The sequence below is a fragment of the Elgaria multicarinata genome, chromosome 7, assembly GCF_023053635.1.
Source record: "Elgaria multicarinata webbii isolate HBS135686 ecotype San Diego chromosome 7, rElgMul1.1.pri, whole genome shotgun sequence".
Lineage (NCBI taxonomy): Eukaryota > Metazoa > Chordata > Lepidosauria > Squamata > Anguidae > Elgaria > Elgaria multicarinata.
Window position 1 is genome coordinate 90,767,935 of NC_086177.1, and position 144,179 is coordinate 90,912,113.

Genomic DNA, 144,179 nt, shown 5'->3' on the forward strand with positions numbered 1-144,179 from the left:
AGTCAGTAGCAGCTGGTGACAATGGTAGTGATAAAGCAGACTCAGTATGGAGGGAGACCATTGAAGGGCCCTCAACAATTTAGAACTAGAACTGTACCATGGCAAAGCATTTGAAACTGAGGCAGAGTTATGTTGGTGGCATAGGTTTTATGATTAAGGATTGTATACTTGAGATGGCCTTGTGTCTGAGTGTTCCATGAATCAAAGTCTCAAGATATTTCAAAAGGGAACAGTGGCGGAAACCTACATGGTCCCGCTACATTTGGTGGCTATAGGTGGGATACCCTAGTGAAAGGTGGTCCTGCCACAATGTTCCTTAACATTTTAGATGTTATAATCAGAAGCGAACAAAGTAGGACCTTCCCAGGCTCTGTACTTAAACCTCCTGCCCAAGTATGGAACTGGTTGTGTAGATGGCAAGGATTTCCCCCACCATTTTATGAGGGTGGGAAAATTATTCGTAAATAAAAGAATAGTCACTAGGTTGGTGAATTATTATTATTATTATTATTATTATTATTATTAATTTATTTATATAGCACCATCATTGTGGCTCGTGAGGTTGCTGCCTTTGTGGATTATGGCTGCATAGTACTGAGCCACATACAAGGTTATGTTATTATCCTATAAAGCCCTATAAACAACTTGAGACAAGGATACCTAGAAGACCGCCTTCCCTTATATACACCCAGATGACATTTATGACCATCAGAGAAGTTCCTGTTCATCATTCCAAGATGAACAGACTATCATCATGAAGAACGTCGACGGCGGGTCTTCTCTGTAGTTTTTCCTTCTCTGGAAAAACCTCCCTCGTATGGTTCAGGAGGCAGAAAATGTAACATCCTTCGAATGCCTCCTGAAAACATGTCTTTTTAGACAAGCTTTCCCTGGACTGTAAGTTATTCTAGTTTTATATGGCATTTTAAATTTTTTAGAACTTTTAAATCTTGATTTTTGTATATTATGGTTTTCATTGTAAACTGGCCAGAAAGCTTTGGCTGTTGGGCACTATAAATTTGTAATAAATAATAGATAATAATAAATAGTGTGATATTCATCTGCTGTCAACATCAGACCAGATGATGATGATGATAATAAGCTGTTAGAACAAATTAGTGGGGGAAATTGGTTGGATTAGCTGTAAACCTTTGGCAAAGGTAGCTACCTTTCCCATCCAAATTACCATGATGTTAAAGGCAGTTTCCCCCCACCCCCAAAAAATGGGCAATTGTTTTAGTCTAAGTACAAAATGAGCTTTGTTGAGATCTAATATGATGTAGTGCAGGAATTGGCAGAAAGTAGATCTTCAGATACTTTAGATTCTCATAATTCCCGCATTGGCCATGTCAACAGAGCTTCTGGAGGTTGAAGTCCAAGCTAGGTCTACCTTCTGCTTGTCCCTGATGTAATGGATGCCATGTTGTGTTCAAATCCTTCACCAAACTGGGTGGCCTTGGATCAATTGCTAGCAATATGTGCCATTCAATCATTGTGAGGATAAAATGGATATGTGTGAAGAACCTCACATGTACGTTGCTCTGAGATCCTCAGACAAAGAGCAGGATTCAAATGTGATAAACAAACAATCTATTAACTCTCATACCTTGTAGGAGAGATTATCTGCTGCCCCTTCTTCTATCACAGAAGCTTTCTAAATGGGCTGACTTTACACACAAGAGTCTGTTACATGTAAACAGGCAGACTTTAAATGGGGTTTTAGAATTTCTTGAGACCTCACATCTACATGGATATAAAGTCATTCACCATCTCCACTACCTCCAAGCCACCTAAATTTAAACCCACTTAGCCCTTTAACGTTAAAACATTTATCTTTCATTTGTTACCCATTGAGATCCGGTGAGCCTATGAGGCACTGCTGTATTAAAACATCTGGGTTTGATTGTACACATTCTTTCAACCGCAGTCACTTTGATCCATTCCAGATGTTTGATAACTAAAATTGCATTTGAATTGTAATAGTTTTTGGAAAGGGCCAGTCTTATACCCCAAAGCTGAGAAGGAGAAAGATATGACTTGGAACTAGGGATGGGTAATCATTTAGTTTCAGTTGAGTTTTGGTAAGAATTTACCAAAATTTGCAAATTTCTCCATATTCACGACAAAAAAAACCTTCAGATAAAAAAATGTGAATGTGGGAGGAACTGAAACTGCCAGGCCCGGGGCTTTGAGTGTTAGCTCTTAAAGACCTGGATTTGAATCTCGGTGTATTCAACCATGGCCTTATCTACACCAAGCAGGATATTGCACTATGAAAGCGGTATATAAAAGGCAGGCGCCACACTACTGCTTTATAGCGGTATTGAAGTGCACTGACAACTGTTGGGGCCCATTGACACGTACCGTATACTGCTATATACTGCCTGGTGTGGCTCCTGCCTTTTATATACTGCTTTCATACTGCTTTCATAGTGCAATATCCTGCTTGGCGTAGATTAGGCCCATGCTAGTGCTTAATTAGGGTTGCCACCTCTTATTGACAGGCTCCTCAACTTTAATAGCTACAGGCCAGGCTGGTGCATTGTTGTCCTCTCCAAGCTGGGCATAGCTGTAGGTATTGAATTTGACTGGTGCAGCTGGGTGAGCATTTTGTTTCAGTTTTTTTGGTACGTTTTCCAAATGTGATCACACCATACAGTAGGGATGTGCTCCGCTCCGATTAGGAGCGTAGAAGCAGTAGCGGATTGGCCTGCTCCGCCTTACCCAGAGGCGGAGTAGGAGCGGACCGCGGACCCCCTAGAAGCAAGGCGAAGAGAAGCGACCATTTTTCGGAGCTCCGAGTTCAGTCGGAGCGCTCCGGTCGCCATCTTGAAAACATTTCGCCATAGGATTGCATTGCGGCAAATAATCGCGCATAACTACGTTGTTTTTGAAGCTATCGTTCTGGAAATTCTTGTGCACAGAGAGTCGTGGATGGGGGTCATTTTGAGACCACTCTCACCTCTCTGCGTGCTGTGGTTCACGTGCAATATTTTTTTAAAAATCGGGTCAACCGCGGGGCTCAAACTGCGTTTCGGCTTTTCGCCCATAGGATTGCATTGAGGGAAAGAATCGGGGATAACTGGGGGGGGGTTTAAGCTATCGTTCTGAAAATTCTTGTGCACAGAGAGTCGTGGATGGGGGTCATTTTGAGACCACTCTCAACTTTCTGCATCGTACGGGTCGCGGGCTAGAAGTTTTTTAAAAATAGGGTCAACCGCGGGGCTCCGTTTCGGCTTTTCGCCCATAGGATTGCATTGAGGGAAAGAATCGGGGATAACTGGGGGGGGGTTTAAGCTATCGTTCTGAAAATTCTTGTGCACAGAGAGTCGTGGATGGGGGTCATTTTGAGACCACTCTCAACTTTCTGCGTGCTGTGGTTCACGTGCAATATTTTTTTAAAAATCGGGGTTTGGGTTTTTTTTTTTTATTATTATTATTTTTTTGGAAGCGATGACAGGCACATTCAACTCCCAATCCTGATGAGAATTCATCTCCTCAGAAAGCATCCTCCTCCAATCCCAGCGTTGGAGGGGGGACTAAGGCAGACCCACCCTGAGAACTTTCTGTTTTGTGTCTCTTTGTGGGTTGGCGTTCGTGGAGGGAACACTTACTTAGCTAGTGCTCCTGCTTTGGAGATAGATTAATTTAATATAGGTTTAGTTTGGCGCGTGTGTGTGTTTGTTTGCTTCTTTCTGACTTGTAGCTTAGTTTGCCCTGTGTTTTCCCCTTACTTTGATTTAATATAAACTTTATTTTTGAATTTTGGAGTGTGTGGTTGGGTTGGTTGCCCCCCCCCTTCCCTGTATTAAAGCCTGACTGTTCTGCTTTTGTGAAAGCTTTCTTTTGAAAGCATACACACACTTTTTGTCCCATTTCCCTACATTTATATTCTTAAACATATTTTATTATATTCTTTCACATAGTCCATTAGTATATATTCTCATACATATTATATTAGTATTCATATTTTGTTCTTCTTATAGTAGTGGTTGGTTCTTTTTCCCCCTCCCCTCTCTTAAATCCTGATTGTGTTTCCTTCTATCTTCTATATACCAAATATACCAAAAAAATTGGATTCTCTTTTTCTTCTCTGTGTAACTTCGACGGAGTGGGCTGCTTTTGTCAAGTTCAACAGGCAGCCACAGATTGAGCATTTTGGGGAAAGCATACGCACACCATTTCCCTATTCTTAAACATATTATTATTATATTCTTTGACATAGTCTTAGTAGTCTATTAGTATACATTCTCATACATATTAGTAGTAGTATTCATATTTTGTTCTTCTTATAGTAGTGGTTGTCCCATTTCTTGTCCCATTTCCCTACATTTATTAGTAATATTCTAAAACATATTATTATATTCTTGTAGATATTCTTAGTAGTATATTCTCATACATATTAGTAGTAGTATATTTTATTGTTCTTGTCCCATTTCCCTACATTTAAACATATTATATTCTTCTTATACATATTCTTAGTAGTACCTTATACATAGTATTAGTAGTATTAATATTTTGTTAGTCATCATGAAAAGAGAAAGCAGGCGTGCTGAAAGCAGCAAGGCTCAGTCTGCCAGCAGGGCTTCCTCTCCTCCTGTGAAACTCAAACGGGCAACTCCTTGGCTGACTGCTCCAAAACAGAAGCAGGACAAGCAGCAGGCAGAGCCACTCTCTTCTGCAACTTGTGCCCGGCGTTCTCTTTTTGAGGGTGGGAATGGGAAAAGTGCCCGTTTGCAAGAGGCACGTGGCAGCAGTGCCATTAGAGGAGGAGGAGTATCCCCAACTCCTTCATTCTCCTTTCAGCCCACGAGCCCGCTGATGGACCTAGACGAGGTCCTCAGCACAGTGGAGGGGGGGGAGGAGGAGGAGGCGGTGGGCCTCCAGGATGTGGGGGCTGAGGAGGAGCAGCAGCAGGCCGAGGCTCTCTCCCCAGTCTCATCCCACACCCCTGTTTCTGTGGCAACACCAGAGAGCTCAGGCGGGCAATTGGTGGTGTCACCACAGAAACGAAAGACAAGCATCGTGTGGGACCACTTTGAGTTGGGAGCGGATCCCCGCTTTGCTGTCTGTCGCCACTGCAAACTCAGCCTAAGCAGGGGTTCATCGACAGGGCATTATGGAACCAGCAGCATGAAGATGCATCTTCATAGGCAGCACCAGGCGATCTTGCTGGGGAAAGAGGCGGGCAAGGCGACTGGTTCCAGGGGAAAGCCGAAGGCTGCTGCTGGCACTGCCACTCTAAGCTCTCCATCTCCCATCCCCACAAGGGTTAGGCAGGCAACCCTGCAGGACATGGGGTGGGGGAAGTATTGACCCACAAGATGGCGTTTTCCAATGCCCACCCAGGGTGCTACTGTGTTGGGGCATCTGCCGGGACTGACTCCTCCCCAATACTAGATCTATGACATGTCACTCTGCCTGCCCCTCTGCTAGCCTGTCCTCCTCGGTGACCGACTCGCTGGGATGGTTTGCGTTTGCAATGCGTGACTAACTGCAATGCTGGCTTAGAAACCAGCCATCACTTCCTTGTGCCCCCAGAAATGCCCGCAGCCTGCCTGCCTGCCTGCCCGCCTCCCCCGGGGTGCTGCTGTGGTGGGGCATCTGCCAGGACTGACTCCTCGCCTACTCTGCCTGCCTCTCTGCCCGCCTGGTGCCTGGTTTGCTCCCAATCGTCCTCCTCTGTGCCCCTCAAGGCGTAACTGCTGGCTTAGAAAGAAACAACCAGCCATCTTTGCCTCACTTTGCGCCCACTTATGGGTTGGTTTGCTATGCGTTAGTGCTCAAGCCATCCTTGCGGCACTACAATGCATGCTGCCTGCCTGCTTTCCATTGATGGTGCTATATAAATAAATAATAATAATAATAATAATTCTCCCCTTCCCGCCTTGCAGCGATGGTGTATGTGTCTTGCTTTGACTAAGGGGAGAAGTCCTTCCTGCGCTCACTTAGACTTTATCAAATTCAATAATCCCTTTTTCAAATGTGCCAGAAGATTTAGGGTTATCTCGTGGCATGTTGGGATTGCCTTGGAACTGGCCCCATTGAGCTGTCTGCAATTGCAACTTTAAATCCCTGACATACTGGAGTGTTCAAATTTCAAAAGTTCCCCTAACATCAGGGGATGATGGGATTGCCTTGAAACTTGGTGTCCATGGGGACACATGGGTAAGCTGTCATGGGACCAAAGGATAGGTTTCTAACGTGCAAATTGACGTAGTTGTAGAATGGGACTTGATTTGGGGTGAGTTAAAAAGTTTAAGCCGCGCCAAAAATCAGGGGATGATGGGATTTGCTTGCAACTTGGCGTGCATGTGGACACATGGATAAGCTCTCCTGGTGCCGAGTTTGAGGTTTCTAACATGCAAATTGACGGAGCTATCCCAAGGGGTGTGAATGGGGTGCCCGATTTTCATAAATTCCCCAAAAATCAGGGGATGATGGGATTGCCTTGAAACTTGGCGTGCATGTGGACACGTGGATAAGCTATCATGGTGCTGAGTTTGAGGTTTCTAACGTGCAAATTGACGTAGTTGTAGAATGGGACAATTTGGGGTGAGTTAAGCCATGCCAAAAATCAGGGGATGATGGGATTTGCTTGCAACTTGGCGTGCATGTGGACACATGGATAAGCTCTCCTGGTGCCGAGTTTGAGGTTTCTAACATGCAAATTGACGGAGCTATCCCAAGGGGTGTGAATGGGGTGCCCGATTTTCATAAATTCCCCAAAAATCAGGGGATGATGGGATTGCCTTGAAACTTGGCGTGCATGTGGACACGTGGATAAGCTATCATGGTGCTGAGTTTGAGGTTTCTAACGTGCAAATTGACGGAGCTATCTAAAGGGGTGTGAATTAGGGTTATGGGAGGTGCGTTAGAGGGTAGAGCCGCGCCAAAAATCAGGGGATGATGGGATTTGCTTGCAACTTGGCGTGCATGTGGACACATGGATAAGCTGCCCTGGTGCCGAGTTTGAGGTTTGTAACATGCAAATTGACGGAGCTATCCCAAGGGGTGTGAATGGGGTGCCCGATTTTCAAAAATTCGCCAAAAATCAGGGGATGATGGGATTGCCTTGAAACTTGGCGTGTGTGTGTATACGCCCATGAGGTGTCATGGTGCCAAACGTGAGGTTTCTAACTTCAACGGAAAAAAAGTTGTTTACTTTTTTAGCTTTCAATGCAAGCCTATGGGGGGGCAAAAACGGAGCTCCGGATCCGATCCGGAGCTCCGGGCGGAGCGGAGCGGAAGTGGGCGGAGCGGGGGCGGGGCGGAGCGACCCGCTCCGAAAAATGGCGGATCTGCAAGTGAAGCGGAGCGGGGGGTCCGTGCACACCCCTACCATACAGCTCTCTCTCTCTCTCTCATATATTGGCAGTCCCCACTCCTATCAATTCCCACCTACCAATCCCCAAAATGGAACTTGCCAGTGTTCACAGCAACTGTACACTAGAGGATGATGCACAGGGGATTCCGGGAGCAGGGAGGGATGATCCCTCCCTTTCTCCGAGAGATCGCCCTACCCATTTCCCCCTCTTTTCCTGCAGTCTCGGGATGATTCTGAGACCGCGGGACGTGAGGCTGGGAATCACAGTTTGTCCCGGCTCCTTGCGAGTAACTGCGAGGAGCTGGGGCCTGAGCATGGGGCACGGAGCTCCTCAGGAGCTCCATGCCCATCAGGGGTGGGGGTGGGGTGAGGTGGGGTGGGGTGTTGGGAGTGGAAAAACATTTTTTAATAAGAAAAGACCTACCTTTTGTGCAGGAGCACTTGCACGCTCTTCTCCGATGAAAACAAACAAACAAAACGTTGGGTGCGACGTCCTCTTCCTCCTGGGACGTCACACGCCATGTGTAGATGAGGGCAATGATCTCGCAATCATAAAATCACGAGATCATTGCTCTCCACCCTCTTCCTCTAGCCATACCCTAGGTCGACATTTTCACAAATGCATCCACAACCCACAGACCCAGTCAGTGGATTAAGGATTTTTTGCCCCAATGTTTATACATTTAACCATGTCTACATTGAAGTATATTTGCCATTTTAAGGCCTATTTCCCCAGTTTGGAGAAATCCTTTTAAAGGTCTTCACTGTAGTTTTTTTTGTTTTAACCACCCTAAATAACATGGTGCTGTCAGCAAATGTGGCCACTTCACTGCTCACTCCTAATTCCAGATCACTTATGAATAAGTTAAAAGGCACTGGTTCCAATACAGAACCTTAGGGGGCCACTCTGTTTACATCCCACCATTGTGAGACTTTACCATTTATACCATCTCTCTGATTTCTATTCCTTGACCAAACTGCTAAATTTGCACAGGAGTTTTTGTTGAGAGGCTTTGTCAAAAGTCTTGAAAGTCCAAATAAACAATGTCTATTGGATCATCCCTGCCCACATGTTTACTGACACACTCAAAAGAACCCTAAAATGTTAGTGAGAAAGGACGTATCTTTGAGGAAGCCATGTTGATTCTTTTTCAACAGGACTTGTCCCTCTTTATACCTGATAATTTCATCTGTAATTTTATCTAATTTAACTTTAATAAAGATAAATTGCTATCTGGAATACAAGTCCATGCTTTATGGAGAGGCAATCCAACAATAATGTACAGAAGAGCAATCACAAGTGTGGGAAGGAGACTACAGTCTGAACCCGACCACTACTGCTGTCATCACTTTTCATGCATTCATAAAATGTAATTGACCGTCAATGTTCCACCTTTATTCTCTGCCCAGAGAGAAATATTTCCTGCTGCTAACTACAATATCGAGTAAGGCTGAAAACCTACATACACTGATTTGGGAGTACATCCCAATGAACTTTTTATGTAATACCTATGAGTATACAGGAGAAGAATTAAATGTCGCCAAGCCATAAGTTGATTTTTTAAATTATTTTTTATTGTAAGTTTCAACAAAACAAAACAATAAAAATACAAATATAACTACATACTTTAAAAGCCTCAGTTTCAAATATTACAACATTCTAAAAAAGAAGAAGGAAAAAGGAATCATTACACATAAACTTCAGTAAATCCAAATATAAGTCCCTTCATGAATGGTGCCTACATACCAATCTTTCAAATGATGCTAGTGTTGTTAGGGGTTCAATCCACTGAATGGTGGTGACCTTTTATTTTTTTCCAGTGTTTAAGAATCATTCTTTTAGCAGTCAAGAGGGCATGAAAAACCCATTTACGCTGACCAGGCGTTACATTCCAAGAAGTAGGTACATAATTTAAGAGAGCATATATATAAGAATGTGTTAAAGAGCTTTCCAATACAAAGTTTATCCATCTGATGACTTCTTCCCAAAAGGAGGCAACTATTAGGCATTTCCAGAACACATGAACTAGAGAAGCATTAGCTGTATGATACTTCCAACAATTAGCCTAGTTAGACAAACCTTTGTTAAGGCGATGTTGTGGCATCCAATAGACCTGAAACAAAAGTGCCTGAGGCACAACTTTATATAGATACTGCAGAACGTTCTAGCATGAATGAATTTCTACAACAAGTAATGCACACTGCAGAAACTCTACCTATTACTATGGCAAGGGCAATGCCACAGTCAAGTTTTATTGTGTGGTGTGACTGAACTCTAATTCCCCCCACCCCACATATCTTCACTTCTGACAGTGCACCCATGACTGTTATTCAGAAAGCAACCTTAACTCCCAGATTGTGATTTAACCCATTTAGTGAGTCTCAGGCCTTAGCTAGACCTATCTTTTGTTCCAGAGGTGAGGAGGGGAGACCTCTCGTTGGGATTAATGTGAGATCTCGCCCCCGTTTACACGTAAGGCATGGCAACCTCAGGAAGAGAGGTGTCATGCCCGCCATTTTTTTATTTTTAAAGGGAGAGGAGAGCACGAACGCTCGTGCACTGAAGGTAGGTGCTTTTTAAAATTTCATTTCATTTCCCAGCTCCCCCCCAACCCCAATGGGAGTAGCACTCCTGACGAGCGCTGTGCCCTGTGCGTGGCTCCCGGCTCCGCGTGAGTAATCGCGCAGAGTGGGGTCAAGCCGTGGAAACGGGCCAGACGTTCTGCAATCTCGGGTTCAGCCCAGGACCTTGGAAAAAGCAGGCCCAAAGGGGAGGGCTATATTCCAGGGTGAGGGAGGGATGATCCCTCCCTGATCCCAGGATCCCCTGTGCATCATGTGGACGCACAGGGACAATCCCGGGGTTCGCCCTGCGATATAGCCTGGTCTAGCTAAGGCCTCAGAAGAAGAAAAAAAAATGATGACCCTGTTCAGAAGACACACTAAGCCACGGTGGTTAAGCATTTTGAGTTAAACATTATGGCTTAGCATGTCTTGTGAACCATGACTTAGCATGTTGAGTGAACTATTCTTAACCATGGTGGCTACATAACCATGGTTTAAACATGTTCACTAACCATTTGCTGCAAAAGTGTTAGGGGCCTAACCATGGCTTAGCATGTTGTCTGAACAGGCCCACTAAGTTGGATCCAGATTTAGTCATACTTAGATTAGACCCATTGAAATTAATGGGACTTGTTAGTCATGCCTAACTTAAGGCCTATTGAGCCAGTGTGGTGTAGTGGGTACAGTGTTGGACTGGGAGTCTGGATACCCGGGTTCTAGTCCCCACTCGGCCATGGAAACCCACTGGGTGACTTTGGGCCAGTCACAGACTCTCAGCCCAACCTACCTCACAGGGTTGTTGTTGTGAGGATAACATGGAGAGGAGGAGGATTATGTACGCCACCTTGGGTTTCTTGGAGTAAAAAGGCGGGATATAAATGCAATAAATAAATAAATTTCAATAGATGGGTGACTAAATATTGAGCTAGTTCACATATTTATCAATTTTTAGGAACACTGTATGTATAGATACATTGGTTTGTAGGCCTGCATGCTACTGCAAATATGACACAATGTGCCTGGATTGGTGTTATGCATATACATTTGTGTGCGTCATAGGCCTGATCCAGAATCCTTATGCCCCTTTTTTTAGATGGATCACTGAGTCTGTTGTAGAAATGTATGCGTGTTTACCTGATTCATACGGGCCCCACATCCCATCATCTAGACACTGTTCCCAGATTGAATAAATTTGTGAATAGAGTCCTCTGTCCAAGGGTGCTTTGTAAATAACAATGAATAACAGAAGTGGACTAACACACAGCTGTATTTCCAGTAGATAAATATGATGGGGCAGAATAGGAGGCAGTACAAATTCACATGATGTTTTAAACCGCAGGAGAGTGACAGCAAATGACAAATGAATTTAATAAAGTGCAAGCACGATTGATTTAATGCCCCGTGGAGCAAGTTTACTGTATCAATTAGGACACAGAAGAGGTAAACTCATGGGTTATTTATCAAATGAGTGTCAGAAATCCATTCTAGTAGGTTGGTCTGTTATATGCACATTTCACTAGGTTATGGCCCACACTGTGATATTAATGCTTTTATTGTAGTGCTTTGGTGGGAAAGGGTTCAAATTATGAAGAGGTTTTCTTGAGCAAACATAGTGCAGTCCAGAGGACTGAGAGATGTACCAGGGTCTTATGGAATCACTGGATTCATTGTGGTTTGATAAAGGCAAGGCCACCAGCATCAAAGGTAGGCATGGTCAGGTACCTGTGAAAGGCCCACACCTTAGCAGGGGCACACTTACAAGAGCTGCCTGAATGTGCTACTCTTACCATTGCAATCTGTTTGTTCACCTGCCTCTCACTCTGGCCCAGACAATGGTGGTGGTACAAAGGAGGAACAATAGATGCCCCTGCCTAGTTGCTTACTGGCTGTCTGGCTGTCAAGCAAGCAAGTGGTAGCAATGGTGAGAAAGAGGATGAGGTACAACAGCAGCTGGTGACCATGGCAGTTAGAAGGTAGACTCACCAAGGGAAGAGGGACATAGAGGGTGTCTTACCCAAGGGCCCTTCAAAACCTGGAGCCACTTGCTGCCACATTCCTGAGAACCAGTGTGGTGTAGTGTCTAGAGTGTTGGACTGGGAGTTGGGAGACCCAGGTGGAAACTCTCTCGGTGACTTTGGGACAGTCACAGACTCTCAGCCCAACCTACCTCACAGACTTGTTGTTGTGAGGATAAAATGGAGAGGAGGAGGATTATGTATCACACCTTGGGTTCTTTGAGGAGGAAAAAAGGCAGGATATAAATGTAGTGAATAAAACAAGAAACTGTTTGGGTAGTCTGGAAGAAGAAGAAGAAGAAGAAGAAGAAGAAGAAGAAGAAGAAGAAGAAGAAGAAGAAGAAGAAGAAGAAGAAGAAGAAGAAGACCCTGAACACATGCAATTTCACATTTTCAACTATGGGAATAAAGGAAGATTTGCTTCTGTACTGTTGCTAAACATATTTACTTGGGAATAAGCACCATTTTGTTGTAGAGGATAATAGGCATTAAAAGTAAAATAACAATGCAATGAGCATTTGTAACTATGTACATGCCTGGATGACCACCAACTAACTATAGCTGATGGTTCCCATGTCTGAGAAATAGGCTCATTGGCTGTTCTGGATGGGATCACATGCCCTTTGAAAGATCAGGGCTGTAGTCCGGGGGATTCCTAGATCCATCACTGTCACTGGAGGCCCAAGTGGTCTTTCACCAGCTTCGACTACTTTGCCAGCTACAGCCTCTCCTGGACAGGAATAGCTTGTCCATAGTGGTACAGGAACTAGTAACCTCAAGACTGGATTACCTTCTTCCTTATCAACCTGCCCAGTCTCTGAGGTCATCCAGTGGCATGCTCCTGGTAGACCTATGGACCTCTAGCCTGATTGGAGTCCACCCAGAGAAGAGCTTTTGGTGTTGTGGCCCCCTTTCAATGGAATTCCCTGCTCTGGAGCCCAAGCAGGCACCGACATTGTGTTGCTTTTGGTGCCTCCTGAAAACATCTTTATTTTAAGACGTCTTCCATGATTGACCAGCCACAGTTTTTAATTGGTATTCTGTTGTTTTAAAACAACCACAACAACATTTTTAAAATATGGCATTTTATTCATTTTACCATTTATTGTTCACTACTCTGGAATCTGTTTAGAAATGGAACAGTATATATTACTGTAAATGTTGAAAATAAATAGGGAGAAGAAAGTATGCTATGTCAAAGAGTGTCAGGCCTAGTGGGCATCCTATGCTCATACCAGCCAGGGTGTTGATCCCTGGCCTGTTTGCTGCTGCTGCTCTCTGGGTGGTCCTTCAGGGCCCTTCTGAGCTGTGGGTCCCTGGACCTCAGCCTCAAGGTTCAACTCTCATCACACCATTGCTGAGCATTCTACTATATGTATACTTGAATACTTGATCCCCTACACTGTAAGCATAAGAAGGAAAGGGAACTCTGAGATTGAGGAAGGAAAGATAAAGGAGTCTGAGGACTTGGCCACAGTGGGTCATATATATATGCTTTGGTTGATGTGTGTGAGGGAGATAAGAAGAAAGAAACAGACACAGCTTTTAGCTTCTGCAGCTCAGCATGGAGATCAAGGCATACAAGAGTGCTAAAGAAAACAAGGGTTCAGCTTTTAGTGGCCGACTTTGTGCTGCTTTCAGAAATAGTGAAACCATCTCACCGAAAGAGCAGAGGACTAATCAGATCAAGTGAGTGCTAAGTCCGCAGTGGAATGCCTCACCAAATTGGAGGAATGTGGTGCTAATGTGATAGCTTGTGTTACAAGCAAAGCAATGGCTGCTCAGACCATTGAATGTGTTACAGCCTAGTGCAAATAATTCCTTTGCCACAAAAAGATGGGGAGGATTTATTAGTGGGGTTACTTAAAATTGAAATTTTACCCTTTTAGGGATTATTTCTCACCGAGCTAAAGGACCGGCTTTGTGTTCAACCAAATATTTGTCTTTCTCATTATTTAGCTAAGCTGACTTGAAATTAAGGTTTGGGGGAAAAAAGGGGGTTCGGGCAGATTTCTTCCAAAGTACACATGTGGTCATGGTTCATGCAAGGAATCCTTTCCCCCCCTCTTTTTGCTACATCATAGTTTTGTCAACTTAGTTTAAGCAGTTCTGGGTGCTGGATCTGTTGAGCGCTGTCGCTTAAAATACAGGTGGCACATCACCATTTGGTAGGGTGACCAACTGTCAGGATTTCCCTGGATTTGTCCTGGTTTTTGTTCTTTCCATGGTGTCAGGGGGGATTTTCTATAATTTTCAATAATGTCCTGGAATGACATACCTTCCCCTTTAAGGCTGTCATTAGCATGGCAGGAGGGAATGACATGCTTTCTTGAGGCACATCATTCCCCCACCCCGAGCTCCAATTGAGGTCTTAAAGGGGAAAGTGGGTCATTCGTGGACATTATAGAAAAGGCCCCAATTGGAGTGGATGGTGGTGGTGCAGAATGAAATCCTTTCCCCTCCTCCACTCCAATCAGGTTCTTTAAGGTGGTGGGGGAATAATAACGTACTTTCTGCAGGACTCAGAAAGCTGCTTCCCCACACACACACTAGGTGTCCTCTTTTTTGGTTTCTCAAATATGGTCACCCTACCATTTGGAGCATTGGTTCTCAGACAATGGTGCCTCCAGAGGTGTGTGTGTGTGTGTGTGTGTGTGAGAGAGAGAGAGAGAGAGAGAGAGTGCCTGGGCCCTCATCTTCTTCACTGCCACTACTGCTGGTTGCTCACTTTGGTGGTGATTAAGTAGGCAGTCTATCAAACAGCTGAGCACAACTGACAGGGCCTTTTCAGTGGTGGCTCCCATCAACTATGAAACTTCCTCCCATGGAGTATTTGTTTAGCACCCTCATTTTTTAACAGGTTTTGTAGACCTAGTTGTTCAGATCTGCTTTTGTCTGATCCATTTGAAATTAGTCCAGATTTTTCAGATGGATTAAAAATATAAAAAGATTGGTGTCTTTATTATTTTTTATTGCTGGTTTTAAATGTGGATGGTTATTACTTCTGTATTTTACTTGTTTTATTATACTTTTTGGGAGCAAAGTGCCTTGAGAGGGCTACAAACCCTTAAAGTTGGCATATAAATACTTTAAGGCTTGGATCCAGACTTAATCATACTTAGGTGAGACCCATTGGAATTAATGGGCAGTCTCCAACTGTGTTATTCCGCTAGTGCAAATGAGGTTGCACTAGTGGAAATAATAGTGGTTCCGAATTATGCACAAAATAAAAATTCAAATAGAGTTTTGCTTGTGTGGCTGCCTGCACAAGAAGTTGTGCAACCCCTTTCAGGTGTGCTCCACCAGTCTGCGTTTGGATACCACAGTGTGCAATAGCGCACTTGTGCTATTGAAAGATTTGATGGAGCTCCATTAGTGGTATTTGGGTAATATCCATTCGGAGAAGTGTGTATGTGGCCAGCCCCATCAGCGTAGATCCGCAAGCGGCTCTTACCACAACACAGCTGCTATATAGTGTTTCTGGGGGAAAGCCCTGATGCACATGAAAATGCTGGTTTCTGCCCCTTCCAGAAACCAGTGTTTTCACATGCATCAGTAGAGTAGCTGTGCTCAGATCTGGACTGGTGGGGCTGGGCATGCGTGGACCGTAGCCCAGTGGGGCTGGCCACATGTGCAACACCCCTATAGGATACTATCTTTTGAATTTGTTGAATGACATCATTGGATACTGCCCAATGGAAGTTAAGTTCCTCATATTTAAGTCCCATTGATTTCAATGGGTCTATAAGTATGATTAAGTTTGAATCGAACCACAAATTAATAAATGGGAATTATGTGGCCTCTCAGAGGAGCCCACTACACACATCTTCAAGGGTCACTATTCTGGGCATACATCCCCTGAGAGCCAGTAATTCTCTGTATTTTTCTATCAGGAGTGATTGAATGATCCAATGCAGAAAAATGGCAAAATCATGCAGCCCCATAACAGCTGATTAGAAAGAGCCAATGCCAAAGCAATGAAGCATCTGGAGAAGCAATGGACCAACTCTTATGTTGTGAATTACCTTGAGCTCGCAGGAGACCATAATTCATGTCTTTGTTGCTGCATCTGTGTGTTTTGGTTCTCAGTTTGGAAATTAGTGGTTTGAAACACTGGCTGTGGTAGTCAGAGTTTAGGGATGGCACCACTGTCTTCCATGTGATCTTGCCTTGGCTTTTGAAATTGGCCTTAAATTCATATGTTGACATCATATGTCAACAAGAGAGAACCTTCTCAGTTGCAGCATTGCAACTGTAGAACATTTTCTCTAGGCTGGGACAAGGTTGACTTTCTCCTGCATTTGGATTTTTCAGATCTCAAGTTCTTTCTCTCCTGAATATGAAGAACTTTGAAAATTCTGGTAAACTCTTCCTAAAAATGAACTTAAATGAAATTCTTGACCATCTACACCAGTCAAATTCAATAGGTACCACACTCTCAGCATGGAGAGGACCATGCTGTGCTTGCCAGCTGTGTAGTTGTCAAAGATGGGGAGCCCACTAGGAGAAAGAGGTAGCAACCCTACTTAAGCACTAGCACAGTTGAAAATGCACAGGGATTTTAACTCAGACCTTTCAGATCTCAGCACTAAAAGCCCTGAGCCTGAATGGACGTATCCGTTAGTTTCACTTTCTCCGGCATTCAAATGTTTAAATCTCAACTTTCTGGCACAAATATGGAGAAAAACTTTGCAAATTTCAGTAAATTCTTATAAAAACCAAACTGCAAAATTCTCATCCATGCATACTTCTTCTCAGTGGAAATCTGCCAGATTCCCTCTCTCTCTCTCCCCCCCCCCCCATATAGGGTAAAAAAAATGTTTTTATTTAGGTTGCCCTTTAATTAGTTCTGGGACAAATGTTCCAAATTTGGGGCAAATTTGCAGGGCTTGGAAAGGAATCCAAAAGGGTGAAAATAATCTCCACAATCCTTGGTGGGTTGGAAAAAATCAGAAACGTTTCAGGAGTGGGAGGGTTAATGTTTAATGTCAGGGAGAAGAGATGTCCTCCTTACCCTTTTCTTTCTTTTCTTTTTAAAATGCTTTTGGCCACTGTGGTAAATGGCAGCCATGCTCCTAACGTGCTCTGAGGCCATTACTTTATGGTCGGGACAAAAATGGCTTTTCTAATAACAGCAGGCTCAATAAAAGCAGCAAAATGTTGCTCTCAAAACTATATATATATATATATATATATATATATATATATATATATATATATATGATGTCCAGGGGAGACATGATAGAGGTATACAAAATTATGGAGAAATATGCTCCATGTACCCAAGGACATGTTGAAATTGTGTTTCAATAATACCAGTCTCCTCATCCCATATTTTCTGAATCTGAGGGGACTTACCCCCCAAAAAGCATGTGGTATGTTATTGGGGGGGCTGTTTTTTTTTTAAAAAAGTGTCTCCCTTCTCCTCATCAGTCTTGAGTATGTTTAAAGTTGCTCTTTGGATCCAGACCAATATGATTTATTTTCACATAAGGCTAAGTGACATCATTATTGTTATGCTGTATGAGAATAATTGGGTTTAACTTGGAATGGAAATATGCAATATTCTTATCAGTCCTTAAGTAGTAATATTAAATTGGTGGGGGGTGGGGGGAAGGAGCTGGAACCTGGAGAAAAAGTGATTTAAATTGTAAACTTCTATCAAGCTATGTGAGCACTTGGTAGAAATACGTTCTTTTTGAAATACAGTTTATGGCACAGGAACATACTTTTTTGTCATTTCTTCTCAGATATCTGTAGGATTGTTGAATCATTTTTAAAGGCACCTGTGTTGGTGTGCAAAGATGAGCATTAATAATTGCTCACTGAAATTCCATAGTTCTGCAATAAATTAAGGCTTTGGGCTTCTCTACACAAAGCTTTTATCGTGCACTCGTGATTGGTCACTCATGGAAGTTTGTAAGTCCTTTATATGATGTTGTCAACCCCCAGGGCCTCTGCTGTGCTTTATAACCTTTATCCTGGCTTTTTGTCTTAACAGGGAAAATGCAGTAATAAATTTTAATCATGTTTTAAAGCGCTCCAATGGCTGTTAAATAAATATCCAGAATGCAACTACATTATAGTGACATTTAGTGGCTGTGTAATTACACATATAGAATTTGCAGAGTGAGGAATGTCTAAAAAAAGAAGCAGCATGTGTAAGCACATGTAAAGAAGCCATCTTAATCCCGCAAAGAATCCAGAAGCAGAAGGTGCAGGATAAAAGCCCAATGCAGAGAAGCCCTTTTTGATTAAATTGTAAGTATCCAACAAGCTTAAACCAGGAAATCCAGCAGTCAGGTTTAGTCACTTTACTCTTTATTCCATCAGATCAGCTTGAGGATGGAGGAAATGGCTGGACCTTGAGTCTCTACCGTGTCTCCCTGATAGTGGCAGGAAGGTGAGTCAGGTGATCCAGGGAGCCAATGTTGGCCATTGCTAACATTACCTCAGGTTTGCCTCCTCACTCCGAGCAATTTCTCAGTTAGAATAGTTGTGCGGATTCATGTGACCTTATTTCTGTTGCCTTCTGGGACTTGACTACCTGCCTCCTTGTGGCCCACTTCACTTGCCTTTGGATCCTTTGGTCTCTCTGATTTTTGTCTGCTTGCTCTAGAACCTGACCAGCTGCCTGTCTTGGACAATGTTATCTGCTTTGGGCTCTTTGGATTTGCCAGTGAGTACAATACCATGAAAAAATGACACATCAACAAGCCTGAGAGTAAAGCTGATGAAAGTTTATTTTAGTATCTTGTGGTAAGGAAGAATGTTAAGAGTTGAGGTGAAAGCTTGGATGTCCATAATAGCGGGGAAATTCAACAGAGGAGAAGAAGGTAAAAATGTTAGTTCAGGTGTTTGGGCAAACAAAGATTTTTGAGCGGTGGTGGTATGTGTGACTTCCAAGTCCCCTTCCTGTTTACCATATCCAACCACCTGAAAATCCAAAGGCCAATTGGTTACCCGAGAAGTCAGCAAACACCTGAATTCTAAACATGTAAACTCTCTAATTTCCTGCAACCACAGCTCCTTTCATTATGACTTTTCTGTCTAACTTCCTATCAACAGATGTGCAAATTCAATCAACATAGAACAAGCTGGCATGGATGGGTCAATTTAGAGATAAATGCATCAGATCTCACTTAAGATGGCGAACAGCTCTGCAGTGCCAAACCCTCCCTGTCCCTCTTCTCCCTTTAGTTCTCTCTTTCTTCCTTCCCTCCCCACCACAAATCCCCCACATCAGGTAGGCAAAGAAAAAGGCTCGCATTTGAGTTGTGTGAATGGGTCCTGTTTTCCTAAGCTTGATAGCTCTGGAGGAAAGCAATGTTCTGTGGAATTGCAGAATCTGGGTGTGAGCCCTTTCCTCTCCAGCTGCCAGTCCCTAAAAATCCCTCCACTGTAATTAGGATGTTTTTTGTATGCCTAATTGCTGTGTGGGTATGCTTCTGGCTTATGGGTTAGCAGTTTCTCACTCCCGCTTTAAATGTAGGCCGTCTTCCACTTGCCAGCCTGCCTGCCTTTAGGAGCTCATCTACACCAAGCAGGATATTCCACTATGAAAGCAGTATGAAAACGGTATATAAAAGGCAGGAGCCACACTACTGCTTTATAGCGGTATTGAAGTGCACTGACAACTGTTGGGGCCCATTGACACATACCAAATACCGCTTTCATAGTGCTATGTCCTGCTTGGTCTAGCTCCTGCCTTTTATATACCGCTTTCATACTACTTTCATAGTGCTATATCCTGCTTGGTGTAGATGAGCCTCAAGTCATTATTCCACAAAATTCAAGATCACATTCTTTTTGTGGGTATGGGTCAAACCAGACACAAAGGCGGAAGAGCCTGAAATTGGGAGATCTTCCTGTTTTAAAATTAAGGAGTGTTTCCTAAATGTGATCACATGATCAAAGGGCATATCAATCAATCAATAAATATTAAATATGGAAAACAACCGAATCAGTGTTGAACAGCTCTAATCATACGGATTTTGAGTAAGGTGGCATGGAATTTTAATTGAATTTGATTTTTGTGTGTGTGGTTGGTGACAATTAGTGGTGGGTTTTTTTATTTTTTTTGCTGGATGAGTTGGAGTCCCTGTTCTTCTAAATTCTCCACCTTCATGTAGCCCGTATGTACCCCTCATACAGGTGCAGCTTACAAATCTTACCTCAGGGGAAGTTACAAAACATATGGAGAACAGGAAGCACGAGTGATGCACACTTCCTGTTCTCTTCCACATCTTGTACTCCTGTTCCAAGTTACCACACCAGAGATCAAAAGCTAAAAAGACAGGATTTTTTTAATAGCCTGAAATTACTAGAGATGGATGAATCTGCCAATTTCAGTTTCTCTCAGTTTCCCATTTTTTCCAATCTTAAATTCAGTCTGTCTTAAACTTTGAGAATTACTCCAAACAGTTTGCAGGAAAGTTTGTATGCATTTTTGTGTGTGCCTTTCTCCTAATAATGTATTTTTGTACAAAATTTTGCCTAATATTTTTGCAAGCAATATAATACATTTTAATGTTATTTTCCTGAAGATGTGCGTTTTGGGTGCACTGTCCCCTAATATACACATTTTTATACACATATTTTATTGGATAACTTCATTGCAAAATTTGGAGAAGTATCCGTTTTGTAGTATAACTGATGTTTGGTTTTGTTATTGGTCCCAAAGTGGAAAATAGTTAAGTTTGTATTAAAACCAGGAGAAGAGCCTTCAGTGTGGTGGCCCCCTTCCTATGGAATTCCCTGCCTTTGGAGGTCAGGCAGGCACCTTTCGGTTCCTCCTGAAAATGTTGTTCCAGGAAACTTTCTCTGAATGGTGGACCATGTTTTTACTTTATTTCCTTTAAAATGTAATTTTAATGTGTTTTATTCTGTTTTTATTCTTTTATTCTATTTGTTTACCACTCTGAAATTCTTGGATGGGGAGTAGTATATAAATATTGTAAATCAATCAATCAAATCAAATCGGAACCAAATACATTTTTCCTTATCCCTAGAAATTACAGGCCTTATCATTTAACAAATAAGAGTTTCAATGGATGCTTCTTTGTATTCACAGAATGAATCCCCCACCAACACTCATACAATCATGCTTATCTATATAAGAGAGAGAGAGAGAGAGAGAGAGAGAGAGAGAGAGAGAACTTTAATTTCAGATATACTCACATGGGTGCTCAAAATTCTTCTGTGCTTGCCTCTGGATGCTAGGAACCAGTCAAGTAAATGGAATCTAGAAAGACTCTTCAGTGCTACAATCTATAAACCACAAAGAGTTTCTTAGAATCTTCCAGTATTAATATGCACACTTAAAGATATAAATTAACAGATTTTTATCCTAATGCCTGCCTTTGAAAAACAAAAGCAAAGTGTTTTGTGGCTAACAAACTTATTATGGCATAAATTTTCATTGGCTACAGTCAATTCCATTAGATGCATGAAGTTAATCTCCAGTTGACACAACTGTATATATGCAGTTGGGTGTAAAAGGGAAAAAAAGAGAAGTTGGAGTTCTATTCCGCAAAAGCTAATACCATAATAAATCTATTAGCCTTTCAGGTACCACAAGAATCTTTGCTTTTACTGCAAGAGACTAAATAGTGTTCACTCACTACATTCTTGCCCTTGAAAGTTAACTTTTCTTTTTCTTTTTTAGTTTTGTTACTCTTTGCTGTCTTGGCTTGCTTTTGCTGATGGTTTATATTGACTGTGCTTGTCTTAAGCCAAATCTACACCAAGCAGGATATTGCACTATGGAAGCAGTACGACAGTGGTGTATAAAAGGCAGGAGCCAAACTACTGCTTTATAGCGGTATTGAAGTGCACTGACAACTTTTGGGGCCCATTAACACATACCACATACCGCTTTCATAGTGCTATATCCTGCTTGGTGTGGCTCCTGCTTTTTATATACCTTTTTCATACTGCTTTCATAGTGCAATATCCTGCTTGGTGTAGATGCAGCCTGGGTTTTTGTTACTTAAATACCCATTTTATTTTATTTTTATAAATGATATAACTGATAGCAAAAAATACTCAAAGGTGACATATCTGTTACAAAAACTAACTAAGGGTGTAATCTCGAGGGACAGCTGCCCATTGGTTGGAAGCCTCTGAAATCCTATGCCTTGCTGGGCTCTTGCAAGCAGAGAAGGAGGAACAACAAAAGCTATTTTGCCTCCTATTCCTCCTCAAAAAACAAAGCAGATAGATGGGGCCCTGAGCCCATCCAGCTCATTTACTGGTGGTGGAGTGGGGCGGGCAACAGAGAGCCCATGGTATCCTGTATATCCCTGCCTCTCCCCTCCCCACTGTCATTTCACCATCCATGAGGTCACCTACAAGCCTTCTTGGCCCGAAAGATCTTCCTGAGAGGCCCTGTTTTTGAGACCGTCACCATCAAGAGGCACGTTTGGTGGCAATGTGAGAGGGGGCCTCTTTGGTAGCCGAACCCAGGCTGTGGAACTCCCTCCCAAGGGAGGCTAGGTCCACTCCCTCTCTGCTAACCTTCTGGCAGCAGGCAATGAACACTTTGTTCAAGAAGGCCTTTCAACAGTAAGTGGATCTGTTGGTTTGAATACTGTTTTTATTCTGCAATTGTTATGTTTTTATTGTATTTTAATGTGTTTTATTACTTACATCTATTTTTGTAAGCTGCCTTGACTTCTACTCTTTTTTTTATAGAAAGGCAAGGTATAAATTAAATAAACACAACATGTGAGAATGAATTCTGTACATCTAAAATGCAATACAGGTCTCTCCTTAAAAGGAGGATTAGGTGCGTGAGAATTGTGAATTAGCACCATTGTAAGTTGCCATTACATCCATTCTTTCATTGTTTCTTCTAGACTGTGTGCAAATGGCCTCTCAAAATTCTCCACCCTATTTGTAGGCAGAGAAAATGTGGGGGACCAATTCACCCAACTTCTCCAGGGGAAGAACACTTTCTCATGAGTGGGGCTCACCATTAGCTGAGGCAATAGCACAGCTTCTCCTCCCCCCCCACTTCCCCGTATTTGCAAGTGGCAGTAATGATATTGCACAGTTACAAGATGGGGGACACTTGGCTCAGCAATACTACAAACGAGAAAGATCTTGGAATTGTTGTAGATCACAAGCTGAATATGAGCCAACAGTGAGATATGGCTGCAAGAAAGGCAAATGCTATTTTGGGCTGCATTAATAGAAGTATAGCTTCCAAATCACGTGAGGTACTGGTTCCTCTCTATTCGGCCCTGGTTAGGCCTCATCTAGAGTATTGCGTCCAGTTCTGGGCTCCACAATTCAAGAAGGACGCAGACAAGCTGGAGCGTGTTCAGAAGAGGGCAACCAGGATGATCAGAGGTCTAGAAACAAAGCCCTATGAAGAGAGACTGAAAGAACTGGGCATGTTTAGCCTGGAGAAGAGAAGATTGAGGGGAGACATGATAGCACTCTTCAAATACTTAAAAGGTTGTCACACAGAGGAGGGCCAGGATCTCTTCTCAATCCTCCCAGAGTGCAGGACACGGAATAACGGGCTCAAGTTAAAGGAAGCCAGATTCCGGCTGGACATCAGGAAAAACTTCCTAACTGTTAGAGCAGTGCGATGGTGGAATCAGCTACCTAGGGAGGTTGTGGGCTCTCCCACACTAGAGTCATTCAGGAGGCAGCTGGACAACCATCTGTCAGGGATGCTTTAGGGTGGATTCCTGCATTGAGCAGGGGGTTGGACTCGATGGCCTTGTAAGCCCCTTCCAACTCTGCTATTCTATGATTCTTTGATAACTGTCTTGGTAGTCTGGCCCCCATTTTGCATTTTCTACAATGCTCCAGCCCTAATATCATTCCAGGGTAAGGTGGAGGGGAAGTAGTGGATGCTAAACAACAGCAACTGTGAAGAATATTTGGAGAACATTCTGCAAAGTGGCCTTTTTCTGGGAGTGTGAGAAAAACAAAGAACTTGGACATTTTTTTCAGAAAAAAAAATGTCTTCTGAGAATTCCCGCCCACCAACTTGAATCATATCCCTTGAATCACCTTACACTTCATCGTGTATCTTAGGTTGTAATGCTATGCATGCTTACTTGGGAATACCTCCAAGTAAAACAATTAGTCGAGATGTCTTAACAATTCTTCAGAAATAATAGGGCTGTGCTATACATAAATGTTCCTATTAGAGGGATCCCCTCCCCTGTTCCCCTGCCTGGTGCAACAGTTCCTGTAAACTTGTACACTTGCCATACAATATAATCATGTTAATAGACAAGCCAATTAATACACCTGGTTGACTGATACCCCCGTCTCCATGTTGCATATCTGTGGTATCTAACAACAAAGAAAAGAACATAGTGGGGAGAACGAGCATGTTCCAGAATGGCTTTCCCAGTCTCAGGCAAGAGAAAAGAGGAAGACTACAGTAGATGTTTAATCTCACAGAGCCCAAGCAAGAAAAATATCTGACACGGTTGATCATATTTAAGGGATTTTTCTCCAGCATGCATACTTTGAGATCTTGAACACTTCAGCTAACTCACCCACGACCTACACTGAGATAATATTCATGTGGAAAACAAGCCATTCATTTTCATTTATGAAGAGCCACATCTCTGTGTGTGTGTGTGTGTTTATTTTTCTGCAAGAGCATGATTCGGGAAACTTAGGCTTGTAGGATTCAGGAAACCTTAGACCTAAGGTTTATCCCAGGATCGTCCCGGGGTCATCCCTGTTCATGTAAATGACACACAGAATATCCTGCGAGCAGGCAGGGACGACCCCAGGATAAACTGTAGGTTTAGCTAAGGCCTTAGATCTCAGATCTTTCTATTTTACCATGTCCTCTCCATGTAGCAAATCACTTACAGAAGAACACTTAAATCTAACTCAACTCAGGCCACAGCTAGACCTAAGGTTTATCCTGGGATCATCCAGGGTTCACCCCTGCCTGAGCACTGGATCACCTGTGTGTCACCAAGATGAACAGGTTTGACCCCTGGACAATCCAGGGATAAACCTTAGGTCTAGCTATGGCCTCTGTCCCATAATGGCAATAGACACAAATGGCTTTGGTCTCCATCTTCCATTTTAGGTCATTTGTGGACCAGACTCAGATGTAACAAACAATTATCAAGAGAATAAAATCATTTATGTTTTGAACTGACTACCTCTCGGGCAAGTCTGTCGAACAAGTACTGCTGGGTAAGCACTTCATTCCAGTTCCTGTCCACCTCTTCACCAAGATGGGAGTCATCAGTTTGCTTAAGCTTTATTAGAGCAGAGACCTGAAAAGACACACTGTTCCTTACTGCTCTCATAGGACAATCTCTGTTTATGGGAAAAGGACAAAATCTTCCTTCCAAACGTTTTTGTGGATAAGCAGAGATTAACAGCACACAACAAAATTATGACATGATGATATTTCACTCCCATTCATCACTGAGTACGTGGAATGACATTAGGGGGTTCTTTATGAAGAGATTTGATACAATTTGATAACTGCTCCTGTGCAAAGGTCCTTGAGGCTATGTGGCAGGAGAATTCCTCCCCATGAAAAGGTAGTATTTATTTATTAATAATTTTTTTATGCTGCCCAAATGGCTCTCTGGGCAGTTAGTTCACAATTAAAAGTATGTAACACAGCAGATCAAAACACGATAAAAGGCTTTAAAAGTTTAAAAATATCACATAAAAACAAAATAAACCCAGGAAAGCCTGGGTGAAAAGATGTATTTTCAGGAGGTTTTTAAAGGATGCTACATGTCTCAACTCCTGAACTACATGAAGGAGGGTTTTCCAGATGGTGGGTGCCACTACAGAGAAGGCCTTGTGTATGACTCAACCCAGGTCCTCACACAGATACATTTGGGGTGTTTCACCCTCATATGCTGCACCAGTCCTTCCTCCCTCAGATTCTATCACAATGACAATGGATTAGGATTTCTTCCCGTCATTCTAGATAATATGATAAATTATAGGCCTTACTAGGAAAGACCCCTTCCTGAAACCTTGGAGAGCCATTGTCAGTCAGTGTAGACAATGGGCATGGCTAGACGGGGTGATATCCCGGGGGATCACCCCTGTGCATTCACATGATACACAGGGGATCCCGGGAGCAGGGAGGGAAGATCCCTCTCTTGGCCTGGGATTGCCCTACCCTTTTAACCAGCTTTTTCTGCAGTCTCGGGATGATCCCAAGACTGTGGAACATGTGGCTGAGCGTCATGGGTTGTCCCGGCTCCTCGCAAGTAACCGTGAGGAGCAGGGACACTCAGAGGTGGAGTGGGGAGAGTGGGGAAATTGTTTTAAAACAAAAAAACCTTACCTTTTGTACTCGAGTGCTCGTGTGCTTCTCCTTTAAAAACAGAAACAAAATGGCGGGCGCGATGTCCTCTTCCTCCTGGGATGCTGCGCACCGTGTGTAGACAGAGGGGGAGCTCTCACAATAACCATATTGTGAGATCCTCCTCCCTCTGTCGCGCTAGACCCAGTAGGTCTAGCCATGGCCAATATTGAGCTAGGTAACTATTTCTAAATATAGGAAGGCATTCTCCTTGGCAAGGTTTAATGTTCTCCCTGCCAAACTTTTAGAAATCAGAAAGCTCCAGTGAATAACAGATGCTGCCCCTATAACAACATTGAGGTGGAGTCCACCTTATATATTCTGTTTCATTGTAGTTACTATCAAGAGGCCAGAAAAGACCTAATATATCCTATCATACAGTTTTCCCCTGGCCGCTCTATTGAGAGACCCTTAGGACAGTGGTTCCCAATTGGTGGTCTGCGGACCCCAGGGGGTCCATGTAACCCACGCAGGGGGTCCGTGGCACCATTCTCATATTAGCTCTGCAAGGTCTGCATTTTAATAAAAGAAAATATGCCATCTCCCATGTTCCGTCATGCGCGAAAGCACCTACGTGATTTAGCGACTAGCTTCAGAGGTTACTTCCCTGCACCTAATCCTGAAAACTCATGGGTAAGGAATCCTTTTGAATGTGGTGATGTACAACTAACAACTCCATCTGCGGAAGAGGAAGATGCACTTATTGACGTGACTTGTGATGGTTCGTTGAAATCATTTTTCAAAGAATATAGACTGGACCAATTCTGGGTGAAGGTTTTTCCTGATTATAAGAAGTTAGGTGAAAAAGCTTTGAAACATCTAGTTCCCTTTTGTTCCACATATCTTTGTGAACAAACATTTTTGACATTTTGTTATATGAAGAACAAGCATAGAAATCGGCTCGATGTTGATCCAGATTTGAGATTAAAAGTAGGAAATATTGAACCGGACGTGGAAGGGATTGTTCAGGCATCATTTCTCCCATCACATTTAGGTTTAGTAGTTGCTAGACATGTCATAATTTGTTCAATTGTAAACTAGACATTAGTAAAATTAAATTCTTCTTTATATTCCTAACGAAATCATTGCCATTTTTGCATGGTAATACACAAATTTTATGGTCTGTTTTTTAGTATACCTAAAATCCTTTGCTTATTAGGGGCTACCCCTTATTTTCTCCCAAAAAATTGCTTCGTACAGGTAACTACCATAGAGATAACAAAATTTTCAAAAGTAGGGGGTCCATGGCTTGGCATTTGAAAAACAAGGTGTCCGCAGTACGTAGCTAATTGGGAACCACTGCCTTATGATGATCCTACTCCAGGGTACCAACAAGTTAAGTACAGAGCAAGTGGTTAAATTCTTGAACCTGGTCATCCTCACCAGACCACTTATGATTGGGTGATCATAAACTTTGTGGAAACAATTTTACTGCTCTTTTCTTAATGATTTTGTATCTCTCATTTTATTAATATGTTTTAATATGTGTATATTCAATATGCTGTGGTCTGTTGACTGTAAGTAAAGGTTGATTGATTGAGCTAGGTAGTACAAGGAAAACGCCTATGCTCCAAAATGATGCAGCCTGGGCCACGAAATCACATGTTTTGTTGGCAACCACCCTGATTCCCAGATATTCTATGCATTCTAAATCAGCACCACCTCAATTCAATGCACCATGTAAATTAGACAAGAATCTTACCTGAGCAATGAATTCTTCTTCAGACAAATTTCGGAGTTTATTCTCAAAGTACAAAAAGAAGTCTTCTATTTTTCTGTCAACTAATTCAGTGCTGAAAGATTTAAGAGTATCAATAAGAAGTTACAACTTTAGATTAACAGTCTTCAAGGTGGCTAAGAAGTCATCCTAAAAGCAATAGAAAGTTGTATTTCATATACAATTTTCAGTTATGTAAATCAGTTTTTTCTTTGTTTGCTGCCTTTTTATTGATGAATCAATAATATTCTGTATTAATCTTGTTTTAGACAAAGCCATCTAGTACATTTTATTTTTAAAAAAACTACTTACGTTTTGTGCACAAGCGCTTGTGCTCTTTAAAAATAAGAAAAAGGCAGGGGTGACGCCTCTCCCTCTGAGGTCATTGTGCGCTGCGTGTGAACAGAGGGGAAGATCTCGTGATAAAAAAATTGCGAGATGTTCACCCCTCCATCCTGCTAGACTGATAGGTCTAGCTAAGGCCTAAGTCTGAATCCAAGCCATGGTGAATAACAGTAATGTTTATGCAGAATGCACTGTAAGATAATATTTTATAGCTGCTTAATTAAGATAACAATTTCTTGCAAATAAACAATAGAAAACTAATTTGTGGCTGAAAGATTAACCTTAAAGACACTGCCTGAATATGAATATGCTCAGGTTCTTTATATTCCCAACATTTTCACAGGGAAGAACTGTAGCTTAAAAACCCACATTGTTGATCTTGGTTGAGTTACTTGATTAATTACAAAAACTACTCAATCAAGACTTTAAATTCTACAAAGCCTATTTACAACACATAGAAGAAGCAGGTGTTTCAAATTCTGGGGCTGACAACCATACACATTTGAAAATCTAAACTGAGTTTTTAGTATGATGTAGCATATTAACAAGAGCAGGCAATCAAGCACAAAGATAAATTATCCAGGATTCTGTTTTTCTAGCTTTCTTGCATGAGAAGTACTGGGCTCTTTGTCAAATCAGGATGTAGGAAAACCATATGGAGATATAAAACATGTTTTTGTGATTTAGGTATTACGTTCTAAGATGGGTCTCCAGCATGCAAATGGTGTCTTTTGAAGATGAGATGCAAGCATGTAGGAAAACTACATCTGGAGTCCTTGGCCAATCATTCCCAACCTTGACAACTGGTATGGGGCAATAGGTGAACTGTAGACAATTCATCTATTGGCTCAAAAAAAGATTTAAAAGTAGTGTTGCCAGCAAATTTGCCCAAAGCAAACTTTCAGGGAAAATTCTGAGGTTCCTACTTGAGCGAAACATCTGAGGAACATCAAGGAGTAAGAAGTTTGATAAGACCAGTGAATTTTGGGGTTGGGATGTCCACACATTCCTAACTTGCTATTGAGTTTCACTTAAAGGAACATTTATTTATTTATTTAAAAAAGTTCTTGGTCACATGGTGGAAGCAAAGATTTGTGATAGAAACAAAGAGAGTTTTGATAACATTTGTGAAATTTCTCAGGAAGATTTTGCAAATCCCTAATTCAAATAACTGTTTCTTGAACATGCTTTCTTCAGGTATGTGCATTGAAAAATCCATTTGGGAGGTGGCGTTGGATGAGCTTTCCTAAGCACCACCTCCTCAACATTGTTTCAGTTCCTGCTGCATAGCCCAACTCAATCTGCAGTGAGTTGGGCCAGTTCATGATTTTCTGGGAATTTTGCACATTTTGGGGGCATGGGAAGATTCTGCAATTTGCACAAATTTGGCCATAATATCAGGAAAACCAACCATAATTTGAGCAAATTACCCAGAAATTTGTATCAATTGCAGGAGTTTCCAAAATACATACATACAACAGTTCCCAGGGAACAGCCTGCAGCTCAGTTCAGAGACGCAAATAGAGTTATACACATGCCATGGAACGCCTTTGATTTCCACTGTATTTCCCAGTGCTGGATATTCCTAATCCCAGTAAAGACATTAACTGTGCAAGCCGGTACTCAGAAGTAAGTCCCATTGAGTTCAATGGGGCTTACTCTCAAGCAAGTAGGTATAGGAATGTACCCAAAGCTTCTCAAGAGAGTAGTAGAAACATTAGTAATGGAGAATTATGGGAACTTGGGTGCATTTAATGTTTTAAGTATATCATAGTGTTTGTCAGAAAAATGCAGGTCTTAGGTATGAAGATCCTCTGAATTCACAGAGCCCTAAGATGGTAATAATAATAATAATAATAATAATAATAATAATAATAATAATTTTAACTGTTCTCAAAAAAAGAAAGAAAAGGAGACGTACTTGTATTTGGTTGCTTGGGTTGTTACGGTAACAGAGAAACCTAGGATCCCAGATGTGTTTCTTGTGGCAGGGTAGACATGATAGCTTGAACCAAAGGAAAAGAATAACATTCCAAAAGCACAAGTCATTTTATTCTGACCATTAATGAGTACTAACTAGTATATGGGAGCTATCCATCAAAATCTGTTCTCCCACATGCTCATTTAAAATGTATCATGGAAGCAATACTGAGTGAATTATTGGATTGGACTGTTAGAACTATTGCTTCCAACTGGTGATTTCATTACTGCCACAACATCTGACCATCTGCTTAAAAAGGAGGGAGAGGAGGCAACCAGGACCATCAGCCTGGTGAGTTTCAAGTACCACTGGTCCTCTCCATCAATCCCATGGGAGGGCAACACCTGGTGGTCAGTAGTTTGCATTGCCCCCTACCACAATCACCACCACTGCAGAATGTGCTGCCTCAGCAAATAACCCTGCATTTTTTCAAAGAAAATATGGCACATGGGGCACGTACAGCCGGTATAGAAATAAAATCACCCTTCTGGAAGGCTTCTGGGAGGCTTCCCAGATCCTGATTATGGTACACTCTACTGCACAAAATAGGAAATTATAAAACCTGATCATTATTGAGTTTGAGGCGAAAAGTCTGCCTCCCCAAAGACTACTGTCTGGATAAGGAATGGGCCTTGAAGAATAAAGAAATTAACAAACACTGACTTAAAAAAACATTGCTCCATATTTATATCAGTTATTAAATAACAGGGAATACTCAGAGAAATAAAGTCCCCAGGGATTCTCAGATATAACTGGACATTGACTGCAAGCCTTTCTAAAGGTGGCAAACTCACCCCAGCATATTCTTGGTTCGTAGGTAGTCAAAGCATGGCTCCTCCATGTGCATCTGAAATTGAGCATGACTTCTGTGTGAACATGTCAGCTGATCCAAACAAGACATACATTTAAAAGAGAATAAATCTCAACCTAGGGTTCTTTTGTTCTTTAAAACAATTAACAAGTGTTGAAAACTATGAATGTATAGCTTGGGTACCAAGCAATTGTTATCATCAGAGTACGTGTTATTGATGATGATGATGATGATGACGATGATGATGATGATAATAATAATAATAATAAGCCCTGGAGCTTACAATCCAACACAAAAGACACAAGAGGAAAATGAAATGGGGAGTGGGGAAAAGCGCAAACCCAGGCCCAGTTCTTAAACTTACAAAGCAACAAAACTTACCACAAGCAGTTCTGTGAGGGAATAGTCTCTTAAATTCTTAGCACCCGTCTAAAAATAATTAATTTGAGTCAGTAACAGTTCAATAATTTGTCTTTGAGCCTGAGAATGTCATTCAAGTCCCACAGTTACAAAATCGTTTTCATAAGGGTTTGTCTAATCCGAATAATTGTTGGAGATGCAACCGTGGTTTGTTATCCCAGGGAAAGTGAGTGGTTGTCCCTGGTTGACCCTGGGATCCCCTGGGCATAAATGGATAGTGTAGACATGCCCTTGGTCTGGTCCAGCATGGCTCTTCTTATACTTTTAACTCGCAGTCCCTCAAAAAGCCATTTTCAAGTAGTGTTAGATTGATACACTCACAACATTCTGAGCACTTTTAGGCCTAACTGGAGAATGATTGACTATCTCTGACTTACACTGGTTTGAAAGAAATTTACTTAGACCTACCTGTTAATCCGGTCGGAAGTAGGGGCGAGCCCGCGCTGCAGCTAGCACAGGCCATTGCCCCAGTCTACAAGTGTCATGCGATGGGGTAAAGGAAAGCCCCGTTGCGTCGGCCATCTTTTTTCAGGTTAAAGGGGCCATGTGAGCAGGAGTGCACCAACGACAAAGGTAGGTTTTTTTTAAAAAAAGGGTTCCCCGCTCCCCCTGCCCCCAATTTCCCCCCACCATGTCCGATCCACCGCCCGCCCCCCACTTGCCATGTCCAATGTCCCCCCGCCCACCCAAGACGTCCGATCCCCCCCATCGCCCCTGGGCTGCAATTCCCGCCCGATGTCCCCGGGTTCCGTTCTTCCCCCCCGATGTCTCCTGGCTCCGCTCTTCCCCCATCTCTCCCGCTGGGTCTGCTCTTCCCCCCTGGCCCTGATCTCCCTCCCCCTGCAATCCCCCCCCAGCCTGATGGGCACAGCACTGTGCCCAGTGCGCAGCTTCTCCCAGCTACTCACGAGTAAGCCGCGTAGCCAGGAAAAGCCGCGGAACCAGCTAGACCTTCCGTAGCCCCGGGCTGATACCAGGGGTGAGCCCAGGTATCAGCCCGGGCTAAACCCTCGTCTAGCAACGGCCTTAGGTAAACAATATTCTTTATTTTTCCAGGTCCTAATATATGGAAATGCTCACAGACAAGAGAACGATGTGGGTTAAGCAGCACTAAGCAATATTAAGAGGTAGTCAGAAAGTCAAAATAGAAAGAAGGGTGGGGCTGGGCCTAGAATGTTCTCATATAAAACACGAACTTCTATAATTTGTTTTATAGCTGGGCAAATGATGGTATGAAACCTGGGACCTAAGGCCATGTTTCATAAGGAAGGAGAGGGTGAATTCTGTGGTTTAAGTGCCCACAGATCCCAAGGTTATTAGATCAAAATCTCCAATACCTGGTAGTAGATGCTGACTTCAGAGTTTGGATCACCTTTGTGAAGGGATTTCACTTTACACAGAATGTGGGTATTTGGCAGTTCTGTCACCCGGAATTGAATAGGACATGGGTGTATTAGAGGACGGAACTTCAATTTTCTGAAGACAGAGAGCGGGGGGGGGGGGGGAAGCAAAACCACAAGATAGCTGTTGTCTCTTTAAATTGAAAAGCAAATTTTTAGAGATAACTTAAAATTCACAGTGGTACTTACTATCTTTCAGTCTCATGCCATTATTTAGCTTTCTATATACACCCTAATCATTCATGTGATTAGACCATATGAAGGTAAAATCTGCATTATAATGCTGCTTTGTAATGTATTACTATGCCTCCATCCTATGTGTTTATAAGCTGAATAATTACATTGTCAGTGGAGTTTGGATAGGAGGTTTCCCAGAGTGGAAAATTAATTTTAAACCCCCTTTCCTTTACAATAATGAATTTAAAACCACCCATCCGAGAGGGATTGCCATACAGCCCAATGCAGGCCCATGTCCCCTTCTCCTCCCATTGGCTTGGATCCAAATTTGTCATCACATAACCAGAAAGGCTCTTTCTATACATGGAGGACACTGGGATCCAGCAGAGATGCCTGCTGGAGGAAGGAAATGGGGCAGCAATCTTCACAGTTCTCTATGCCCCTCTGCAGCCTCCTTCATTGCTTTTCATGCTGCTCTGGAGCATCACACGATCCTCCAGAGTAGCTTTTCAGAAGGCCTGGGGGCAGCAGGAGGAAAGAGGAATTGCTTCCCTGCCCAGCTGCCCCCTTCGTCCAGCATGAATGGAACTCTGCTAAGCTTTCTCCAGTATTTGAGGCAATAAGCCTGTGTGCACCGGTTGCTGGGGAACATGGGTGGGAGGGTGCTGTTGCACCATGTCCTGCTTGTTCATCCCTGGCCGAAGGCTGATTGGCCACTGTGTGAACAGAGTGCTGGACTAGATGGAGCCTTGGTCTGATCCAGCATCAGGGCACTTCATATGTTCTTACTCTGCAGATAACCCAATGTGTATGCCCAACCATGATGGAGGTCTGTACTCTTTGTGTATCCACCTTATCTCCCCCCAACCTTCCCTCTAACCTAGATACAAATGACTTCATGTTAACCCCTGAGCAACATATGCCCAGTGTTATTAAAATGACCCTAGGCGAGCCTTGGGTTTGCATGCTCTCCCCCCCGCCCATCCCTTCTCAGGTGCACTGAAAGTAGGAATTGGGAAACTTCTGCTTCGATTTTTTATTAATCACAACTTGCCATGTCATCCAAACCTGAAATATTTTTAAGGTAACTATGGTTTGTGGGATCAAGCCACTTTCAAATCATAGTTTTGGAAGCTAGCTTGTTAACAAGCATAGTTAAGATCAACCACAGTTTAGAGTTCATCCATAATGCTAAACTGTGGCATAACTGTGCTCATCTGAAACGGAAGTGCAATCTTCCGATTCCCTCCTCACATCCATACGGGAGGAGAGAAGAAAGAGTGTGAGCCCCAGGCTTGTTGAGACGTGTCCCCATAATGCTAGACCAGTTGTACACAGTTTGGGGCCCAAAAGATGTGTTGGACTATAACTCCCATACTCTGACTGTTGGCCATGCTGGCTGGGGGGTTATGGGATTTGAAGTCGAAAACATCTGGCAGGCCAGTTTGCCTACCCATGTACTCAACCGTGGCTTAATGTTATGTGCAAACCCTCGCCGATATGTTTTATCCAATTTAAAAATTAAAGGATATAAACAGAATTATGCTAATAAACATGAGAAAGCAATACTATCCAAAATACAATAATGTAATTTTTAAAATATGATTTTTTTTTTTTAAAAAAAGAATTCTCTCTCCCTCCCCACAACAGAACCCATGGGTTTCATCTAATAATTGACAATCAAACCAAGATACTTACTGAGAAACGTAATTCAAAAATTCCTTTGATTCCTGGGAAACAAATTGTAAAATATATCATTTTTTTTATTTAGGGGAAAGGGATTGCTTTCCAAATATATATACAAAACAAACAGAAAAGGATCAACAATGAACATTGCTAGAAATTAAACGAAGGGGTTCAACAGCTATTTTTTTTTCTTTCCCAGAAGGCAGAACCCCAATTTCAGCAACTCAACTTTGTACTTACGAAGCTTGTAAAGTTTCCTTGGACAAGTCCCTCTACCCACAGGTTTGATTTGAAAGCTTTCACAAATTCAAGTAGGGATTCTATGGAAATTCCATTGCACAAAGCCCGATATTTCTCTATTAAAGACCACCTGCCGTGCTCCAGTATCGAGAGCCGTAGATCTCTGTAACTCAGAAAAATGATGCATCAGCAAATACGTGTTAATTCAAAAGGGTTCATTCTGCATGTTTAGGGCCCTTTAAAATGGTAAAGATCAGAAGCATTAGCAATATGAGCTCTGTTCACACGAGACTTGTGTGTAGGGCATTCACATGGGATAAATCCAATTTCCCCCTCTCTCTTTCCCTTTGTAGGGAATCAATGGAGGCTTTCTCTTCTTTGTTTCTTCTCCATCCTAAGCCCTGGCAGGGAGGACGGAAGGAACAACAGGTGCATTTTTGCCTCCCATTCCTGCTGATTAAGCATCTTAATCCCAGAGGTCCATCTAGCTGACTCCCAGTGGGTGGGAATGGCAATAAGGAAGCTTATGGAACTGGTAAATCCATGGGCTCATCTACACCAAGTAGGATATTGCACTATGAAAGCAGCATGAAAACGGTATATAAAAGGCAGGAGCCACACCAAGCGGAATACAGCACTATGAAAGCGGTATATGGTATGCGTCAATGGGCCCCAACAGTTGTCAGTGCACTTCAATACCGCTATAAAGCAGTAGTGTGGCTCCTGCCTTTTATATACCGCTTTCATAGTGCAATATCCTGCTTGGTGTAGATTAGGCCCATGTCTCTTTCCACCATGGTCTCTCTGCCCACTGTCACAGCTGCTTTTCTCTCTTCCTGACTTTCTTCTGAGATCACTGTCGTAACTCCAGAAGAGGAGCCACTGCAGAGCTTTCCACAGAAACTGGGAAGAAATACCTGCTTGGATTCCCCCTCAAGGTTATAACTGTGTCTGCAGTCTCCAGGGGAGGTGGATCTCTCATATTCTATGCCCCCTAGGACAACCTCCCAAGGCCCATAGGATTCCTCTGCTACCCAGTCCACCTGTCTTCTCGTTTCTTTCAACCCCCTTTTTGTCTGTTTCTCTGTGGGCTCAGCTGCCATCAGGCCTCCATAAGCTCGCAGGTTCTTGTCAAGTAGTTTTCATAGTTTACAATAAAAGCACATTTTCTTTTAATTAATTAATTAATTAATTACATTTATATCCCGCCTTTTTTCCTCCAAGGAATCCAAGGCGGCGTACATAATCCTCCTCCTCTCCATGTTATCCTCACAACAACCCTGTGAGGTAGGTTGGGGTGAGAGTCTGTGACTGGCCCAAAGTCACCCAGCGGGTTTCCATGGCTGAGTAGGGACTAGAACCCAGATCTCCCAACTCCCAGTCCAACACCTTAGCCACTACACCACACTGGCTCTCATTTAGCAGCTTTATAGTTCTGCATATTTAGCAAGTCCCCAGAATATTTAGATACCGCTTTTATTTTTTGAGCGGTTAAATTTTCCTTCCAAACTGCTAGGTACTCAACCACCCAAGTTTGCTATTAGAGGGAATGATGAAAGGCCACAATCCTAGGCAATTGTACTGGGGGTGGAAAAAACGTGTGAGCTGCAAAAGGTGATCTGGAAGTTGCTACTAGCCAATCACGTGGCAGAATAGCTACATCCGTTTTAAATGGCTGTTCTTTTAACACACGTTACTTGCAGGTTTACTCCATGCTATTATGTACAGCCTATTCATCGTGTGGCTGTGTGTATGAACCCACCCCACAGGCAGAATTTAATTATGAATTTGAATGCCCCCCTTTTCAATGGACTCTGATCATATGTTCATGTGCAAGTTATGAAGTCCTCAGTAATGAAGTGATGAAAACTCAAGTACTCTAGATACATACATGAACTGCTCACTGGTATGCCAAATGTGCAAAAATGTGACTTCTCTTAGCTATGGATGCTTAAACACAGCTAGTCTTAGACCAAGATAATCAGGTTTGCGTTGGCCTGATTTTGCGCACTATATTTGCACCAAAGATGCTGTTAAAATGCTGATTCTCCAGATTACCCTAAGCACTCATCTGAACCTTGACAACCATTTTGACTCTTGCCAGCATGGAATCAAAGCAGTATCATGTTAAAGTCTCTTGGGACTAATATTTGCCAGCACGGAAGCTTCTTTAGTGAAATGAATTCATATCGCTCAGTCTGAACATTACAGGACTTTCCATATGCTCTCTCTAAGGACACTCACTTTGCCAGGGTATCGGTTTGGATGAGATAGTTAAAATACGTCTTTTTCAGCTGCTCAGTTATCATATGGAATGCTGAAGGCGTGATACTGAGGTTAGATAAGTGATCAATTATCAGTTCAAAGAGCAACTGCAAAGAAAAGGAGACTTTGATAACAGGACCATTTTGGCTTAAATAAGAAACTAACATGCCCTTCATCATGCATCTTGTCTCCCAATCCTTCGTCCACTATATACAAACATAAGCTCCTGAAATGCAGGCAAACCAAATTGTATACAGGACGATGGTTCCGCCCTCCCCTATAAAAATCAAGAAGATTAAGGACAGATATGATAGCTGTCTTCAAATATCCAAAATGTCACATAGAAAATGGAACAACTTCTTCTCTGTTGCTCCAAAGGGGCTGGTCTAGATCTAATTGATGGAAATGGTAGGGAAACAGATTTTTGCTACATATTAGAAAAAATGTCCTAATGGTAAAAACTGTTCAACAGTGGGATGGGGTCTCTTTTTTCTCTGGAGGTACTCAAGCAGAGGCTGGAAAGCCATCTGTCAAGGATGCTGTATTTGCAAGATTCCTGAATTGATCATGGGGTTGGGCTAAATGACCTCCAAGGTCCCTTCTATCATTAAAATTTTATGATTATGTAGACATCAGAAACCCAGTCAAAGTTGACATCTACTGGTGAAGCTAACCAGGAAACCACTCCAAGGGCATTTGTTAGCTGGGTAGAAAGGCAAAAAAGTCAGAATTTGTTTGACATTTATTTAAAAAAATTAAAATAATAATCTAAAGAACATTTGCCATTCTGTTTTCTATCACAATTCCGGCAGTGGGCAGAATTCCCAGAGGCTCATGATCCATTTTGGAAAGAAGACGTGAGTTTCTGGGTTAGACTGATTAGTAGGGATTTGAAGGCTATTGGGCCTATGTGACAGTTGTTTCTAGGGGTGAGATTATGGACATAGGATGGATTTATTAAGAAATATGGATGACTCACAGGCAGTTTATGGTTAAAGCCTTTTACTCGAATGGTCAAGCCATGCTCTTTGGCGATGACTTTGTATTCCAACTGAGCAACGTCTGCTCCATAGGCTGGTTCGGCCAGGTTGTGGCTGAGGATGCTTACGAAGGTATCAAAAAGCACCACACTGCATGGGGGAAGAATAGGAGAAGAGGTATACCACAATGCAGGCAACAGAGTTGTAAAGACTTAGAGCAGGAGCGGCAAATTTCTTTCAGCCTGAGAGCCAAGTTCAATCTCAGAGAGGCTCTTGGGTGGGGTTGTCTCAGGTGCCTGACCAGGTTTGGGAGTCCTGCGGGCTCCCCTGCGTCCGCCCCCCTGGATCCAGTCGGGCACCCATGGCACGTTCACTAGGATGACCATATGAAAAGGAGGACAGGGCTCCTGTGTCTTTAACAGTTGCACAGAAAAGGAAATTTCAGCAGGTGTCATTTGTGGAACCTGGGGAAATTCCTTCTTCATCGCAACAGTTAAAGCTGCAGGAGCTATACTAGAGTGACCATTTTAAAAGAGGGCAGGGCACCTGCAGCTTTAACTGTTGTGATGAAGAGGACATTTCACCAGGTTCCCCATATATACAAATGACACCTGCAGAAATTCCCTTTTCAATACAACTGTTAAAGATACAGGAGCCCTGTCCTGCTTTTCATATGGTCACCCTAACATTCACGGACCCACGGGTCGAGCACCCACACAATCCAACAAGCGCCAGGTAGCCATCTGCCCCTGTCTGGAGCCTTTATCATGCGCACCAATGGAGGCTCTGTAAATTAATCATTCCCCTTACTGTGTAAATGGCAGCCATAAAGGCAGGAATGGAGCCTTCTTTACAGCCGCCATTTATGCAACAGGGGAAATGCATGATTTTCACAGCCTCCATTGTCACACACAATGGGGAATCTGGATGGGGGCGCCGGCCGAGCCTCCAAAGAAGCTCAGACGACATGGGAGTGAGGCAAATGGAGGTGGTGGCAGGGCAAGCGTCTGACGAGTCGGACCCAGATGAGCTTGCCTGGGGGCTACATTTTGGTGGTGGGCAGGACCAAATGGAAAAGAGGTGGGGCCAAATACATACACACACACACACACGCACGCACGCACACACACACACACACACAGAGTATGTTTTAGCTTAAAGCTCCTACAGGCAGTAGCTAATGCCTTACAAGAGGCATTTCAACTGTTTGGAATGGGGGGGGGAACTGCACAATACCCCAGAAATCCCTGAACAATTGATGGTCAGAGGATGGATGGAGCCAGGGCAAGGAGACACGGCTATTATTATTATTATTATTATTATTATTATTAGTAGTAGTAGTAGTATCCTACCTTTTCCCCAATATTGTTTACAAGGCAGTTTACAAGATTAAAACATGTACAATTAAAACATATAAATTCAAAAGTTAAAATAGAATTAAACCTACAGTAAAATTAAAAACATGTTAAAACTTTTAAAAACTGTAAGGTTAAAAGGAAGGGGGGGGATCCAATACATTAACTCAACTCCAGTATAGTTCCAAAAGCCTGCTGAAACAAAAAAGTTTTTTCTTGCCTCTGAAACTGTAGCACAGAAGGAGCCAGACTAGCCTCCCTGGGAAGGGAGTTCCAGAGCCTTGGAGCAGCCACTGAGAAGGCCCTCTTCCGCGTACCCATCAGGCATGCCTGGGATGTTGGTGGGACTGAGAGAGTCCTAGGCCATAGCTAGACCTAAGGTTTATCCCTGGATCATCCAGGGGTCAAACCTGTTCATCTAGGTGACACACAGGGGATCCAGTGCTCAGGCAGGGGCGAACCCTGGATGATCCCAGGATAAACCTTAGGTCTAGCTGTGGCCCAAGAGGGCTGGAATTATGCACTTTCTGGAGGCCTCAGAAGCGCACAACTCTGAGTGCTCAATGGGCTGGCTCCCAGGGAACACTCATCATTCACTAGGTTTGGTCTACAGGTCTGAAATTCCCCACTCCTGACTTAGATGGTACACAGAAAAGGAGACGTGAGCACTTAGGAAGAATTGAGTTTCAGAGTTTCACATTCACCCCCCCCCCATGTGCTGTGAGACTCCCAGCACATGGAGAGGCGAATTCAGCATTTTAAAAGTCTAGTTGCTGGGTGGGAGGGCAGGGTGGGAGGCCCTGAGGGATTCCCAGCCCCGTTGTAGGTTATGTCTTCAGAGTCAGGCCCTATACACTCTAATGAGCAAAAATGGTTAATCCAGCCTTAGCCCCACAACGTTGGTATTAATCTGTAATCTGTTTCAGGGATGTGTCCTCCCATATTACTGAAAGGGTCTCTAAGTTTCTCATGACCTCAATGCAAATTAGAAAAATAACATTGCAATCCTTCTGAGAGAAGCAACTCACCAAGCTGTATTTTGTTTTTATGTCACTTTTTATCTATCCTTTGTATGTTTTGGTGTTGATTTTGCTGGTCTGTGACCGTAATAAATAACAATGAATGAATGAATGTTAATCCAGCCATGTCCCAAAGTTGTAAATGTTTACCATTTTTAACTGTTGCAAACCGCCCAGAGAGCTTCGGCTGTGGGGCGTTATATAAATGTAATAAATAAACAAAATAAATAAATAAATAAATAATCTGCTAGATTTTCCTCTCTAAAATACACCAAATGAACATGTAATTATGTAATATCAATCACACATTTATATGATGCAGGCAATGACATTAGCAAATCCTCTTTCTCCCCCTCCCCCTTTATGAAAATGTTAAATGATACCTTCCACATATATATATATATATATATATATATATATATATATATATATATGTATGTATGTACTTACCTCAGTGCAGACTTTTGTATCAGTGGAGACACCAGATAGAAACAGATAAATGCTGAAAACAAAGAAGTGAAATAAAAGAATAATTAAAAAAAAAGCCAAAATGCATGAACTGTATCCCCGACTGTTACTTTTCGACATTCACCTAAATCTCACATTTATTTATTTATTTCAATGTATTTATTTTATTGTTCATTCACTCCATAACAAATGTTCTCTTTTCAAGCACTTTAAAAGACTAAAATGCAGTACACCCACTTAGGTACATAGGTGAGGAGACGTTCCTTTCCGTACTATGCTCCCAAGCCATTTAGGGCTTTAAAGGTCAACATCAACATTTTGAATTGAGCTCAGAAGTGGACTGGAAGCCAGTGCAGCTGATGAAGCACTGGCATAAGATGGTCAGATTGGCCAGTCTCATCTAGTAACATCTGCTTTGAACTAACTGAAGTTCTGAACTGTCTTCAAAGATAGCCCCACTTTCAGTGCATTGCAGTAATAGTGTGTAGGTTCACCCTACACACTAAGTCATAATGTTTAGCTCAAAATGCTTAACCACTGCGGCTTATCGTGTCATCTGAACAGGGTCAGGCTGAGGTTTTCCACCCCCTCTTTCTCAAATGCACATGTGCAGATGCAAAGACATGCAAATCCTTTCCCCCATACCAGTTATACACATGCAGAGGTGTGTGTGTGTGGGGCGGCGGCGTGCAGAGGTGTAAACCTTCCCTGCATGGGGAGAGCCCATTGCCCCTCCCATTTGTCCTGCTGATTGTGCTGTGAACAGCTGAGGAGCACACCAATCCGTGGGCATCTCCGCCAGCATTTCCCTGCATCAATCAGTGTGGAAGGGCAATGGGACCTCAGCAAGGGGAGGAGCTTTAATACCATTGTATGCGCACTCTGCAGTCCTCCACAGGGAGGATGGCATTTTTATCATGCCTGCCCAGTCTGTTGAAGAGCTATTTGGTGGACTGGGTGGGGAGGTCAATTGTAATGGGAAGAGGGCAGGTGGGATGATCCCTCCCACATTTATTTATTTAATTTATTTATTACATTCTTATACTATATTTTTATGCCTTCCTTCCATGCAAATTGCATCTCCTCATCCTGCACAATAACTAAAATTTTTGGCAGTGGCGGTAGAAAGCCACACACGGGCTGTCGTAGAAGCACCTGTAGGCTGTGGGTTCTAATTGACACCCTTCGTCAATTCAGCTCAGCAGAAGGGGTTGTTCCTGTTGTCTGCAGTGATTGGATACACCCCAAGCCCACCAAATCTTTATGTTTTGGGCCCCTAGAGAGAGCCTCGAAATTCAGACAGCTGTCGATCCATATCATCAAACCCGTTCTAGCACTTTTCATCATCAGGACCACATCCTTTATAAAGCTATTCAATCTCAAAGGCCCATTCAAGACCAAGCTACCACAAAATACTTTGCATTACAACAGAGAACCATAGACGGTGAGGACTGCAGCTAAGTTCAGAGGCAACAGGGACGTCTGAGGGGAGGGAAGATGATGTCGGCATCTCTGATAATAAAAAAGTGCCAATGCTATATCCCTGTAAACTCTGGCCCTACTACACAACTGGCACTCATTTTTAACTCCTTTCTTGTCAGTTTCCCCAAAGGGTACACATATTGGTAAAGACCTTCCAAGGTTCAAGAGCTCTCCAGAGTGCTGATTGCTTTTAATAGTAAACCAAACAACTTTGAAGCCTCCCAGTGATGTCTAATGTGTCCTCTCCCATACTTGTAAAAACATGTGCATGGCTTGTACACATTTTTTAATATACCATCTCTTGAGATTCACCTTTGGGGATGCCAAATTTATTATCTTCCTTGTACCACAGGCAGCCATGATGTGTACTCAATATTCTTCTTGGATAGTCTGTGTCATGGCCACTTGACTTCTTCACAGAGAAATCTGTGGCTAACATAGGAGATCAAATATGCAGGTTAGTAGACAGGAAGGTTCTGTTCATTCATACACTTAGATATATAGGTATAAGAGCTTGAGACAACACCTTGTGTCTTTGAAGACACACAAAGTTGTACATCTCTAACCCAAAGTATTTTTTTCTTGATTTGATTTATATCCCACCTTTCCACCAAGAAAATGCCACTCAATAGTGGCCAACAATAACAAAGACATTATGTACTGTATAACTGCAATTAAAAACAATAGTAAATTAAAAATACTGATGAATACACACACAAAATTGCACTGAACCAAACAGACCATTTAACAAGCCAAGGGCCAGCTTGAACAGTAACATCTTTGCCTGCCAGTGGAAGGACAGCAGAAAGGGAGCCAACCTTGACTCCTTTGGCAGGGGGGAGGGGCCAGGGAAAGGGGAAGGGCCTTTGGGGGAAACCAGGTGGGCTGCATTTGGCCCCTGGGCCTAAGGTTTCCCACCTCTGATTTAAGTCAAATCCTTTATGCCACCATTTAAGAGATGAGCATTAAAAGAGTATGAAAGTGAAGCATCCATACCTAGTAGGGTGGTGATTGAGCTGGGATTTGAAGGTGATCTCCTAGAGAGAAGTCCACCACCCTTGCTTTGCAAGCAGGGTATGCACCTGAACACAATGCACTTGTTGTAGCACTGACCTATATATTTATTTTCTTCAGGGAGGTGTAAATCTGGATGTAATTCAAAGTCACTGTTCCACAATTTGCTCCAGAATGCATCAATGTCTGTGGATATAACAGAGCATGGGGTTATTCTGCTATTGCTAAATGAACCATTTAGTAGAAGGTGACCCAGGTCAGCTATTAATTACATAAATTGCAAATTATGACCAAAATTGCGCAAATGTTTGCAATTTGCTCAAATCTCTGTTTGTGTAATTTCTTAAAGTCAATAAAAATCCCCATATTTCAGGAAAAATCTATGGCTCCCCTACACAGGCCTTTTGCTATGAAGAAACTGGGAAGATCCCCTCCATTAGCAATTCATAAGGCTCAATTAATACCTGTTATGCAAAGTTATGCTTCCTCCCTGCCTAGTTGTCAGAAAGAAGCACATTTTAAGATATGCTGGTTAAAGACATCACATTGTTATTTTACCTGAAACACAGTAGCGTGTCCCAAACCATTTTTCCTTCAGGTTACATAGTCTTTCATGGGCAGGAGACAAAAAAAAGATGTTTGCTTTCTGAGGGATGAGATAACTAAGGGCGTTGGCAATGATCTGTAAGTATAAAGGAACATATTAGTTCATTTTTGACTACCTACTCCTGATGTGTGTTCAGGAAAAAACACCATCCACAATACAGTGCCATTGATTGGCCTTTTCTGCTCCTTTTCCGGCCATTACAGAGAACCCTAACTGGAGATAGGACATCCAGCCACACTGATCTGCATTTGCTAACCTGGGTTGTATATTCCACATGGATATCCATCAGCAGGTGCTAGGAAGAAGGGTCTCGGTAGGAGCCAGGCAATCTCCATGGTGGACAGTCAAATCGGGTGATATAAATTTGCCTCTAGACCCCCATTTCATCAATCCCACAACAACCTACTTTTTCGGTTGGATGGTAGACATTAAGGATGGTTGAATCTGCCCATTTAAGTTTCCATCAGTTTCATGTTTTCCAAACCTTAGTTCTTGCCATCCTATTCTACATAAGTTTGTGAATTTTTAAAAAGTCCACATGAAGATCAATATGCATTTTGGGTGCAATTCTCGTAGTATATAAATTTACCTTTTTTTTTTCATAGAATCATAGAATAGTAGAGTTGGAAGGGGCCTACAAGGCCATCGAGTCCAACCCCCTGCTCAGTACAGGAATCCACCCTAAAGCATACCTGACAAATGGTTGTCCAGCTGCCTCTTGAAGGCCTCTAGTGTGGGAGAGCCCACAACCTCCCTAGGTAACTGATTCCATTGTCTTACTGCTCTAACAGTCAGGAAGTTTTTCCTGATGTCCAGCTGGAATCTGACTTCCTGTAACTTGAGCCCGTTATTCCATGTCCTGCACTCTGGGAGGATCGAGAAGAGATCCTGGCCCTCCTCTGTGTGACAACCTTTTAAGTATTTGAAGAGTGCTATCATGTCTCCCCTCAATCTTCTCTTCTCCAGGCTAAACATGCCCAGTTCTTTCAGTCTCTCTTCATAGGGCTTTGTTTCCAGACCCCTGATCATCCATGTTGCCCTCCTCTGAACACGCTCCAGTAGTTTTCCTTTATATAATGTCTTTTTTGATTATTTTTCATAAATATGCACATGTTTTGTCCATACTTTCCCCTAATATACATATTTGTGCATGGCTTTTTTTTAATGGTTTCGAGTGTTGCATTGCAAAGATAACTGTATTCAAGCTCAAATATGAATTTGATGAGTTGGTCTCAAAATGTGAACTCAACAAAATTCTGCCCCAGCCCTACGCGAAACTGAGAACTATAAAAGTGCAAGATTCAAATTTTGGATAAAAAAGAGATTTGGATGTTTGCTAATTAACACCTTTTATGCTCTAAACAAGAATTTTAGCAGTGCCATGTACATAATTTCTTCCTCCCAAAAAATGAGGGCATACTTACTTCATGGTTATACTCAGTCAATAGCTGATCTCCTGTCAACAGGTCCTCCTTATGAAAGATGTGCATATATTCAGAAATGTTTTCAACATATTCAAGTGGATCAGTCTGGGGATGAGCAAAACATTGTTCAGAAATCATCAATCAATTAATAAAAATTCTTAAAGAGCAGAACTTGAAACATGACACAGTTGGTCACGTCGAGGGTTAGGAACATGTGTCTGCCAGTGTGAAAAACAAGTTCCATATTGAAAGTCACAATTTTGGTATAGAGCTAAGGAAATATTGGATTATTGAACCAAGAATACCTGTTCCTGGAAGCAAAACTCATTGCCTTCAATCTTCTGAATCTCTTCCCATATTCTGTGAGGAAAAAAAGTTGTGTCCATATTTCTCAAGAAAACAAGCAACCTGAATTTCTAGGCAAGATATCAAACAGAAAGTAGTTTCTCTGCAGTAACATGTATTTGAATAGACAAGGGATGAGAATTTGGGTAGGAACAACTTAAGAACATAAGAAGTGCCATGCTGGGTCAGACCAAGGGTCCATCTAGTCCAGCGCTCTGTTCACACAGTGGCCAACCATCGGCCAGGGATGAACAAGCAGGACGTGGTGCAACAGCACCCTCCCACCCATGTTGCCCAGCAACTGGTGCACACAGGTTTACTGCCTCGAATACTAGAGATAGCACACAACCATCAGGGCTAGTAGCCATTGATCACCTTCGCCTCCAGGAATTTATCCAACCCCCTTTTAAAGCCATCCAAATTGGTGGCCATCACTACATCCTGTGGTAGTGAGTTCCATAATTTAACTATGCACTGTGTGAAGAAGTACTTCTTTTTATTTGTCCTGGATCTCCCTCCAGTCCAGGACAAATAAAAGGAAGTACTTCTTCACACAGCGGAACTGAGAAATTATAACATGAAACTGTCAACCCAGGTTGGTTTGTAAGGTGTAAAGCTGTTAATAAATGTATATTAAAACCTGTTCCACATATCTGTATGAGAAAGGTTTTGCTGACCACGTTCAATCTAGGTAGACTGAATATGCATATGGGATGTATGGCCCTGGCCTATGTATGTTCAGTCTTCGGTCTCAACAGACCCTACACACAGGGGCTTCCCATGTAATGGGGTTCCCTGATTTTGTAGTTGAATACACATACAGCAGAGGTGGGGAACCTTTTCGGCCCTATCTGCCCATCTCAGAGAATATGGAAATATTTATTTTCTAAAATATAATGTTGTGCAGATGAAGCAAGAAGACAACAGTTCTTCTGAATTGGCCTAGAGTGAAAGGATATGATTTTGTGTGGATGTATAGATATCAGTATGGTTTAGTGGGCAAAGTTTTCTGAGTTTTCTGTAGCCGATGACTGACTTCCTCAATGTGGTACCCTGCAGATATTTTGGACTACAATTCCCACCAGTCCCAGGCAACATGGCCAATGGCCAGGGATGATGGGAGTTACAGTCCAGAGCATCTGGACGGCACCACATAGAATCATAGAATCATAGAATAAGAGTTGGAAGGGTCCTAAAAGGCCATCGAGTCCAACCCCCTGCTCAATGCTCAGTGGGGAACGCTGGCCATTTATTTATTTATTTATTTATTTATTTAAAACATGTGTATCCCGCCCTATATCATTAAGATCTCAGGGCAGCATACAGATAAAAGCATACAATCTAAAACAATAAATATGCCCAGTTAAAAACAAATTAAACCATGAACCAAGTTGTAACAATATATAATTTAAAAGTAGTAAAAGCAGTTACAACAGTTAAAATTATGTATTTGAAAAACTGTAAATTCTCAGAGACAGGGAAAAAGGTTTTGTCTTCTTGTGTCATACACACAGTAAGTCATGTTGTTTAGAATTATGGCCTGGAATAGTGCACGCTTTTACCATTCTGAAATGCTCCAGGTAGATTCCTGATGTGGATGTTAGAAGAACCTGTCTGTGGAGTAGAGGCCAGTGAGCTTTCTTTGGCATGCCCCCCCCCCCCGTTCCAGACTTTGTTTGGACTTCCACTAACTGGCCTAACTTAATATACTGTTAGTCAGACCATCTAGTGGATTTCCCATATTTTTAGTTGTAAAAATTCATAAGTACAATTTGCTCAAATTTGCACAAATTTTGATTGCAGTTCGCTCAAATTATGGAAATGTTGACTGAAATTTCCATGAATCACGCAAATTTGTGCAAATTGCAACCAAAAGGAAGCCTTAACTGAAAAAGTCCCAGAGTTTAGGAAAAACCCATGGCTTGGTTTTCAAATTCAAGCCGCTGCAGAAATCCAGTGGACTGCAAAAGGGCCAAATTTCCTGGCCACAGAAATTCCTACTTGCTGATATCTGGGAGCTAAGATCTAATAAAAAAAGAAAATATGTTCTAATAAAAAAAGAAAAATAACATCAACATGTTATTGTTGATATAACCCTATGAGCTATTTCTTGATGAACAGCACATGCCCATGCATGTCTACTCAGAAGTAAGGCTCACTGAGTTTAATGGTACTTACTCCTAGGTAAGTGTGTATATGATTGCAGCCAACATGCGCTTGTGATCTATTAAAGAAGGTCATTATCAAACAATAGAACTGAACCAAGCTCCAAAATTTAGCATGCCATCTTCCATAGCACAACACGGGCAACATGCTAAGTCTTGAGAATCTCAGGGCATGTCTACGCCTAAGGCTGTAGAGGTAGGTAGGGGGAGGATTGTGGACTTACCTGCTTCCACAATCCTCCCCCATGTCTTGACGGCTGTGTGATGTCCCAGAAGGGAAGAAGGATGTTGCGGCTGCCATTTTTTCTGCAATGGAGACATTGCGCAATTACGCTCCACCGGATGGAAGTTTTTTGAAACAAAAAACCTTTGACCTGTTCCTCCCACCCACCCCCAATGGGCACTGGCTACCCCCGCACAGCTCCGTGCCCATTTTAAGAGCCCCACTCTCACGGGGAGGGACATCCTGGGAGCAGCGGAAATATCAGGAAATCCGCAGTCCCAGATATCCCAGGGAAAGTCCCTGGTCATCCAGGGTTGCCCCTAGGATCCCCTGTGCATCATATGGATGCACAGAGATAACCCCGGGATATAGGCGTAGTGTAGACATGCCCTCAGTTTCAATTCACTTGATTACTCAACACTTGATGACTTGCAGCTTCTTGTGCAAACCGATTCCACTGAACAGATTTGTGAATGACTTAATATCGAAGTTTTATTGTCATTACTATGCTGCCACCATCAAGCGATGAGTGTATTTGTGCAGACAATTCCTAAGAACATTCACCCCCTGCTGGTTGATAATAGTATCGTTCCACATTTTTTCAATTTCTCTTTTTTCAATTTTTCACTACATTTTCCCATTTTCCTCAGTTTTATGCATTCTGTTTGGGATTTTTTTTTATTTGCCACTAATAGCATCAGTTCCAATAAATATAAAACGTGCATTAAAAACAAGACAGAAAAGACCAGCAAAGTTTTACTGCATTTTTTTAAAAAATACCTTTTATCAGGCCCATGTTTTTGCAACATCTTCAAGTACTGGAAGATAAGATGAATAACCTAAAAACAAAGAAAAATGTATCCATTTCTTCCTGGACTACATTTCACTACATGAAAAATGGCTATGTCCACATGTATTGGGAGGTCCTTGTTTGAAGTAACTATGGTTTATTAACAAGGCAAGATTAGTCTTGGAGATGAGCAAAGAAACTATGGCTTGTTTTGCCTGGTCTTGGTTTGTTTTATCCCCTACTTACCCTGCCAGTTTCCAGCTCATATCCCAAATATCTTTGTGGAACACCTGACTTGGAATGGCCTCATCATATCACCTGCTGACTTACCGTTGACCAGCAGCACAAACAGGGCTGGAAATTCTCCTTATAGATCTTCAGCTGCTCTCAGCCAAACAAGCTTCCCTCCCTTCCCCCCTTTCTAGTCAGGCCTACAGCGGCTTGATTCAGAATTGGTTAATCATTTCTAAAAGAAACATTTTTCTCTTTAAGACTCCTCCCTGAAGCCCCATGGGGGTTTTCAGGAAAAAAATTAGCAACCCTAACTGGTGGTTGATTGGAGGTGAAAGATATCTGAATATTTATCCTGTGGACACTCTGGCTGGGTTCAGACAACACTTTAGTCAATGGTGGGTGGAGCAATCAACTGACAGTTGGGTTTTTTGCAGGTACTCCCCACACAACATGTTCTTAAACAACTTTGGGTAGTTGGGACTGGCATTGAGCGGACTAATGGTCAATTTGGCATTTGACTGACACAGCCCCCACCCCTTTCCCTGCTCTCCCTCCTCCCTCAGTCCTCCCGGTGCTATCCCAGCAGCCTCTGCAAGTTGTGTTGGCTGTAGCAGAGCAGTTGGCATGGGTTTTTTTTGGCAGCTCTTGCCTGGGAACTCTGTAGCCATGTGAAAACTCTACTCAACCTGCAAAAAACTCCACTGGCTGGGTTCAGACAACACGATAACCAATGTTTGTTCAAGAAGTCAATTCTGTAGTCAATTGTGTTTCTCAATTGGTTATTTTGGGTAAATAGACAACCATGGGGTGTTTTTTGTCTGACAGACAACACGATAACCAAGCGTTGACCACTCAACTGATGGTCGACTCCAAAAACCACCATTGGTTATTGTGTTGTCTGAACCCAGCCTCTACTTTTGGCTCTGAAGATCCTCCATCCACTTTTCCTTATTAGTGATAAGGACCTCTAAGGGCTTATCTTCACCAAGCAGGATATTCCACTATGAAAGTGGTATGGAAGCAGTATATAAAAGGCAGGAGCCACACTACTGCTTTATAGTGATATTGAAGTGCACTGACAAGTGTTGGGGCCCATTGACATATACCACTTTCATAGCACTTTCATGGTGTTATATCCTGCTTGGTGTACATGTGCCATGTGCCTTAACAGTTGTCAGTGCACTTCAGTACCACTATAAAGCAGTGGTGTGGCTCCTGTCTTCTATATACATCTTTCATACCACTTTCATAGTGGAATATCCTGCTTGGTGTAGATGAGCCCTAAGTCTCCAGCAAAGTATTCTAGGGTAGATTTCACTCAATTATTCTGAAAAGCCCAGTTATTCTCCAAAGCAAGGAAATACGGGACTATATCCATCCCTTGCAACAACCTTTTATGCAACCTAGCACCAAATATTTCCTCTATATGTCCTAGTTAAATACACCTTATACTTGGAGGTGGTTGTGCCTGCTAAAGGTTTTTTAAACAACAACAACTGAGTACCAATTAGGAAAGGTTACTAAATGTTTGTTCGGTATTTTTTTAGAGTTATTTGACTTGTGTAAATATGCATGCCTATTTCAGTGTTGTTCTATGTTTTGAAATAATAGAAATAAATCATGACAAAAAGGGAATTGACCTCATAGAAATGTTCAAGACCTTCATCTGTCAAAGTCACAGAAATGCTAAAGATGGAATAGGTAGAGTTTTGCTCAAATCCTGTCTCACCATTTCCTCCGTATAATGCAAGAGCCCAAAATCTGTTGTAAAATTAAAGGCATAATTAATTAAACATGTGATCTAAATTATATTTTTAAACAGTTTTAGCACAAATGAAAGAGTGAATGAAAAAAAAAACTAAAATAAAGAAAGATGTCTTACCTTCCAAAAATAAATGTTGGTTGTTTTTTGTTTCTTTTAAATGGTAAGAGATCTTGCATGCCATTCAGTATTCTAAAAATTGTGCTTTTATTGAGATTTTGGCAATATGCAAATACATTTACATTTAGTAGATTTATTGATTAGCTGTTAAAAGCCTTTATACAGTGCAATCCTATGCATGTCTATACCAAACTAAGTCCACTGAGGCTTATTCCCACAAAAGTGGATATATGACTGCAGCATTAAAGTGCAATCCCTCCATGTTAGGCAGAAAAAGTCCTACAATAACCAGCATGTCCCATCCATCCATGCTGACTGATGTATACTGGGAGTTGTAGGACCTTTTCTGCCTTTAAATGATTAAAAGACATCTTTCAGTGGCAGCAAGCCCTACTGGGGTACACTTTCTGTTTGATAAATCACAGAGTGGCCATTAGATTGGATTTGATGAGTCATAGTGAAAATATGTCTGGTCTTTAATGAGACTTAAGATTGTGTGGTCCTTATGAGATTTAAGGCACAATCCTATGCATGTTTAGGCAGAAAAAGGCCCACATAGTTGGTGTTGTAGGCCCTTTTTTTGGTCTAAAGATCCATAGGATTGCACCCTTAAGCATTTGCAGATCAGGAAATCAAGCCAAAGCAGTTGTGTACATTGTAGCAAGGCAGGTAATTTACAATACTTTTGTGACAACTCAAAGGGTCTATGACGTCCCTCCTTTATAAGTCATACTGTTGCCATCTCAATATTCAGAAAGGATAATTTAGTATATTTACCTATTTAAGCATGGCCTATCAGATTCCCCCACCTCCAGGAACCTCACCCGTTTTACTCTTTAATGTAATGTGGCAAAAGGAAAACTTTAGACATACTTTTTCCTAAGAAGCGAAAGCACACTGCCTTTGCCTTCATGTCCAATCAGCCAGGAGATGTAATGAAGAGGCTTAACCCTAAAAGATTGGGCAAAACGTTGAACATCAAATAACGTAGTTTAAAAAAATACAACCACCTTTAGTTAAAGAATGAACATTCTACTCTAAAATGTGTGTCTCAAAAAGTATGGATGGATGTGTCTTCTAGTTTTGCTTTCTCTCACATCTAATTGTTTTTACAAGAAAATTCAAGGTGTTTTCTTCTTGTGAAGTTCTTATTAGAAATGGACTAAATAAAATTCTCAACCATATGCACTGGCTAAATTCAAGAGGTACATTGAAGAGGGCCATGATATACCTGCCTGCCACATAGCTGTTAAAGGTGAGGGGGCTGTCAGAAAAAAGACGTGACGACCCTAATTAAGAACCAAAAATAGGGTTGACTACTCAGGGATTCACACCTAAACTTTTAAGAGCTAAACACTCAAAACCCTGGGCCTAGTTGAATGAATCTGTCAGTTTCTTCCACATTTGGATTTTTAAAATTTCAAATTCTTTCTCTCATATTTGAGAGCCTTTTTTGGCTGAATGGCGGCATAAAAATCCTTAAATAAATAATAAATAAATAAATATTTATGAAGAAACTTGCAAATTTTTGAAAGTTTTTATGAAAAAAAAGAACAATATACTCTTACCAATATTCAGGGAAGATTATAACAGTGGTAGGCAATCTGGTGTTTTTCAGATGTTTTGGACTATAGCTCCCATCAGCTTCAAACAGCATGGTTAGAAATGATGGATATTATAGTCCAAAACATCTGGAGGGCTCAAGGTTGCCTACCTCTGGATTACAAGACATTACTCCCAGTTGTAAGGTTACTTGGAACCCAGGCTGATCAAATGACCCAAGATGTCAGCCATATCTTGTGTAAATAGTTCTGGGTCTGATATCAGCCATGCTGTGCTGTGAATAGACTTCTGGGTTATTTATGTCTAATTCGGGGTGGGGGTGGGATCCAGCAGATGTAGTATTCTGCTATTCAAGGTGATAAAAATATAACACACACACACACACACACACACACACACACACACACACACACGTACCTAAACCCATGGTCCCGAAGTTCTTAACTATGTGATGGATTCTCATCCTTGGTTTCTGTACTGTATAAATTGAAGCATGTTGAATCCCATTCCTTACCTATAATTATTTTCTTGTGGGGGAAGAGCCCAAGAGATATTCAAGGAATGGATTTCTTTCACTGGAATAACTGAAGCAGGAGAAATGAATCAATATCAAATGTCCAAAAGGACGGACATCCTTGCAGTTTATATTGAGAGAATGAATAAGAAGAAAAAGAGAAAGTGAGGTGAGTGAATATATACATACATGAATTCAACATGTTATATGGGATTATAAAAAGAAGATAAGGTGGATTAGAAATGTACCGAATGAGTAAATAAACTCATACGAGCGCTGTGCCAGGCCGGTCCGCGGCTTTTCGCGGCTCCTCGCGAGTAAGCGAGGAGCCGCGAAAAGCTGCGGAAGTCTCCACACTTCCCCCAGCCCCGGCCGGAGCTGGGGAAAAAGCGTGCCATAAGCGGCTTTGCTTATGGCGCGCTAGACCAGGCCTCACTGCGGCCTGCCGCCGGATTCCCCTGTGTGTCATCTGGATGCACAGCAGGGAAACCGGGTTGGAAGGCGCACTAAGGCCTGGTCTAGCAAGGCCCTTAGAGGCCTCATGCCATAAAAATAAAGAGAAGTAATTTTGTTACAGTATAGTAGAAAAGGTATCACCCAGAATTAGGGGTGCTTGCAGTTAAACAGTCTTCTCTGAAGATGTGTTACAAAAGCATTCATAAATTAAATTGATTTGAACTTCTCTAGTTTGTGCTCATTGCCTCCAATACTAAATACTGTCACACTTTCTCTATAAAGCAACTCTTGCGTAAGCAACACCAGTCGTTCCAACATCATCCATCTTAGGCCTCATCTACACCAAGCAGGATATTGCACTATGAAAGTGGTATATAAAAGGCAGGAGCCACACTACTGCTTTATTATAACGGTATTGAAGTACACTGACAACTGTTGGGGCCCATTGACACATGCCATATACCGCTTTCATATCACTATATCCTACTTGGTGTGGCTCCTGCCTCTTATATACCACTTTCATAGTGCAATATCCTGCTTAGCATAGATTAGATCCCAGTTAAGCCCAACATATTTAGAAGTCCCTCATAATATGTGGCTCAAAGCCATGATTTACTTGGCTTGTTCCTAATTCCTGCACTGCCTCTAGGGCTTTTCCAGGAAATACCAGCACCAGGGGAGGCAGTAAAGCACACATTGGGACAAATGATGCAAAATAAAGAGCAAACACAGACAGGAAAGGAAGAACTGAAGCCCTGGGGCCGATCTACACCAAGCAGGATATAAGAATTTTAAAACGGTATGAAAACTCTATATGTAATGTCTCCTGGGCCTGAACAGTTGTCATAACCATTATAATCCATTATAAGCAGTAGTGTAGATCCTGCCCTGCACATTGAGTGATTTCTCTTTCCTGAGAAAGAAGCAGAAAAACGGCTTCCTCTTTCATAGGGAAACGAATGTGTTGTGAAAGGGCAGGTGAGATTTCAGCTCAGGACTAATTTGAACATGCAGTATCCATTCAGATTCCCCAATGACATGAAAATCAGGAACGAGCCCACTTGCCTTTGTAAAGCTTGTGAAATTCCGGTGTGTCAAACGGCTGCGACAGGTGACTAAAGGTTGGTCGAGGCAGTCCACTTAAAAACAGACAACCAATAGTATAGTGTTCAGGGATTATCATTTGAAATTCATAAATTGTAATGCACTGTGATTCTTGTCACCAATTCTATTATACAAACTTTGGCCCTGTAGGAAATCAGAACGTCTCCTCAACTAGGATACATTTGAGACTCCTACGATCTGTCGATTTAGTTATTAGGGCTGCAATTCTATACACGCTTAACATGGAGTAAGTCCCATTGTAGTCAACAGGGCTTACTTTTGAGCAGACATATAGCATTTGATTTATTGATTTACATTTATATTCAACCTTTCCACCACAAATAGCACTCCAAGCAGTTAACCATCATAAAATGGAAATTAAAACACAACAATAAAATAAATAAACACCACAAACCAATTAAAAAACCCTCCAGCAGCAGAATAGCTTATATGACAGAGGAATAAAATGTCTGAATAATAATAAAAATCCTGCCAGCTGAAGTACAGTAGAGAGAGGGCCAATCTACATTCCTTTGGCAGAGTTCCAAAGCCTAGGATTGGCCACCAAGAAGGCCCTCTCTTGTGACCCTACCAAACATGTCTCTGATGGTGGTGGGACCAAGGGTTTCCCCTGAAGATCGTAAACCCAGGCTGTTATGGAAGAAGGCATTTTTTTAAGATAGCCTGTTCCCAATCATATGGAGTTTATAGTTCATAACCAGTACACCGAGTTGTGCCTGGAAACTTGGGAATTACCTTCTCCCTGTAATTACCCCAGTCAACAGTCTGGCTCCCAGCTGAAGTTTCCAAAGAAGTTTTTAAAGGCAGCCCCACATACAATGTGTTATAGTAGGAACAGGTACGGTTGGTATACTAAGCTCAACTATGCTATGGTGACCATATGAAAAGGAGGACAGGACTCCTGTATCTTTAACAGTTGCATAGAAAAGGGAATTTCAGCAGGTGTCATTTGTATATATGGAGAACCTGGTGAAATTTCCTCTTCATCACACCAGTTAAAGCTGCAGGTGCCCTGGCCTCTTTTAAATCTGGTCACTCTAGTATGGCTCCTGCACTGTTAACTGTTGTGATGAAGAGGAAATTTCACCAGGTTCTCCATATATACAAATGACATCTGCTGAAATTTCATTTTCTATGCAACTGTTAAAGATACAGGAGCCCTGTCCTCCTTTTCATATGGTCACCCTAAACTATGCAAACATACTCCTGACCACCCCCAAAAACCTGGGGCCCTAGCTAGACCTAAGGTTTATCCCAGGATCATCCAGGGGTCATCCCTGTTCATGTAAATGACACACAGGATATCCCAGCAGCAGGCAGGGATGGCCCCGGGACGATCCCGGGATAAACCTTAGGTCTAGCTAAGGCCGGGGTGTTGAGGTTCAGGTTTGAACCCAGAGCTATACCCAAACTGTGAACCTGAGTTTTCAAGTGGAATGTTACCACATCCAGTACAGGTTGAATTCCTATGCCCTGATCTACTATTTTATTTTATTTTATTTTATTACTAACCAGGAGCACCTCTGTCTTCTTTGGATCAAGTTTCAATTTGTTTGTCCCCATCCAGTTGTTACCTACATCAGATAATGATTCAGAACTAGAACAACTTCCTTTGATTTAGATGGAAGTGAGAAATAGAATTGGGTGTTATCGACATATTGGTGGCACTGAATGCCCCAATTCTGTACATTTTTTTTTAAGCCAAAGCTTCACATAAATTCAGATTTACAACTATATCTTTGGAATGCATAGTCATATTTGAGCACATTCTTTCCCACTCATATTTCTAGTGGAATGTATGGCTTAAAGTATGAGATTTTGCAAGCTAATATCAGTTTTATATCTTCTAGAAAAAATAATCCTCTTACTTATTTGGGATCTGTGAGAAGATTTCCGTCACCCATTTTTCCAAAGTCTCCAGGGTTTCTAATATGGATAGATAATTACAAAAAAGAAAGAAAAAGAAAACTAAAAAACCATAAAGTTAAGGTGACAGTACTGAAGGTGATAATATAGAGTAAAAAGTCAGACTATGCATGCAGCTAACATACATATTATATTACATGCTAGTTCACATTAGAGATGGGAGAATCAGTCATTGTTCGAATGGAAAAAGGGCACATGTGGTGCACATCCTTTTAAAGTATGCACCCGAATGCATGCTTTCCCCAATGGACTAAAGCATGAAAATCATAATGCATGTTTTCAAAGTCCACATTTTCCTACTGAACACATTTAATGAACACAATTGCAGGTGCAGGCATATGCAAGTTTTCCCCTAAAAATGTATTCACGTTCACAGTTGGAGGTATGAATGGGGGAAAGTTCTGATCAAAAACAAACAAAAATGAAAAGTGGATGTGTAAATGTGATGTGAATTATGTCCAGCATTTCTAAAAATTACAATTGTATTTTCAAAGCTATCCAGGGCAGCATCTACACTACTGCTTTAAAGTGCTTTATAACAGTTTTGACAACTGTTGGGGCCCAGGACACACTCCATATACAGTTGTCAAAACTGTTATAAAGCGCTTTAAAGCAGTAGTGTAGATCCCGTGTTTTTAGGACTTTATCAGCTGTGCTCAATTGCTCTGGTATCAAGTCTGGATCTCCTTGTTTTATACTATGATCAAATATACAGTTGGTGCACATATGCGCACAAGTGTCAGAGCACATACTTCAGTGTCTGATAATGATCATTATATATTAGGGTGACCATATGAAAAGGAGGACAGGGCTCCTGTATCTTTAACAGTTGCATAGAAAAGGGAATTTCTGGAGGTGATATTTGTATATATGGAGAACCTGGTGAAATTCCCTCTTCATCACAACAGTTAAAGTGCAGGGGCTATACTAGAGTGATCAGATACAAAAGAGGGCAGGGCACCTGCAGCTTTAACCATAGTGATGAAGAGGGAATTTTACCAGGTTCTCCATATACAACTGTTAAAGATACAGGAGCCCTGTCCTCCTTTTCATATGGTCACCCTATTATATATTAGTCTACAAATTGTGTGAAGTTTGGCTGAAGTTTGGTTATGCTGCTGCACTGTAAGTTTGATTTGGCCCATTTTTGTATCAGTTTGCAAAAAATGTCCACACAAAAAATTGTATCCATTTTGTATCCTTTTCTTCTAATATGCACATCTTTGTACACACGCTTCCCAGTGTGCATAATTTTTGCAAATCGTATAAGGCATTTTTGTATGTACTTTCCCCTAATATACACATTTTATGCATACTTTCCTTTAATATCCACTATTTATGCAGATTTGCTGCACCTGAAAGCCATAAAGTTGTATCAGCAACAGCAATTGCTCTCTTTATACTGGGTGCAACTTTGCCTGCAGAGCTGCTCATGGTATTGGATCATTGGATCCTACCTCAATCCACATTTGCCTATAATGACATTACTCTCTCCCCCCTGCCCCAGCTCCATTCACCATGGTAATTACTTGTAATGTTTTTATTTTTACACAAAAAATTTTTTAGAAGGATTTTTATACCTCTAGACTGGATAACAAGATTCATGTAGTGGGCCGAGTAGTGACGTTTCCAGAAATCCCGCAGCCGTGCATAGGTGTTGATGTTTTTCTTTTTTGGAATAAGTTTAAGTGTCTCTGCATTACCTGTAAATTTGGTTAAGAAAAGGTTTGCTTTCTGATCTCAAAGTCAGTAAGGTTTTTGGTTTGCTTGTTTTAAAATGATGAAAGCTAGTTCTGAACACTTTCTCTGGGATTATTGCTTTTTTCTTTTTCTTTTAGTATAAGTCAGTCCACTAATAATAATCAATTATTAACTTGCACGTCTTTATTGTCTACGTTCCATTTATACTGTATTTAATAGGAACTTCTCCTCAGTAAACTAGCCCAGATCGGATTGGCCAATAACGGACGCTGTCAGAGGCGATGTTATAGGAATAAGGGAACCAACCTCATGCCAAGTCAGATTGTTGGTTCATTTAGCCCAGCATTGCTTATGGGCATGTCTAGACCTCCCGGCATTCCGAGAAGGAAGGGGGAGGATCTTGTGGTATTCTGCTCATGAGATCCTCCCCCTCAGTCCACACGCTGCGCGCAACATCCCAGGAGGATGGAGGACCTCACGCCAGCCATTTTTTAAATTGAAGATGAGCGCACAAGCGCTCCATCAAAAAGGGTTTTTTTTTTAAAAAAAAGATCCCGCTCCCCCCCACCCCTGATGGGCATGGAGCTCCTGAAGAGCTCCATACCTCATGCCTAGTTCCTGGCTCCTCATGTTTACTCACGAGGAGCCGGGATGGCCGCCCACACATCCTGCAGTCTCAGGATGATCCCGAGACCGTGGGGACAACCGGGTTAAAATCTGTCCCGGTTATCCCGGAGAAAGGGTGGGATTCCCTGCCCCCTGGATCCCCTATGCATCATGTGGATGCACAGGGATGATCCCGGGGCAATCCCCGGGATAAGGCATGGTGTAGGCATGCCCTATGTTGATTGGCAGAGGCTTTCAGGCTTTTTTTTTGGACAGATGATTTCCTAGTGAAAATGGGTATTGAACCCATGACCTTCTTCAGGTAAAGCATGTGCTCTAACACTGAACTACGCCCCTTCCCCTACATTGTCATAACGTAAGCAAGAAAATAACTTCATGAGCCAGGATTGACACTGTAGGGTAGGGAAGGACAAATCTGCCCATTTAATTTTTCAAAATGTCCTAATTTTTTTGAAGCGCAACTTCATTCCACCCTGTATTGGCATCAGCTTGTGAATTTGGGGGTGAAAGACCCACACAAGGATTCGTACACATTTCTCCTAATATTTGTACGCACATTTCCCCTTGCATACATATTTTTCGCCAGCACTTCCCCCCTGTCTGTGACTTTTTGTGCACAATGTTCCCTAATGTATGCATTTTTGTATACAGTTTCCTCAAATGTAGGCATGATTATACGCAATTCCCCCCAATGTACACACGTTATATGCATTTTTGATCAGAGAACTATAGTGTAAAATTCAGAAAAGGAGAATCGCATGGCAGTTCACAGTTAAAATCAAAGGAGAATCGCATGGCAGTTCACAGATTAGTTTGGGATGTGTGAATCAGTTGGGTTCATATTAGAGTGAAAATTAAACTAAATACTTGTCTGTCCCTATGGTAGAGCCATGCTGGGCCAAATCCCCGGCAAAGCAGAAATTAAATTTTTGGAAAGAACGTCCATGAACACATTTTAAAGACAGGTAAAAATATCCAGAATTCAAATCCCTTGCAAGTCCAAAACATTATCAAGTACTTGATGCAATACCCAAAGAACATGCAATTCTTCAAACTCTACGAAACCTGCATCCTCAGCAAAACACCTTGATTGTCAGAATGTTATACATACCCCAAAAGAATTTTCTCATAGGATGCCCTTGTTTTGCAAGGCTTCCGAGCAGCAATTCCCTTCTGTTAGCATCAGAGGGCCTTGCTATTTGATACTCTGTTTGAAAAGAACACATTAAGTCACAGAACGTAAGTGTACCATTTCTGTGATAAGATCATTTCATAAGGAAGTCAGCAGAGCATCCACACACATGAAGCAACAGTAAAAGAAGTGCTCTACCTCATTTGATACTAGCAATAGAATGAGAACGACAGAGGGAGATCAACCATTTTCTGTTGCATAAATCAGCCGAGGTACATCAAGGAATTCCCAGTGTTCCAAGGAAAGAAGAACCCACCAAAAGTAGGGCTTGTTCATCAACAGCATCGAAACAGAAATGGAGCCCCTAGGAATTAAGGCAGTTATTGCCTCTGTCAAGGTCCATGTCAGGATGGTGGTAGGGGATGAACATGGCTTAAGGAAGGGGAAGAGATTTTTGGCCACAACGGCCCTTTTGAATGGTGCACACCCCACTATTGATCGGCTCATTGGGTGAAAAAAAGTACTTCACACAGCACAGAGACTATGGAACCCACTTCCACGAAAGAGCTTTAAAAGGGGATTGGACAAGTTCATGGAGGAGAAGCCTATCAATGGCTACTAGTCCTGGTGCCTCTTTGCTATCTCCAGTATGAAAGGCAGTATGCCTATGTACACTAGTTGCTGGGGAACATGGGTAGGAGGGTGCTGTTGCCCTCTTATCCTGCTTGTGGGTTTCCTATGGGCAGGTGGTTGTCCACTGTGTGAACAGACTGCAAGACTAATGGTGAGTCCAATGGGCACAACAGAATGAGTGGAAGCACAGCAGTAGTAATGGATACTGCCCCATAATTCCAGATCCCAAAATGTCCCCGTAGTCCAGAGTCTCTGCATCTCCTGACATCTACAACTCAGAATAGGCATGGGCAAACCACTGATGTCTGGTCTGGGGTGGGGTGGGGGCACCATGAAGAAATCCGAGCAACTTCGATTTTCCCAGAGCTCTGGTATGTCCGCTCAAATTTGTGGGGTGGCTCTCCATCTTTCTAAAAGGTGTGATATCCTGGGAAAATTAAGACCACAACTGGTATATTTTATGCCATTTGGGGATATAAAGCACTTACTTCTCCATAAACGTGGACATAATTTCCCCATAATAGGCACCATTAGCCTATCATGCCTTTTAGAAAGACAGAAAGCCACCGGGTGTAAAATCCAAGGATGCACATGTAAAGGCAGGGGGGCGGTCCCCTGAGAACTCCGGAGGTGGGATTCCTGGGATTCCGGTCTCCTTGGAGTCAACAATGTATTTCTCCAACATCCTGACCTCAGAAACTTGTTACATGTGTGCCCTACACCCCCAAGCACTGAGATTGGTTCTTAATTTATGAAGAATTTTTGCAGCATACTCTTATGCAGTTTACTCAGAAGTAAATCCCACTGCGTCCCTAGTAAGTGTGTTTAAGAATGCAGCCCTGAAACTCCTAATACGTTTATCAAACTGATGAGGTGGGTCACTCATATTCCTGTTTTACAGATGAGGGATTGGGGCTAAGAGACAGGGGCCAGATCTACACCAAGTAGGATATAACATTTTGGAAATGTTTTGAAAACGGTATATGGAATGTGTCCCGGGCCCCAACAGTTGTCAATGCCGTTATAAACTGTTCTAAAGTGGTAGTGTAGATCTTGCCCAGGTCTTGACAGAAACCAACAAGGAAGTCAGACAGCTGAAGGTTTGATCCCAGACTAAAGACTAGGCCTGAAAAAAAAATCCTGGATTCATGAGTAGGATGACCATATGAAAAAGAATCCTGTATCTTTAACAGTTGTATATAAAAGGGAATTTCAGCAGGTGTCAGTTGTATGCATGCAGCACCTGCTGGAATCCCCTCTTCATCACAACAGTTAAAGCTGCAGGAGACCCGCCTTGACCAGATACAAAAGATGGCAAGGCTCCAGCAGCTTTAACTGTTGTGATGAAGAGGGGATTTCACTAGGTGCTGCATGCCTACAAATGACATCTGCTGAAATTCCCTTTTCTATGCAACTGTTAAAGATACAGGAGTCCTTGTCCTCCTTTTCATATGGTCACCCTGTTTGTGAGTGCTTTAAGGGTTTCCAAGTTAATGATCTTTTGAGTTTTGTGAAGCTTTGTACTCTTTCTCAAGTACAAAAGACTTTGGCTGTAGCTAGACCTAAGGTTTATCCCAGGATTTTCCTGGGGTCAAACCTGTTCATCTAAGTGCCACACAGGGCATCCAGCGCTCAAGCAGGGATGAACCCGGGATGATCCTGGGATAAACCTTAGGTCTAGCTACGGCCTTAGAGTTAGACAAAGTAAGTAACTTCCTTCTCCCCCTGCTCCATATCTCAACTTGTCATCCAAGTCATCCTCACAACTATTACACAGAAATCACATCAGAGAATGACCATATTTCTTTATTTTACAATGGTTTGTAGACTGATTCTAAACACATTTACTCAGCATAAGTCTGACTGAATTCAATGGGATTTATTTTCTAAAGACATGCCTAGTGTATTGTAGCCATACACTTAAGTTACCAAGTTTGCTTTGCTTTGGGAATTGAAAAAATTACACTCCCAAAATATATTGACCACAGTCCAGCTCAAAAGTTAAACACACTTAAGGCCACTGATTTTAAAAGGCTTAAGTGTGCTTAAACCTTTGGATTTTGGCCATCATATCTAAATGTTACTTTTATAAAGTTTTTATATAACACACAGGTCATCCAAATTTCACAATAGGAATGCTACAAAAACTTGATGAGAAAGTTTGCCTCCAGAACTGCAAGGAAATCAATAACAACAATAACAAAACCCCATTAGTCTTACCGCTATCCACAGCTTCAACTTCCCTGTCAATTGCATCCTTAATCATCAGTGGATGAATGAAGAACTGTGCCCATCTACAAGAAAAATAGAAGATCAGAAAACCAGGCATTTGCCATCCCGTGTTGAAAAAGCTGAAGAATAATGCTCAAAGTTGAGAAATATACGTACCAACCCTTATTTTTTAAAGCTAAAGGTAACCATAAGTAAGGAGCAATGGACCCAGCTAGTTTTCCCACCATTTTACAAAGGGATATCGATAGATAGATAGATAGATAGATGTTCTATCATTTCTAGAACAGGAAATCCTGATGGCCATTCTAATATCCATTATACTTTCTTTAAATCCCTTTATGAGTTATATTTAGATGTACTGGGAAGTTTGCCTATTATTTCAGAGTATGATAAACTATGTGTGAGTAAGCTCCATCATGTGTACTTTTGCTGAATCCTTCTTTTTGCCTCTTGTACTAGTCTCTTCCCTTACACTTTTCTTCCAATGTGAGCATATAAGCCAATAGCTGCCTGAGGATAGGGATGGACAGATCACGTCAAGCTGGTTCTGTCCAGTTTAAGTACAAGCTTACAATTCATGCATGTACAGATTTTGGTGCACATTTGAAAACATATACATTTTGGGATGAAGGCACCAGGCCAGACCCAAGGCAGGTAGCTGCCTGAAGTGGTAAGCCTCTGCGCTTCTCTCCCCAATCCCCTCTCAGTCATGTGATCCCCTCCCCCTATGGCTTCCTCCCCCTCCCCCTCCATCACCCCTCCTATGGGCAATTGGTGCGCCTGCCTTCTGCCAGGCAGATAACTTTCCCTAGTGGGGGAGACGTGCACCCACATCACCTGTGTGCTGCCTGTAAGGTCCTTCTGCCTTCTGGAGCTGCGCGGCACCTGCACGTCCATCCAGCGTGACTCTAGAAGGCAGAACTTACAGAGGAAGCTGGCCGAGCGTGTGGGTGGTGGTGGCTGCAGCTGCAGCTGCAACCGCCACAACAGAAAGAAGTCATGGGCCCTCCTGGGCATGGATGAGGCGAGCAATGGAATTCATCACTTTTTCCTCCTCCACCACCTCATGTGGGCATTGCCCCCCACTTCAGGTGGGGCTGGCTGTGCAGGCACCCATTGACTAAATTCTGTTTGTATGCAATTTGGAAATGCATGCATTTTTCTTCGTGCATTTTTCAAATGTGTGTATGTTGTGGAGCACATATTTGGAAATGTAGGGATATCTGATCGCAAATTGCTTTTGGTTCCACCTTTGGGTTCAGGAGGTACACGTTGGGAAAAATCCATTAAAAAACCCCAGACAATGCAAATTCCTCACACCTAGGACTTAGAACAAATATCTATAGCATTAGCCAGAGTATGGCCCTTTCTACACCATACAGGTGTAGAGGGAGGGAGGGGGGAGATCCTGGACTTACCACCTTCTGAGATTCTCCCCCGTGTCCAAATGGCCAGCGCGAAGTCCATGATGGGAGGAGGGACGTTGGGTGAGTGAAAGCGGCCATTTTTTAAAAAAAGTTACAGGAGCTGGAGCACACTCATGCTCCAGCGAAAGGTAAGTGGGGAAAAAAAACACCCTGCTACCACTCCCCCCAAATTCTATCACTCCTGGCCCGGATCCTTCCCTCTACTGATCCCTGCTACTTGCGGGGAGGAGGGAAGAAGGCAGGATGGGTAGCCATACACCTCCCGCAGTCTCGGAATTATCCCGAGACTGCAGGAGGAATCGGGTTTTTCCAGGGATTATTTATCCCTGGGAAAATATGTGCTCGTTCCCCCTGCCCCTGGGAGTCTTTGTGCATCATTTGGATGCACAGGGACTCAGCCATGACCAGGCTGCATTTTCGGGCTGGTGTAGAAATGGCCTATATTATGTATAGACAGGGAAAGGCAAAGACATTGGTCAGAGATAGTGATTTCAAGAGTGAAGAAGTTTGTCGACCTTTCCGGCTCATTATGCAGAAGGGCCGGCTGCTACTTATAAATAGGGGTGTGCACGGACCCCCCGCTCCACCCCGCAGGCTGATCTGAAAATTTTGGGTCGGCCCGCTCCGCTCCGCCCATACTCCTCTCCTTTTCGCCGCGAAGCTCCGGCTCCGAATCGGAGCTCCGCAGTGGAGGGGAGTGGCGCCAGGTAAGGCCGGGAGAGGAGGGTGGGAGGTTTACCGGGCCCTGCTGCCATCGCCGCCCGTGCAGCGACGGCGGCAGAGCCCGGTAAGGGACCAAGGGGGAGGGGGGCCTTACCTGCCTCCGTCCGCAGCGGCCCAGACTTCCTGGTTGAACCGCGGGCTCAATTGAAGACGCCGATGGACCGCGGACGGAGGCAGGTAAGGGAGAGGAGGGCGGGGGGGTTATCGGGCCCTGCCGCCGTCACCGCATGGGCAACAGCGACAGCGGCAAGGCCCGGTAAACCCCACTTACCTTTCTGGCGGAGCTCCGGATCGAGGCGAAGGATCCGCCTTCGCCTCGATCCTCTTCGCCACGCTCTGCCGGCCCCCCAATCCTCTTCGCCTCCACCTTAAGGGCAGGCGAAGCCCCCCGCTCCGCTTCTAATTCGCCGGTCCGATTAGAAGCGGAGCACATCCCTACTTATAAAGTAAATCAACCCAATTATTTGGATTTGTGGTGCAAAGTTACCTGTCAAGGGCTTCTTTGAAATATTTCTTCTGGATATCAAACTGGAAGACTGTTCGCTCTGTATCAGTGGACGCGTTGTCTGAGCCTCCGTGCTTCTTTAAGAACGTATCAAACCCATTCTCATCTGGGTATTTCTGGCTACCCATAAATACCACTGAAAGAAAATGATTTCAAAATTGGCCACCTAGCAGATATAGGTTCCAATCCAGAGATACCTGTATTTTCAAACGCACACATGGAACATGTGTACACGGGCTTCTCCACTCATCAAACCCAATGCACACACACATTCCTTTGAAAGCTCTTGGAAGACCACTCTGAACTTACCTCAATCGAGAGTGTGTGCCTTTAAATAAAGAAGAAGCAGCTTTTGCAATGCTCTATATGGTCCTGTAGTGCTGGATTATACATAAGACCTCCAATGGACAATGGTGGCATAATATTGGGGCCACGAAGAAAAGGCTCTGCTGTGTATCCAGAGCCAGCAGCTGCAAGGGCTCAAACACCATGGCAGGGCCCATCAGTGCTAACACTTGCCTTGGCTTCACCTGCACTGACACTTGTTTTGAACTTCCATGGGCTTATCTGGTGGCAGCAGCTGGTACTGGGAAGGCACCTACCATTTAAAATTTCCCACAATGCCACAGAGCATTGTGGGGAATTTAATCAGTGGGTGGCTTCCCAAACTCAGCCAGTGCTGCTATGTAAGCCTATGGCTGGAGGTGTTGGAATAGCGATGGTAGGAGCTCATGCTGTGAAAAGGTGCACCTAAGGGTTAATTTGTTATTAGACTTTAAAGGTTCCATATCTTGGATGCAGGGCTAATTAAATGCCTTGGATGCATGCAGATAGCCTTTGTGCAAACACGGATGCTGAGCAGCCACGTGGATCCAAAGAGAGCTTGGATCCATGTGGACCAAAAGAGAGCCTGGATGCACATGGAAAGAGAGTCTGGATCCACATGTATCCAAAGAGAGCCTGGATCCAAAGAGAGCCTGGATGCATGCAGAGAGCTTTGGTGCAAACAGGGTTTCCAAACAGCCAGGTGGGCCCAAAGAGTTCCTGGATCCACATGGACCCAAAGAGAACTTGGATCCATGTGCATCCATACAGAGCCTGGATGCACGTGGAAACAGAGCTTCGATGCACTTGGAAAAAGAGCCTGAATCCACGTGGAAAGAGCCTAGATTCTCATGTACCCAAAGAGAGCCTGGATTGAGCCTGCATGCATGCAGAGAGCCTTGGTGAAAACAGGGGTTCCTAACAGCCAGATGGGCTCGAAGAGATCCTGGATCCATGTGGACCAAAAGAGAGCCTGGATGCACATGGAAAGACAGCCTCAATGCATGTGGAAAAAGAGCCTGGATCCACGTGTATCCAGAGAGAGCCTGGAGCCAAAGAGAGCCTGCATGCTTGCAGAGAACCTTGGTGCAAACAGGGGTGCCTAAAAGCCAGGTGGGCCCAAATATATTTAAGAACATAAGAACATATTTGCTTCTTAATCAGGGCTTCTTGTATATCAATATTCAATTCCGTTTTGTATTTTGTGTGTCTTTTACAACCAAGTAAAAGTTGCCTTTGTCAAGCTTTCTGGACTCAGTTATTCAGCCATTCAGATTAATGGGAGGGAGGGCGTCAATGGAGGGGGGACCTTGCCCTTAAACTGGACCCGTCTGTATCCCACAAAGCGCAAAGATCTTTGAAAACACCATTTCTTCAGCTCTAAAAGAAACCTACAATCAGCTTCAAATGGTAAAAGATAGAAAGCTGCACACCAAAGCGAGAGAGAGAGAGAGGATATACTCTTTTGTGCTGTTGCTTTTTTTAATACAAAAAGAAATAGAAGCTGTTACATACTATGCTCCAGAAAATGAGCCAGCCCAGGTAAATCATCAGGATCACAGAAACTGCCGACACAAACAGCAAGGGCCGCTGCGGACTGCAATGAAAAATGTATGAAGAGAGAAAGAGAGACAGAAGGAGAATGAGAGAATGGGCGTTACATCATATAGCGAAAATACAAAAAATACAAAAAAAGGCACCCCCACCCACCCCCAGGATAAAAGATTTATACTTCTATCACTATGCTACCCTGTTCCCACCGCCCCAAGCAAAGAGAAGAGCAGATCAAGGTGATATTAGGCTCCACTTTTCTTTAATTCTCCTTGCAGTCAAAGTTAGGTCTGAAGTAAAACAGGCAGGGCTGGATTAAGGTGTGCTGTGGTCCTAGGCAATATCAAGATTCAGAGGCGCCATTCCATAAAAACAGAGAGTGAAAACTGTAATAGGAAGGGTAGAGAAAGGGCACCACCCAGCATTAGGAGGTGCTTGTAGAGCTTTGGCTATTGGGCGGTATAAAAAAGCAATAAATAAATAAATAAATAAATACAGTGTTAAATAGCCTTCTCGGAAGATGTGTATAAAAGCAGTAATAAAGTAAGTTGGTTTAAACTGGTTCTAGTTTGCACTTATTGCCTCCAATATGAAATTTTCTCTATAGAAGGCAACTCTGCTGTAAGTTACACCAGACTTTCCAACGTATTTAAGCCGAAGCAATTTCATTTTAGTTATCTTACATGGTAGGTATCTCCAACGTATTTAGAAACCCCTTATAATATGAGGTCCTAAACCATGGCTTACTTTGTTTATTCCTAAATCCAGCACTGAACACATGCAGCAAAGAGTCCTGAGGGCACACCACCTATGATTTCAGAAGAGCTGGTCCCATGCCCACTTTTGATGCCAGCCCAAAATAGGACAAAGGTTCTCTGATCATCATGTGCTAGTGTCACTTGCTACCATACCTGCTTTTCTGTACTGCCCATCTTATTGGCATCTTCTAGTTTTACTAGTTCTTCATAGATTTCAGGGTCATCTGCCAAGCTGACATTAACTTTAGTACCACTGCCCTTAACAACTTTTTTGCCGTACTCTTCGATGACCCTATCTCCCAATTCTCCTCCAGTCCCGTCGTTCCCCACATTGTCTTCATCACTGCTGTCTTTCTCATCCTGGTTTTCTTCCTCATCCGTTTCGGAGGCAGACATTCTGTCTTCGTCTATATCCTCATCAGATGCTTCTGAAGAATTGCAGTCATCGACAGTCAAATCAGAAATCAACAGCACATTCAAGCCATTTATTAATTTAATGTACCTGCAAAAAAATAATAGCACAAACATTTTTTTAAAAAATAAAATCTCTGTTGTGTCCCTCTATACCTTGAACATATATCCATTTTTCAACACTAAATGTCATGGCTTACCCAAATAATCTTGGGAATCGTAGTCTGAGGAATGTGGTGAGTATTTTCTATTAGTGACACCTAACACATGTGACAAAACTACCGTTCTCAGGTTTCTATGTTGGGGGAGAGGATGTCTATTACTTTAGTTTAAATCTGTAGTATAGGAATGTGAGTTGGTTCCTGGACATTGTCACATTCGGGCACAGCCGTGTGACTTTACCTAACAGCCTGTAGGTTTCATGGTTATAATACAGAAATGTGTGTTCCACTATATACTGATAAAACAGGAGACCATAGCTATGGCTACCCCACCCCAATCCTCCCCAATCTTTCTGTCCACACACTTTCTCCATCAGTAGCAGGGAAAACACAGAGTTCTTATTACTGGGGTCTCCAAAACACCTCCAAAGACTTCTCCTGGGCACCCAACATGATCCCTTCCCCTCCTAATTTTCATTTTTACTTTTTTCCTAAATTATTATTTTTAACTGGGAGGCTGGCATGCTACAAAATAGAGTGCTGCCCCCTCCCCCAGCACCGTCTTTGTTTTGGTTCAAAATAGTGGTTTCATGTTTTCGAGGTGAGACCCCATGTAACCAATGACACTGTCTGGAGAAAATTTGGCCTCCAAAGCTTTCCCCCCACCACCCTACACCTTTCCTTTACCTGTATTCTTTATGGTCGCTGGGGGACTTCAAAATGTCTGGGTCCCCTACATTTCTCTTGGGTCGGTGCTTCCTCCTGTCCTCCTCCAAATCTTCCTGGCCCCTGCCCCTGTGACACTGCTGCCTTCTCTGCTGCTGTGAGTGTATGATTGTGGGACAGTTCTCCTTTCCTGTGGTATTTGTCTCCCTGGACATTATAGTGGCTCCAAGGTGATTCGTAAGGGGGTCTCCAGCTGACCCAGTCCAGATCTTCCTGTCTAGACACTGCTGTGCTGTACAGCAGTCATCTCCAACTTTTCCAATCCAAACCAACCTTCCCTCCTCAACTATGCAATCCATCCCAGTTCCCATTGGCTGTATGGATTCTTTAGGGATTACATCTGTTTGTGACATAGATAAAGGAGCAAGCCATGATTCCATGATGGGCAGGTAGGAAAAGAGTCTGAATATGTACATGCAGAGTACAGGTGCTCCTTGAGGTAACCTGAGCCAGATCTACACACGTTATATATCGATACAATCCCATCATGCTAATGCTACATCCCTCTTGCCCATTTAGACCTCACAGCATACACAATGACATCTGTTGCTGTGTTTTGGATGATATGGAATAAAAAGTGGGAAATAACACTAGAGAAGTGGCATTTGTAATGTGCCCCTACAATTATAAGTGCTGTTGAGTACTGATAATAAGCAATAGTGTAGACCTAGCCCTGTTCCTAAGCCATAAAAAGCTTTAGAAGTTAGGCTGAGGATTCTAGAAGCCATTCAGAACTTTCTGATTTCTGTTTTCAAATGTTTTTGTTAATAGTAGAACAGAACCAGTGAGATGCATAAACACTGAGGATCTATGGTAGCGATGCCACATTGTAAAGAATGAACACACAATGATGTGTGTTTTACTGTTCTCTATGATTTTGCACTTAAAACCTGTCTCTCTTCTTTTGTATTTGTCCATTTGGCAAAGCGGATATGGAAAGAATAGGGGTGGGTGAACTCACCCGTGCCAGGCTTGGGGGGGGAAGGCACTCGCCCCATCGCTGCTGCTGTCCACCCCTGCTCACAGGGCCTCACAAGCCTGTTTGGCTTGGCTTGGCCCAGCAAATGCTCCGCCCACACGCCTAAATCACACGCTTCCCCCCATTGTGTCAATGGAAGGGGAAATGTGTGATTTTGGTGCGTGGGCGGGCAGCCTCTGAGCATGTGCCTGGGCCTTGTGAGCACTTACTGGAGGTCCACGCTCGTGTCAGGAATACCTGGCTGGGTCCAGGGTCCAGATGTGGGTGTGGGGGTCTGCAGGACTTCCGGACCCAGACAGGTGCTCGTGACATCCCTAGGGAAGAAACAGAATTCCTCCTCTTCCTCCTCTCATTGCTAGAACTTTATTTTAAACTTCTGCTGTTGAAACATGTGAATATGTGAAGCATTTTATTATTTGCTCCAGAAATACATTGTTTTACAAAATTAATCTCTGTTTTGCAAACAGAAAAGGGATATTGCAGCTGCATGATGACTAACAACAGCTTCTCTGCTATCAGTTGGAAGGAGCGAAGGAAAACAAAAGTGAGCGATCCAGGTCAGTAAGAAGCATTGGCAAAGAATCACTGTAGGTTTATAGTACCATTATCACCTCTGTTTACGTCAAGGAATAAGCAAGGCTGCGGAAGAGCCAACTGAAAAAAAATAGGACTGAGGGATTTGAGGTTTACAGTGTAATTTATATTACTAATGCATCTTCCCATAGAAAAGATAATCCAATTTAAAATCTGATTTATCTATTATGGATCACATTATATTTTGCTTATGTTCTGAAAGTTTAGCATAAGAGCTTGGATTATACAGTGCTCAGAGCCAAAATTCATTTTAATCCATACCCCACCCCCCACCCCCAATAAAAACAAAACTTTGTATCATTTTTGGCTTGCTACCCTGTTTGCATCCACTTATTTTTAGTCCCAGTAAAATGGGCATGAAAGCAAAGCTGTGATGGTTAATAACATTTAACCGATATTGGAAAGAAGAGTGCTGGCAGCTGGTGCTATTGGTGTACAACAGACAAAAACCTGGAGAGCTTTAACAACCTGCCCAACATATGGTTTTCAGTAGGGATGTGCTCCGCTTCTCCTCGAACCGGAGAAGCAGGAGCGGAGCGGGGGGGCTTCGCCTACCCTTAAGGCGGAGGTGAAGAGAGTCAGGGGGGCTGCGGATCGAGGCAAAGAGGATCGCCTCAATCTGGAGCTTCGCCTGAAGGTAAGTGGGGGGGAGGGGGACTAATCTGGCGCTGCCATCCATGCGGCTGCGGTGGCGGCAGCACCAGGTAAGGGAGCAGGGAGGAGGGACGCTTACCTTCCTCCATCGCCGGCTTCAATTGAGGCCCCGGTTGAAGCTGGAAGTGAAGGCCGAGGCCTCTTCCGGCTTCAACCGGGGCCTCAATTGAATCCCGCGATGGAGGAAGGTAAGGGGGCGGGGGCAGGGGTGGGGGTCTGGCCTACCTGGCACCGCCGGCACCGCCATCCATGCAGCGGCAGCGGTGGCAGCACCAGGTAAGGGAGCAGGGAGGAGGGACGCTTACCTTCCTCCGTTGCCGGCTTCAATTGAGGCCCTGATTGAAGCTGGAAGTGAAGGCCGAGGCGTCTTCCGGCTTCAACCGGGGCCTCAATTGAATCCCGTGATGGAGGAAGATAAGGGGGTGGGGTGGGTGGGTGGTTTCTCTTGCGCCGCCGCCGCCACCACCGTCCATATAGTGACGGTGGCGAAGCCGGATCTCGCTCCGCGGAGCGGGAGATGGGCAGAGCAGCGCAAAGAGGATCAGGCCCGATTCGGATTTTCCGGATTGGGCCACGAAGCGGATTTGGGGGTCCGTGCACACCCCTAGTTTTCAGCCATGGACCAACTGGGAGGAGGCACTCATATGACTCCTGGTGCTGCAATATATCACAATATATGTATGCATTTGAGAGGAGGAACTGTAGCTCAGTGGTAGAACACATGCTTTGCATGCAGAAGGTCCCAAGTTCTATCCCTGGTAGCTCTAGATAGGGTTGGAAAACTCCACTGCCAATCAAAGCTGACGGTACTAGGCTAGATGGATGAATGGCCTGACTCAGAATAAAGCAGCCTCCTAAGTTCACTCATGGCCATGTGCCAAAAGAATGGGCTGACGTAGCTGAAAATCATTGATGTCATGGGTAACCAGCAGGAATCCAAATGTGTGCCCCATGGAATGCAGGTGCCCCCCAAGCCCTCTCTGGCAGTCCCCAGGCAAGGGGGGGAAGGAAAAAGGAAAATGCTCTAGGAATGGCCTCTATGGTTCCTGCCACAGAAGCCTCATTCCTAGAGCATCCCTAGAGCATCCTTGGAAGCAGTGTTTGGAGGCTCCTGTGTGGTTCCTAGGAACCATGGAGCCTGTTCCTGGAGTGTTTTCCCCTGTTTTTGTGTGTGAAAATGTTCAGGATCCTTCAGCAATATAGTAGATCAGAGGAGGGAGAAGGACTAGGAGCCCCTTGAAATTCTTGGACAGCCAGGTGGGAGGAGCGTTGGTCTTATCTTATCAAAGCAGGTGTCAGGCCATAGGAGTGCGCAAAGGGTGTGCTGGATGTGCCCAGGCACACCCTAATGCCTCAAGCAATAAGCACCAAATTGAGGGGGCTATTGAGTAGGGATCCAGAGGGAGATCCAAATACAGTGGGAACAACCATCCAGATGCTCTGAAGCCACACCCAAAAAAATGCTGCCTCCAGGACAGCACCATTGCTCCTGGCAGCAGAAGAGGAAAGGAATCACTCTGCTGGAAGCCTCTCTGCTGGGAACCATGCTTCAAAGAGGCCAGGAGGAGGGCCCCCGAAGGCTAATATCACTTCATAAAACCCTCCTTTGGCCAATGTCACCACAAAGCCCCACCAATGCTGGGGTTTGAGGAGCGTCTCCTCATTCCGCCGCCCCCAACTTGCAATGACCCTCCCATGGTCAGGCAACCCAACGTGGAGTAGGGCATCAGTGTCTACAGCGTTTAATAAATGAATAAAAATAAGGTCCTTTATGCTTGAGTATTCAATAAATGTTGGCCCTTTTAAAGAAAATAATCCCTGGGTGTACTCCCTAATGAAATGTGCTGTCCACGCCTATGTGCCAGGCCTCTGAAATCCTCATGTGCCAGAGTTGGATTTGAGTGAATGAGTGAATGGTGTGAGTGAGTGATGTGTGAATTGTATGTTGAATGTGAGCAACAGACAACCAGTGGAGACCTCAGGGATATAAAGGTTGCACACCCCTGTGTTAACAGGTCCAAGTGGACAGATATCTAAACTGCAAACTTACAACTAGATACCAGGGGTGTGCAAAGTGGGTCTTCTCTGCCTCAAAATTTGATCTGGAGCTCCGTAGATTCTCTGTCTTGATTTCAGAGCATCCCCCTCTCTCTTCCCCTCTCTCTGCTTCGTTAAATTAGCCATCAAAGAACCATTCAGTATTTGGGTAACCGGTATTAACAGAAATGCTTGCAGCACACTCATTTTTAATGATAAAGAGATAAAATGTGGCACATTGATAGCTCTTAAAGAGGGCTTTAGCCATGCCAAGTTTGAATCAGATCCATTCATGCCTTGATTTTTTTAAAGGATTTTTTTTTTAATTTCCCCACTCTAGCCTTCTTCAACCTGGTGCCCTCCAGTTCTATTGGATAGAGGGGGAGCCCACTGCATCCCCCAACTGAAATAAAGAGCTTGCCCATGCCTGAATCAGGTGTAGAAGCTTTCTTACTCACCATGCAGGCCAGCCAGCCCAGCAGCACTTTCACACTGTGGAAATGAGATGATAGACTTCTATGAGTCTGAGCAGAAACACGCTCCCTCTCATCTCTAAGGACAGAATCTGCAACCAGTTGGTGTTTCCTTCTCCCTCAAACACTGTGATTGGAGGAGAACACTGACAGGGACAGTGCTGTGGCTATTCCTAATTGGTTAGCCACAGAATTCAATATCAAAGCTACCCCTCACCCCACTCAGCATGTTCCAAATATGGAGATATTCAATTTAGACACCCACACCCACACACCCAGCAGGATAATTCCAGAGATTTTAGAAGTTCCAGTTGGGCACGTCTCCTCTCCACTTCCAAATCGATGGGTTTGGAAGTGGAGAATCTCTGCTCTGGAAAATTGAACGCTCTGCGGAAGTTTGTGGTTACCAGATAATTCCAGGGTGGAGTGCACACTGTAAGATTATTTCTTCATTTGAAATTTTACTGATTACATGTAAGATTGGGGCTATAAAAGGTTGTTGGCATAGCATAGAGAAAGAAGTTTTGGGGGAATAGAATGGGTTTGAGTGGGTGTACAAGTGATGGGGTAATACTATTAAGGAGACAAGTAGGCATACACACATAGAACACTGTATCAGGGTTAGATGATTTGGTTTGGATAATGTCTGATAGAAAATGATTTGGAAATATGTTTTGATATTGCTCAATGATGTTACTCACGAAGACTTGCAACTTGGTATATGAGAACATTAAATAAAACACTGCTTCAATGATGACAGCCATTTGATAATTATTAGCTATCCAGCCTCTGCTTAAACACTTCTAATGAATAGGCATGGGGAAAAATGTGTTCAGTTCTCATTGAAGTTTTAGTGCATTTTAGTGTGAATTTACCCAATTTTGCTAGGGGTATGCATTGGATTTGATGGAAGCCAAGCTGAATTGGGCCTCTTTGGACTGCTTCTGATATTTCCTAAGGTGAAGTGGGTTTCCCTCAGAAGTGACCAGAACTGAAAAGGCAGAGTGTGTGTTTCCAAAAAATAGTGTCTTTTGCGGGAGAGATGAGTGGGAAGGAGGGAGTGGGCTTGAGTGACTGACAGGTCTAGCTTCTTATCAGACAGAGTTTTTACTACGATGCTTCTATTCTGGAATTCTGTTAATACAGACGATCAAGGACAAGCATAATTTAGACAAAGGAACATAAGAATCACCATGCTGGATCAGACCAAAGTCTTAACTATTCCAGCGTTCTGTTTCCTACAGTGGCCAACCAGAATGGAAAAGTAATGATCACATTGCAATTATTAATGGCAGAAGAAATATTATCGATGAAGTAATAAAATAATTCTCTGTTGCTTCTAAGGTCTTGTTGGTTGTGACTTTGTATCTGAACTGAACATCCTGCTGAACATTTTGTAAATGGCACACTTCCATTTCCTACTGGGTGACTTTCAACCTTCTCCGTTACCTTCTGTGCCATTAATTAAATCTACACCTATCAAATTCGAGTCTTGGCTAGTCTGTAAGAGCCAGCACTGTTGGCATCCTGTCAACACCAGCCCTCAGAGGGAAATTCTTTTGACAGGTTTGCCCCTTAGATCTGGTGTGCTCTCATGTGGAGGATGGGAATTTTTTCTTCCATGCTTGTTTTGAAAGCATGGATCTATTTTAATTGTTTTTCTAATGGCTTTTACTCATTGCGTTCCTGCTTTCTTTATGAAGCATCTTGGGGGCCTCTTGAGAGTTGGCAAGGGAGAGCCAGAGGAAGGTCCTACAAATCAAAAAGAATTGTGGTTTACAAAAAAATCAATAGTTTCAAACTTTTATTTATTTATTTCAACATCTGTATCCTGCCCTATATCACTAGGGTCTCAGGATGGCATACAGATGGGCTGCAGTCCATAAACCAGTTAACTCTCCGTATTAGAGCGGGATCATCTAATCACCTTTTACAGCAATCCACATCTTATGGTAGTGAATTCCATAGTTTAACTATGTGCTGTGTGAAGAAGTAATGTGCTGTGTGAAGAAGTAGATGTAATGACTAAAACTGCTTACCAGGGTTGGGGAACCATCTTAGCTTCTTAACCTGGTGGGTCCCCATCCAACCCACCAACTTCTCTGCCTTATCTGCTATCATTCATTGAGGATAATACAATTTACTTGGTCCCAATGTACACAGTTTCCCAGTTATGTTCACGTCACAAATTTGTATAAAGGCATTACAATGTTGGTGTTTTATTTTCAATCCTTTTCCTAATGATCTCTAACCTTCCTTAGCCAGTGACTCACTACATGGTTCAAGCAATTTTAATTACGGCACCATCATGGATCATGGTGCAAACCATCACTTTTTTCTTTGGCCATTTGGGGATCATGGTGCAAACCATCACTTGATCTGGATAATAAGCTGGTGCATATGAAGAGAGCTACCATGCAGAGGTCACTGCCACCTGACGCAATTTAGAGTGCAATCCTGTGCAATCCTGTCTGCTTAGAATTACTCAATGGGGGTTACTCCCAGGTAAGTGTGCGTACGATTGCAGCCTTAATATGTAACACTAGCCCCTAACATTCTGCCCACTATGAATACTATGAGCTAATTATTATGCTGTAACAAAAGCCTGTTTCTCACTGGCTAAATTAGGAATTAAAAGAAATACCTAACAGTTGGTCTCATGCACCAGAAAAGTAATATAAAATCTAATTTAATCATCCCCCCCCCCCCCCCGCCACTGACATTCCTAGTCTTGCGGCTGGGACAAGCACTGGACATTTCTCAGCTATTTCATATAGTTCCAATGAAATTCTGTCATTTTTATATTAATGATGGGCAACCTGCCGGCTTGGATAAGCACAACTGACCTATATGTTTGTCCTGCACTCAAACTAAACTGAACTTGTGCCATTTCTCAAGAGATGGGAGGCTGGGGGGTTTGAGTATTTTTATAACATTAATTTAAAAAATTCTTTTGGGTGTCTCAGCAGTTGCTGGTTCCAGCTGGGATCTGTTATAGCTTTTTCAGGATTAGTTTTGTAGCGGTCCCAGGCTAGCTGAAATATTGAATTATTATTTTTGTTATTGGTAGATTTATAGAGACTGGTTAAAGTGCTTTAAGGCATGTTTAGCCAATGTTATGCATGTTTAGCCAACAAAAAAACCTACAAATCCATGCATGCCCAAGCCAGCATGGGGAATGCTAGGAGTTCTAAGACTTTTTTCCACACATACATAGGATTGCACCCTTGCAATCTTTATGTCAGCCTCCCCTGACCTGGAGCCTTCCAGTTGTGTCAGACAACAATTCCCATTATCTCCAGTCAGTATAGTATTGGCCTTGTTGGTTGTGGATAATGGAAGTTGTAGTCCAACGCTTCTGGAAGGCACCCAGGTTGTTGGAAGTCTGCCTTGCATCACCCACACCAGCAAATAAATAAATAAATAAATATAAAGTGCCATCATGGTCTCGTGATGTAGGTCCTTAAAGCCACCCTTTTCGTGAACATGAAGTGATAATGAAGGGTTGTGTGATACTAATGGTTATGGTGGGAGTCCATGGATAAGCTTAAATTCAAATCATCCAGGTGCTCTCCTGACTGGCCGAATAGCCATAACCAGGTTCACCTTTGATAAATTCATATGCAGTCACCTGAGAATCAAGCCCTTTTTAATTTATTCTGGTTTGGATCCAGAGCAAGTTAGTCATGCTCTAGTCCCAATAAAACTAATGGGACTTAAGTTAGCCATGACTAAGTTATCCCACTGATTTCAATAGTGTTAAAGCATGACTAAATTAGTTTGGATCCAACTCTTTTAAAATTACTTTTATATCCTATTTTTCCTCCTTGTAGCTCAAGATGACATGCATGGCTTCTCTTCTTCCTCTCCCCTTTAAAAACCCAACAAGCTAGCTGGGGCTGAGAGAAAGCCATTGATAGTCATTCAATGAGTTTCAGGGTTGAGTGGGGATTTGAACCTGAGTCTCCAAGTCATAGATCTGTGTGTAAGATTTGATTTTCCCTCACCTGCTACTCCCTAGGGTGACCATATGAAAAGGAGGACAGGGCTCCTGTATCTTTAACAGTTGCATAGAAAAGGGAATTTCAGCAGGTGCCATTTGTATATATGGGGAACCTGGTGAAATTCCCTCTTCATCACAACAGTTAAAGCTGCAGGAACTATACTAGAGTGACCAGAATTAAAAGAGGGCACCTGCAGCTTTAACTGTTGTGATGAAGAGGAAATTTCACCAGGTTCTCCATATATACAAATGACACCTGCTGAAATTCCCTTTTCAATACAACTGTTAAAGATTTAGGAGCCCTGTCCTCCTTTTCATATGGTCACCCTACTACTGCCATCATACCTTCAATCATTGCTGCTATGCCTCTTCCTCCATACTGCCCCCACACTATTGCATTGACAACAACTATTATTGCACCTATTTTTAATGTAACTAGGGATGTGCTCCGCTTCTAATCGGACCGGCGAATTAGAAGCGGAGCGGGGGGCTTCGCCTGCCCTTAAGGCGGAGGCGAAGAGGATTGGGGGGCCGGTGGAGTGTGGCGAAGAGGATCAATGTGAAGGCGGATCCTTCGCCTCGATCCGGATCTGCGCCGGAAAGGTAAGTGGGGTTTACCGGGCCCTGCCGCTGTCGCTGTCGCCCATGCAGCGACAGCGGCAGGGCCCGGTAACCCCCCCTCCTCTCCCTTACCTGCGTCCATCCACGGTCCGTTGACTTCTTCAATTGAGCCCGCGGTTCAACCAGGAAGTCTAGGCCGCACTTACGGCCCAGACTTCCTGGTGGAACCGCAGGCTCAATTGAAGAAGCCAACGGACCGCGGACGGAGGCAGGTAAGGCCCCCCTCCCCCTTGGTCCCTTACCGGGCTCTGCCGTCATCGTCGCATGGGTGGCGACGGCGGCAGAGCCTGGTAACCCCCCCGCCCTCCTCTCCCAGCCTTACCTGGCGCCACTCCCCTCCACTGCGGAGCTCTGATTCGGAGCCGGAGCTCCGCGGCGAAGAGGAGCGGAGTGTGGGCGGAGCGGCGCGGAGCGGGCCGATCCGAAATTTTCGGATCGGCCCGTGGGGCGGAGCAGGGGGTCCGTGCACACCCCTAAATGTAACAGACATGGTACCACTGGGCAGTGATGTTACTTAAGAATGGGAGAAGTGATTAAAAACTTTGGTTCATAGGAAGTCCATCCCCACAAGTGGTCAGGTGACTCTGCCTCTGAGGCAAACACCGAGTGACCCCCCTGCCTCCCAAGAGTGTCATTGGCTGAGGAAGCAGGTGTATAAGGTTCCTTTGAGAAGGACTGCTGAATTACAAAGGAGGACTCCTCAAGAGGAAAGTCTCTCCTCATAACTAGGACTTTTTCCAGAGGGCTCTAATGAACTGCAGCTGAACCCTGGGTAGGGCTCAGGAAGCTCTGATTATATAAGCCTTCAATTTCAGCCTAGCTAGGGCTGGAATAACAATGTTTCACTAGGTCTTGTATTGTGTATATTTGACCTTGTGATTGAACTTCCATGCTACTTACTTTTGGACTTCTGCTTGATTCTGCTTCTTGGACTTCATATTATATCTGACTGTGTATCTATGTTTTGACCTTGCCTGGTAATTTTAGATGTCTCTTCTGGAAAGCATCCACTTGCCTGGTAATACTTTGCTTGACATTTGCTTGGTTAACTGACTTGCCTATTTGATGTGTCCATGTATTTGCCTACAAGAGTGACCTACTCAGTTGTAGCTGACAGTCCGCTCCAGCCTCACTGCATTATCGAGGCCTTAATGCAGTGCAAGAAAACCATGCCATAAGGGATCAATTCACAACAATCATGAATGCTGTGTGAGCCTGGCATCACTAATATAGTGCCCAACAGCTGCTAAAATTTTTTTGATGGCTCACCTCATAAGTTTCCTGCTTTCCTAGCCCAATGCACTTTGTTTATGCAAAGTTGTCCTGAAGACTTCCTTGATGACTGCTATGCTAAGCCTGCTCACTGGCTGTGTTGCCAAATGGTCTTCTCCCTGGTTTTTTCACTATCTCCTGGTCAACTCATGGGGTTTGTAGAGCAGACCCCCAGAAGTTGGAGACTGCCAACCATCGGACCCAGCACTTTTTGTTTGTTGTCCCAAGACCTGGGGTGGAAAGAGGCAGCCCGAATGGACCAGTTTCGGGAGAGTTAGTCTGGGTGAAAGACACTCATTACTATGAGCTCTAATTTAGGGTGAGCATATGAAAAGGAGGACAGGGCTTCTGTATCTTTAAACGTTGCGTTGAAAAGGGAATTTCAGCAGCTGTCATTTGTATGCATGCAACACCTGGTGAAATTCCCCCTTCATCACAACTGTTAAAGCTGCCGGAGCCCTACCAGATACAAAAGAGGGTAGGGCTCCTGCAGCTTTAAATGTTGTGATGAAGGGGGATTTCACCAGGTGCTGCATGCATACAAATGACAATTGCTGAATTCCCTTTTCTATACAAGTGTTAAAGGTACAGGAGCCCTGTCTTCCCTTTCATATGGTCACCCTATCTAATCCAGTTGTGTATTTAGATAGATGGGCATCTATAAAGTTGTCATTTGGTACATTGTTTGGGTGTGCCCAGCCCATTTACCAGACTACTGGCACTGGTGCCTACTATGATACCTTCTCCTTTAGGGGATCCCGTGCAGCTGCACACTGTGTGGACTCATTTGGTGGCTGAAGAAAAAGTATGAAGATGAAAAGATAGCCTCTGCTCATACAACAGAAAAGCAATGATCTATTTGCTTGCATTTTCTGTTATGGGAAAGAAGGAAGAAAGTACTCTATCCTACACTTATAGATCTTTCTCTCTTAGAGATGGAATAGAAGCTTCAGACTCATACATGGAACACTAGATTGTGGGCAAAGTCTCAATTTTTTCATCTATATAAACAAATCATGAATATCCAGGACAGAGGCTACATATGGAGCCCACAGTATCATTAATTTTGAGGCTTTAAGCAAAGTAGATTCTCACTTTGAGCTGTTTGATTTCGCCATGCCCAAACTGGAACTGCTTTTAGTATCTTTTTTTTTTAGCTTCTAAAAGCAAAAATCATTGAACGTATAGATATGGCATGCCATGGGACTACTGTGCTTCAATTAGAGGTGCAAGAAATTTGGCTTGGTTATACAGTTATGACTTAGTGAAAGACATCATTTATCCATTCAGCTGCTTCTGGTTAATGTAATGTAACCAATGAATGACCATTAAGGCATTATTTGGGTGTTTAAAGTCTGGTATAAAAATGTTGTTATCTTTTTTAATGCTTCCTGTTTCTCCCATATTTTTTTTTAAAAAGTTATGTTAAGTTAACAAATTATAAGACTGTTCCATTAATTTATCAGGGCAGTGTGACATAGCTGTACTTATATTGGTCTTAGTTTGAAAAGGATGACTTTACTCTTTTTAATGTCTAATTCAATATTGTAAATGTCTTCTTCCTCTTTATGTTTTGGCAACACGTAATTTTGGAATTTATAACTAGACATGCTTTGGGGGTTCTTTATTCTCAAAGTCTGGCATGTTCCAAATTGTAGGTGGTCTCCATCTACAGATATTTCTGGTTGAGATACGATCAGGGCCAGCCCTCTCATGAGATAGGTTGAAATCCCTAGTTTAGGTGACAGAATGGGAAGTGTGCACCCCTGCTGCCTGCCTCCTGCCTGCCAAACCCCCCATTGGCACTATGCCTTCTTCTTCTTCTTCTTCTTCTTCTTCTTCTTCTTCTTCTTCTTCTTCTTCTTCTTCTTCTTCTAATGTATATACCGCCGCATAGCCAAAACTCTCTCGGCAGTTTATCTCATTGTTGCTGCCACCCACACTGTAGATCCTTTCAGATCAAGCAATACAAGCGATCTAGGGGTGGGGTGAGCTTTCGCAATGCATGGCTCACAATGCATGAGGAAGGACCCTCAGAATTGGGCCTTTCAGCCTGGCCTGCTCTCTGAAGAACAGTGCCAACCATTTTTCCAGCCAATGCAGCTCTTCAGAGAACAGCAGTGAGGTGTGAGTGGATAAGGCAGGAGACTGGTTGGTTGGTGGGGAGATGGACGTGTGTTGGAAGTAACTCCTCTCAAGAATAAGCAGAGTTCTGTTAGAAGCTTCTCTCAGCAGAAACGCAGCAAAGACTCAAATAAAGTTCAAATGCTTTGTTAAGTTAAAACAGAACTTTTTACTGGCATAGAGGCTGATTGAATAAATTAGTTACAGCACATACATATACTCACAACGATCACATCTGATAACAGCAGTAGCAGTAATGATAATGGTAAAGAAAACATACACAATACAGAGCCATATATATAGTGCAAAAACTACAGTCATCCCAGCCACTAATTGACTAAACATCCCCATGCCACCAATAATTCAATAATTATATTGTCCAGATGGTGGCCTTGACTTTTAAACGTATGTCTTCATGTCTTCTGCCAATGGGCATACTAAAGCTCAGGAATAAAGTAAAACTGATCCATTCCAGGATCCAACAACGTGGTGGGTGGGAGATGATACGGTGGTGGCGGCAGCCAGGTCCTGGATAATTGTATGCTCCTGGATAACTGGGGGCATTAGCAGCCAAGAGGTTTTTGTGGTGACAAGGATGTGGTCAAGGAAAACTAGAGGTCAGCAGCAACAGAATCCCTCGCAGCAGGGTCTTAGTAAGGATCAAGGAAAGCTCTATGGCTGTAGACTTGATAAATAGGTGGAGCAGAACCTAAAGAAGAGGAACAGTTCAGGCAGCTTATCTAATGTCCTCTGTGCTGGGGAGGGAATGGTGCTATTGGTATTTCAAGGTTTAGCATCAAGGGTAGGCATAGATGGTACCAGCTGAAGGCCCCACACCCCAGCAGGGGCTATCTGACAAGAGTCCCCTAGACTTGTTCCCTCTCTTCACCATTGCAGCCTGGTTGTTCACCTGTCCCTTGCTCTGGTCTGGTCAACAGTGGTGGTGAGAAGGAGCAGCAGCAGCAGCAGCAGCAGCTGTCTACTTGCTCAATGTCTCTATGCCTATCACACAAGCCAGTGGTAGCAATGATGAAAAAGAAGTGGAGGAGCAATAGCAGGTGGTGACAACATCTTGCCCAAGGGCCTTGAAATGCTGGCTGCAACATTGACTCATATGGCTCAGGCAAGCGAGTCTGTGTTCCATATTAATATTATTTCATTCATGTCAATGGACACATGGAGTCAGATGACTTTCTTAGCCAGCTGTGCATATCAGCAGGCTCCTGTGTTGCACCACAAATTGTCACCAGCCTATTTCTCTAGTTGCTAGCATGAAGAGTCAAGAAAAACATGAGACCGGAGGAGGTGGTGGAAATGAGAGCAATTTAATCCCCAAAAGCCAAAGCCATGTCAACCTAGGAAGCCGCCGTTTCATGCTCACCAAAACTGTCTTTGCCATCACTTCTTCCTCATCTTGGGCCACCCTTGTCTTGTGAGAATGCACCGCCGTTAAGTTATGAAGTGGTTCCTTTCCCACTGCTACAGCCAACTCTCCTTCACTGTCCATCATGCTTTCAACAAGTTGGATATTTTTGGCTGAAGTGGAGGCTAAATGGCTCCAGCATTCATAAGGCAATAGACCCCGGCAGGCAGCGTAGCTCACTGTGGAACTCAGCATGCAATGATTAGAAGGTACCAAGTGATGGTGAAGATGGTCTTAGTCTCTCTAAGAGTATAGGTCAAGAAGTGCCCCCGACTTAGCCAAGAAAGAAGTCTAATCATATAGCCGTATACTTACACCTCATAATGGATGGTAGTGCTTATCCCACTTAGTTGTAATAATAACTATCCAGTGGGTGTTTTCAATGTCTCAGTGCGGTGTGACATTAGACTTATGGACTGTGATGCCTGGCATTACCATGATACTGTATATTCTAAACAGGGATTCTACATTTGCAAGGGAGAAAAGAATAGGCAAAACTTAATATGTGTAAGTACTATCAAGAAATAATGTTCCAGTCCTTCAGGACTATTCAATTTAAGTTTCACTGATTATCCAAAGTTTGAAAAGTATAAGTAAGCCAACGAAGCAGATGTATGTGATCTGTATGAAAATGGGAGAAATATGGATAATATGGATAAAAAGTCAGATAAGATGTTGACAAGCTGGTGAAAAGGATGGAGAAACTGGAGGAAGCAATAGTCAAGTTATGCAGGTTGCTACAGCTTGTTGAGACTGGATGGGAAGTGATTTTCGTTGCCTTTCTAACTTCAATCCTATGCATGACTACCCAGAAATGTTTGCTTATTCCCAGCTAAATATGTATAGGATTGCTGCCTCAATGTTCATTCCTATTAGGGATGTATGCGAAATTAAGTTTCAGTTACTTTTTGAACAGGATTTACCCAGTTTTTACATTCTGGACCAAAGTCCATACATTTCCAAGGTTGCAATATGATTTGCAGACACCCCTCCCACCAAAAAAAGTGTTCAAAAGCATATGTTCGTTTGAAAAATGAACATGATTGTACGTGTACTCTTGGAAAATGCACACACTTATGCTTTAATCAATGGGAGAAGAATGCATGTATTTCAAAGATGTGTGCAACTGAGGCTTACATTTTATGCATCAAAACACATCTGGATTTTCATGCAACGACAACAACAAAACTTCAGCCAGCTGTATCATAACCTTTAGCTTTTAACTGAAAATATAGACTGTCTTGAAAAGAAATGTTACCATTTAAACTGCCAGCGTGAAGTAGGAACCCCATGAAAGAAAAGCAGAGAAGTATCCGGCGTCTGCATGCATATTTCCCCCCTTCCCTGACTTCCTCTATGTAGAAAATGGAGCATTGTTGTTTTCTGTTGTTCCAGAGGGCAAGACCAGAAACAGTGTTTGCAAGTTAAAGGGAAGAAGATTTGTGTCAACATTAGGAGAAACAGAGAAATGAGGGCTGTTTGGCAGTAGAATAGACTGCCTCAGGAGTAGGGATGGATGGATGAATGAACGAACTCAGCAAGTTTCTCTGAACATCGGCCCTCTGCTCTTGTCTCCAAAATGTTATGCATTTTGAGAAACTTACTCATTTTGAGAAATTTATGCATTTTAAGTATACAATTTGTGGATGTTAATTATTATTATTATTATTATTATTATTATTATTATTATTTATATAGCACCATCAATGTACATGGTGCTGTACAGAGTAAAACAGTAAATAGCAAGGCCCTGCCGCATAGGCTTACAATCTAATAAAATCATAGTAAAACAATAAGGAGGGGAAGAGAATGCCAACAGGCACAGGGTAGGGTAAGCAGGCACAGGGTAGGGTAAAACTAACAGTATAAAGTCCAAGCAACATCAAGTTTTAAAAGCTTTAGGAAAAAGAAAAGTTTTTAGTTGAGCTTTAAAAGCTGCGATTGAACTTGTAGTTCTCAAATGTTCTGGAAGAGCGTTCCAGGCGTAAGGGGCAGCAGAAGAGAATGGATGAAGCCGAGCAAGGGAAGTAGAGGCCCTTGGGCAGGCAAGAAACATGGCATCAGAGGAGCGAAGAGCACGAGGGGGGCAATAGTGTGAGATGAGAGAGGAGAGATAGGAAGGAGCTAGACCGTGAAAAGCTTTGAAGGTTAACAGGAGAAGTTTATAGTGGATTCTGAAGTGAATTGGAAGCCAATGAAGAGATGTCAGAAGCGGAGTAACATGGTCAGAGCGGCGAGCCAAGAAGATGATCTTTGCGGCAGAGTGGTGAACAGAAACCAACGGACTGATGTGAGAAGAAGGAAGGCCAGAAAGAAGAAGGTTGCAGTAGTCCAACCGTGAAATAACCAGCGCATGAACAAGCGTCTTGGCAGAAGAGACAGACAAAAATGATCGAATCCTGGCAATATTATACAGGAAAAAACGACAAGATTTAGCTACTGCCTCAATATGAAGAATAAAGGAGAGCGAGGAGTCAAATATAAAGCCAAGGCTACGAGCTTCCTTGACCGGAGTAAGCGTAACATCATTGACAGTTGAAAAAAGGTATAAACAGTAAAAAGAAAGTAGATTAAAAAGGCAAATTAAAATTGTTCAATTTAAAACAAAGGATCAGTAAAAACAGTGGCTAGTCAGTTGAGGAAGGTTTCTCGAAACAGAGTTGTTTTCAGGAGGTGCGGGAAGCAGCCTAGTGTTGGTGCCTGCCTGACCTCTAGGGAGTCCCAAAGGGAAGGGGCTATTTGTATATTAAAATTGGATAAAAGATGTCCTATGAAGGGGAAGTAGAATATTTTATGGAAGTGAATTTACTAGCCTGAGTATCAATTTCCCAACCACCTATAACTATCAAGTCCATAGAAAACATGATGTTACTAGGGGAACGTCTGAATGTATTCTTGTAGGACTTAAGCTCTGATCAGAATTTCCATTTGACGTGATTTTAATCTGTAACAGCATATTAGAGCAACACTTTTAAAAGCTTTTCAATCAAAAGGTAATGGCCTTGATCCCATCTAAAGCTAGTCATAATTAATCCTGCTGAAAGCAATGGAAACTAATGCAAGTCAGTCACTACTAATACTTATAATAATAAAATAATAATAATAATAATAATAATAATAATAATAACTTATCACATGTGTGTGTGTGTGTGTGTGTGTATGTATGTGTGTGTGTTGTTGCTATTATTTAGTGCTGTGCCAAAATCTGACGTCCATTTCCCTGAAAGTCCACACCCTCCTTAAAGAGGACTCTATTCTCCTGCCTCATCCTCAGGGTACTTTAGAATGCCTTTTTCGAATTCCTTTTGGTGGTGTTTTCCCATTGGAAGGAAGGTGAGAATGTTGTGCATTTTTTCTTTTTATTGCATCTCTCTATTGCCGCTTTTCTTTCTTGTTCTGAAAAAGTCCATGAGACGAGTTACCTCATGACATATTCCCCTGAACTTTAACTGAAATGCAGGAAGCTAGAGGCTGCCAGAGAGTTGATAGCACAATGAAAGACAAGACAGCTTCTCACACACCTTTTGGCCTCAGAATAAAGGTAAGTATAAGAACCCTACACCCCATCTATGAGAACTTCACCCACATTTTGTTGCCCCTCTGAATTGCCCTGCTAACAAAACAAAAACAATTTATTTTCCATTAAATTAAATAAGAAATATTTAAAATGTGTAGGAAATTCTCAGCTAGTTTTTCATGAGATTATCCTGCCTAATATAAACTAGATCATAGCTTCCAAGTTCTATTAATGTCCATTATAAACCTTCATCTTATAGGCAACCCACTGACTTTCTATAATCATAAAAGAAAGAAAGAACTGGTCCCAAATACAAGGCACCCTGTAATTTATCTCATAAAAAAACTTGGCTTCCTTGTCTCTTTTCTTTTATTTGATGATAATCTCCTGAGTAAACCCTTGTGAGACAGAAACCTATCTGAAATGGATTTGACTTTTAGTGGAGCTGTGAACACCTGGCTGTATCCCCAGACGTTCTGTTGACTGGATAGTTGTTGCATCTATTCCAATTGTGGTTAGATAGCACCCTTGGCATGTGTCAAATAGGGTGACCAGAGGGAAAGGAGGACAGGGCTCCTGTATCTTTAACAGATGCATAGAAAAAGGAATCTCAGCAGGTGTCATTTGTATGCATTTGTATGTATCTGGTCACACTAGGCAGGGCTCCTGCAGCTTTAACTGTTGTGAAGAAGAGGGAATTTCACAGCTTCATGCATACAAATGACACCTGGTGAAATTACCTTTTCTATACAATTATTAAAGACACAGGAGCCCTGTCCTCCTTTTCATATAGTCACCCTGGTGTCAAGTTATCAAGCTACTTAATTCTAGAGTAAGCATTTTGAACTCCAGAGTAAGAGAACAGTATTGTCAGGGGAGATGCTTGAGGGGGAGTATGATGTATCTTTAGGGACTGCCTACAAGTCTCTGGCCCCTAAAAGTTGCTGGGTAAGTCGCTCAGCTGGTCCACTGGGTCCAATCTTCCTTCAAATAAGCTGCTGCCACCACCTACTAATTTGCAGAAAGCGGTGGGACCCCACTCTTGATCAAAGCCAGCATATGGAGTGAAATATACCAACCTTAGAATCTACCCAGACCAGACCAGAGGTAGTTGAAGCAGTAAACACATATTTATAAACACATAGTTTCTAATAACCTAACCTAACATCTCTGATCTCACTAATACAGCTTCCAGTTTTCTAGCCCCTTCCCTATTTCTGATCCTACTCTCTGACTCTTAACTCAAGACATCATTCTGTGTGGCCCTGCCACAAGATTCACTACCACAAGATGTGGTGATGGCCGCCAATTTGGATGGCTTTAAAAGGGGGTTGGATAAATTCTTGGAGGAGAAGGCTATCCATGACTACTAGTTTGATAGCTATATGCTACGTCCAGTACTAGAGGCATTATGCCTTTGTACACCACTTGCTGAGGAATGTGGGTGGGAGGGTGCTGTTGCACTCGTGTCCTGCTTGTAGGTTTCTCACAGTCAACTGGTTGGCCACTGAGTGAACCGAGTGCTGGACTAAATGGACCCTTGGTCTGATCCAGCAGGGCTCTTCTTCTGTTCTTATGCTTGTTCTTCAATTCTAGGAGGATGTTTTCCCCTCCAAAGCTACTAGTTTGTACCCAGCTGGCGAACTACACAATTCTAATAAAAAACAAAGTAGATCCAACAAGCCTAATATCTGTGCCACTCCGTATTCTTTGCCACAACAGTATTCTGGAAGAGATCATGGTTGTAACACTGAACAGAAGCACTCTACACTGCAATTTTTTGTTGCAGCACCCACTGCCCATTAGATGCTGGGCTTATTTGCTGCTGCCCCTCTCACTTGGTGCTTTCTAGATAGTCATTTGGGTTCCCCTCCCCTCAGTTGCAAAGTCCTGTGTTCCCTCCTCAAGGTCCAGTCTTACTTGCACCAGTTTTATATCCCCCAACACAATTTAAACATGGTACCTTTCAAAATGGAGGTTATTCCATTTTGGACATGGAATAACGGGCTCAAGTTAAAGGAAGCCAGATTCCAGCTGGATATCAGGAAAAACTTCCTGACTGTTAGAGCAGTGCGACAATGGAATCAGTTACCTAGGGAGGTTGTGGGCTCTCCCACACTAGAGGCATTCAAGAGGCAGCTGGACAACCATCTGTCAGGGATGCTTTAGGGTGGATTCCTGCATTGAGCAAGGCATTGGACTCGGTGGCCTTGTAGGCCCCTTCCAACTCTGCTATTCTGTGATTCTATGATTCTATGATTCATACGCACAACTCCAGATCATTGGATGTTGACTAATCAAGTGGTGTACATACTGCAACTCTCAGAAACAGAAAAGTACAAAATCAGAATGGCCTTTTTTTTTATTGGATGGGATGGTAATTATCCTCCCATACTTTTATTGTCCATTGCAGCATCAAAGGGAAAGCAATGCTGCATCTATAAATGTCTGCACACTGTTTCCAGAAGTAAAATATAGCCCAGCTTTGCAGTAAATCAAGAGGAAAAGTACTGAACTTTGCAATTTTATCACTGGTGACAGTTTATAAATTGAACTATCATTATTCTAATAGCCCAATATATAGCGCCTTATAGTTCAAAGCTTAAAAGGCATGTCTTCCCTCCTTTTCTTTGATGATTGTATCTGTTTCTAATACAAGCAATTCAAAAGAAAAAAAGTTGTAGTTTTATTAGATGAATGTTTTAAAAGAAACAGTTCATTCCCTTTGCAGTTCTGTTATGCAGAATTTTATAGGAGCACACAGCCATGCTGAAGAGAGAGGAGTATAAATGTGTGTTGCATTTCAAAATTCAGGGCATCTCACTTTTGTAGGAAAATTAACTTTTGTATACACATGACTAAGATTTGCTGTGAGGCTTTTAAATGTGTCAGTCAATGCATTACGGTGCTTGAAAAAAAATCTGAGAATTTTAAATTTTTTCACTGCTGAGTCTTTGTTTATGGTTTCTTTGTTTTAGATTTTGTGTCTCACTGTTTTATTGAAATTTCGCAAGCTGCAACAGAAATTGAATGAACTGAAGGGAAGACATAAGTGTATAAAATAAATAAAGGACTTTACTTAGGGCTGTCATTTTGCACAAAATGGGAATCTATGCAAAAAGCTTAGCTGTCATTTTGCAGAAAGTGGCACCTAACCGTTTATGTAAATCCCCATTTTGCACAAATGACATCATGTTAGACTGGAACTTGAGAAATCTGGGTTCTAGTCCTCACTGGGTGACTTTGGGCCTGTCACTGACTCTCAGCCTAACCTACTTCACAGGGTTGTTGTGAGGATAAAATGGAGAGGAGGGGGCATGTCTAGACAGGGCGATATCCCGGGGATCGTCCCGGGATCATTCCTGTGCGTCCACATGATGCACAAGGGATCCCGGGGGCAGGGAGGGATGATCCCTCCTGTGCCCGGGATATGGCCCTACAGTTTAATTCCAGTTTTTCCTGAGGTCTCAGGCTCGTCCTGAGACCGTGGGACATGTGGGCACCCATCCTGTTTTCATCCTGACTCCTTGCAAGGAGCACTCCTGCACTCTTTTCCAATTGAAAACAAACAAACAAACAAACAAAATGGCGGGCGTGACGTCCTCTTCCCCCCAGGATGTCGCGCGCATGTGTAGATGAGGGGAACGATCTCGCGATCATAAAATTGTAAGATCATATCCCTCCACCACCTTTGCCTGAGGACTTTGCAAGCTGCCTTGGATTCTTTGCAAGTTGCTGTTGTTGTTGATGATGATAAAAATAATAATGAGAAATGGGCACAAAATGCTTATAAATTTTTATGTGACTTTTTTTTTTTTTTAAAAAAAAAACTCAACTAACTCAAGACTGAAAAAAATTGAGAAACTAAGAAGAACCGGAACTGACAAATGTCTCCATTCCCTGCTGCTCATTTATCTGTTTCCTTTTCATTTGTTAAATATTTCTGTTTTAAACATATGTTGTAAGCCAACTTGGAAATATTTTATGGAAAGGGTATGGGAGCAAAAAATACATTTTTTAAAAAATATATAACAAATCACAGCAAGATTGAATAATTGAGGCTGTTTAAGGCATACACCGAACTCAAGATGGATCCCCTTTTTCCATCAAAGAGTTCATGTCATCAATGACAGTGATGATTTATTTCTTCAATAAAAACTAGAGAATAACCACCGGTCAAGTAAATAAAGGTGCACTCTGAAATTATTCTTCATTAAAATAGATATGTTGAAAAACGTGGAATTTTCTTAGTCTGCTTTACAACAGTTATGGATGTTTCTTCTAGGCTCTTAAAAAAGGAAGACATTTAAGAGAGAGAGAGAGAATGACTTCTTACTATGTAAATTTGAAGTTTGAAAAGTCCAGCTGTGAATAGATGCAGGATGTTTAATATCTGAATTTCAAGAATTATTCTTAGCTAGTAATAATAATAAAATAAACCCAATGTTGCCTAAAATAAGGATTACAAGGAAGAGAAAGATATGAAGCTATGGGTTAAATCTTTTGGGAATCAGGTTAAATCATATAAAACCGTTCAGCAAGTCATTTAAGCCTTGTGACCAGACCACGTATTGCATTTGTGACGTTAGGTGCAAGGTTCATCTTATCATATGTATTTGTCTGTCCGAACTGACATCTGCAACCCTGTTGTATTTACGTAGCCATACTTCATGAGATCATTACAGTTAAAATAAAAAGGCACTACCCACCCAAAGGTTTCCACTGGATAGGTAAGAACTGCCATATTCCCATTGACTGGAGTTGGCTCAAAAGTGGGGGCAGTTTTCACAACAATGTCTCCACGGACCTATTCCATTGCATGGTCTGTTTTGTTCTCTTAGTGTGGTGATGACTGTACTCCCGGGAGTCATGAAAGAACCGGTGTGAGCACAATGCTTTCTGCCCTCACTCTGGTGCTATTTTAAAATAAATGGTACCCATCAGTGATTGTGACCATGATTACTGTCAGTGGTAAGTTTGCCCCACGCTTCTTCCTTGTTCATGCCTCTGCTTCTGCCATGAGCAAAATTCTCCCCCTGTTTTGCATCCTATGAACAGGTACCAAATATGGAGATGGCTGCTCATCTCAACACTCCCTGTGGCTGCTTCTTGTATGACCTTTTGATCCTTCACATTGTCTAAGGTCTCCTGGCCAATTGCTCCTCAAAAACCACCTCCAGTAAAACCATTGTGCACCAGTTGCTGGGGAACATGGGTGGGAGGGTGCTGTTCCACCGTGTCCTGCTTTGTTGGTTCCTGGCCGATGGCTGGTTGGCCACTGTGTGAACAGAGTGCTGGACTAGGGCAGATCCAGCATGGCTCTTCTTATGTTCTCTTTTGTCACCATTCCCACTTTTAACCAAAGCTAAATGCATGTAGCATTTGCTTACCTTTACTCCTTTCTGCGACCCTTGTCACTCACTCTGCTCTTTCTGTTATCTTCCCACTGCCATCTTTAAATTGGAAGCTCCTCAAGCTCAGGGTCCTGCCTTTTATGTTCACGAAACTCTGGTGAAGTGTCACATAGACAGATAGGCACTGTCTTAGTAATAATAATTCATGTGTTTGCGGTTCACTCTGCTGCACTAGTCGGACGATGGTAGTAGTAGTAATAATAATAATAATAATAATAATAATAATAATAATAATAATAATAATAATAAAATTATTTGTTACCCGCCTCTCCCTCTGGATCGATGCAGGGTACAACACAAATAAAAACACCATAAAATACATACAATTAATTTAAACCTTTAAAACCAGTGCATCATTAAAAGCAGCACAGCATTAAAAAAGGCATCTTAAAATCCCTGTTGTTCAGCTAACATCTTGGGATGTTGCAGGAGCCTGAGAGTCTGATGGACTCCCCCGCTCAGCCTCCCAGATTCCATTGCCAAGCCATTGCAGCCTACTAGATCTGTTCACAGGAGCGCTGCACAGTCTGTGAATGCCCAGCAGCCACCCATCCCCTTAGCAAGCTGCCATTTTGCATAAAAATGTCAGTTTGGGGTTTTCTGGATATGTAATGTCATGTAAATGGTGTCCATAATGGTAGTGTGGCGAGGATGATACTGCCAATTCCCCCTTGTTTTGTCATGCTATTCCAGAAGGATTTGAAACCTTCCAGATCCCATTCGGGGGGTGTAGGAGGAAGTGGGGAGCCAACGTCCAAGGTTGTCCCATTCTGTAATTGCAACTCTGTTGATTGAACTCTGGATCTAACCCAAGTTGTCCACTGGTTCATATAATCACTTAGAATAAGTCCTCTATAGATGTGGTGCAAGTGAATGTTCACACTTTGTCACTCCATGGCTGTTTTTGGCAAGGAAATGAACGGGGTCTTAGGCCTGGTCTTATCATGCCGCAGAGTGAGGTGGTAGAATGGACAAGTGCCACTTCAGACTGCAGGTAGGGCTGACTGCATTTGCTACATTGATTCCTTTCAAACAAGAATTTAACACCCTGGGCCAAAAGCTAGGCTGAACTTTTCTTTTTAGGGTTCTATCTGCAGGACATTGCAGCAGTATGTGTAGAGTGACCATATCAAAAGGAAGACAGGGCTCCTGTATCTCTAACAGTTGCATAGAGAAGGGAATTTTGGCAGGTGTCATTTGTATGCATGGAGCACCTGGTGAAATGCCCTCTTCATCACAACAGTTAAAGCTGCAGGAGCCCTGCCCTCTTGACCAGATACGAAAGAGGGCGGAGCTCCTGCAGCTTTAAGTGTTGTGATGAAGAAGGAATTTCACATGACTGCAGGGATGTCGGGGGAGTCTGAGAAGGGGTGGAGTCTGGCAGAAATTCCTGTTTGGCCTACTGGGTGGCGTTAGCGGTCTGTGAGCACTTGGAGGCTGCCCTTTTCCCTCCCTGAGCTGTTATTTTGCCAAAAAATGGCAGCGTAGGTTTCTCCTATCAAAATACGGTTGTGTGAATGGTGGTTGTACAGAGGCCATTTACATCATGTCGGAGTTATAAATACATCATTTTAACTTAAATCCAAAAGTAACCACCAAAGCACTTCATTATTTATGACATTTCTTATCCACTCAATGACTAATCCTTTCTGGGTGGATTGCAAACTGTTAAAAAACTAAAATGCCACAGAATGGTTAAAAATATAAAACAACAATATAGATATTTAAAAGAATAAAATAGAATATAAGGAATAAGAACATAAGAACATGTTCATGTCATTTGGTGGGAAATAGTAAACATAATTCTAGACTGTCCAGTCTGACTGACTGTGCTGGGACTTACCCCATTTCTGAAAATGGGTAACTATTAATTGTGCCATCCATACATGATCCCTGATTGGTTAGGACCACCCATGTAACCCATCTAGAAGGCATTGTCCCCTGTCATTAGTGGCATCATCAGTCAATCAAATCTGATTGGTTGCATAGTGTCATGATATCAGCCTAGACACTGTTAGATCACTGATTGGAAGGAGTCAGTTTAGAAAGGTTAAAAGTAGGGATGTGCTCCACTTCTCTTCGGTTCAGAGAAGCAGGAGTGAGGTGGCCTAATTCGCCTCCGGAAAAGGCGGAGGCGAAGAGAGTCAGGGGAGCTGCGGATTGAGGCGAAGAGGATCACCTCAATCCAGAGCTTCACCTGCAGGTAAGTGGGGGGGGAGGGGGACTCATCTGGCACTGCCGCTGCCACCATCCATGCGGCAGTGGCCCCCCGCCGCCAGTTAAGGGAGCGGGGAGGAGGGACGCTTACCTGCGTTCATCGCAGGCTTCAATTGAGGCCCCGGTTGAAGGCGGAAGTGAAGGCTGAGGCCTCTTCCGGCTTCAATTGGGGCCTCAATTGAAGCCCATGACGGATGCAGGTAAGGGGGTCGGGGTGGTGGCTTATCTTGCGGCAGCGCCACTGCCGCCGTCCATGTAGTGACGGCGGTGAAGCTGGATCTCGCTCTGCGGAGCGGAGCGGGAGACAGGCGGAATGGCGCGAAGAGGATCCGGATTTTCCGGATTGGGCCACGAAGCGGATTGGGGGGGGGGTCCGTGCACACCCCTAGTGAAAAGGGCCCTAAGCAGGGAGAAATGCACAAAAACTGCACAAAGGGAAGGCAAAAGGAAGCAAACAAGATTTGTTATAAGTTTGAGCATTCTTATTAAGGGTTCCCCCCCCACACACACACACCGGAAATATGTATTTTGCCACTCAGAAAGCAAAATACATATTCTGTATTCTGTTATGAATATTACATCCCAATATTCATAACAGGAAACATTCAGCGACAGACCTAGGTAAAGTTAGTATAGTATTGTAGCTATGCCCAAAATATCTCCCAAAATATACCACCGCCATAAATGCATGATCAATTTTGGTAAATAAGTTAACAGCCTTGAACATTAGAGTGGTCAAAGCAAATGACCTAGTGTTTTGCTGCCGAGGTTAAACAAAGCTGGTTGGCTCATGGCTTTATTTGACAGGGTGGATTTGATCTCCTTTCAGATATTGGTTTGAACATACAATGTAAACATTTCAACTCTATTTACATATAAAGAGCTACAACTGTCAGTAAACATGGATGTGCCCTTAGGAAAGGAATTAATCATATCTGTTAGTCAAAGATAAACTAACTACAAAAGAGCAGAGATTTTACTGGAACCTGCCAATAATTCTTCCTGTGTATAATAGCCCCCCCACCCTGGTCCTCCAGTTTCACCCTTTGCCATGAACCACTGTGATATTCCTTTGGGGAATCTGTTTTACCCCCTACGTTTCTTTTCTGAATGAGAGCCAAATGAATGCTCAGTATTTGAGAGACATGCCTTCATATACAGCATCAGCCATGCCCTTACTGATTGGCCTTGGTCAATTAACTTTTAAAAATAAATTTTAAAAATCCCTAATCTGTCAAATGGGAATGATGGCCAACTATTTCATAAAGTTCTCGTGTGGATGAATAAGAAAATGAAACACTCTGCTAACCAAGTTTTGCGGATACAGAGTCTGAGTTCAAACAAGACGATAACCCATGATGGTTTAAATAGTTGATGGTTAGTTATTTAACCCACCATGTTGTGTGGAGGGATTTTGTTAACCAATGGTTTGTTATTTGGCTGAAATAACCCATTCAAAGAACCGATGCTGTGCAGAGTTGGCTATTTGAACCAATGTCGGTTATTGTGTTGTGTTCCAGGCACCATTGGATATTTCATCGGCCACCGCTGGTTATTTTTGTCAGCCACCAAGTCTCAAGGCAAGAGTGGTCAAAGGGGTGGCTGCCACTCTAGTCCAGCCGGCAGAATAGTTTTTCAGCAGCAATGGCTGATGAGATGCTAGTGGTAGGATTAAGGAGGGAGAGAGGGGGGATGACTGATGCAACTCAGTGGGGCCCAATAGTCAACTCAATGTTGATCCTGATCCATACCATGGTTATTATCCCACTATTAACTATCGTGTTGTTTGAATGCAGCTAGAGTGTTAGATGTCTGAATGAAAGACCCCAGACCAATTAATAATCCATTCACAAGGTGATAATGTTAGCATAAGTAAGCTTTCCTCTCACTAATATCTACTGCTGGTTCAGAATGAAAAGATCATCAAAAGGTGACCTATTCACCTGGCAAAAGCTTCACAAAACTAGACTATTGCAGTTACTTGGGCCTTAGCTAGACCCAAGGTTTATCCCAGGATCATCCCAGGGTCATCCCTGCCTGCTCCCAGGATATCCTGTGTGTCATTTACGTGAACAGCGATGACCCCGGGACGATCCTGGGATAAACCTTAGGTCTATCTAAGGCCTCAGTCTCTTTTAAAAGAAGGTGCTTGGGGTGTAAGCCATCAAGGAAATTACCCTGCCATTGGGTCCTGGAACTTAAACCTTAAGGCTACTAATTGCTGAGCAGTTTCAGCTCTCAAAGAACACCTCATAAGGCTGTGTTTCCTGAACTTTTGATACTATTGTGTAAGGCAACTGAGCCACCGGGTAAGTCCAAACAAGGATTATTTCTATAAAACCAAAATATTATACTGCTGAATAGCTGAAGCTCTCTGGGAGATTCACCACAATTATAACCATAAAATACAAGACAATAAAATACAAGACAATAAAATACAATATAAAAGTTTAAAAGTTTAAAACTACAATGTAAAAATATAAAAATAAACAAACAGAAGCTAGCAGTGCTGCAGAAAGTTAGAATACAATGCCAGATATAAGATGAAGTGAAAAACTGAAATGCCCGTGAGAATGAAAAGTTCCTCACCAGGTGCTGAAACAAGCACAATGTAGGCACCAAGTCAACCTCTCTGAAAAGCTCATTCCACAACCGGGGTGCCACAGCAGAAAAGTGGTTCTTCTTAGTAGTCACCCACTTTCCTTCCTTTGGCAGGGGCTCCCAGAAAAGGACAGCAGAAGCTGATCTTAGGGTCCAAGCAGGTGTATAGAAGGAGATGATCCTTCAGGTAGCCAGTTGCTCAGTTACTCATTCCAGGCCCAGTCCAAAGCACTTCCTGTTTCCTGTGCTGTCAGAATCCATCTCCCAGCAAGCAGTGTTTGTGAACAACTCAGGGCTCATCTACACCAAGCTGGATATTCCACTATGAAAGTTGTATATAAGAGGCAGGAGCCGCACTACTGCTTTATAGCGGTATTGAATAGGGGTGTGCATGGACCCCCCACTCTGCTTCACTTTCAGATCCGCCATTTTCGGATCGGGCCGCTCCGCCCCGCCCCCACTCCGCCTGTGCCCACTCCGCTCCGCTCGGAGCTCCGGATCCGGATTGGAGCTCCGTTCCCCCCCATAGGGGGGGTTACCGGGCCCTGCCGCCATCGCCTCCCATGCGGCGACGGCGGCAGAGCCCGGTAAGGGACCAAGGGGGAGGGGAACCTTACCTGCCTCCGTCCGCGGTCCGTCGCCGTCTTCAATTGAGCCCGCGGTTCCACCAGGAAGTCTGGGCCGCAAGCGGCCCAGACTTCCTGCTGGAACCGCGGGCTCAATTGAAGACGCTGACGGACCGCGGACGGAGGCAGGTAAGGGAGAGGAGGGCGGGGGGACAGTGGCAGGGCCCGGTAAACCCCACTTACTTTGCCGGCGGAGCTCCGGATCGAGGCGAAGGATCCGCCTTCACCTCAATCCTCTTTGCCACGCTCCGCAGGCCCCCCAATCCTCTTCGCCTCCTCTGACGGGTTACAAAACTGACCCAAGCCAGTCATCACCATACTTCTGGCAGTGAGTCAGAAGTGCGGTGTAATGGTTAGAGTATTTAGGGAGACCATATGAAAAAGAGGACAGGGCTCCTGTATTTTTAACAGTTGTATTGAAAAGAGAATTTCTGCAGGTGTCATTTGTATATATGGAGAACCTGGTGAAATTCCTTCTTCTTCACAACAGTTAAAGCTGCAGGAGCTATACTAGAGTGACCATTTTAAAAGAGGGCAGGGCACCTGCAGTTTTAACGGTTGTGATGAAGAGGAAATTTCACCAGGTTCCCTATATATACAAATGACACCTGCTGAAATTCCCTTTTCAATACAACTGTTAAAGATACAGAAGCCCTGTCCTCCTTTTCATATGGTCACCCTAAGAGTATTAGACTAGGGACTGGAGAGACCCGGATTCTTGTCTCCCACTCTGTCACTGGGTGATCTAGGGACAGTCACTGACTCTCAGCCTAACCTATCTCAATGGGTTGTGAGGATAAAATGGGGAGGAGGAGGATCATGTATGCTGCCTTGAGCTCCTTGGATGAAAGGCAAGGTATAAACATTACAAAATAAAGCAGCAAAACTGCTACAGTATTTGCAATCTGTGTGCACAGAAAATGAAAGACTGCCACTCACATTTTGTTGCACCTGCATTCCTGCTTTTCCGCATCAACGATTCAACGCTATACCCACTTACCTGGGAGTAAGCCCTACTGAATGCAATGGTGCTTATTTCTGAGTAGACGTGTCTAAAACTGTACTGTCAGAGATTTTTTCCCATGATACAGTAGTCCACTTTAAACCTTCTCTTCAGCAGAAAGCTGTGTAGAATGCATCCTACTGTTATCCTTTCTCTGGTATAATTTCACTGCTGCTGCCAGATCTGTAACTGGCTTCCTTTCTGACAAACCTGCCATGTTATTCTAGTGTCTGAAATAAATCATATTTGTCACCATCAAGCTAATGATAATCTATTTGGCCTTCTTTTAAGGAATACATGTTGCAGTTGAATAACTCGCTGGCATGAAAAGAGCTGGCAATGGTGTTTCATGAAGAATACCGTCCTGGTCTGAAATAATCTTTCCTACCCACCCTTGGAACATTTTTTTTAAAATGATTCTTATTTGAGTGTATGCCTATGAATGGACATCTCCAGAACAGGTTCTTAGAATCACTTAGCATGCGTTATTATACCAGTAAAAGGTTCAATGTATTTGAGGATGGGTGTTTCATAGACAGAGATCAATTGCCCTGCAATGTTTCATAAATACATTCTAATAGGCAAGCATTGCTCTCCTTAGTATGTATTATATATCATTGCATTTGTATTCATCCTTTTTTTCCTCCAAGGAACCCAAGGCGGTGTACATATTCCTCCTCTCTGTTATCCTCACAACAACAACCCTGTGAGGTGGGTTGGGCTGAGAGTCTGTGACTGGCCCAAAGTCACCCAGTGGGTTTTCATGGCCGAGTGGGGACTGGAATCCGGGTCTCCCGACTCCCAGTCTTACACATTAGCCACTACACCACACTACCCTACACATACTGTATTAGTGGTAATACAGCCACTTTGGTGGAAACATAAATATCTTGATGCTCACACAGTCCCCCTTCCTTTCAAGGCTGAAGAATGGTTTTGAGCAATGAAAGACTCACTACCAAATTTTGTGTATATAATAGAGCAGCATTTGGAATTGGGGTGTATGTAAATATTTTCATGTGTATGCATCTGTATGTGAATATTTTTACGTGGGCCATAACACAGACAGCTATTCTGTCAGGGATGCTTTAGGGTGGATTCCTGCATTGAGCAGGGGGTTGGTCTCGATGGCCTTGTAGGCCCCTTCCAACTCTGCTATTCTATGATTCTATGATTCAGTTATTGACAAATGAAGTGCTTGAAGAATAGCTGCAGGTGAAACAATGTCGGGGGGGGGGGATGATAACTGGGAAAAATAAAAAAATCAATTTCTTAAACTGAACTTAAACTTTAAAACCCATATTCAATTAATGTTCATAATATGTAGACTTTGTGATTTAACCAGGATAACTGAATCACAACCTATTTTTTAATTAATCTACAGTGTGATCCTAATCTTTGCTATGCCTGTAAATGATTATACAAAGGTGCAAGTTAGGTTGCATGCTAAGGCCAAGAAAATAGCAGCTTGAGACATGTGTCTAATTTACATGTAGGAAACCAAGTGGAGGGGAAAGGGTTAAAGTCCCCCCACCCTGAACTGTTGCTCCAATCAATGTTGGGAGCTCCTGTGTCTATTTTAAAGGTTCTTTATTTTTAAAGTTGTAATATGTGACCATGGATCTTCCATATTATGTCTGGTTTGGGCCTTATAAACAACCAGTCCATGGTCATGTAACATTGGTAGTGTACTGGTATTATGGGGTATTAAAATAGATATGCCACCAAAATGACTAATATTAGATGCTATGTGACCTGATTGCTAGAGATGACAAATATTTCTGAATGTGTAATATTTCTTAATTAAAATTGTAACTATTACTGAAATAAGACTGGAATTGTCATGGTGAAAAGTTCATATGCAGAAACCTTTCACCACATGAATTTTCACCAACCCAGAGTATATCATGTGGTGTAAAGCTTTGTGATTTGTTTTTGTCCAGGAATGAACTTTCCCACATGTATCTCTTTAAAAGCAACGCAGGAGGAAAGAACGCCATTATCACATTGACCCCATCGTTGACTTTGATCTAGGAATGGGTTAGAATTTTGTCATACTAAACAGGGAGATACAGGAAATCCTGGTTCATAATATGGTGGATCCATGCTAAGTTAGTTGAACATAGCTGCCCATCGAATGGGACTCACTAGTTATGACTTTAGTCCCATTGATTTCCTTGGAAGTTCAGTGCAATTAATTTGTACTGGATCCAACCGTATGAGTGTATGATACATGTGTTTTCCAACATGGTGTACACTGTGGTCTCATCTACACCAAGCAGATATTCCACTATGAAAGTGGTATGAAAGCGATATATAAAAGGCAGGAGCCACACTGCTGCTTTATAGCAGTATTGAAGTGCACTGACGACTGTTGGGACCCATGACACATACCATATACTGCTTTCATACCACTTTCATAGTATTATATCCTGCTTGGTGTAGATGTGTGATGGGCCCCAACAGTTGTCAGTGCACTTCATTGCCACTATAAAGCAGTAGTGTGGCTCCTGCACTTTCATAGTGGAATATCCTGCTTGGTGTAGATGAGCCCCTAGAATACCCTTGATATACATCTAAGAAGAAAGTGTGTGAAATCTTCTAGTGTTCTAGATGATGTATGTATTAATTAATTAAATAATAATAATTATAATTATTATATAATTATATAATTATTATATAACAAACAGGTTAAAAAGTGGAACATAAATCAGCCTATATAAATCAAATGAAACACTAAAATTATTATCGTCATCACCAATATCATCCACACATTTCCCATTACAGTAGTTGCTTGTGCATGCCAACATGAATATTTAAGGCATGTATATACCGGGTAGTGCAGTTCTGAATGCTCATTGCAATTGGATGCATAAATGCTAAACAAGTTTTTTGAGAACGTTTTAGGCGAATGGCACATCTGATTTGCATTTCCTAATAAAATCAGTCCCTCAGAAGGGTGGAATTGCTGTTGCAATCATCAAAATATTGTTTCTGTGCCAAGAGGGGCACCCTGTTCTTCCTTAAATCTTGATATATAAAACACTAAGGCACTGCGTGGCACGTGGCAATGCATGGCACGTTGGAGGTTCCATGAGAAGGACCTAGTGTTGCTAAGCAGCAGAAGTTCCATGAGAAGAACTTAGTGTTGCTAAGCCACAGGATATATAAACAAAGACGATACAACTGGCATTGAAACCTATCATTGCTGAAGCAGCCAAAACACTTCAGACCTCTTTGGCCCCATGTCCAACCGCTGCCACCTAGAGGCTGGGGGGGGATCTGGGAGACGGGGGCTGAGCAGTAAATTACTAGCATGCAAATGCTATGTGTAGGTCAAGCTAGTAGTTATAAATGTTCAAGAAGTAGTTTGACCCTACAACCTGGTAGCCCTATCCTAAACTTGCTTTCCTATAATCAAGTCTCACAGTTGCAGTGGGGGATACTTCTTAGTAAGTATGCTTAGAACTGTAGTCTTACAACCCCTTGCTTTACAGCAGGGGTGTTGTTGTCACTTAACATATAAATGGCCATCCAAGAATTTAAAAGTATAAGTGATCATCCAAAGCTGAAGAAATGCAAGTATGAGACAGCTTAGTTTGATAATAGTAGAAATTGTGCAAATTTCTATTTTGCTGGCCTAATTCTTGTTGAATCTAGTCCCTTGGGAGGTAAACATTGATATCTCCAAGACAAAAACGGTTCCCCGATGTATGTTTGTGCACTCCAGCAATGAACTCAGGCTTTCTGCTTGATATGGAAAAGTCAGATAAAAATAGAATTGTCATTTTTTCAGATAGTGATTCATCACATTCACCCAAATGTTTCAGCCATCTGCTTTATGTTCCTGTTCTGGGGCTTATGAATGATTGTTACTTCAGTAGAAGCTTTTTGAAAAGTTTGTCTAAATGTGTGTATTTTAAGCCTCCCTACAACATGTGTGTAATACACACACACACAAATAATTAAATTGATGATTTAGTAAAGATGAATAGAGCAGCCATGCATTTTGCAGCATGTCTTCCATTTCTACCAGTTATACGGAAAGTCTACACAGAATCAGCTTGTGCACACAAAACTGGACTGTATTTTGAATGTTTAGGACTCTGCCATTTACCAGTCCTGCCAGAAGGATTGGAACAAATTGCCCACAGACCTATCCAAAGAAAGCCCATAGCCCACTGCTTTTCAGGGGCGGGGGCATTTGCAGAAACTTTACTACCTGGTTTTCTTTGTTGTTGTTTTAATTATTGGGAGCTCAAGATGGCTTTGGGCTTGTGTTTTCAAAAAGAAGGCAGCTTTAACTTTGGAATTGAAAGCGTCTTTCAAAAGCAGTTTGTAATGGGCATGGGAATCTTCTGTTAAATCAAAAATAAAACACCTGAAAAATCCTATTGCAAGTGAAGGAGGCTACCCCACTCTGCTGTCACTAGCCGGTCAGTGTAAACAGGTAAAACATTATTTGCCTGCTGGATGTCAGTTATAGAATTGGGCTCCTCAGGATTTCCCCATTTGGGGGCAAGGGGGGACATCCCCTGTTACATCCTCCCCACAGGCTGCAAACTAGGGATGTGCTCCGCTTCTAATCGGACTGGAGAAGCAGGAGCGGAGCGGGGGGCTTCGCCTGCCCTTAAGGCGGAGGCGAAGAGGATTGGGGGGCCGGCGGAGTGTGGCGAAGAGGATCGAGGTGAAGGCGGATCCTTCGCCTCGATCCGGAGCTCCGCCGGAAAGGTAAGTGGGGTTTACCGGGCCCTGCCGCTGTCGCCCATGCGGCGATGGCAGCAGGGCCCGGTAATCCCCCTCTCCGCCCTCCTCTCCCTTACCTGCCTCCATCCGTGGTCCGTCGGCGTCTTCAATTGAGCCCGCGGTTCCACCAGGAAGCCTGGGCCGCTTGCGGCCCAGACTTCCTGGTGGAACCGCGGGCTCAATTGAAGACGCCGACGGACCACGGACAGAGGCAGGTAAGGCCCCCCTCTCCCTTGGTCCCTTACCGGGCTCTGCCGCCGTCGCCGCATGGGCGGCGATGGCGGCAGGGCCCGGTAACCCCCCCGCCCTCCTCTCCCTTACCTGCCTCCGTCCGCGGTCCGTCAGCGTCTTCAATTGAAGACGGCGATGGACCGCAGATGGAGGCAGGTAAGGTCCCCCTCTCCCTTGGTCCCTTACCGGGCTCTGCCGCCGTCGCTGCATGGGCGGCGATGGCGGCAGGGCCCGGTAACCCCCCCCCGCCTATGGGGGGGAAACAGAGCTCCGATCCGGATCCGGAGCTCCGAGCGGAGCGGAGTGGACACAGGCGGAGTGGGGGCGGGGCAGAGCGGCCCAATCCGAAAATCGTGGATCTGGAAGTGAAGCGGAGCTGGGGGTCCGTGCACTCCCCTACTGCAAACCACTAGGTGTGTGAGGAGAGATGGCCCCACAGGCAACCCTTATCCCCCCACGGGGGCCACAAAACTCTCAGCAGGAGGCTTCAGGCGTCACCTGTCACCAACAATGATGCCTCGGAATGATCACCACCCCCTATCCAGACAAACATAGCCCACCCAAAGCAGCCTACCTAGGGGAATGTGACAACTGAACCCAAGGAAAACTCATCATGTCAAGCTGAGATACTCCCACCCCACTTACAGTGTGAAGCAGGCAAAAAGACACACAACAAGCCAATTGGACTGTTTGCTCAAAATTCCTGCTCGATGCTCAAAAGAGCGACCAGTTAAACCACCACCACCACTGGTTACAGGGAGGGAGCCCTGGTTCAAAGAGGCCAAGAGGAGGGCTGCTGAAGGCTAATACCGCCCCGTATGTCCCTCCTTCAGCCGGTGGCACCACCAAGCCCCGCCAAAGCTGGCGGAGCATCTCTTCATGTCTATGTCTTTGGTTGTGCTTAATGCACGTCTTCAGATCACAGCCATTGTTACTGCCTGCTTTAAAAGAAAAGAAAAGGTAGAGTAAAATGTTATATAAATAAATGTTTGGCTATGTTTAGATTTCATGGCTTGGATTCAGACATATAGCAGGCCCATTGAAATGAATGGGACTCCTGTAGTATTCCTTTTAGCTATTCTGTAGCTGCTGCTGTAGCTCATGAGTGGGCAGCTTGGGCCCAGCCAGATGTTTTGGCCCACAACTCCCTCCATACCTCATCATTCGCTGGGGCTAGCTAGGGTTGATGGGAGTTGTAGGCGAAAGCACGTTGCCCACCCCTACGGTAGCTAGTCTTCTATAGATATTCCATCCATACTCAATTTCCTTTAAGCTAAAATGCAAGTGACGGCCTGTTCCTTGGGCCTACCATACTAAAAGGAGGCAAGTGCTATTCAGAATTGTTTTTCCAACTTTGATCGTATATTTCCAGTCCCTCATTTGAATGGAATTCAAGAAATTACTAAAACGCAGCTGGAAATGAAATAAGTGATACACAGGCAATCAGCACCACTTACTCAAAGAATAAGCTGTGTTTTTATATGAAGTTGAATGCATGCCCCAGGGTGATATCGATTCCTCATAACATCAGATTGGACCATAAGCATTTCTTTTAGCATTGCCCTATTATTATTTTTAAATCAAAACCTCAAGAATAATATTTTGCAAACTGGAATTTTTGTCATATAATCTTTTTCTGCAAGAATTCTTTGGGATATAAGCCATCAGCCTGATCCAGTTTGGGTTATTCAAGCGCAGAAGTAGGGTAGCCAATAGGTGTCATATATAATATCTCCATGTCACATTGGGATCTAGGAGGCCTAGCCACTTCATATCACTCAGCCCTTGTCCAAACAGGATTGCAGAATTTATCTGGGTTGCCTCAATCCACCTCAGGAGGTTTAGTGGAGTGGAATGCAACCACTCTGCTATCCGGAAACACTTTTCCAGTAAACAGCCTTCCAGCAATCACACACACCTGTTGGACAGTGGAAAAGGAGGTATTGGAAACAGCTAACATCTGCTGATCCTGGGATGTGTATTTGGCAAGCATGGAAAGGAGAAAGGACACTAGAAGTACTTGTAACCAATAGCCATTCATTTGGTCACCAGAGCTGGTATGATACCTCTGCTCTTCTGGAGTATTAAAGAGACCAGGTGTCGGTCCCATTGATGATGGTGATGCCATAAGCATACATGGGATTTTGTAGAATAGTAAAAGGAAGACAGATCCCTATTTTGAGGAGCTTGCAATCTAAAATCAGATAGAAGAGAGCCACTGATATGTGGATGAAGACGCTGAAGAATTTATCTATTCAGTTTATGTGCATGAGTATATATGTACGGGCATATATTATTTATTTATTACATTTATATCCTACCTTTTTTCCTCCAAGGATCCCAAGGCGTCGTACATAATCCTCCTCCTCTCCATGTTATTCTCACAACAACAAACCTGTGAGGTAGGTTGGGCTGAGAGTCTGTGACTGGCCCAAAGTCACCCAGCGGGTTTCCATGGCTGGATCTCCCAACTCCCAGTCCAACACCTTAGCCACGACACCACACTGATGTATGGGTTGGATCCAGGATCTGCATTCTATGGATTGAAGGGCTATGGTTATGGAAAATAACCCTACTGCACCACAGTTTCCCCACTCAGCAGGGCCCCTTAATGCTCTGTGTAGCATTTGGGGTTGGGGGGTTGGGGTTCTACTATGCAAGCAGGGAAGTCCACTTCCTCCAACCCAATTCCATGTGTCTAAATCTGGATCCAACCCTATATATACATACAGCATCCTTTTTTCTTTTTTTTATAGGAATTTAAGCACTATAGGAAACTGTTATTACAATTGCATCCTGCACAGCTCTCAGATGTTGACTGCCCCTTTGGTGTTGCCCATAAAAGCTGCAAAAAACCCAGCCAAAGTAGTGCTTTGAAGACATGGAGTAATTCACTACCTTCAGAAAAAAGGTTGTATATATACATAAACTCATATGATTTCTATCAAATACTTTATAAGCTCTTTCGGGTTTCCCTTACCAGTCTTATTGTAAGAATAGTCATAAAGGACTAGCTTTTACAAGGCATGCTTGGTTAGCTTTTAAATGAGTGTGTGTGTGCTGGGGAAACCCTAAATACAAAGAAGAAGAAAATACCACTGGTCACAAGGATACTGTGGTCTGAGAAGGAGCAGCAGGTATTTTTAAGAACAGTGAAACTTGAAGAAAATCTGAAGGTCAAGATAAAAGGCAGTGAACGTTCCAAAGTTGGCTGTCATTTGTTTGTTTTTAAAAAATTGCTGCAGATGGTATTTAATATTGTGTATGTTCACTGTCTTGTCCTATGATGTATGAAATAGCTTGGCTAACAATAGACCGCCACGTGCAACTCATTTGCAAGTATCTGGAAAGGAAAAGGGAAAAAAGTAATATCAAGTAATGGTAACTGTGTTGTAGCGTCAATTCCCCTGTGAGTAAATCTCCAAGTGATTTACTGGTGGTGACTTAACATTCTATGATGGAAATACAATACAAATTGTCAAGTGGCATCAAGTGGTGCAGAGCTCCGTTGGATTTTTATGTTTAGATCAGAATCTATTCTAATTCTAATTGTCCCACAGCTCGGCTTTAGAAAGTAATTCCTAGTTCTGAGTCTCCCTTTCCTGCCTTCTGTCAAATCTGCATCCTTATGGGTATTACGGTGTCACACCGAAACGAATCATTGTGCAAAATCCCAAGTTTTGCAGATGAACATCCATTTTCTTTTCAAATGTTGGAGCTTTAACTGTATCTGTTTACTTCAGTGGAATCAAGAGTGCTCTTCTGTTTTCTAACACTCTCAGAGTAACAGCTTCCACACTTGAGACTGTTAGAACCGCCTTCCTCAGGGCGAAACTACACAAGTGCTTATAACATTGTTTATTTCCACTGGAAATGTTATATTTATGAGCACTTTAAAATGTCACGGGACACACTTTGGGAATACAGCGTAACTTACCTTTCTCTTTCCCGTTAGTAATCCATTAAACCAGGACACACTGTATGTTGTGTTGCTGTAGCTAGGAGTTTTTGTTTGTCGCTCGTTTCAGTGATCCGCCCACGTCCTGTTTTACTGCCTTTGCCCCCCCCCCACCATTTCCTAAGATCTCTGCACAGGAACAACTGTTGTTTTCAGCACCGAAATCAACAGACCACACCCCCAGGTCAACGATTGGCTAGAACACAAGGTTTGAAATTTAAGAAAGACGTAGCGCTAATGAAGAAAGGGCACATACGACATCCTGCAACACTTTTACAATGTGAAAAACAAAAAATATATATCAATAGAAAGAAGAAAACAATGAAGATACAATGTTAAAAGACGAGTGTCATGTGTCCCAAACAGTAATTGTACCATTCAATAACGTTCTTTAAAATAAGTGTAGATACACCCACATTTGAATTTTTTGCTTATAAATTAAAGCTAGGAGAAATGAAATTCTTCCACCTCTTGCCACCACACACACACCTTATTCATTTAAAGCCCCAGTATGAAGGCCCCACTTTATGCATGTCTACTCAGGAGTAACCCCCAGCACAAAAGCTTTCATGCCTTTTGAAGCACAGATCAATTCTATGCATGTCTACTCAGGACTGAGCTCCAGTGCAACAGCTTTCATGCCTCTGAAGGATAGCTTAAATGCTTTTAAATACCCTCTTACCTCCGATCATTGCAGACCTCCGATCATCCAACCCCCAGGGGGTCAGATTTGATGGCCTTATAGGCCCCTTAAACTCTACTATTCTATGATTCTATGACCTTTAAATAGTCTCCTACCTCTGATTGCTGATGAAAAATAAGAGCAGAAGAACCTTCCCATCTCTGAATTAAAGTATTGAGTAATCAAATGATAATGCGCGAAACAGTCTGGCAAGTACCACAGAGTTTGGGTGGAAAGAGATGAATCAGTGTAAAACATCCATTTAAATTTGGCCTTAGATTACTCAGATTACCCAAATCAGCAGGTTCCTGCAGCAAAAGGAGCTAAAATGGACAGGGGAAATGTGAATATGCATGTTGCTTTGAGTATTTTGAATAGAGACAGACAGACACACAGATAGACAAATAGGGCTCAAACACACAAAGCAGGGGGGAATCCGCACATGGTTCCGAGATCGCTTCTAAGCGACCCCAGTGCGGTGTGAAAGCGATCGTGTAACTGGACTTTGGAAGAGCCGGCGAAGAGACGTCCTTCCCGCCGCCACCGCCACCCACAGACCTCCTCGCCGACCAGCGAGGAGAGCTCGGCTGAAGAAGGCGGGGTTGAGAGCAGAAGAAGCTCTCCACCCTGCCTTCTTCCCCCGAGCTCTCTGTCCCAGCCAGCGAGGAGGTCTGCGGGTGGCGGCGGCGGTGGCGGCGGGAAGGACGTCTCTTCGTCGGCTTTTCCAAAGGCCAATTACACGATCGCTTTCACGCCGCACTGGGGTCGCTTAGAAGTGATCTCGGTACGACGTGCGGATTCCCCCCTGGATATTCCACTATGAAAGTGGGATGAAAGGGGTATATAAAAGGCAGGAGCCACACTACTGCTTTATAGCAGTACTGAAGTGCACAGACAACTGTTGGGGCCCATTGACACCTACCATATACCACTTTCATAGTGATATATCCTGCTTGGTGTAGATGTGTCAATGGGCCCCAAAAGTTGTCAGTGCACTTCGGTACCACTATAAAGCAGTAGTGTGGCTCCTGCCTTTTATAAACTACTTTCATACTGCTTTCATAGTGGAATATCCTGCTTGGTGTAGATGAACCCATAGATAGAGAAAAATACACATACACACACATACATTGACTGGGTTCACCCAATTTGCTAATCCACACTCAGTGGTTGAGTGTGGGTTGTTGTTGAACCATCCTGAACAGCCCAACCACAAACCATGGGTTCCCAAAGTGGCTTGTTTGAAAGGAAAAAAAAGCCATACTGCATGGTTAACAAGCCGCCCTGCAGAAGATGTCCTGGGTTCAGACAACATTCTAACCTACTGAGTGTGGATTAGCATGCTGAGTGAGCACAGCCAATGTCCAGTTTCCTCTAATCACGTATTTCTGTTGGACAGGAGTTTTAGTAGCTGAGACATTAAGGTAAGTAAGTCTACAAAGGAGAGAATTCAGAAACAACTGACTGCTGTAAGAAGAAAAGAAGAGTTGTGCTGGATTAGACCAAAGACCTAAATAGTCCAGGATTTTGTTCCTGCAGAGGCCAACCAGATGCACCTGGGAAGTCTACAAGCAGGTCATGAGCGCAATAGCATCCTTCAACTTGTGTTCAGAGGAACTGGTATTAAGAGGCACCCTACCTCTAATGCGGAAGGTACTGTATAGCCATTATGACAATATATAGCTTCAGCCTCCATAAATATCCATATACATTAAGAACTAAAATTTTCAGTTGTGCATTTAGATGTGAACACATGGAAATTGGAAATGAAAATATTTCTTTTCTGAAGTCTAACTTCATAAAAAAAAATTGGAGAAGAAGAAAAATTCTTCAGATACAATATTTCCTCTTTCTTTCAAAATTATGAGCAAAATACTTAAAGGAGTGTTTAAAATAATATTGTTATATGGAACATTTCACCCTACTGCAAATCTCTTAGATCCTCAATTCAAAAGATGTCATGTTCACGATGATAGCTTTGCTGTTGCATTTGACTGGAGTACTCAGCAAGCAACACTCTTAGGACTAGATGTTGGAAAAGCTCTTTCAAAGGTTAAATAATGCAAAACAAAATATATTAGCATGTTTTAATATATACTTAGGAAGTTTGTTTTAAAATGATTTTTTTTTAAATTAAATTGTTTTTATATTCACTGTGTCCTATATTGTTTATAGCTGTGAGGAACTTGGATTGTAACATGTGTATGTATATTTAAGGTGTTTTTTTTAAACTTCTTCTATACCTTTATACATACTGGAGCATTTTTATGTACTAGACCATTGACAAAGACTTTAGGTCAAAACATGTTTGGTTTTGCTTGGTAACACCTACTCTTGGAATTGTTGGATATTACGAGCTCCATCACACCAGCATTTTATTCCACTTTTGTCCTGCCTTGTTTATCATTTTGCATCGTCCCTGTCCTGCAGTCATCTTGCCTCTTTCCCTCCATTTTCTGTGTTTTTCTGGGGTGGGGAAAGTGCAGTATTTTTTTCTCCACATGGGATAAAAACACCCTTCCATCCCATATTGCTGTCCTTGTGCTATGTCACAGAACGTTCCTTCTTGGGGGTATGTGCATTGTCTTGCTGATGAAAGAGGAGGGCTGGGGCAGTTCTCTTCCAGTCTGTAGAACTGCTCAACTGGGAAGGGGGAGGGAGGGAGATAGGGTGTGTGAAGACTCTGCACGGAAGGGAGCATCATCTCACCTCTAAAGGCAGAAATGGCACCCAGCCAATGGAATGCTAAATCACTTAAACACTAGACAATAAAACCAGAGGGGGCGGGAAGGCGCCCACACCCATCACAATGTCCATTGACCACAAGTACCAGTGAACTGGAGGGGGAAGGAGAAGGGGATTAGGCGGGGCAGGCACAATAGCGGAAGAGCAAACAAGTGAAAAGAGATTTCGCTGATAAAATGGCGATACCAGGAAGGCACGTAAAAGGGAACCAGAGCCTGACACACTAATGAAATGGAGGTGGAAACCACAGATTATACCTGGAAAAAGAAGTAGGTGTAATGGACCCCTACAGCTCAACAGTATTGTATTTCCCTCTATCAGCTTTTGGTGTATGTTTTTAGCCTGCATAGATAAAATATTATCATATATATATATCTTCATCAGTTTGCCTATCTCAGACATTTTATCACTCTCAAATCTCCATTCAGGCATGATGCTCACTGGCCCCATCATGCCCTGTCAACCTAACCTACCTCAGAGGGTTGTTGCAAGGGTATTGTAGGGCTGGAACAGGTACAGAAAAGGGGCAAGCAACATGATCAGGATGTTCGGATTACCTTCCCTATGAGGAAGGATTAGAATCATAGAGTTGGAAGAGAGAGACCCTAGAGGCAATCTAGTCCATCCCATTCCTCAATGCAGGATTCACAATGCAGGATACAGCGACAGCATCCTGAACAGGTGGCTGTCCAACTACTGCTTAAATGCTCAGCAAAGGCACCTGAGGCTGTCTGCTTCTCCACTGGATGACACTGAGAAGATGGTGGTGGAAAAGAACTCGGTGTACAAACAGCAGTGTATGAATATTATTTCCCACCTTTTTCCTCTAGCAAGGAACTCAAGGTGACTTACCTGGTCCTCCTCCTCTCCATTTTATCCTCCTACAACAGCCCTGAGAGGGAGGTTAGGCTGTGAATCAGTGACTGGCCCATGGTCACCCAATGAGCTTCATGGCCACTAGGCCATACTACCCAGAGCCTTCAGCAATGTAGAATGATGGTCAGGGAGGTCCAGGTCATGCTTTGCCAGTGGCTGAAAAGGTGGACTATTCCTCAGTGGGAAAGGAATGATATTTGCCCTCTGTTATTGTGGATTTGAAACAAGCTGAGCGGTCTTTTTTAAAAAAATGATGATGATGATGATGGACAACCTCTACTACCATGTGGGACTTCAGCAATGTAAGGGGTAGAATTTAAAAGAAAAGAACAAAACAAATCCACAGACCCATAATGGAATATGGCATGCAGTGAGAATAAGATATTGTTCAAAACTTGCCAGAAACAACGGAAAGATTAGACCATTGATTGGTGGCTTGCCACCAATGTCGGTGCAGCTACAAATTCATCTTGTGTGTTCTGTGGAGATAGAGAAAGAAGTCCAGATGGATACGGAGCCTGTCCTCATGGGTTCTATTCCCAACCCAGATTTTTCCCTTTGATTCGCTTCGTCAAAAAGGAACAAAGTCAGACTATCAGTGCGATAATTCTCGCCTCAGAGTGGATTGTCAGCTTCAATTAATATTTGCAGACTGCTGAGTTTCTCAGATTTTTTCTTCTTCCAAAAGCCTTATAAGTGCAAAGTATTCATTAATTGGCTGATTCCTAACTGGCATTTCTTTGAAATGATGTCTTTTATACTTACATTAACTTTTATCTAAGTGGACTATTCTTCTGAACAACAGAACACTGATATTCCCTCTAGTTCAAGGGGAAAAGTATGCTTCTTATAAGTCTGTCAAATATTACAGAGTCAAGATAGTCTGTAATGGTTGCATTTGCTTATCTAAAGTCCTTTAGCAAGATCAGCTGCAGTAGTATTTTTAAAGGGATTCTTTTGTTAATGAAAAGAGGGATATTTAAGCAAGTGTGGATTTTTTTTTTCTGTAAAAATCTTGGTTCACCACTTTTAGACTTGGAGGCGGTGTAGTTGTTAGAGTGCTGAACTGGATCTCAGAAGTTTTGGGTTCTAATCCCCACTCAGCTATGAAACTCCCTGGGTGACTTTGGCCCTGTTGTGGACTCTCAGCCTAACCTACCTCACAGGGTTGTTGTTGTGAAGATAAAATGGAGAGGAGGATGGACATTTAAGCCACCTGTGGTTCCTTGCAAGTGGAAAAAGGTGGGAGATGGTGATGATGATGATTATGATGATGATGATGATGATGATGATGATGATGCAATTAGGGCTGGCCAGAAAGTGCTTCCCTATCTTCTCAGCCCCATTACTGAGTTGTGAAAGGGGGCAAATGGAGGCATTTTCTGCACTTTTTAGGTCGGGCTGGAAAAAACCAGATGTTTCTCCCCATTTCCCACAGTGACAGTAATCCTCCTCTGTCATCTCTCCCCACAATGCATCTGAGAAAAGATGCTACAGATGCATTGTGAGGCAAGATAATCTCTGATGGATGAAGATTGCTGCCAGTGCAGGAAGGCAGCAGCAAAAACTGTTTAAAGCAAAAAAAAGATGAGGGAAGTTTAAAAATAGGCCTCTAACTGTCTCTGACTGATTGCCTGCCTGCCTGCCTGCCTGCCTGCCTGCCTGCCTATCTATCTATCTATCTATCTATCTATCTATCTATCTATCTATCTATCTATTTCCCTGTCCCCAAAAGTGCCTCTCCAGGTCATCCAACAGTCTCAGCACAGCATTTTTCCTCCCCACTTTTCACCCCCTCTCCTCTTCTATGAATGTGCCAAAGAATTTTTTTCCTGAGGCTGAGAATCTTCTGCAGAGAGAGACCAAGGGCTTGGCTACATCTAAGAGTGTCGAGGGAAGGAGAGGGGAGGAGCCAGACTTAAGTGCTTCCGCGATCCTCCCCCAATGTCCAAATGGCAGCGCAACGTCCCAGAAGTAAGGAGGAGCCGCACACACAGGTACATTGAAACAACAACAAATACCTGTGCCCCAACCCCCTCGCCATCCTGGGGATGGCAAAATTGCCTCTCCCCACCCCATGGGCACGGAGCCACCTCATGCAGCTCGGTGCCTGTTTCAGACCCTGGGAGAGCACAACACACCAGCCGCGGTCCTCAAGATGGTCCCGGGACCGCAGGGAAAATCAGGATAACTAGGCAACCAGTTATTCCAGAGGTTGTCTCTGCCTGCCCTTGGGATCCCCTGTGCATCATTTGGACACACACGGACTATCCAGGGATAACCCCAGGGAAAAAAGCATGGTGTAGACATGCCTCAACTGAATAGTTCACCACACTTTCTGAAAAAGCTTTGTGTGAAAGACTGTGGACAGTGAAGAAACGCATAGCGCTGGTTCACTTCACGTGATGTCCTCATTTATGAAAACGAATACTACAATACATGGTTAGTCTTTAAGGTGAGACATGGTGCTGTGTTCTGCAACTGTCTAACAAAGCTATTCTTCTGGAGGCAGCAACTATGGCCGTTTCTACATCTGCCTTTTCCCCCAGGATCATCCCTGGATCATCCCTGTGCATGCAAATGACACATAGGGAATCCCGGGAGCAGACAGGAACGATCCCTTCATTTTCCTGGGATTACCCTTAGGTGTAGAAAGGTGCTCTGCCTCCAGAAGTTAGGCTTTCTCAGTGGAGTCTGGTGGCTCTGATGTCTGAAACCCACAGCAGATTCACCACCCCACTGACACTGGAGCCACCAGCCTCCACTGGCTTTCAGAATTTGAAATGGATTCAGGGATGGATTGAGGGAGTCTGGCAGCTATTCGGCTGCACAATCCAGATTTATTGGCCTCAATTCCACCCAGTTCATAGTGCCATTTCTCCTGTGTTTGGCTTCATGGAATGAAGTAAAGCATCTTCTAATCTGACTGAAAATATTTACTTATCTTTTATTCCTTGGAACTTTTTTTTTTCTTTAGAAGAATGAATGCATGGTGGGTTTTTAAAATGGGAGACAATATCAGTCACCTAATCTACAGTTGGGTTGCTGATGGTCAGGCATCCAGCCGAAGCTGTGCCTAGTTGCTACCCAAGTAGGTCCAAGCGAGTACAATGGATCACACACCCAAATAAGTGTGCCTGGGACTGCAGCCTTAAATAATTATTTCATACCTTCTTACTGTCATGGTGAAGCAATTACTTGGGTCAAGGGTCTACACCATGGGGATTGTTTTGTAAGGGGCCCACCCACATTCCAACCTGAGTAGAGTAAACCTGATTCTGGACTCCTGACTGGAACGTCATGTCAACAATAAATCATGGAGCCATTTAGCTTTCAGCAGTCAAAAACCCTCAGGTCGGCTTTCCTGGGATATGTTTTTAATAAAGTCACATATCAAAGCTGTGGCCCAATTGGAATATTCTCAGATCAAAAAGACTTAGAGGCTACATTTTAAACAAGGCCCATTAAACCTGGTATCAAACACTCTATTATTAACCGGCAAAAAAAAAAAAAAAAACAACCCTACCCCAAAGGGTTTGTTTTCATTTTATTAATAATGTACATATTAGATTTATTTCCATAGAAGTGTAATTATACATCTATTTTGAAAAATCCTTTGAAGGGGAAAATTTACTGCAGATTCCTCACTAATTCAGTTTATCTTTATATATTGCAGAGAAGCAACCTCTTGTGCTTTCTTAAATACTGTGTAAAATATGTATATTTTAGAAAGTATGTATATCTATAGTGTTAAGAGTTCTGCTCTATGAAGAATTAGAACATGGCCCTATGCAGACATAATACTAACTATGTATGGTTAAACGGTTGAGAAAGGGCTCTGGGCTTTCACACTCTCTTTTCCTCCACTCTGCATTTTCACTCCCTGAAAATTCACTGATTTGCAGTTCCACATTCACTATCCAGCCTTAACCATTAGGACTGATGCTAACCATGGTTAATGGTAATGAGGGCTTCTGTCTCAACCAGGATTTGAAGAAGGTTTGCAAAGAGAAGAATTTGGTGACTTTTAGCGATGGTTAGTATCAATGCAGATGTAAAGGTGAACCATGATTACAGCCGATAAGGGAAACTTTTTGGGTGTGGGTGAGATTTGCCCTAGAGAAGTAACAAATTAGAATGATGGAGCACATTATTATTATTATTATTATTATTATTTATTTATATAGCACCATCAATGTACATGGTGCTGTACAGAGTAAAACAGTAAATATTGAACATAGATGTTCAAGGTCTACTCCCAAACTTTTAATCATCTCCAGTCTACCTTAGCTGGTTCATTCAAACCAGAGGAGTATAAACCTGATTCTGGACTCCTTGTTAAAACTTCCCCACATAATCAAACAGCTAAGTAATTCCATTTATGCATTTTTTTTTTTAAAAAAATATTTACTGTATTTTTATCCCACTCTCCAAACAATAATAGTCTCCCAAAGCAACTCACAGCAAGAGAGAGAGAGAGGGAGAGAGAGAACCCCAGCTGTCAGAGTTAAAAACTAAAAAGATAAAAGACACACAAGGGAAGGGGTATGGAGGAAAAAAGAAAGAGGAAGGTGACCAGTTTTTCAAGCCCACAACAAGGTGGTGGGCTATAAGCAGTCATTTAAATGTACTTCTGTCCAGGCTGATCTTTCCTTGCTGGTGTTCCTGCTTGAATAGCAATTGGTGGTTCTTGTTCCTTCTGCTGATGAATGGACCCAGAGTGTACTTTCCCAAGGAGGGATGCTCCATGGACCAAACGATGGCCATGGTTTACTTCTGCAGTCCCAGGGTTACAGGCAGATGGAGCAGAGTGTTCTTGCCTTAGCTAGACCTAAGGTTTATCCCAGGATCGTCCTGGGGTCATCCCTGTTCATGTAAATGACAGGATATCCCGGGAGCAGGCAGGGACGACCCCGGGACGATCCCGGGATAAACCGTAGGTCTAGCTAAGGCCTTAGTGGCAGGGGTAGGGGAAGTGACCTTCCTGCAACTGCTCCTTTTCTGGCCAATAGATGGGCCAGGGTGGTTTCTTCCTTGGCTTGATGTTTTTCCTAGCAACTAGGGGGTGCAGCTTTCCACTGGATGGCAAAAGCCAGAGTGTGGTTCCCTTCTGCTCTCCAGTTTTATGTATAATATGGTTTTATGACTTCCACAAGTCCCTCCCTCCCAGGCATTGCATGCTGGGAATTGTAGGCTTTTTCCCCGCCAGTGCTCTGCAACAAATGGCATAACCTGGCTGCTGAGGCTTCAGATATCTGAAGCCGAAGCTTGCACAACCTTACTGAAAATACCTTTGTTTGTACAAATTAGGGCTGTGAACAGACCTCCCAATTTACTTCAGAGGCTGATTTGGAGCTCCTGAATCAGCCCCGATCCAACTCAGGGCGCTTCAGGCCCAGGCAGACCCACTTCAGATCCTTATTCAAAATGAGATCCAGACACCCAAAGTGGGTCAGCTGTTGTAGGTTCCTGGGTGCCCATTGAGCAGCTGCCAATCCGGATTTGGAGTGAGGTAGGCCGAATGAGCCCACCTCAGTTCAGGCCCAAAGCAGTTGCACAGCCCTAGTACAGATTAAAGTGACAATGGCATGGGACAAACTTCACCATCTTCCGCACATCATTTTAGTGGCTGTTTGCGTGTGTGTGTGTGTGTGTGTGTGTGTGTGTGTGTGATCTGTGAGCTAAGGAGAAAATATTCACTTGCCCTAAGAGAGGCAAGAAGTGTCAAATCTGATTAGCTTTGTGGTGTTGTCAGGATATTTATCTCTGCCTATACTCCGATTTGGCTTTATTACATAAGGATGAAGCTAAATTTGATTGGATGCAGGATAATGTCGCCTGTATTGATCATTACAGAACCCCTTGGAGGGAGGGAGCTTTCTCTGGGCCTCTGCCTGGTGGATTGGGGCTAAGGGGTAAATTAAAGGGGGCCTTTTCTCATACTAGTTCTTTTCCCTCGTGGTGGTTAGGGTAGGGGCCAATTAAAGGGGCTTTTTTGCCACCTTTGGGGTGCGGTTCCCTCACAGTTCTTGGGGTGTGGGCCTCACTTCTATTATTATTATTATTATTATTATTATTATTATTATTATTATTATTATTGTTATTATTATTAACTTGATTGTACTTGTACTTTTCTTGGGGCTTCCCCCTTGAAAGAGGGGGGGCAGCTTTTATTTAGGTTTACCCCACTTGGGGTGGTTTTGAGATGGGCCAAAGCAGCTTGGGAAGCTATATTAAAATTCCAATTATTTTGTGATGCCACTGGTGACTTCTGCTGTGCCGGCAGCTTCAGGAAGTGTGCAGCCGGGTGAGTACACTATGCACCATCCACCATTCACTTCACCATGGCCATCGTTTGGTCCATGGAGCATCCCTCCTTGGGCCATGGGCCAAATGTGGCCATTCTCACGTCCTGTTGAATTCGAGGATCCTAGAGAGGTGAGTGCACCACAGGAAACACTTACTGGAGCATGCACATCTGTGTGGCAAACCACGTCCACACCTAATAACACTTTGGCATCTGATGCTCCAGCCATGCCCCCACAGAGGGAAATAGTTCCAGTAGTTTTGCCACCTACTACTTCCTCTCAAATGACTCAAACAGAGCCTGGAATTGAGAAGGTGACATCTGCTGCGGATCCTTTCACGTAGGCGGAAGGAGCTGTTTCAACCCCATTAGGTTATCATCTCCTTCCAGCGGCTAAAGAAAAGATCTGGAAGGGTGATTTTGTGGATGTCTTTCGCTCTTGTTTAGGGAAGAGGAGCAGAAGGACAAAGAGAAGGGTAAAGACAGGGACCAAGAGACTAGCAAAAAGAAGAAAGTAGAGAGGACCTTGGCCAATTGGTTGGCCGGCTTTATTATTTATATGGGGGTTGTGCTACAGAAACACCCCAGGAAAGCTACGGACCTCACCAAATATCTAGACATCATATTCAGATGTTATACTGAATATCTCGGACCAGCATGGTTGGGTTATGATAGGGCTTTCCGTTTGAAAGCCGCATTCAATCCAGAAGTGAAATGGGATGTTAAAGAACCGGAGTTGTGGTTGCAATTCATGACTCCTGCTAAGCCAGTGTCGGGTGAAAGGACGGATAGTGGGCACATCTTGTCCAGACCAGCGGGGCCTATAACTCCTAGAGGCCCGGCTGGTCAGGTGGTTCAACCCCGTCTGCTTTGTTGGGAATTTAGTTCCCGGGGCGTTTGCATCAGGAACCAGTGCAAATATCAACATGAGTGTTCCTTGTGTAGCGGCGCACATCCATATTCCAGTTGCCCGTGCATTAAGGGCAACAAGGCGGGCAAAGAACTGCAGCCAGGTCGTAAGCCCTCTAATCCAGGACCTTCACCTAAAGGGCCCCAGCCCAATTAAAGTGGAAGCATTAGCTTCTATGTTACGTGGTTATTTGTTGTTATTCAATGGTTTTAGTTATGGTTTCCGGATTCCTTTCATTGGGGAGCGTAAGCCCTTTTTCTCCAGGAACCAATCTTCCATCGTTGGGATGGAGGGGGTGGTCTTGGAGAAAATAGGTAAAGAAGTTCGGGCTGGCCGAGTACTGGGCCCATTTGAGCAGCCCCCTTTGCCTCTCTTTAGGGTGTCTCCTTTGGGCATTGTGCCTAAGTAGTCGCCTGGTGAGTTCAGGCTTATACATAACTTGTCCCATCCCAGAGGTGATTCCGTTAATGACCACATTCCTTCAGAATTACGCTCAGTCCATTATGCCTCTTTTGATTCTGCCGTACGCATGGTACGGCGGTGTGGAAAGGGGGCTCTAATGGGGAAGTGCGACATTAAGTCTGCCTTCCGGCTATTGCCTGTGCACCCGGATAATTTCAACTTGCTAGGTTTCGCCTTCCAGGGGCTGTTCTATGTGGAGCGGGCCCTCCCAATGTGATGTTCTATATCCTGTTGTGTTTTTGAGAAGTTCATCTCGTTTTTAGAGTGGGCGTGGTGCCGTAAGATGGGTTCCCGGAACTCTGTACATTACCTGGACAATTTTTTGTTTGCCGGCATGGCCTCTTCGGATCAATGCCAGCTGGCGATGAAGGGGTTCCAGGACCTAGCAGCTGAATTGGGTGTACCTCTAGCACAGGAGAAGACTGAGGGGCCAGCAACATGTCTGACCTTCCTCGGGATTCAAATTGATTCCATTGGACAGAGTTGTAGTTTGCCTAGGGATAAATTAGCCACGCTGGAAGGGCTGATTAAATCTGCTCTAAATGCTCGTAAGATCATGCTCAGGCAACTTCTGGAGTTGGTGGGACACCTGAACTTTGCGTGTTGTGTGGTTGCTCCAGGTCGTGCCTTTTTGAGGTGCCTTTGTGATGCAATGACTGGGGTTAAGCAGCCCCTGCATCGCTTATGTGTGTTGGCTGAAATGAGAGCCGATTTGCACATATGGGCAACTTTTCTGGAGCAATATAATGAGGTATCCTTCTGGAGGCGTGCGATTCTCCTGGAGGCACAATTCCAGGTTTGTTCTGACACTTCTGGCTCTTACGGTTTCAGGGTGATCCTGATGGATCACTGGTGTGCTCAGCAGTGGCCGCAGATTTGGAAAGAGCAGGGAATTTGTCGAGATCTAACGTTTCTCGAGCTATTCATGATAGTGGTAGCAGTTTGGCTGTGGGCCGATCTTCTTTCCAATTCTGCGATCCACTTCTGGTGTGACAATATGGCTACAGTGCAGGTAGTTAATTCTTTGTCCTCAAAAAACAAGCGGGTGATGCGGTTAGTTAGAGCTTTAACCTCACGGTGTTTGCAATTTAATATAATATTTTTTGTGCACCATATTCCGGGCTTGGATAATGGAATTACTGACTCTTTGTCATGCAACCAGATGTCCAGGTTTGGGGAGTTGGCCCCAGCTGCAAGATAGCACCCAGATCCCATGCCCACGGAGCTTTGGGATCTTGGAGGGCAGAAGCATCCGAAGCAATGAGGAGATCTGTGGCCCCCAGCACCCTGGCGCTTTATAAGCGAGCAGGTAGGGAGTTTAGCGCCTTCAGAGTTGAGTACAATCTGCCAGATATTTGGCCCATTCCTATTGATCATTTATTAGAATTTTGTGTTCATTCGCATCGCCAGGGAGCCTCGGCAAGCACCCTGCACGGGAAACTAGTAGGTCTCTCATTCGAGGCTAAAGTTAATGGTCTTTCTGATGCCACATCGGACACCCGCATCCGCAGGATGCTGGAGGGATGGTCTAGGTCTGCCCCGTCAGTGCCAGACAAACGCAGGCCCATCACCCCTGAGATTTTAGTTGGTCTCCGGGGACAGTGGGTTGAGTTATGTTCATCTGAATGGGAACAGGATCTTTTTCATGCTGTGGCACTTACTCTTTTCTTTGGGGCTTTCCGCATTAGCGAGGGTCTTGCTCGCTTGAAGCAAGATACTTCAAGTAGAGCTTTGCAGCTCAACGAACTGTCAGCTTCTAAGGAATCCATAGTGATCCATCTGAGGTGGTCAAAGACCGATCAGAAGGCTCATGGCACTAAGATCTCACTGGCACCTGCCCGGTGTGAGTAGGTTTGCCCAGTGTCGGCTATCAACACCTTCTTAGCAAGGTGTGGATTTACTCCAGGTTTTCTCTTTTGTCATTTTGATGTGACCCCCTTAACCAAGTATCAATTTTGGTCTGTGGCGAAGAAAGCTCTAACAGCTATGGGTCTGGAGCATTGTCATTTTGGAACACATTCATTTCGAATTGGGGCTGCTTCTACAGCTGCTACGGGGGGGTGTTGGAGGAGTCTACGATCAAATCCATCGGCAGATGGCGATCTGGGTCTTTTAAAGCTTATGTGCGCTAGTATGGAGCAGATATTGATAGCTTTTTCTCTCAGCAGATTGGGCGAGGACACTGGACCCTATTGAAATAACCATCTGTGGACACAGCATGGTGTTTTGGGCGTGCCACAGAGCAACGAGAACAACTGTGGGCACACAACTGGGCTTTGGATTGGGGGCCTCCGTCCACTGGGTGGGTCTGAGAGGTCTGATATGGGATGGTCTCTTTCGCACTTTGATTCAAGCTGAGAGCATGTATGGCCCGCCGCAGGTGCTGGTGTTGCACCTCGGGGGCAATGATTTGGGGCTTCTCAAGGGAAAAGCCCTCATTATGCAAGCTAGATTTTGAATATATTTGGCAACGTTGGCCGTATACGTGGATCGTATGATCAAATATGCTACCTCGGCACCAATGGCGCGAGGGCAGGGATGTCAGAGGATTAAATAGGGCAGTCAAAAAGGTCAACAGAGAAATCAGATTGTCTCTGTTGGGAAGGCAGGGTTGGGTGATTCCCCACCCTGCAATTGTGGCTTTCAGGCACGAGCTGTATAGGACCGATGGTGTACATCTTTCCGATGCAGGAAATGATATTTTCCTGCAGGATCTGCACATGGGTCTGCGGGACTTTATCCCTGGGTGGGGGGGGAAGGGTACCTAAGCAGAGGCTTGGATCCCTTCATTGGCAAGGATGTGCGGGAATTGGCTTTATTAAGATAGGGACGGTGAGCACGCTGGCACCTTTATGGGGATTGGCATATCCAGATGGCCTGCTCCTCAGGGGCTAAGCAGCCTCAGTGCCAGGATATGGTATGCCTTTGGCGACCCTCCTGTCCTCACCTACTCTCTGTCGATATGGCAGGGGCGGGGGTATAGTAGGGGGGGTCTCCCCACACTTGCATAGTGTGAGATAAGGAAGGAACCGGATTTTCCAACTCCTTCCTTTGGAGTGTGGCTCGCTGTTATTACAGGCATGTGGCCTGAGATAAGGAATTAATTCCCACATTTTCATGTGCAGATATCGGAAGGGTAAAGTTACCATGATTTAATAAAGAGGCCCTAGTTCAAACCAAGCTCTGTGTCTGTGCCTTTATTCTCGCCTTCCTTATCTATCAGCAACTGTACATCGCGGAAAGAAGCAGCTGTGAATAGGCAGTGAACACCATATGCAAAAGGTAAGTGTTTTTGTTTGTTTTTTAAATGGAACTTTTGCCTTCCCACCCCAAGGGTTATTTTCATCCTGAAAGATTTTGTCATCAAAGACTGGCATTGATTATATCATTTCAAGATCAAATCAACCAACAAACCCCATCTCTTAATTTTGAAAGTCCCCAAGACCATGATCCAAACTACAGAGACATTTAAGTAAGTTTCACTGAAAACAATGTATAGGATAAAATCATTGATATATACACTAATCTACTATTCTGAAGTGTTTGCTTCTGTCATTAATAAACAACAATATTTGAATAAATGTAGTAGAGTGGGGCCAATCTTGAACTATCTTTTTCTCTCTCTATGGGAAATAGCTAGTCGGGTGCTTGTCAGAGACCCAAACTAAATAACTATGTTTTGATGCACGCCATTAATCACAATAGAAAGACGATGTTTGAAAGATTACAAATGTAAAAGCCCTCTTGGGAAAAATAATACTTTTAATGGGCTTTATCTTTTTTTCAAGTATTTTGTAAGTTCACTCCTCTCACAGAAAATTTGCTGAAATAGTTCAGCACTGATCTGTGGAAGAGGCAGTGTTGTCTTTAATTACTCCCCAAGGTCTTGTATAATCACCTCACATATTAGGTATACAGCAAAGCCTCTGTTGCTAGTTGTAATCTCTTTGTATTTAATTCAGTACTCAATTATCTTCTTTTCTACTGGAAGTGTTAGTCACTCCTTGCTACTTAGTCTTTCAAGAATCATAAGCACAACTATTGTTTAATGGATCCATCATTTCTCACCATAATTCCTTCATTTCTCATAATAAAGATAATGGAATAAAGATGCCAATAAAGGAACCTGTGCTTCTTAGATGTCTAATAACTTTCCATTTGTAAAAGACATATGAACGGCCTCAACAGCTGCTACTTGTAATGCGGATTAGAAGAAAGGATGGGGGAAAGAGATTTGTTAGAAAGTTACCACTTTTCCTTCACTACAGACAGTTTGTTGATGCTATTACAATATTCTCATTTTTCAAACATTAAATCCATATGCGTCATTGCTCATTGGAACATGTTGGATGGTGCCCAGAAGTGGGAAAGGGAAATGAAAGACTATTGGGGTTTAGTTCCTCAGAGGACCTTACCATAGGGGTGCAGTGGGGTTACCTTTTAGCCCTTTGCGAACATTCGTTAGTGCACAATCTTTTCAGTCCCCAGGACTGCATCACGTGTACGCTGCATTGTCTGGTACCACACCGATGCATGTACACACCCTTTTCACACTCACCCCAACAACATCAAAGTACTAAAAACAGCAACAGCCCCTCACACCCCAGCTACCATAACATGATCACCAAAATAATAAAAAAGGGCTCTATGGTTCCTGTCAAAGAGCAGGAACCTCATTCCTAGAGCATCCCACTGCATTCTGGGATATTCTAGGGAAAAGGTTCCTGCTCTATGACAAAAGCCATAGAACCTTTTCCTAGAGTGTTTTTCCACCCTACCCCACCCCATTTTTCAGCAACTGCAGATGCTGGGGACTGCCAGGGAAGGCTTGGGGGCCACCTGCAGCGTTGTGTTAGGGGATACCAAGTGAAATATTCAACAACATGTAGCTTTGTGGAGTGAAACACTCCAGGATACTCCATTCCACTTCCCCTCTTGCCTGGCTTTCTGTTTCTCTCCCCGCCAACAGTCAGCCAGCCTTCTGTGGCCTCTGAGCACGCTCAGTCGTCATGGGGCTTTTCCAGGCAATTGCCCTGAGAGTTTTCTTTTCTAAACATTTCTATACTTCTATCAACCTTGGGGTTCCCCCAAACCCCCACTCATGCCTCCCCCTTGTGTGTGCGTTGTACTGTTTTGGCTGTATAAGCAAAGGCCCACAGGCAAGTGTGTAAAAAATGCATGCATTCGGAGAAACACACAAAAATGTGTATGAACGAACTGAACATAAGACTGAAAACATTCTCATTGTTCGGGATGAACCGAATTTAGGATTGGAGAAATGAAGAACTGAAAGAAACTGAAATCGGCAGATTTGTCCATTACTAGCACTCAGCTATGGAGCTTTTGCGGTGACCATTGGCCAGTTGTTATGTTTCAGCCTATCACCAGTTTGTTGTAAGAAAAATAAATGGGTGTGCAGAAATCCCTGTGCAGTTACCCCGATCTATTTAGAGGGAGGGTAGGATAACAACGTAATAACTCTGCTTTCAGTTTTAATTCAACTATCAGAAGTTGCTTCAGCTATCGGACGTTTGTGTGGTGGTAGGGAAAACCTGTTCTAAATTATGTATTAGGCAGTACACATGATAGTAACCTGGAGTAACTTAATTAGGACTATATCTCTGCTGTTCAGGCTTGTGCAAATGAAGACTGATTGTGGCTCTCACTGGTGATTGAGATGATCTTCCTTCAACTGCATTAAAGAGTGGATTGTTGCACTCCCTCCTGCTGTGATCAGATCAACTTGCATTACTTAAGCTAAGGCAGGAGGACTAATTGAATGGGAAACAAGGTTAGTGGAGAAAAGCCCAAAGAACTTTGGAAAATTATGTTGGTTGGGTGAAACGGCAGGAAAGAGAGTGGTATTTCTCTCTCTCTCTCTCTCTCTCTCTCTCTCTCTCTCTCTCTCTCTCTCTCCAGAGTGCTTTTTGAAGCATTAAAGCTGAGAAACAGCAGGGACATATCACAGGCCCCCCTGTGTTGAAGTGGATAAAGTGGCCCACCCAGATTTGATCAGATAGAACATGGTCTTTGCCTGAAGAGGAATCAGATAGTCTTCAGTCCCAGATGATAAGGCAATTTATTTCATCCCCATCAGTCTGGCAAGGGGACGAAGGAGAATCCCCCCTCCCAATTGCTGTGAAAAGGAATAGGTCTTTCACATAATATTGCTGAAGCTGGTAACAAAACCAAGTATTGCCATTGTAAAAGACCCGAGAGAGGTTTTGGTGCCTTAGAGGCAGAAAATCCAAAAGGCATCTCCTTGGTAGATAGAACTGTATTATGCAACAAATTATACCTATTGGGTAGGATTCAAGATTTTCCTTCCACAAGAGGAAGGGAGCATAATGAGAAGGGCTATGCTTGCAAAAGAGCCCTCACCCCAATTTTGGGGGATCCCCTTTTCACACAGCTCACCCCCTTAGGAGAGATTCTCGATAAGGAATGGAAGAACCAACAACTTTCAGCTGACTCCTATGTGCAATTCCCCCATTGAGTAAAACATGAAAATGCATATATATTGTGCTGCCTTCCACCTTCTGGCCCAAATCTCCAGTGGAAAATGAATGGCTGAGTAAATGTCTGGAACTTGCAGTTATGGATAAGCTGACTGGCTATATACAAAGGAGGGAAGGAATTTGAAGAGGCACAGAGTATATGGATAGGTGGGCATGTTTTGTTCAGTTTTGGAATAATACGTATGGGAATCAGAGGCCTGAAATGTTTTTGTTTCATTAATTATTTGGATCAATTATTTGTATCATAAGTATTATTCTTTTTTCTTTATTAAGAGTTATAAAATGTTTCTTGTGTATGGATATGATTCATGACATGTTCTTACTGCCCCCCCCCACACACACTTTGCTACTTTTTTTCCTGCTTCTCTATTAGAGGCTACCCCTTTTGTTGTGTTTTGTTTGTGCTTGTTGTTATATATCTGCAAATTATATATATAAAAAATGCAGCCGCACGCACACACATATATAATGTGCATTTCAAAGTTGCATTGTTTTATAAACAACAATCCACTGCACATTTTTTTCAAACACGATCGTATACAACATAGCCATGATACTTTTGATTTCCTGTTCTCGTTTTATTTTACAGGTAAATGAAACATTCAGGAGGGGGGGGGAATGAGTTTGCTCTATGTACATGATTGTGCAATTCTTCTTCTAGGCAGCGCTTTCTTTTCAAGCACTCAAACGTAGACTTAGGCCGGATCTACACTACTGCTTTAAAGCGCTTTATAAGAGTTATGAAGCGCTTTAACTGCTTAAAAGCGCTATAAAACTGTTATAAAGCGCTTTGAACAGGTTTGACTCCTGGACGATCCAGGGATAAACCTTAGGTCTAGCTATGGGCTTAGAGAGGCTTGCAGCGCGTCGCTGCCCAGCTTGAACTGATCTTCACGCTCAAGTATGTGGTTAATCTTCAATGGGCTTTTATGTACACTTCCCTAATATTAGCATCTGGGGAGTTGCGTTTCAGCTTATTGAGGAGGCTGTTGCTCAAAGCTGCTCTGGAGTTCAGGAAAACAAAAACACTGATTTCTGGAGAAGCTAAAATATGAGTGGGCCTTATACTGTTAGGAAGCAGGCTTTGCCATTCTCCCTCCTCTACAAACACCATTTTCCCAGAAAAGACTTTGAAAGAAATCTGACATCCAATGCAGGGCCCTCTTAACGTCCAGCTGTATCTGGAATGCTGTTTTCACTAGAATTGACTGCTCCCTGGATTCAAATGATTCAATGGGAGCATGAGATTTTTTTTAAAAAAAAAAGTAGGGTTTTTTTTTAAAGCAACTAGGAAGATCTCCCTGATTCATAGCAGCAACTGCAGAAAGGAGAAGGACTGCAGGGCAGGAGGAGGAGTCTCTGTCCTCCTGTCCAACTGGCCCTTTTGTGGAACAGCTATGGTGCGCAGTACCCATGAAGGTTCTTGAGAGTTTCAGGGCCCAGGAAAAAAAATCTCACAATAACTGGGGGCTCCAGTCATGACAAGAAGAGAAGGGATACAAGGCTTGCACAAAATGGGATTTCCTACTCTCGTGAAATTGTAGGGTGACCATATGAAAAGGACAAGGCTCCTGTATTTTAACAGTTGCACAAAAGGGGAATTCCAGCAGGTGTCATTTGTATGTCATGTGCATGCACAGAGATGATACCGGGATGATCCCCGGGATAACCTGTCGTGTAGACATGCCCTAAGAGAGAGGGGTGGGCTTCTTGCCCTCCCTCACAATATTAGCTGGCCTCAAGATGAATAAAGTTGTGTCGAAGAAATAAATCCAGTACTGAGCCAGATCTACACCTCATGTCATATTGATATGATCCCATCATGTTGACACTGGCCTAATCTACACCAAGCAGGATATTGCACTATGGAAGCGGTATAAAAGCGGTATATAAAAGGCAGGAGCCACGCTACTGCTTTATAGTGGTATTGAAGTGCACTGACAACTTTTGGGGCCCATTCACACACACCATATACCACTTTCATACCTGCTTGGTGTAGCTCCTGCCTTTTATATATCGCTTTCATGCTGCTTTCATAGTGCAATATCCTGCTTGGTGGAAATTGGGATAAAATATCCCTCTTCTGCATTTATACCTTGTAGCACAGACAATGGGCATGTCTAGACCTCCTGGTGTTCCAGGAGGAAGAGGGGATAATCTCGCGGTATTCTGCTTGTGAGATCCTCCCCCTCAGTCCACATGGGCCACATGACGTCCCAGGCATCAGGCCTGTTGCGGTGACCATTTTTTTTCAAACAAGAAGAGCTGGAGCACATGAGTGCTCCAGTGAAAACAGCCAGGTTAAAAAAAAGAATCCCATTCTCCCCCCCCCCACCCCTGATGGGCACAGAGCTCCTGAAGAGCTCCGTGCCCCATGCCTGGTTCCCTGCTCCTCGCATTTACTCGCAAGGAGCCGGGACGAAAACTGGGATGGCTGCCCACACATCCCACGGTCTCAGGACGATCCCGAGACTGTGGGAAAAGTCGGGATTAAAGCCGTCCCAATTATCCTGGGAAAAGGGAGGGATCAGCCCTCCCTGCCCCCGTGATCTCCTGTGCATCATGTGGATGATCCCAGGATGATCCCAGGGCGATCCCTGGGATAAACACTGGTGTAGACATGTCCAATGACATCTGTTCTGGTATATTGGATAATATGGAATAAAAAAGTGGGAAGTAACAGTAGAAAAGCAGTATATGGAATGTGTATGTGGCCAAACAGTAATCAGTGTCCTTCAGTGCTGATAAAAAGCACTTGTGTAGATCAAGTATAGCCCCTGGTAGGATCTACACTACTGATTTATAACAGTTTATAGCAGTTTTGACAACTGTTCAGGCCCAGGACACATTACATGTACTGTTTTCAAACCATTTTCAAAGTGTTACATCCTGCTTGGTGTAGATCTGGCCCAAGTCTCTGCTTCTATCTTGCATTACAGCATTGATCTGCCTGTTTGCCAAAGCTGCTCCTTCACTGGTGGTTCTTCCAGCTTCCACAAGCTATGGTCATGCCTATACATGAGTCTGTCATATGCTGCAGTGCACAAAGAGTTGACTGTCCCCCATGCGGTTGGTGCCAGTTAAAGACCTATTCATTTGTGCAGACTTTTGGGGTATTGGCAAGTCTCCATTTGTTTCTTTCTTTTTTCTTTTTGGTATTGTATTGACTGTGTCGATTATTTTATTTTATTTCATTATATATTTGTGATTTTAGAGTTATAGTTATATGCTTCCGAGTTCGATTCAAAGTGGCAGTTTTATTCTACAAAAGCCCTACATGGGTCTGGACTGCAATACCTCATGGAGCGCCTCTCCTGACATGAACCTACCCAAACTCTATGCTCATAATCCAAGGACCTCCTCTGGGTGCCTCCTTTGAGGGAGACTCGAAAGACAGCAACAAAAGAGAGGGACTTCTCAGTGGTGGCCCCCCAACTGTGGAAAGATTTCCCCGACAAGGCCCACCTGGCACCAACATTGTTATCTTTTGTGGCAATAGAGAAATGGGGCAGTAGAGAAATGATTATGATGGATGACGATATAACAACAACAACAACATCACTGTATGTGTTCTTGATGTCAAGGCAATGCCATCAAATAAGTGCTTTTCAAATATGTGTTCCTTGCTAATGGTAATACAGGGAAAGAGTACAAAGGCCCTTCCAAGGGTGAAGTGGGTGTGAACATGTGCTTAACCATTTTCCAAACCACTGATTATCCCCCACAACCCCTGTTCATAGTTCCTTCACCAACCCCTGCAATTGGGAATTCTGTGTTTGCACTGTAATCTGCCAAAGTATCATTTAAGTTAATGGTTGTTAGAAGTGAGCTGCAGCAATAATGAGATCCTTATCATCTAACTTCCACCTAAACTCATGAAATGGGTTCCAGAAGATGCCAAAAGTAAGATGAGAACTTCAAGGGTATGCTCTGAGAAAATCCAAATTTTCTCTCCAAACATTTTGAAGTCCATTCTCCATAGGGCCCAGGCAGAGTCAAGCAACTGCGCTGGCACAAGTGCATGAATTGCATCATCGCCAGATGAGAGAAAGAGTCAGAAAAGCTGCCAGATGGAAGCTTTTGGAGGAATGATGTCCTGTGGCTGCCCCTACAATTCATGATGAAGGAAACCGTATTCATCTCTAGGAGTATTGTTCATGCTAAACATAGGACATTCTTCACTGACACTCTGATCTGACAAAGAACTGATCCCTGCCCCCTTCCAGATACCTGATGCATATGTGGCACCCTTAATTGTCCTGTGCCTATGGGTAGTCCCCACTGAAAATGGAAAGTGTTTCTATTTTGTTAGATGCCAATATTGGCATCGATATGGGCTATGCTACGAACACACGACCTTTTGTTTCCAATTGTTCTCTGGAGCCCAAGACACACATTAATCTGCCTTCCCCTACGATGTGTTTTAATTCTTATGCGCACACAACGATTAATGCATTCCTTTCTCCTGCGCTTTTTATTACCCCGGGCCTCCTGCTTTACGCCACTGGAATGCTACATATATATTACATTCATTATTTATTATTGTTGTATTGGTAGCCATTGTGCAGTCGAAAACTCATTTCCCCCCAAGAGCAGTTTCTGTTGCCTTTTAATTTTCTTTTCACCTCAGGCATTTCAATAGGGAAGGAACAGGAGACAGAGACAAAGGATTTTTCTTTTTGGTGGCCATTGAGAAAAGCTATGGCTTTATCAATAGCAGACTTCAGCCAGAAGAATACCTGCTGTTTCCCACCTTGGCCAGAAATGATAGATACGGCAAAATGTGTTGTTTTCTTTTGCATGAAAATGATGACTTTTTGTTTTAGTTTTTACATGTGGGAGGTGGTTAGTTGCGGTGTAGGCATTTGAAGGAAGAAACTTCTCCAGTGTATTATTATAATAATAATAATTATATTTATTTGTATCCCGCCTTTTGCCCAATGCTGGGCCTCAAGGCAGCCTTACAAAGTTTAAAACATACATTGGGGAAAACAATAAACGTTTAAAATACACAACAAAATTATAAGACATTAACATAGATGGAGGGCCGGATTACTCTCCAAAGGCCTGATAGAACAAAAAAGTTCTAGTGTAGAGGATCATGTTCTAAATGATAATGTGTCATAAATCAGCTCAGTTCACCTTTATTGTTTATAACTCTAGGCCATCACAATATAACAGAGAGAAAATGTCCAATATATCACAAAAGCACAAATGGACAAATTTCACATAAATCAATGAAAATGACGAATAATTCAGAGCTAACAAACTTAAGTTAATGATGAGATCCCATAATACTAATTTCCAACATGTATAAAAGGTTTTATTAACTAAACAAAGAAAAAACATATGAGGCTAAAATTAAAAAAAACACACCAATTGGATCAGAGTGGAGTTTAGCTAATGCCATTTGGAAAGTGGCAACTCTTCCCGGAATTTTCATGTCCTTCTTGTAAAGCAAAAAGCCTGTCTTTTGGCAAACTGACCAGTTAGTTCTCATTTTTAGGAAGCCAAGAAGATATTCTCTCTAATATCTTGCATCAAAGAATGCAAGCCATCAGTGAGGAAGATCCTCAACCGTGACTGATCCACAATGACGAAATCGTAAGTGATAAGGTAGCTTAGCTAGTCTACCATAAAGGATTGCCATCATAGATAAAAATACAGAATTACAAGTTAAAACCCATGAAAAATGAGCTTGTGAGCAGCTTGTATTAAGTCATATGCTAGATCTATACTACTGTGTTATAGTGGTATTGAAGTGCCCTGATTACTGTTGGGGCACAATCCACATTCTATATACAGCTTTCATGGTGTTATTTCCTGCTGTTTATTTAACATTCATAATGACTGGCCATAGTTACTGCCAGAGAAGTTGTGCGGTGAGGGACTTTGTCCTCTGCCCTCACCCCCCCCCCCCCAGCGCTGACTTTCTCTTAACACCCAAAGAGACGAACTGACTCTGAAGTAAATCTTCCAAGAAGAGAAAAGTCAATTTAAAATGGATACATCCTCCCCATGTTCTTCATAAAAGGAAAATTTCAGGCATGTGGGAAGAGGGAAAAATATGACTGACAGATAAGAACATAAAAGCTTAAGAACAGCCAAGCTGGATCAGACCAAGGATCCATCTAGTACAATATTCTGTTCACAGAGTGGCCAATCAGCTGCCACTAGAAATACATAATCAGGACATGAGTGCAACAGCACCTTCCAGCCCATATTCCCCGGTAACTGGCGTATACAGGCCTTCTGCCTCTGATACTGGAGGTAGCATGAGGACTAGTAGCAGTTGATGGTCTACTCCTCCAGGAATTTGTCTAACTCAATTTTTAAAGCCACTTGGAAGAATTTACCATTTATTTGTACTCTCTATTTTCTGTTTTTAAACCATTTACTGATCTATAAGAAGAACTCTCCTCTTATTCTATGGCTGCTAAGTTTGCTCAGGAGTCTTTGGTGAGGGATTTTGTCAAAAGCCTTTTGGAAGTACAAGCAAACAATGTCTAGCCTAGGAACCAGGCAACAACTTTACCAGGGCTCTGCAATTTTCACTTCCAGTCATGGTGCTTTTGAAAGGGATGTAGAAGGAAGTTGGTGGCAACTCAGCATAAAGCAGAACGAAACAAAACAAAAGTCTGAAAACTGTTCCTCATTCATCATAACTCCCTAACTGCTGTGCCTATGCTTCTGAAATTTTGCAGGCTACTGACTTTGGGGCACCTCTATGATATATGCCATTTTCATAGAAATCCCCCACAAAACCACAGGAGGCGGGAATCAATCCCTTTCCCTAAACACATCAAAGACTCCCATTGAACAACCCCCCTTGTACTTATCTGTCTGAAATTTAGTAGGCATCACCCCCCTCAGAAGCAACAACTATGCCTGCAAATATTAGGGACGTGCTCCGCTTCTCCTCAGACCAGAGAAGCAGGAGCGGATTGTGGGGCTTCGCCTCCCCTTAAGGCGGAGGCGACGAGGATCGGGGGAGCTGCGGAGCGTTGCGGAGCAGATCGAGGTGAAGGCGGATCCTTCGCCTCGATCCGGAGCTCTGCAAAAAAGGTAAGTGGGGTTTACTTGGCCCTGCCACTGTCGCTGTCGCCCATGCGGCGAAGGCGGCAGGGCCAGGTAACCCTCCCCTCCCTCCTCTCCCTTACCTGCATCCGCCCGCGGTCCCGCGGCTGCTTCAATTGAGCGTGAGGACTCAACCAGGAAGACTAGGCTGCTGCGGCGACGGCGGCAGAGCCAGGTAAGGGGGCAAGGGGGAGGGGGGTCTTACCTGTGTCTGTCACAGCCCAGCCCATCTTCACTAGAGCCCGCGGCTCAACCAGGAAGTGTAGGCCGCAATCGGAGCCTACAGTTCCTGGTTGAGCTGCGGGCTCTAGTGTTATTTATTATTATTATTATTATTATTATTATTATTATTATTATTATTATTATTAATATAGCACCATCAATGTACATGGGCCGTGACGGACACAGGTAAGGGGGAGGAGGGAGGGGGGCCTTACCTGATGCCACTCCCCGCCACTGCGGAGCTCCAATTCAGAGCCAGAGCTCCACAGCAGAGCGGAGTGGCCCCCAGGCAGATTGAGGTGGGGCGGAGCGGGCCCGATCTGCAATTTGTGGATTGGGTGCGAAGAGGATCGGGGAGTCCATGCACACCCCTAGCAAATAACATCCAATTATGCAAGGAAATAACAACAATATAGGTATTCCCCCATTTTCAAACAAACAAACAAACAAACGCACTTAGTACAGAACGTCCTTCACCTGAAATGAATTTGTTTTAGTCAATGGTCAGATATCTGAAGCTTCAAATTTCTAAAGTGAGGCATGCCTCTGAATACCACATCTCTATATAGGACTGTGAGTGTCTGAGTCCTGCAGAGGTGAGGTAATGAACTCAGGCCTAGAGGATTCTGTTGGGATGGGGTATCTCTGAGTTTCATTTCTCCAGTTAAGGTTCATTCCCTAGTTAAGCTTCATTCCCACAAGGTGAGAACTTTACTGTCTGTTTTGGGGAAAGAGGTATAAAAGAGTGAGAGCCCAAAGCCAGGGGATAGATCAAAGACACTGGGGAAGAGAAAAAGCAGAGCTTAAGGAAGGTGGAGAAAGAAGATTAGGTTAAAAGAGCTTTTAATGCCTTTGTATTACTCAGCTCTAGTAACTAAATATCTTTAGTTGTAATTTCCTTGTTTTACTTTACTGTTGTTTTAAGCCACAAGTGTCTGGAGTGTTACTCACCCCAGGTCTACAGCATAAACTCCATGTTACTGGAAAGGGGAAGGTAAAAAGAAGGAAGGTGGGACCATTAAGGAGGCAGCGATCCTTAAGGAGTTGCTCAGGGAGTCCAGGTCATAGGAGGGACCGTAACAAGGACTAAAATGGGTGGCATTTGTTTGTTTGTTTGATTGAAGTTGACTGATGAATGCTTGCTGGGGAAAATGTCTACATGATCGTAGATTTTTGTTGAATAAATGATTTAATTATTTCTTCACTGCATACCTACATCTTCTTCTGAAATGAGTTTACATAAAATAATAGCTACCACCTGGGTGGGCAACCCTGTATTGTGATGACTTTGGCTCTTTCAGATTTTCCTTTTGAGTTAATATTGCCAATGGTGTCTGCACTGCAGCTGGGTTTCAGAAGCAAATGTTGATCTACCAGTTCTTCTTTGTGAGCATTCTCAGCCTATGTCGTAATGAGCATCTTTTTGTTCCTCCGTGTGCCTCTGCAGGACATTATTGCTGTATGGAACTTTATAGCTAGAAGTTAACATATGCAATAGGCTCCAAAAGATCAACAGATTTCCGAAGCTGGTTTTATCAAATGGAAAACTTAGCTCTGAGAAACTTTGTCATTCCGAGACAAAACGTGCATCAACATTCAGAACTTGACTTCTCTGTAGATTTTGGCTTGTTTGTAAATCAGGGATGTTGAGCTGATTTGGGGTTGAGGCTGGATTGCGCCACCACTTTGCACTCCATAGGCTGGATGACATCAGGGTTTGTGGCCCTGCCCCTGACAATATCTTCCTCCTTTTTCCTTCATGCTGGAAGGAAGAATTGAACTGTGCCTCCTCCCACTGCGAGAATTTCCAGGCTGCCCTATGTGGTGTTACCCCACAATTGAGTATCCTGTATGCGTCTGCATTAGTATGTCTGGTGAGTATGGAATGTTAGAACTGAGTGGGTGTGGTTTGTGATGTAACAGGTAAGGTGGGGAAAGGGGTATATAAAGAGTGACTGAGGGGAGGAGTTAGTATGTTATGTTAGTGTGTTGGGTGGGTAGGTGGGGGTTGTTGGGAGTGGAGATTGGAATTGTTTGTGGAGTGAGAGGAGATTAATTGCTAGGGATTTAAGATTGGTGTGGAGAGAGAGAGAGAGAGGTGGTTGGTGTGTGGAGAGTTTGGTTAGGCAGGATTGGAAGCATTATATTTTCATTTAAAGCTTTTAACATGACAATAAACTTATTATTATTTTGATAGCTACTAAATACCACGTGTCAGCTTGGCATTATTTAGGGTGACCATATGAAAAGGAGGACAGGGCTCCTGTATGTTTAACAGTTGCATAGAAAAGGGAATTTCAGCAGGTGTCATTTGTATATATGGGGAACCTGGTGAAATTCCCTCTTCATCACAACTGTTAAAGCTGCAGGTGCTATACTAGAGTGACCAGATTTAAAAGAGGGCAGGGCACTTGCAGCTTTAATTGTTGTGATGAAGAGGAAATTTCACCAGGTTCCCCATATAAATACAAATGACACCTGCTGAAATTTCCTTTTCAATACAACTGTTAAAGATACAGGAGTCCTGTCTTCCTTTTCATATGGTCACCCTACATTATTTACCTGCCTCACAGTTATCAAACTGTTATCAATATACCCACAGTACATTTAAAAACAGATCCTATGTTAAACCCTTCCTCAGGTTTTCAAGTAGTGGTGCTTGGCCTGAGAAGGGTTTATGCGGTGGGCCTAGTATTGGTGTAATGTTGCACTCTGCAACCCTGCTGCTACCTCTGATTTGTAAATCATTCCATGCCAATTGAGTAATTTTGAAGCAAAATGGTGATATTCAAGATCCTACAGTGTGAGGTTGTATTCTTTACTTCTTCTAGAACAATCATACAAATCAAATAAGGCTGCTTCAGCGAAAGTTATTTCAAGATCAGGGCTCAGACAATAGGACAATAAGAAAATAAGAGCTGTGCAGTATCAGATCAAATGTCTGCATAGTCCAGCATCTTATATCCCACAATTGCCCGCCAGATGCCTCTTGACAGCCCATAAGAAGGGACAAAGGCAATGAATAGCTCCCACTGTTGCTCCTAGAAACTAGTATTCACCGGCATATAGGCTCTGAACCGGAAGTAGTATTCAGCCATCATGACTCAGAGGCTGAGTTCGGACAACACGCTAATCAACAGTTGTTTTCCATTCTGTTCCTATTCCCCCCCCCCCATTGATTAGCATGTCATCCAAACTCAGCCCGAGAGTGGGTTCACACAAGATGGTAACCCAGTCTCAAGGGTTATGTATGGGTTGAGTGTGGATTGTCATTTAACTGTGGGTTGTTGTTGAAACATGTTATCTGAACCCATCTGGAATGACAAACCAAGAACAAACCACAGTTCACAACCCAACAACAAACCATGGGTTCTCTTCATGGGTTGACAAATCAGTTTGTTAGCATGACTGGGTTCAGATAACTTGATAACCCTTGTTTCAAGAACAACCCACAGTTCAATGACAATCGACACTCAATGCAAACTCAACTCTTGTGTGGGTTGTTGAACCCAGTCATAGTATCAACAGATACATCCTCCATGAATTTCTCTTATCCCCCTTTAAAGTCATCTAAGCTACAACAGTTGTTATCTCCATGGCAGGATCTACACTACTGCTTTAAAATGGTTTATAACAGTAGTGACAACGGTTGGGGCTCAGGACACACTCCATATACAGTTTTCAGCCAATTTTCAAAGTGTCATATCCTGCTTGGTGTAGATCTGGCCCTAATCTCGCTAGTGAGATCTTAAAAGCAATTTTATTCAACTTAAATTAAGTTTGTTAAAGCAAGGCTTGTCTAATCCTGCTCTCCGCTGTGCTACCGCAACAGTGCATGTATTTATTTATTTATTATTTATTTTTACATTACTTCTGTCCCACCTTCCTGTCTTTAAAGCAGCAACAAGCAAGGCAGCTAACAATCTATTTTACAATCAACAGTGACTTATAAAACATAATGAACAAGCAAGTTAAACAGAATTATCAGGGGTTGGATCTGGATCCATGATGGATCAACTGTGCTGATGAACTTCCTCACTCTCTCCTTCATATGGCAGCCCATCCATCCCCAGGAAAATGCTACACAGAAAGTCAGGAGACCCTCATGAGTGGAGTGAGCTGTGGTGGCGGGGTGTGGGGGGGAGAGAAGGGGGAAAGTCCAGGGGAGAGACCTTCCATGGCTGTAGTCCTTCCTCATGGAAAGTTCATTCCTCTCATTGAAGACAGATCCTGGATCCAACTCAAGCACAGTAGAGAAGCCATTGCCAATCTAAAAGATCTACTGTATATATTACACGATCAGGTCATCTCTCGAATTCCCTGCTGAAGCGTCATATTTTACAGCCCAGTGGAAGACCAATAATGATTGAGCTGTGGGGCCTCAATCAGAAGGGAATTCCATGTGTTATGACTAAGAAAGTCCTAGGCTTTGTGTCCACAATAGCATGCACTATGTAATGTGCTCTTGCTAGAGCTGTATACTGTTGGTCCTAGCTCTAGCGCTACTGTGGGCTCTACAGTTTTGAGATCAGAATCTGATTCAGAGCAGAATGTTTTAGAACAGTCCAGTCATGGGAAACTCAGGGGCTGACAGCTTGGCTCTGTCTGGCTTCCCATTTGATTACAGGCCAAAAGAGGGTGATACTCCCTATCAGCTGCAGCTATAAGGTTTAGGTTTGAGTCAGATCTCAAATTTGCATCATGAGAAATCTATGGGAACTGAGCAGGAAGAAGACTCTGCAGAGGAGGGGGCTTTGCAGTTGTCACCCAGGTTGTGGTCAGAACAGAGATCCCCTAATATCAAATATAGTGCTTGCTTATGGCCAGATTCCCCTGTCATGACAGATTGTCAGATTCCCTATGTTCACAGTTTTGAAGGGCGTCTAAGTTTTTATTCATATATTGGTTCAAAAATGCAAAATTAGATAAGTTTCCATTAAAATGCGAACCAAAAAAATGTCTTCCCCAACTCTAGATGTGACCTCCTGCCTCCTTGGTCTTGGTCTTTCTCACAACTATACCATACCATTCTCTTACCCCGCGTCGCAAGGGTTGGTTTTGAATGGTGATGACAGCAATGATTTAAAACACTTTGAACCTGCTTCCCAGGGTGTACTGCCCTGAAAAGGGCAGATTAAACATGCATATACAGTTAAACGCACACGCAAAGGAGCAGCTAATAATTTTTAAGCACCAAATGCAAACTGGAATAAAATTGTCTTCAGAATTTATTAGTGTTTTTTTTAAAAAAACAAAACAAGAAACCAAAATTAGACCATATGGATCTCCCTGAAGAAGGAATTTCAGAGATGTGGGGCTACAACTGAGAAAGTCCTCTATCCCTATTACCCACCAGCCTAATGGCTCTTGCTGGTAGGCCAGAAAGTAGGGCATCTGATGCTGATCTTATTTATTTGGGAAGGCTCATACAAGTGTACGCAGTCCTTCAGATAACGTGGTCCCAAACCATTTCAGAATTTAAAGGCCAAAACCAGCACCTTGAATTGGGCCTGGAAACTAATAGGCCACCAAAGTAATGATTCGGAATAGGAGTAATATGATCCAAACACTGAGCTGTTTGCATGAGTCAAAACTGCTCATCATTGGAGGGGCCCAATCCTCCATGTTTTTGCATGCCATTGATCTGGCAGTGCTCCCCCTGATTGGAAAGAGGCAACTGAGAGCAGGGACAAATGAATTACTCCCCTCAACCTATTCTTGACCTCCCAGAGCAAGCCTTTGATATGTTGGACATACTGCCTGTGTACTTTGGCGGCATATAGAGTATAGGATTTCTCTATACGCTTATCTGGCAGGGTAAGCACCCGACAGTAGTGCTTACAACATTATTTAAGAAACAGGATAAAGGAAGTTTGGCAGTTGCCAACGTGAAACTTCATTATCAAGCAGCACAGTTATAACATCAATAAATGTTTGGTTTGATGAAGAGAAATGTTAAAAGCAGAACAGATGGTGTTAGGGAAGAATTTGCAAAGTTGACTTTGGTTTCAAGAGAGATTACAGGCAGATTTTCTTTTTTAAAAAAGTAATGAGAGTCTATTCAACTTTAGTTATTTCATACTAATTTAAATCATTCTCAGATCCTTTCTTATCATCCTGGTCGATGATGATGATGATGATTTTAATGAATAGACAAAAGAAACATATGAAGAGCCATGCTGGATAGACCAAAGGTCCATCTAGTCCAGCATTCTGTTCAAGCAGTGGCCAATCAGCTGTCGACCAGGAAGTCACAAGCAGCACATCACCCTCTCACCCATGTTCCCCAGCTGGTGTGTATGTACACTTACTGCCTCTGATACTGGAGGTAGCATATAACCAACAGGACCAGAAGTCCTTGTTATCCTTCTCTTTCAGAAATTTGTCTAATCCCTTTCTAAAGCCATCCAAATTGGTAGCCATCACCACACCTTCTAGTAGTGAAATCAACAGATGAACTGTGCATTGTGTGAAGAAGTCTTTCCTTTTATCTGTCTTGAATCTCTCACCAATCCGCTTCGTGGGATAACCCCAGGTTTTAGTATTATGAGAGAGGAAAAAAGGTAATGGAAAAATGATATTGTTTAAAAACTTTGGCGAAGATGATAGATGATAATGGTATTTTGTCTTACCAAAATGTAGTGAATCAAAATAGGATTCACTGCCTTAAACCTCCTTTGTTCCAATAGTTCCAGGTCAGGCATGTTGTTGAGTTATGACAATACAATTAGAAAGAAGACTCTTATTCAAAAATATAATACAATTGGAGAGAAATGGCATGAGAGACAGCATTTGAATTATTAATTGGCAGGGTTTGCCCAAAATGTCTGTTTAGTAAAATCTATCTGTTGTCATTACATCTGCCTGTCACCCCTAATATATTTATCACCAATAGAAGAGGGACTTGAATATGTTTATTAAATAGTGGTGAAAAATATTCCAGTGCAGGAGATTCTGCGATTCAAATGGGATGGAAGTTTCTTCCTGTTCTGGGTATGCCATACTGCTCTGCTGTCAATCTGCTTGAGTGGGAGTGGGAGTAGATCATCCGGGGGAAGAGCTGTGGCTCAGTGATAGAACCCATGTTTTGCATGCAGAAGGTCCAGGGTTCAATCCCTGGCATCTCCAGGTAGGGCTATGAAGAACTCCTCCCTGAAACCCTGGAGAGTTTGACAATACTGGGCTAGATGGAACACTGGTCTGATCTCGGTATAAGACAGCTTCTTATTTTCCTGTCCTCCAGCCATCCCAGAAGAAACATCCTATAACTTCTTGTATGAGTTGAAGCTGCCAAAGGAAATAAACATGGCTAAGTGTGAAAGCTTCCTAACAGACACCAAGCAACTGTTCTCTTATCAGACACTCGCTGCTTCAGCCACTGCAAATTTGATTCTGTTTTTAAACTTGCAGCTAAATCCAGTGTACAGGATTGGCCCACCTGATGGTAAAACAGTTGAATTAATAGCCATGGTGCTTCCTTCTATGTGACTATGTATTGAAGTATAAAGGCCAGAGCTTGCTTTCATTTGTCCTCTCTCAACAGAACTGAGAGCCATTCCCAATCTTGGGCCTCCAGATATTGTTGGAGGACAACTCCCATCATCCCTGAGCATTGGCCATGTGACTGGGGATAATGGGAGAAGTTGTTGGACTACATCTTGTGACCCAAGGTTGGGAAAGACTGCCTGGGAATTCCACCCAGAGAACTTCTGTTATGGAGAAGCTATATAAATACATTCATAAATAAAGCTACAGTGATACATAAAAATTCAGTAATATACGCATCTAAGCATCCACTAAAACACTTTCTTTAAAAAAATAATTCTTGATGTCCCTGATGGTTGGGAGCAAATGTCCCCCAATCATATGGCAAGCATGCGAAGAATTGCCATGTGAAGATGGCTGGACCCCAGGAACAACATCAAGTATCCATATGTTGGCAATTTCTGATGGGATTATTTGGCATTGCTGCTTTCTGTTTAAAAGGCAGTTTATTTATTTATTTATTACATTTCTATACCGCCCAATAGCCGAAGCTCTCTGCGCGGTTCACAAAAATTAAAACCATAATAAAACAACCAACATGTTAAAAGCACAATCACAAAATACAGTATAAAAAAGCACAACCAGGATAAAACCACGTAAACAAAATTGATATAAGATTAAAATACAGAGTTAGAACAGTAAAATTTAAATTTAAGTTAAAATTAAGTGTTAAAATACTGAGAGAATAAAAAGGTCTTCAGCTGGCGATGAAAGCAGTACAGTGTAGGCGCCAGGCGGACCTCTCTGAGCAGTTAGCAGAGAAGAACAAAAGGCAGAAAAGAATGAGGATTTTCCAGTGCCACATGCACTCAAAAGGCTAAAATAAGAGACACGCCTTTCTTTAATGAAAGAAAAGGTCAAAGCTTTACTCACAAATATGCTTGCATATTTATGCAGGTACAGCATAGGGTTTCAAGCAGAAGTTTGTCCAATCCATTTCTTTGTGTTCTATAACTAACACACACACACACACACACACACACACACACACACACACACAGAGTGAGAGAGCAAGTGAGAGCAAGCCATGTGATCCCAGGAATGGAGGAAGGTTAGAGAGGGGGGAGAAGGGGAGAAGCAGGAAACCACTTTAGGCTATAGAGATCCTTTAGCTGTGTGCAAAATACCCATGCATTAACTAATTAACTGCAACACCGCCTCCTTCCTGTCACTTGCAGATGAGGTTGCAATATTCCCAACAATTTCATGGGCAGGAGGGCCAAGGGCAATAACACAGAGAGCTTCATCTGAGAAATGTTCTCCCCACGCCGTCCATATTTCTTTGGCCCTGGCATTGGCTCTACATTGCACCAGCTAAATTCCTCTCACGTTGAAATAAATTACGGCGTAATGCAGATGGGAGGCGGTGAAGTAATGCCTTACTGCTACTGTCTTATCGAACTAGGAGGTGAAACGGAATCTCTTCCCCAGACATTAGAGCGCATTTCTTGCGGCTCCTGCTGTGTCAGGACATCACGGTTGCCATTAATCAGCTACAGCTTCTCTCTCGGCATCTTGTCAGCTCAATGTCTGCAAAGAAGGGTTACTGAATCCAGGAATAATGAAACAACATCAAACGTCTCCCTTGTAATCTTACTGCTCTGTTTCTTCGACATATCTGCCCCTCAAGAGCGGACTGAACTTTAGGAGGTTGTTTTCTACTGTTTTGGATGTAGCCAGTGGGTTCCATTTCCCATACATTACTGTCGTATTAAAAATGCTTTATACTTGCCCAAACTTCGTTCAGTCCTCGTGTTCTACATTTATGTTCCACTCCAGAGCCAAGAGATACGAGGCTAGCAGTGTAATAATGGCCATCTGCTTTTTGGCTTTGCAGTGAAACGGTGAGTGAATGAATGAGTGCGTGCCAAAACAACAAAAAAGGGATGCTCAGTTCCACAGGAAAGAAGCCAGGATTTGGATGCTCCTTTGAGCTTTTGAAACACATTCAATATTGTTATCTTCAATTATGGCCAGGGGTCTCCCTGTCTTTGGCCCGTGCTGCTTGTTGGCTTGTCCAATAGTGGAAGGTGAGCTGGATTGGAATCATTTTGGTAACTCTTTTGGCAACTCTTTCGTCCGACCACTTTTACTACCCTTTGGCTGGGAAGGATTCTTGGTCATGTTCCAAGGCAGAAAATTGATCTAGCCTGAACTTGGTGGGATTTATAGAGATAGATAGTGGAAACACTCTTCTATGGGTGACATTGATCTGCGTGAGAAATAATTCAGTAAAAGTAGAAACTGCTGCCATAAGTCCTTGGTTCTTCTGTAGACACTGCATCACGAAATTCAGCAAGCTTGCTGCTGGATGCTGCTCACATATTAGTTTCCTTTGTCTCACAAGAAGCTGACTTATACCAACAGTCTACTGATCTATTTAGCTCAGGCTTCTTTATATTTATTGCAGCTTTTCTCCAGGGTTTTAGACAGGAGTTTTTATTGGTCCTACCTGGAGTTGTTGGAGACTATGTGCAGAACATACATTAATTGCTGCTGTGCTACAACTAGAGCTGTGCTCCACTTCGCTTTGGATCATAGAAGTGATAGCAGAGCGGCCTGATTCGCCTCCACCAAAGGT

General features: G+C 43.1%; 1 protein-coding gene across 2 annotated transcripts; it reads right to left on the reverse strand.

Moving 5' to 3' along the window:
• Positions 1-18,648: 18,648 nt before the first annotated feature.
• Positions 18,649-69,916, reverse strand: LOC134401796 (nardilysin-like). Of its 2 annotated transcripts, XM_063131049.1 has the most exons (32): positions 69,723-69,916; positions 68,718-68,965; positions 68,617-68,687; positions 67,670-67,751; positions 65,813-65,966; positions 63,164-63,237; positions 60,290-60,385; positions 58,431-58,553; positions 56,793-56,850; positions 54,865-54,938; positions 53,344-53,413; positions 52,140-52,217; positions 51,025-51,145; positions 49,141-49,199; positions 45,933-45,987; positions 45,628-45,732; positions 44,155-44,278; positions 43,696-43,782; positions 42,895-43,014; positions 41,083-41,134; positions 38,258-38,408; positions 37,258-37,385; positions 35,014-35,176; positions 34,786-34,817; positions 32,848-32,986; positions 31,472-31,519; positions 31,074-31,126; positions 30,220-30,303; positions 27,939-28,029; positions 25,062-25,178; positions 21,088-21,177; positions 18,649-18,843 (listed from the first exon to the last, which is right to left on the reverse strand). In XM_063131049.1, exons 1-32 carry the CDS (start codon positions 69,914-69,916, stop codon positions 18,649-18,651), a joined length of 3,336 nt encoding a protein of 1,111 aa, XP_062987119.1. The 2 variants fall into 2 exon arrangements, with proteins under 2 accessions (XP_062987119.1, XP_062987118.1); XM_063131048.1 differs by having other exon boundaries at positions 68,617-68,965.
• Positions 69,917-144,179: the final 74,263 nt, after the last annotated feature.

Bases quoted from the DNA above. Each gene is read 5' to 3' on its own strand.
- LOC134401796 (XM_063131048.1), bottom strand. From the start codon at position 69,916: ATGTCCAGGGAGACAAATACCACAGGAAAGGAGAACTGTCCCACAATC. The intron at 45,733-45,932 runs GTATTCTTGGTT...GCTCATCCCCAG, and splicing joins AGTTTTGCTTCCAGGAACAG to ACTGATCCACTTGAATATGT. The intron at 32,987-34,785 runs GTAAGTATCTTG...CTCTGTCTTCAG, and splicing joins TTTTTGAATTACGTTTCTCA to AAAATTGAAGTTCCGTCCTC.